At 49.0% G+C, this 140,089-nt stretch overlaps 7 protein-coding genes across 7 annotated transcripts in view; 1 reads left to right on the top strand and 6 right to left on the bottom strand.

The window, feature by feature from the left end:
- The window catches only part of ADRA2B (adrenoceptor alpha 2B), a 3,644-nt gene extending 2,592 nt beyond the window's left edge, over positions 1–1,052 (bottom strand). Inside the window, exon 1 of the mRNA XM_047746833.1 lies at positions 1–1,052. This exon is cut by the window's left edge and continues 2,592 nt beyond it. Within this exon, the coding sequence (XP_047602789.1) occupies positions 1–594 (594 nt within the window). The 5' untranslated portion in view covers positions 595–1,052.
- On the bottom strand, positions 827–21,284 carry ASTL (astacin like metalloendopeptidase). The gene is made up of 13 exons (XM_047746938.1): positions 21,239–21,284; positions 20,502–20,627; positions 18,805–18,866; positions 17,472–17,562; positions 16,889–17,006; positions 15,930–16,111; positions 13,155–13,236; positions 12,909–13,063; positions 7,743–8,129; positions 3,420–3,500; positions 1,565–1,759; positions 1,242–1,366; positions 827–1,039 (listed from the first exon to the last, which is right to left on the bottom strand). Exons 1-13 carry the CDS (start codon positions 21,282–21,284, stop codon positions 827–829), a joined length of 1,863 nt encoding a protein of 620 aa, XP_047602894.1.
- A 4,741-nt stretch (positions 21,285–26,025) lies between these two features.
- On the bottom strand, positions 26,026–28,507 carry DUSP2 (dual specificity phosphatase 2). Its single transcript, XM_047747003.1, has 4 exons — positions 27,913–28,507; positions 27,689–27,810; positions 27,013–27,232; positions 26,026–26,890 (listed from the first exon to the last, which is right to left on the bottom strand). Exons 1-4 carry the CDS (start codon positions 28,457–28,459, stop codon positions 26,676–26,678), a joined length of 1,104 nt encoding a protein of 367 aa, XP_047602959.1. The 5' UTR covers positions 28,460–28,507; the 3' UTR covers positions 26,026–26,675.
- A 27,623-nt stretch (positions 28,508–56,130) lies between these two features.
- STARD7 (StAR related lipid transfer domain containing 7) lies at positions 56,131–80,471 on the bottom strand. The gene is made up of 8 exons (XM_047747191.1): positions 79,636–80,471; positions 69,023–69,231; positions 68,627–68,676; positions 67,302–67,412; positions 67,139–67,221; positions 66,582–66,681; positions 60,223–60,307; positions 56,131–59,532 (listed from the first exon to the last, which is right to left on the bottom strand). Exons 1-8 carry the CDS (start codon positions 79,953–79,955, stop codon positions 59,348–59,350), a joined length of 1,143 nt encoding a protein of 380 aa, XP_047603147.1. The 5' UTR covers positions 79,956–80,471; the 3' UTR covers positions 56,131–59,347.
- An 8,462-nt stretch (positions 80,472–88,933) lies between these two features.
- On the bottom strand, positions 88,934–101,053 carry TMEM127 (transmembrane protein 127). Its single transcript, XM_047747193.1, has 4 exons — positions 100,896–101,053; positions 100,167–100,484; positions 92,195–92,359; positions 88,934–91,400 (listed from the first exon to the last, which is right to left on the bottom strand). Exons 2-4 carry the CDS (start codon positions 100,408–100,410, stop codon positions 91,093–91,095), a joined length of 717 nt encoding a protein of 238 aa, XP_047603149.1. The 5' UTR covers positions 100,411–100,484; positions 100,896–101,053; the 3' UTR covers positions 88,934–91,092.
- Positions 101,054–101,215: 162 nt separating this feature from the next.
- CIAO1 (cytosolic iron-sulfur assembly component 1) lies at positions 101,216–106,932 on the top strand. Its single transcript, XM_047744523.1, has 7 exons — positions 101,216–101,517; positions 102,350–102,498; positions 102,652–102,763; positions 102,871–102,959; positions 103,194–103,395; positions 104,056–104,143; positions 105,019–106,932. The coding sequence occupies exons 1-7, from the start codon at positions 101,379–101,381 to the stop codon at positions 105,257–105,259; spliced, it is 1,020 nt and encodes a 339-aa protein (XP_047600479.1). The 5' UTR covers positions 101,216–101,378; the 3' UTR covers positions 105,260–106,932.
- A 1,629-nt stretch (positions 106,933–108,561) lies between these two features.
- On the bottom strand, positions 108,562–139,603 carry SNRNP200 (small nuclear ribonucleoprotein U5 subunit 200). The gene is made up of 45 exons (XM_047744522.1): positions 139,445–139,603; positions 138,766–138,929; positions 136,431–136,602; positions 135,340–135,532; positions 134,576–134,631; positions 132,031–132,129; positions 131,287–131,439; positions 131,080–131,179; positions 130,756–130,892; positions 128,949–129,032; positions 128,684–128,857; positions 128,250–128,387; positions 127,845–128,000; positions 127,444–127,614; positions 125,051–125,244; positions 124,713–124,836; positions 123,489–123,638; positions 123,136–123,246; positions 122,450–122,581; positions 122,091–122,279; positions 121,527–121,724; positions 120,961–121,113; positions 120,766–120,846; positions 120,445–120,528; positions 119,714–119,820; positions 119,353–119,471; positions 118,909–119,063; positions 118,604–118,793; positions 118,215–118,388; positions 117,141–117,301; positions 116,607–116,834; positions 116,075–116,266; positions 115,798–115,976; positions 115,471–115,622; positions 114,515–114,623; positions 113,629–113,737; positions 112,933–113,122; positions 112,671–112,835; positions 112,347–112,468; positions 111,785–111,928; positions 111,505–111,681; positions 111,032–111,192; positions 110,836–110,917; positions 109,132–109,224; positions 108,562–109,031 (listed from the first exon to the last, which is right to left on the bottom strand). The coding sequence occupies exons 1-45, from the start codon at positions 139,487–139,489 to the stop codon at positions 108,888–108,890; spliced, it is 6,411 nt and encodes a 2,136-aa protein (XP_047600478.1). The 5' UTR covers positions 139,490–139,603; the 3' UTR covers positions 108,562–108,887.
- Between the last annotated feature and the right edge of the window lie 486 nt (positions 139,604–140,089).

Here is a 140,089-nt window from a genome sequence, read left to right as displayed (position 1 = left end):
AATCAGGTAGATGCGCAGGTAGACGAGGATCATGATGAGGCAGGGTGCGAAGAAGGACCCAATGCTGGAGGCCAGGATGTACCAGGCCTCCTGGTTAAGTTTGCACTGGGGGCGCCCGCGGGGCTGGGGCCCTTGATCGCCCTTGTAGATCAGCGGTGGCAGGGAGATGACGGCTGCGATGAGCCACACGGTGAGAATGATGCACTTGATACGGCGCGGGGTACGCTTGGAGTTGTATTCCAGCGCCCGGCTCACCGCCCAGTAGCGGTCCAGGCTGATGGCGCACAGGTGCACGATGGACGAGGTACAGAAGAGCACGTCCAGCGCCAAGTACACCTCGCACCACGTGCGCCGGAAGTACCAGTAGCCCAGCAGCTCGTTGGCCAGCGAGAAGGGGATGATGAGCGTGGCCACCAGGATGTCGGCAGCAGCCAGCGACACCAGGAACAGGTTCTGCGGGGCGCGGAGCGAGCGGCTCGTCAGCACAGCCAAGATGACCAGCGCGTTGCCGAAGATGGTGAAGAGTATGAGGAACGTGATGACCGCCGCGATGGCCGCGGTGGCCTGCACCGAGTAGGGCTCCTGGTGGTCCATGGCGGGGCGGGACGCGCGTCCAGAGGGGTCGCCGCTCGCCCAGCGCGTGCTCAGCGGGCGACAGCACTGTCCTACCCAGTTAGGCTAGATGGGAGGATCAACCCCCCTGGCGGCGCGGAAGGCGCTGGAGCCCCATGGCCAGGCCGAACGGGTGCCTAGAAGATCAAGGGATGCCTGGGGCCAGCCACCGCCCTCCTACATCCTCTTCCACCAGCACCCGGCGTCCCTGCCGTCACCCCCGGAGAAGTTTTCCAAGTTGTCCCGTTGCCGTCCCCGCCCCGCCCCGGGACCGGGGGAAAGTTGCGCCCTCCCGCTCTGAGGCTGCTGGACCTACGCTGGGACGCGGGGCCGGCGGGCCGGCCGGGGGGTCGCGCCACCGATGGTGGGAGGCGGCGCAGAGGCCGAGGCGCGGGTTCCGCTCGCTGGCTCTAGCCAGGAGCCGCGCCTGCAGGCAACCGGCCGCGGCAGGGGAATGGGAGGAGAGCGAGCGCGCTGGAGGAGGGAGGAGACTGGAGGCGGGAGCAGGAGGAGGGAGGGGAGGGGAGGGGAGGGGAGGGGAGGGGAGGGGAGGGGAGGGGAGGGGAGGGAGGCGGGGCGGGCGGGTGGACCCAGGATGGGTGGACGGTGCGCCTGGAGGGAGGACTCACCGGCCGCAGCCTCCCCGCGCCGCGGGCCTCCGCCCTGGCTATCCTACCCGTTTTCTTCCCGGCCTCTGAGCCACGGGAGGTCCGAGAGACCGTCATCTGGGGTCTTCGGGACTCCGGGAAGGATCCTTGCAAAAGTGGAAGGGCTGGTTCTCACGGCGGGGAGCTGGGACCGAGGCGGGACCTCTCGCCTGCAGACCCGGTCGGAGCACCGAGATCGAGGACCGTGGGCTCCGGCTGATCGCTCCTCCCGCCGCGCAGGAGCCCCAAGGAGAGGCTAGGTGGGTGTGTTGGGGCACCGCAGCGCACTGAACCACACCACCTACCCGGCGCTCGAGAAGGAAGCCGAGTGGAAGGAGTAGGAGGGAACGGGGAGACTGTCCGGAGCCCCTTCCCAAAGCGCTTTCTTGACCAGACTCCGTCGGGCCTGCAGAGCGCGTGGCCGGGTTGCGAGCGCCCCCTGCTGCCGCCCGCGTGTCGGTAGTCCTCGCCGTACTCTGCGGGCACGGAGGTTCCCAAGGCTGGTGGGGCGGGGGTGTGCTCAAAGATTTAGGACTTCAGCTGTCTGCCCCCACCCCAACCCCACCGCTGCCTCGGTTTCCTCCACTAAGGGCAAAGGGATAAGACGAAAACTGGCTTTGATTCCAATCTCAGCTTTTTAACACAGCTCAGAGAAAAAGTAGGTCTCAGGGGCAGCTAGGCAGGGAGGAGCATCGCTTTGACTATGTTGTCACACACACACACACCGCATTCCTGCGGACTCTCCCCACATAGTCACACCCCTCTTGGAGTGGCTGTAGAAGGAGCTGGGTAAGAAACTTCAGATGAATCACCCCACCCCATCCCATCCCCATGCCAGACTCCAAGAACCTAGGCTCTCCCTCTGGCACCCTAAGCCCTACTTACTCTCCCTGTGGCCACTGCCACCAGCACCAGCCTAGAGCCCCTGGTGTCATGCCCCAGGCCTTGTATTTATAGCCCATGTCTCTGCAGGACATCCTCTGTATAAATAAGCATCAAGACACCCCGAAAAGTAGGGCTCCTCGAACGGACCCGGACTTGAGATGGCGTGCGTGCTGGACCTTCCTGCCTCCCTGCTCCGTCTTCATGAGACCAGGTAATGACCTCACAGTGCCCACAATGTCTCACCCTTCCCCAGCCTCATACAGCAGGGGTGGAAGGGTTCCTTGAGCCAGGGCTGTCCCCGCCTCCCACCACCTTACTCAGTGCCTTTGTGAAGTCTGAGCGCCCACAGCCTGATGGTGGGAGAGGACAGCCCCTCCAGAGACAGGTTTTACAGCTGCACCCCCACCTGCTAGCTGGGCTGAGCCTGGGGTGGCCAGAGATGGAGGGGCCTCAGCAGCCTCCTCCCCGAGGCTGGACTGAGGGACCACTTTCTCACCATCTCCAACCACACTCACACTGGGGGGCCAGAGGGTATCTCCCCAGACACTGCAGTCAGCATCAGCCCTTTGTTTCCTGGCCCAAGTTTTCCTCGAAAGGCACCAGGATCCCGAAGGAGCTGTGGTCAGAGCTGCTCAGACTCTGTCCCCTGCCCCTTCCCTCCACTTGGGCCTTCCCCAAACAGGCAGCCAGCTCTGGATCCACCAAGTGTCAAGCCCTACCGGGCCCAAGCCCCAGTAGGGACAGCCAGGGACAGTCTACAGGCATCTGTGAGGCTCAGCCACAGCCCCAGGGTCTGTGTCACCTGCTGCCACCTCCCAGCCCCACCTCCCAGATGGGCAGTGGGCTCTTGGGGGCAGTGGAAGCCATTACATAAGTTGATTCCCACCCTTCTTTGCAGCTCTCTCTCCCATACACACCTTCTGGGGCTGCCTCCTGGCCCCAGCCCTGCATGAAACTGAGCCTCAGGCCATAGCTTCAGCTATCCCCAAACTAGAGCTGACCTTCCATTTTCGTTCCATTCCACCAGTGGTAGGAGCTGCCTCAGAGCAGCCCCAGCAGGGCACTGGCCTGCCATCCTGGCTGCACCAGCTTACCTAGTGGTCCCTGAACGTGCCCTGAGCTCCCACATCTCTGGTCCTTCCCAGGAGCTGGTTGCTACTTCTGTGCTTGGTGGCCCTCCCACTCTCCAAGGTCCGCTCACCTCTCACCCACCGCCCTTCCAGGGAGAAAGAGGTACCCTGCTTTCCAAGTTCTTTGACACCGTGTACACAGTACCACGGTCACAGCCAGAGAAGTAGAGAGGCTGGTGGATGACAGCACACATCCCTTCTCTGTCCCCAGTACTGGCCAAGGTCCCTGAATGAGAAGGGGGAGTGACAGCCTGGCCCCATTGGGGACATATATGAGCCTCTCTCCAGTAGTGCCCAAATGAAGGTATCCCCAGAGGATGCCCCTGGAAAGGGGTGGGGGGAGGTTACCTAGTACCATCTTTTCCAAAGACATGGGAACAGTTAGGGACACGGGGACACCTTAGCTGAAAGCCCTGGAGCCTCTTATCCAGGCCTGAGTGCCAAGACTGGCCCTGGATTCTCCTGTGCCAGGGTTCCATGGGACTGGGGCCCAACTGGGCTTCACACCCCGGCTCTCCCCAGAAGCCCCCACCTTTCAAATCCCTAGGGCCCTCTCCTCACACCACCCCATAGGCCCCAATCTCCCCACCTTCCCAGTCCCTTGATTCATGCCCTCCATGATGCAAGTCCGGAACCCTCTCCTCCAGTGCACCTCACCTGACAAAACCCCAACCCTGGGCGGACCTCAATCAGCCACCTGGCTTTGCTGGAGCAGCTGCTCCTTCTGGAGTGCAACACTCCCAGCATCGACTGGCCTCGCTTTAAGGGCGTGACCACACATCTCAGACTTCTCTAGGGTACTCACCTTCCACCCCCCCTCCCAGTATCAGTAGCCTGCTCATCCTTCTCCCCCGCACACCCTCCCCCACTCCAGGACGTGACTTTGCCTCCGACCTAGAAGATGAAGGCCCATAGGCAGGAAGTTCCCCAAACTCACTCACCCAAGCTCCAGCTCTGCTGGGAAGGCAAGACCTCTGCAAGGATCTCAAACCCTCTCCTGTCCTCCAGGACTCTGCTCCGGCAGTCACCCCCTCCAGCATCACGCCCCCTCCCCGAGAAGCCCTCTATGCCACCTGCCACCATCTTAAACCATTCTCTGTACAATCTCTACCCCCTCGCACCCTGCCTTCCACTGAATCTATTCCTGTTGGGTCATTCGTGACTCCTGACTCCACGCCAAGTGTGTCCTCCTAATTTTTCAGCAAGATTTTAGACCACAGAATGCTCCCTTCCCTGAGAACACGGCAGGCTCAAGGCCACCCCTTCCTTCTTGGCCTCCTTTTCTCCCCCAAACTCCCAATCACGGATTCTCACTGAGCGGGATTTTTTCCCCCACTTCTCCTCCAGGGACATTGGGCAATCTGGCACCTGGAGACAGTTTTGATGGTCACAACAGGAGGAAAGGGGTTGCTGCTAGAGTCTAGTGGATAGAGGCCAAAAATGCTGAACGTCTTACAAAGTAAAGGACAGCCCCTGCAACAAACAATTATGAGGCACAAAACACTAATAGTGCTGCCCTCAGGTAACAGCACCCCTGTTCAGTCCTGGGGTCCCTTGTCTTCTGGACCCAAACTCTTAGTAATTTCATCCAGCCCCATAGCTCCCACCTAGATGCTGAGGATGCCCTGAAGTCCATCTCCTGCCCTGAACTCCAGGCTCATTCAGCCCACACCCTCCCTCACCTCCCCTGAGGTCTGCACACCGTGCTGTATGTGGTACCCTCACCCCCTGCATCCCGTAAGCAAGTGTGATTGCCTTAACTGTCAAGGCATGTTCCAGAATCCCCCACTCCGCCCCCTTCCACAGCCCCATCGCTCTGGCTTGCACAACTATAATGCTTCCCCGCTGTTCTCCCTGCTTCTAATCTACTCTCCACCGAGCATCCAGGAAGGCTTTTAAAAGCTTCTATCTTATCACTCCCCTCCTTAGAATCCTCCAGCAGCTGCTCCCTGTTGCTCTTGGAATAAAATCATCCCTCTCTATCCCTGCCCTGCCAGCCTCCCCTGCCCCACCATACATCATCCCTCTACTCTGACCTTAACTCCCTCCTGCCTCAGGGCCTTTGCACTATTTCCTTGGATTGTTCAGAGCGTAGTCTCTATCATTCAGGTTCCAGTTGAAATGCCAACATCCTAAAGGAACACCCTCCTCCATCATTTATAAATCCCTGATGACTTCTTTTATCTATTTACTGTCCATCCTTTGTCCACCCCCAAATAAACTCCACAAGAATGGAAACCCTGCCATGCTCACCATGTTACTTCCAGTGCCCATAGCCGAGCCAGCCTGGCACCTAATTCAACAGAGTCTATCAAGTAAGTGAATAAATTGAGGAGTGAGGACATGTAGTTATGTGGCTGGGGATTAGGGAATAGGCCACGGAGCCCGGGATGGGTGGCTAGCTACCGGGTTCTGGTTAACAGCCCTTATCCCATCCATGGCATAATCCCCACACCAGGGCTTCAGGGGCTGAACCAAGGCTGGACCACGGGGGCAGGGTGGGGCTTGTGGAACAGGCCTGGGGAATGGGGTCTGTAGTGACAGGTGGCTTCAGGGTGGAAGGGTAAGGACAGCCCTGGTGATGACCCTGCTCACCCCAAAGAAGAGGGGGGAAAGCACTCTTCCCCTTGAGCCACCAAGCTCGGCCAACCCTATGGTCTAGAGAACCCAAATTCTGGAGAATCCAAAAGCCATGTCCTAATGGAGGCTAATGGCAGGCAGCATCTGAGAACTGGGAGGGCCTCCAGGGCACAAAGCTCCTCATGGCCCCTGACCTATCGTGGCCACCAAGAAAGCCCAGCTCAGAGCCTGGCTCTACCACTGAAAGAAACCCATAGATGGGTCTTTCTCTGATAAAGAGGGGCACTGTGTAGGCTCCCGATCTTCGCTTGGGAATCTCCCAGGGGAATGGCCACCCTGGTGGGAACAGGCCCAGGGGAATGGTCACCCTGATGGGAACAGGGCCGGAGCCACTCCTCGCTCCCTCTAGGCTCACTCAGCCCCTCTCCTCTCCTGCCCAGGAGCAAGCAGAGGGATCACGTGTTCCCCAACCCATGATCTTTCCCTGAGGCTAATACCTGAGACCAGACCTCTGCTCAGTCTGAGGAAATCCCAGACTCAAGACAGAAACCCAAGATGGACTGAGGGCAGAGGCTCCAGCCACCCCGGAGCATAGCCTCACGTCCCCAGACTGGCCCACGAGGCGGGCAAAGGCCAAGCTCTTCCCCAGCACTGAAACACCACAAGCCTCAGCCCTGCTCCCTCAGCCCGGCCCTCTGCTGCCGTGAATCCCTCTTCCCACCCCAATCCAGGAAGTGGGTATAAGGCCCTGAAATCCCCTCCCAGATCAGTCAGCAGGGTTAAATGTACTCATACACAGCTCAGCACCCAGTTCCTGGAGCAAATACCCAATTTTTATTTCTGCCTTCCCGCAGAATGTCTGAGGCGCTTGGCCCCACAGGGCCGGGACACGGGCTCCTACTTCCCCCCCCGCCCTCCAAGCAAGGCTTCCACAGGCTTCCAACAGGGAACCAGAATAGTGCCTCTCCAGGATTAAGGGGCTCCTGGCCTGTAAGCACCCCAGACTTTCTTCACTCCTGGAATAGCCTTCACCCAGCAACAGGAGGTAAGGACAGGATTTTGCTGAAGAAGGAAAACAGGTTGACACCACACACACACACCCCACCCCAGTCCCTTCCCAGCCGCCAGAGACTTCCCAACTTGACTCTGTGACCAAGTCCCTGGCTGGTGGAGGGAGTGGGCTCATGGGAACAGCAAAGCAGGGTGGAGAGGAGGTTTGAGTCCTAGGTTCAGGGCCTCCCATTCTCGCTGAGCTCCCCGACTGTGCAGTGCTGGAGGCCTCCACCCCTACCTCCTTACCCCCTGGGATAACATTCCAGTCACTGGAGCCTCCCTGCACTGCAGGGGAACAAGCTGAAATCCCCTGGGGGGTGGAGCTGGAGGCTACAGATTCCGAGCACTCAAACACCAAGGATGTGAGGCCAGTCCCAGGGTCCCAGCCACAGGCTCCCCGAGTCCTGGACTGAAAGAGAGGGGCAGAACCTGAGCATGCTGGGGGAGCTGAAACTCACCTACAGGAGGACTCCCAGGGTTGTGGAGCCCTGGAGAATATCCTCTCCCCTTCCCAGCAGCCTCCAGGGCTAGGGCAGAAGCTGAGAGCAAAGCAGAGCCAGGCATCTCTTGACAGGCCTATCTTCCCCCGATAGACCTAGAAGTCCCCTTTGTCCCCAGGAGCCCTCAGGAGAACACATGGGGAAGGAAGGGGCAGAGGGAGAGTCCTAGGCCTCAGACAGGGTAGCTAGATTGGGGCTGGAAGATCAGGCACTGCCCGGAAAGGCCAGGGGTTACACAACCCTGTTCTTCTAGACAGAAGTTGCCCTTCCCCGTTGGGGACAGAAGCCACAGGCTTGACCTCTGGGCATCCCCCTGAAAGGACTTTCAGGTACACCTGCTTCTGGCAGATCTGGGTTCCCCAAAGCATCCTGGATAGGCACTAGCTGGCCTGCTTCTGGAGATGTAGTTGGGGGTACAGAGGGGGTTTGGGCCATTTGGGACCTCTCTAGAACACCAGGAACACCTGCTCCAGGCCTGAAGTTCAGGGAGGAAGCCGGGGTCTGGGGCAGCCTTGCAGAGGCCCCCATAGCGACCTTCCTCTGTGCAGGGAGCTCCCAGCTATGTGAGCTCTCTCGGGGCTCTGCAGCAACATGTCGGACTCCTGCCTTGGGGCCACTGGCGTTGGGGTTCCCAGATTCTGCCAACAATGCCTTCAGAAGCCGCTGCAGGGATGGTCTAGGGGCAGGAGTAGGGCTCCTACCATCGCTGTGGGGCTGGAATCCTGCAGCAGGAAAGACAGGAGGTTATGTCCCAGAATCGCAGAAGGAAAAGGTACCACCCCACTGTAGAGCCCCAGAGCCATCAGCCAGCCTCCTTGTTCACAGCTTACTGGAGACAGCCTCCACACCCCACTCAACACCTTCAAGACCCATGTTCTCAGCTCCCGCTGAAAGACAAGGACCACAGAACCATCCTGTTCCCTCCCCTCTTGGTCTCATTAGTCTCCACGAGCAAGTCAGGCCACCAGGGTCCTCTATGATCTCCCGCCTGTACCCTAGGCTGCTGACAGTCAAAGCACTGGAGAGCCAAGGGCTGACGGCACCGAGGGCACTGTCCCCCCACCTCCTGGGCCCTCTGTACTGAGCGACCCCCTGCCTCTCCCCCCAACTTTGAGGTCTTCTGCAAAATTCCTCCTGCACTTGTAACTACCTCCATCACGGTTGGGCACATGCACTCAGCAGGACGGGGCTGCCTTGCTCTTCATGGCCACTCCTGGACCATGGTCCCAGAGTTTTAGACAATTCTTCAACTTAAGCCCAAGTTCTAGCTGACCAGACCCCTTCACCCCACCTTGGTGCTGCCTCTCGCCCCTGTCGCACCTGCCCATGCATAGAAGGCTTCACAAGGAGCCCAACCTTCCATCAACAGACACTCACTGTGTCAGGGCTGATCTGCTTCAAACACCAAGTCTTACCCCTCCTGGTCCCAGCTCACTCCCCCACACCTGGGCAGTGCCAGAGACCACCACAGCAGCCATCTCCGTTCCCGGCCGCCCATTCCTGTACTTCTAAGCTCTCTTGTTTAAGTATCACAACTCCTGCTCAACTCCCACTCTGCCACCTCCTCGCTTCCAGACCATTCTCCACACCTGCCTTGGGCTCCACAGCCTTCACTGCAAGGACTCCTCAAGCACCTTGCCCATAAAATCCCAGTCCTGGAGAACCAAGTTGCCAACCAACACTGTGCCTCCCCCTGGCCGCCAGCTGCCCCGGCACCGCCGGCCACGCTATGGGGTAGCTCTAGCTGGGTTCTTCTCCTGCCAACTAGACCGCAGCATCACGCCTTTCCCTTCACATCCATCGCCTTCTCCCCAACCTCTAGGCCAGTGACCTCATGTCATGCTTTGTGACTAAAACCCTCAGAAGCCCATACATCAGCATATTAAGATCTACATGCAAGGTTAGGTCCGCTCCGGTCTCCCTTCTCATTAGGTCCAAGGAATCTCGGACATGTTCTCGGAGACCCAACCAGCAAGGGCAGCTCCTACCCAAATGTTCTAGATATTATTCCCTCTGCCCTGTGCATTTTTTTCCCTTCTCCATTGGATCATCATTTCAGCATCCAAACATGCTCGAATATCTACCATCATGATAAACCTGCTTTCCTCATAGTAGTCCAAACTCTAGAATACCCTCCAAGCTCTTGCCACATCATCTATTTTTTTTAAGATTTTATTTATTTGACAGAGAGAGATCACAAGCAGGCATAGAGGCAGGCAGAGAGAGAGAGAGGAAGCAGGTTCCCTGCTGGGCAGAGATCCTGATGCGGGGCTTGATCCCAGAACCCTGGGATCATGACCTGAGCCGAAGGCAGAGGCTTTAACCCTCTGAGTCACCCAGGTGCCCCACATCATCTATTTTTTAACCAAAAAAAAAAATTTTTTTTTAATTAAAAAAATAAAGGTATGTAGTATGTGATGTGATGTATGGGAAAGAATAGCATAAGAAACGGTACTAGAACTGGATACGCACATGCAAAAGACTTAGGATTAAATCTTCAGGACCTTGGGTTAGGCAAAGCCTACTTAGATAGGACACCAAAAGCACAGTTAAAGGATAGAGAAGTTAGACCCCCATCAAGATTAAAAACGTTTGTATTCAAAGGACACCATCAACCTGTAGAATGCGAGAAAATATTTCCAAATGACAAGTCTGGTAAGGGACATGTATCTAGAATACAAATTGCTGCTTACAACTCAGCAATAGAAAGACAACCCCAGTGAAAAGGGGGTAAAAGGATTTAAACACATAGGCTCTCGAAGAGCATATGTAGATGACCAAGAAGCATATGAAGAGATCATTAGGGAAACGCAAATCAAAACAATGAGATGCCACTTCATACCCACTTAGTTAGGATGGATGTAGTCTGAAGAATAGAAAATAGCATGTGTTGGCAAGGACCTGGGAAAATATGAACCATCACACACTGCTCATGGGGGTGAAAAATGGTACAGCCAACTTGGAGAAACATAGCACTTAAATCTGGAGTTACCACAGGACCCAATAATCTATCCCTAAGTGTATATCCAAAGGAAGACACCTGTTCACATAAAATCTGATACAAACATCTGTAGTAGCATTAATCATAATAGCTCAAAAGTAGAAATAACCCAAATATCTTTTTCAACTGATGAACGAACAAAATGTCATGTCCATACAATGGAGTGTCATTTGACAATAAAAGAATGAAGGACTCCTACATGATACCATATGGATGAGCCCTGAGAACATTATGCTAAGTAAAAGAAGCCAATCAAAAAGATCCTCTACTGCAGGATTCCATTTACATGAAGTTTCCAGAATAGGCAAACCTAGAGAGACAGAACGTAGATGGGCAGTTTCCTAGAGCTGGGATTAGGGACGCTCACACACACGTGAGTGAGGGAGGCTGAAGGGCTCCTATTTACTTCTCATTTGGTTTCCTTTGGTTTCCTTTGTGAGGTGCTTGTTCGGTCTCTTCCTGTTTTTCTCCTTCGTACTTCCAGCTTTTTCTTATCATGTATGTTATATTAACTATATAATATATTATGTATTTGGGATACAATTATGTGTTACAAAAGTCCTCTTCTGACTTGTAACATTGTCTTTTGATTAGCAGTTTTACTAGAATAACTACATAGGAGATCTTAGTGTAGTTGGATTCATGAATCTTTCCAGTTTTATGGGTTCCTTTGTGTCTTAAAGAAATCCTTACCTATCCCAAGGTCATGAAGGTTTTTACTAATTTTTTCCCCCTAAAGTTTATTCTATTTATATGTAAGTCTTGTATATCTGAGAGGAATTCGTGCATGAGTTGGGAATTTTTTTAACGTATAACTAATCCTCTGAGAGCCACTCAGTGACTAGTCTATTTTTTCCCCTAATGATCGGCAGCGCCCCTTCATCAAGGCTCCACTTCTGAGTAGAAGTCCTTTATGGACTCTCCGTTCTGTTTCAATGGAGAATGTTCTATCCTAGACACATTTTATGTACAAACATTTCCTGTATGTATTTTATATGGATACATTTGTACAAATATTTTTTAAACTATATATCTTGCTATCTGGTAGGGCAAGTCCCTCCACTTCGTTTTTCTTCAAGAGTATCGTTGCTATTTGCCTTTTGTGTTCTAATTTAAGATTTTATTTACTAGTCAGAGAGAGATGGCCCAAGCAGGAGGAGTGGCAGGCAGAGGAAGAAGCAGGCTCCCTGCGGAACAAGGAGCCCAACGTGGGACTCAGTCCCAAGACTCTGGGATCATGCTCTGAGCATGAAGGCAGATGCTTAACCGAGTGAGCCCCCTAGGCATCCTGCCTCTTGTGTTTTCATGTAAGTTTTAGAATCACCTGGTCAAGATTGCCAAAAAGCTTCTTGGGATTTTCAGTAGGAACTGACAGACTCTAAAGATCAGAATTGACATTTTTACATTGTCTTCTTATTAATGCACAGGATACATATCTCTTAGGTATTTAAGAATCTTTCATGATTTTAATGAAGGTTCATTTTCCATAGAACTTTTTATAGAACTTCTGTCAGATTAATCCTTGGGACCTTATTGCTATTATAATGGTTTTTTTATTATGTTTTCCAACTATTGATGTAATCATATAGAAGTTTCTATATAACTGTCTTTTAAAATTCTTATTGCTGGGGCACTTAGGTGGTTCAATTAAGCAGCTCATTCTTGGTTTTGGCTCAGGTCATGATCTCAGGGTCATGGTGTCAAGCCTCACACCAGACTTAGGGGAAGCCTGCCTGAGATTCTCGCTCTCTCTCCTCTTCTCCCTCTGACCCTCCTCCCCAAAATAAGTCTTTACAGAATAAGAAAATTCCTATTGTTTCCAATAGTTTGTTAATAGGTGTTGTTGCTTTCAATATAGATAATCGTCCTCTATGAGCAGTGACAGTTTTTGCCTCCTTCCTAATCTTCAGACTTCTCATTATTTCTCTTGCTGTACTGCAATGGCTAAGATCTTCACTACAGCATCAAACAGACGGGACAATAGTGAAAAAACTTGTTTTGGTCCTGATTTTAGCACTTTTACATTAAACATGATTTTTGCTTTGGATTTTTGATAGATACCCATGTTAAGGTTGAGAAAGTGACCTCTAGGGACATCTGGGGTGGCTCAGTCATTAAGCCTCTGCCTTTGGCTCAGGTCATGATCCCAGGGTCCTGGGATCGAGCCCCGAATCTGGCTCCCTGCTCTGAGGGAAGCCTGCTTCTCCCTCTCACACTCCCCCTGCTTATGTTCCCTCTTTTGCGGTCCCTCTGTCAGGTAAATGATAAAGTCTTAAAAAAAAAAAAAAAAAAAGCAACTTCTATTTCTATTCGCTAGGAGTTTTTAATCATAAGTAAGAATTTTCAAATGCCTTCTCTACATCTCTTGTAGGGAACCCCTGACAATTTCACCTTGCTCACCTCTGCAACCTCAGTCCTACCACTTCACCCTCATGGACGCCACCCTCCACACAGGAACCTGCTCCAGATTCCTCAGATCACCCTGCCCCTTGTCACTCACCTCCACCACTGGGGCCTTGGCCACTCGGGTTGCAGTCATAAAGCCTGAGGACCCGTGTGATGTCCGAGGTGCTCAGATTCCATCGCTGGCCAATTTGGACACTGGGAGCCCTGAGGGGTGTGATGGTGGGCAGCCCCCGCCGGCTGAAGGCAAACCTGAAACCCAGCAGGTGGGGAACTGAGTCCAGAGCACAGTGGGGGCTAGCAGGGCAGTGAAGGAAAGAAGGAAAGGAAAGGGGGTCCTCACCTCCCATAGTGCAGCACTGATGAGTAGTCATAGGGCACCAACATGTTGCTGCTCTGAGACTTGATGAAGTTGATTTCAAAGCCTGGGGGACAGGGGTGGAGAACAACCACAAAACTTGGTGATGGGGGGTGGGGAAGAGGGTGGGGGAGGGAGGGGTTAGGTGTTAGGGACCTTCCAGGAACTTGTAACCTATGTGAGCTAAGGGATCTGAAACCATACCCAGATGTGCTCCCCACCCAGTACCAGTCCCTGGTCCCCACTTCCTTGGTGCCTTCATTGCCTACTCCTCCCCTCCCCAGGAGGGGTCCAGACCCGCACTAGCTGATGTGGAAGCACAGGGACCTCATGACTTCCTAAAGAGTGTCCTCCACTTCCTGCCCCACTCAAGCTCACCCAGATGCAATGGTCTTTGTAGAACCTACACTTTCCATGGAGTCTCACACTACTGTGTGTCTTCAAAACACACACACACACACACACACACACACACACACACACACACAAAGAGTACTTACCCTTCAACCAGCTCTGGAGACCCACCAGCCCATCACCTGCACTTGAACTCCCACTCCCCAGCAGTAAGCCACCTTGTTCTTTCTGCCCTGGGCCGGCACACCCACCCCCCAGGTTTGAGTCCAGCACTTCCCCACTGGCCGGAGCACTCACTTTTTCCCTGTCACTGCCATACTTGCCTCTAGAGAGTTCTTCACCCTTCCCTTTAAAAATCCTTAAGATATTAAACAGTTTTGAATAGGTAATATATTCATCTGGTTCAAAAGGCAAAAGATATTGAGATCTATAATAAGCCTCCCACTCCATTCTCTTTCTGAGTTCCTGTCTCCCCACCCCAGTTCATTACTGTCATTAGTTTGTATATCTTAGCAGTTTGTTCTGTACAGAATATAAATGTATTCCCATTTTTCTTCATTCTTAATAAGTGGGGAAAATTGCTTAAGAAAACCACTCGAGGAGCGCCTGGGTGGTTCAGTGGGTTAAGCCTCTGCCTTTGGCTCAGGTCATGATCTCAGGGTCCTGGGATTGAGCCCCACATCGGGCTCTCTGCTCAGCAGGGAGCCTGCTTCTCCCTCTCTCTCTGCCTGCCTCTCTGCCTACTTGTGATCTCTCTGTAAAATAAATTTTAAAATCTTAAAAAAAAAAGAAAGAAAGAAAGAAAACCACGAGTTTGAGGGCTCTTGGTTTTCTAATTCATTAGTTTCGGTCTTTAACTTAATTCCCTCCTGCTTTACTTTTTCTTAACTTGGATTGAAATGCTTAATTTTTTTCTATTTTTACTGATAGAAGTATTTAAGTCTACATATTTTCCCTGAGCATTGATTTAGCTGAGAACCATCAGCTCTACTGTGCTGGGGTTTGTTTTTGTTTTTTTGAGAATTCCTGCAATTCTTTAAGCCTGGAGCTAAAAGAAAGTTATTGTTGTTTTTTAGACTAATTTGTAAGTAGAAGAGATTTTTAGTTTTATTATTTTATATCATGATCAAAACATTTGAATTAATTCTTTCAGATTTGAAGTTTTTCTATCCTATGGTAAGTTTTCTCAAGTATCCCATGAGCACTAGGAAGGAGTAAAGTCTATTTGCAGGGTTTAATCACTGTTATCCCCTTCCTTAGGCTAATCTCAGATCTCGAACTCCATCCCTTGTCTCATTGTAAGGTGCTACCTAAGTCCCTCCCACATGGCACCCTTTCTTGGGGGTTCCATGCATGTTGGTCTCTTGAGTACCCTCCCCCGCCCATTTCACCTAGTTCACCTCACAACAGCAGAGGAGGCACTCCCACCAGAACCTCTCTGCCTACAGGAAGCCTTCCAACCCTTCCCCTTACCCCACATTCCCCCAGACCAAATTCCTGATCACATAGTTCCTCTACTTTCCTCCCTCATGAAGCAATGGCCCCTACTCCTACCTCCTGACTCAGCCTGCTCCCCACCCCCAGATACCCAGCACACAGCACCTGCTCACTGGTATGCAACACAGTGGCCCACTCCCCAGACCAGCCCTGGCTCTGCCGCTGCCACCTTTTGGGACACGGTCTCCCCGGGCTTCCTCTGTCCCCCATGCCCATTGGTGCCCAGCTCACAAGGACTGAGCCCCTGCAGGGCTGTCCTCAGCCTCCTGCATCAGACACTTGGCACACACAGCCCACTACTTCCAGGGAACACAGCCCCTGCCCCAAGCCCACCCAGCAGTGTCTGGTGAAGGAAGGACTGAACAAGGGTCAGAGGATACCACCAACTCCATTCTCAGGTGCCTGGCTATGACCAGGAGATTTAAAAAAAAAAAAAAAAAAAAAAAAGAGAGAGAGAGAGAGAGAGAGACACAAAGCAAATAGTGATGCTCTATCTCAGTCAGGGCTGTGGGTGGGCAGATGGAAGGCTTATAGCCCAGGGCAGTAGTATCTGGACCACCTCCAGGTTTCAAAGCCAAGTAGGAACCCTTCCTTCCCCATGGCAGACAGGCAGATGGTGGGGAAGATGGATAATTTTTTTTTTTTAAGATTTTATTTGAGAGACAGTGAGAGAGCATGAAAGGGGAGAAGGTCAGAGGGAACAGACTCCCCATGGAGCAGGTATCCCGATGCAGGACCCGATCCCAGGACTCTGGGATCATGACCTGAGCTGAAGGCAGTCGCCTAACCAACTGAGCCACCCAGGTGCCCTGGATAACCTCTTCTAAAGTGACAGGCAGCTCAGGCCCTGGCCCATGCTCTCACTCCAAGATCCCCGGTCCAGCCTGTGCTATGCATGACTTGGCTTACCTGGGAGGATCTCATTCCAATCGATACGAATATAGTGGTCCCGATCAGCCCGTGAGTGCTCATGCCAGAAGCCCAGCACATGCATGAGCTCATGCAGGACAATGCCTGGGCCTTTCTGGAGACAGGTGGGTGCTAGGGACACCACCTGCATCCCTCCACTGCGTCCCACGCTGGAGAAACACCTGCAGGGCCAGAAGAGCGCACAGAGTAGACACCAGCCTAGAGATCCAGAGCAGACCCAGGCCCCCTTGCCCTCCCCCACAACATCCTGAGATGAATGAGCACCAACAGGTAGCCCCCATCCTAGATTCTAGTCCCAGGCCTGAAGTTCCCAAGTCCCTTCACTGCCTGGCCATCTGTGAAATGGGTACACTGAATTCCCATTCCCAGCCTGGGGTACAAGGAGGATGGAGGGATGGAAAGGAACATCGATAACAGAAACAGCTCGCTGAGAGCACGTCCCCATGCAGGGGTCCCTAACTCAATACTTTCACGTATGATCTTTGATCCCTAACAAGCTAGAAGTGGGTACTGCCGTCATCCCTATTTCAGAGAAGGCTGGAGAGCCAGGAGTTGAGGCGGCTGGCTCCTACACGGTAGAACCCAGATCAGAGGCCAGGTGGGTCCCACAGAAGCCAAACCCCCTCCCCAGACCATGAAGCCTCTTCACAGGAAGGTTTTGTGAGGAGGGTCAAGCATCCCCTTCTCGTCCTTCTCCACCTTCTGCCCTAAGTATCTGTAGGTCCAGCTCCCACCCGGCAGACCACTCAGTGGGCAGGATGGCTCTGAACCTGGGAAGACTGGCCCAGAGACAGGCTTTAGATGATGGCTTGGGCGAATCTCTGCTGAACGCCAAAGAACTCAGAGGAAACCCACACACACGGTGCCCACACACGCATGCACATGCACACACACACGCACGCTTGTGCACGAGTGCACACATGCCCCTGAGCACGTACCCAGACATGGGGATGATGGAAATGAAGTCTCTCTGGCCCCGGTAGGCAACAAACCGGATGCACGTGAACCGCTCAAACTCCGCAAATGCCCTCAGGAGGACCTCACGGCTGGCTTTATCTGGGGGAGGCAACACCGCAGCTGAGCCTCCAGCTGAGACCCCCGGGAGCCCTTGTGACCCCTGGCAGGTCCACGTGCAGGATGGGAATGGAGCCTCCAAGCAGATTTCCAAAATGGAAATGTCAGGAAAGGGCAGCCTGAGTGTCGAGGGAGGAGGTGGGAGGGGGAAGCTGGGTCCCAGACAGGCCCTGGCTGTGCAGCCTTGGGTAGGTCCCTGTCCCCTGGGCCGTGTGGCCTTGTGATGGGGGTACAGAGGACTGTGTTCCATCAGCTCTTCTGGGCTCTCAGCCCTCCCAGCTCCGGAGACGCTCAGGAATAAAGGCTTCTTAGGGAAGGGCTCTTTGGTAATGGCAGCAAGTAGAGGCAGAGGGAAGAACCCCAGAGGAGCCCAGGCTACACAGGGGAGTAAGAGTCTAGAACAGGAAGGCCCACAGCTCTCAGGACCGCACGCACACACTCACTCACCATACTTGCTGGAGAGCAGGAAGGGGACCTCCACAACACCCCCGTTCTTAGGCCACTTGTTGCTGCTCGCTGAGAACACCTGGAAGGGACTCTGAAGAGAGAGGGCAGTTCAGGGAGCCCTGGGGACATGGGCCAGCCAAACTTCTTGGCCCCAGAGGTGCTGTGTCTCAGGCACCAAAGGACCCAAAAGACCCGAGAAGCAGGATGCAGGTATAGGAGCGGGGGGGACAGAGGGGTGGGACATCCGGGGGCCTGCTAGATGAACAATACACAACGCGAGCCTTTGTTCTACAGAAGGGATCTGAATCTTATTCCATCAAGCATAAGGACAAAACCCAATACTTGTTCCTGAAGAGGCTGACTGGGAGTGCCAGTTCCCCAGGGTGCCCACGTTCAGAAAGGCTCAGAGCTCCAGCAGCAGCCCCGTCCTTCCTGAAACCCCGCCGTCAGCCAAGCATCCCTGAACTTCCAGGGAAAGAGGAGGCAGGTCCTTCTCAGGCTGATGGGCTTAGCAACTCCTTTTCCATCCTTCTGCCACCCAGAACCCTGTGAGGCGTGGGCTTCATGGCACCCTGGCCGGTCCTGCCCCATGGTCTACCACAGATTTTTACTGGATTCTGCTCTTCCTCCCTGTCCTCACTGGGTGACTGGGGACAGGCTCCTTGCCCCACCCACCAGCTCCAGGCTTTGGTTCTGCAACCCAGCCTCACTTTGGGCTAACAGTGGGCAGCCTCCAGCCAACAAAACGAACTTGCTTTCACCAGGTCACTGTCCTGTTCAGGAGGATACCTCTCCCCCCGAGTCACTTAGAAGATGGCCCTGTTCTCCTAGACACCAAGCATTCTCATCTCCCCCCCGCAAGTCACCCCAATTCCTTCTCAGCCTTCTCCCTTTCTAACTCCACCCCTCCTGAGAGGGGGATCCCAGACCATGGCTACCACCTCTGGGGTTCCCCACCACCACCTCCTACAGCCCCACCAGGCCCTCTGCCAGTCTGTGCTCATCCCTTCCTTCATTCCAGTACTTTCTGAGCACCTGCCCTGGATAGAATACCAAGCTGGATACTGAGGGCTCAAACCCCCTCCTTCGGGAAGCCCTCCCAGGCTGACTGCTGTTAGCACTATAGAGGTTACCCTCCCTCCCATTCAGTCTGGCTGATTCCTACTAGAACATTCCCTGTGACTTTAGCAAGAAGGGATATCTATCACACTATGAGCAACAGAGATGACTCCCTCACGTATCACGCCCGCATGACATCAGAGACTGGGCTCAAAGGCTTCTAACGCTCTCTGGGAAGGAATTCACACCCGTGTGTGTACATGCTCACACTCACTGGCCGAAGGATATCCCCCTCCAGGAGGAAGCTGCTCTCAGGGGATTCCTCTGGGATGAGCCCTGGGAAGAAGGGAGGGATGTGGGTGAGTTCATGCCCCTCCCAGAAACCAGACTTTAGGGACAGGCCCAGCAGCAACCCCAGAGTCTGGCCTTTCTGACTGGAGAAAGTCTTCAGTCTACAAACATGCATGAAGCTTCTTTGCCCCATCCCATCTCTCCCTTGTTAAAACACAGTCCAGAGCTCCCCCAACCCATGCAAATCCAGTTCCAACCCCTCCCTCTATGTTTGAGTCTCTCTGCTAATCAGGAGCAGTCTTTTCTTCAGCTGTCCCCTACATCCTCCCCCTCTCCAGCTCAGGCCACCCTCTGGGAGCACGCCCTGGGTCTCCTGTCCTTCCTCATCCACCATCTAATTCCTACCCATCTGTGGGATATCCAGGGCCCTCGCAGTGACAAGTGACCAATTCCAGCTCGCACCAACACAGATGGAAGGCGTCGGGCGCCCGTGAGTCTGGCTCTCTGGCTCGCTCCCTCCCCATGTCAGCCTGTCTCTGCTTCTCTCTCCGGTCACAGCTGGCAGCCCTTCTCCCCTTACTAAAAGGTCAGTCCTGGAAGAGGCTCTGGCCCCGGAGTGCATTAGGCTGGGTTCCCTAGACACAGAGCCTGAGCTAACGAGGTACCTGCAAGTAATTTATGGGGCGGGGGGTGCCAAGGAAGACCCAGACTCTGCTGGAATACAGCCTCAGCCTCATCCCATAGGAGCTCAGGACCACAAAAGGCACCACACGCTTGTCCCCATGGCCCTTATGAGCCACTGTGGGCCACCCTGGGCAGGAGAGGGAGTAGCTTCCCAGGCATCCCTGGCCAAGGGCCTTCAGCTGTGAGGCCTTAGCAGCCCACATTCCCGGCAGCTGGGGATGGCACGTGCTTCCCAGTAAAGCGCATCTCAGGTAGCCGTTGGGCCTCCAGCAGCCCTGGCTGAGAGTGTCCTCTGTGGTGGCTGACAAAAGGAAATCAATGCCGGGGAAGCCCCAGATTGGTTCTAGCTGCCTCCAGACCAGTCACAGTCACTAAAAGGTGGCACGCTACCCTGCTCCTGCCCGGCCGTGCTGGGGCTCCAGGTCACCTCACAGAGAAAGAGGAGCCGGACCACAGGGTCATCGGAAGATTTTCATCCCTCCAGACAAAGTTCCCCCAACGCTTCAGCTCCAACCTCCAGACTCCAGTCTGTCCCCCCCCCCCCCAAAGCAGCTTCATCCCAGATTATCCATGTTCTTTCTTCAGCGGAGATCCCCAGACAGGGAGGCAGGAGGCCTCCTGCGGCTTTGGCTTGGCCCACCCCACCCCACCCCACCCCCAGCTCACACCTGCGGACAATCCTGCCCCAGATGGCGGACATCTCAGACCCCCACTAATGACTTCACTCAACACCAGATGGAGTACCCCAAAGACCCATACTTTTCTCAGACCGTTTTTTTAAAACCCAGGCTTTTCTCTCTTCTTAACAGTCCAGTAGAGAAGATACAGAAACAGACTTTTTAAAAAGCTGCCCACAGAACAAGAAAAGGTTCCTCCTCTAGAACCCAGTGAATGGGCACCTTTCCAGCTTGTTCTGGCTGTGTGTTCAGCACAGTCCTTACCACACCACATCGACTCAGAGCCCCTCCACCCCACAAGACGACCCGGTGCCCTCACCTTGGTTAATCGCAGGGATGTCCTTGTCCTGGGACACCTGGGTCTCCTCAGGGTTGAGGCCCTCTGAGAAGCTGGTTCCACAGGCTTCTGGGGAAGTGCAGGCAGAGGGTGCTCCTAGGATCAAACCTGCGGACAGGTGCGGACCCATGATGCCCAAGGTGCCCGCACTGGTGAGAGAGGACAATAGGATGTGGGGAAGGGGGATGTCAGACAGCCAGAGCCAGACTCTTCCCAAAGGCAGGCCTCCAGAAAGTAGTCTTCAGTCTCTAGACAACTTTGAGGAAGGAGCTCCCTTAAGGGGACCAACACTGGGCTCCAAAAGGCAGCCCCCGGCTCTGAGTATCTGTGCGTAGGAGCAGAAGAGAGGCGGAGACAGACCTCAGATGCCCACAGTGACAGCAGTATGGGCTAGCCTGAACCCTGCCCCCTGCCTCCCTTCTCAGCCCAGACCTCTGGAAAAATGGACTCAGACTGGGCCAGCCTGGCACAAGCAAAACAGGGACCTCTGGAGTGCCACACCTGCTCCCTCCTGCCAGGCAGGCCCTCTGCATTCAGGATCTTCAGGAGGCCTCCCCTGGCACCCCTAGGAACGGACTTCTGGGAACGTCCCTGGAGCTATTCAGACCCCTTCGGATCCCTCCCTCGGATTCCTGTCCAGCCACACCCTTCCCTCCTCTACCGGAGCTTTGTGGCTGGAACCAAAACTCCAGAAGAGAAGGGCGGGGCAGCACTCTTACCTGGCAAAGAGAGCAGACCCAGCACCCATGGCCAGAGGCCGCCCATGTTCACGCAGTCTGGGGTGGGCCCCACCAGCCCCGCAGCAAGCTGAAGCCTAGACACCCGGAAAGACAAGCCCGCTTTGCCGCCAGCCCCTGCCCCCACCTACCCCTTAAATAGCAGCCCCTCCTCAACCAACCCCACCTGCAGCCCAGCTCCATCAACCCCACCTGCAGCCCAGCTCCATCAACCCCACCTGCAGCCCTTTACCGCTCCTACCTGCGTTCCCCACCCCCACCCCCAGCCCACCCCCACCCCCAGCCCACCCCCAGCCCAGGCCCGAGCTTCTGGACCCTGGTCAAATATTTCTCCACCTGGCTGAAGTCCGGGAGAAGGTGAGAAACCAGGCACAAAGCACCTTGCAGGGAGGGAGGGTACCACTCCGGAGTGTGTCTCGTCTAAGGTCCCCTCCCACCACCAGGGGGCAGGGAAACATCACAGAAGGGTGCTAAGGCGGGCACGCCGGGACGGCCCTCATCCTCCAACAGTGGGAGATCCCTTTCCTGCCCCCCACCCCCGCCGCCCTTCGCTCACACCTGGGAAAAGCTGCCTGAGACCCTGAGGCACCCCCAGCCTCTCTGGAAGGAGGAAAGGGTCACTAATTTTTATAAGCTTTTACTTTAGTTTACATAGGGGGAAGTGCACAGTCCCAAGTGCGGGAACCTGGAAAAGTTTACACACTGAACACCCAGCGTAACCAGCGCCCCAGAGAAGCCTGCCATGTGGAGACAGGGAGCTTCTGGATACCTTCACCTTGCATGGACACTACCCCTGTCATCCCCACAACAGCCTTGCACAATTGGCATTTATCCCCATTACACAGATCCACAAGCTAAAGCTCCTTACCCACATTCCTCTCCCTCTACACTCCTTAGCCTCTTTCTCAGAGCTGGGTCACCAGGGGGCCCACCTGGATTTAAATCCTAGAGGTGAAAGATTTGAGGACCTCCCCCACCAATGCCCAGTGAAGAGAAGTGACAGAGCAGAGGCAAGGTCACCAGCTACGGTCCACACTGTGCTGGTGTGCTCAGCCTCCTGCCATGCCTGGAATCCAGCATTTCTCCAAATATAATATAAGAGAGCCACGGGGAGAACAGACAGATGCCCCTGCCCCCCAGACAGGGTGTTGGGGTGTGTAAACGTGCACGGACTGGCCACAGCTGATGAGAGCTTGCTAAAATCATCCTGATAGTCACCCTGCTGGGGTAGAGAAACAGATTCTTGGTTAAGAAATGCAGTTTGGCTTGAGGACATTATGTGAAGCGAAATAAGCCCTTTACAACAGGGCCAACCTGGTATGATTCCACTTAGAGGAGACACACAGATTCAGAGACAGGAAGTAGAAGGGTGGTTGCCAGGGCCTGTGGGAAGGGGGAAACGGTGAGCTGTCATTTAATGGGCACAGAGATGCAGTTCTGCGAGAGGGAAACTTTCTGGAGATCTTGAATATGTTTAACGTTACTGTCTAATTAAAAATAGTAAAGGTGATGGGGCACCTGGTGGCTCAGTCAGTTCAGTGTCCAACTCATGGTCTCAGCCCGGGTCTTGATCTCAGGGTCATGAGTTCAAACCCTATGTTGGGCCGAATGCTGGGCGAGGAACCTATTTAAAAAAAAAAAAAATAGTAAAGGTGGTAAATTTCATGTTATACAGTAGTCCCCCTTCCTCTGTGGGGGATACATTTCAGGATCCCCAGTGGATGCCTGAAACTGTGGTTGATACACAAGTCTGTTTTTTCCTCTACATACAAACCTATGAGAACATGTAATTTATAAGTTAGGCACAGTAAGAGATGAACAAAAGTTAATAAATGCTGTAATTAACAACTAATAAATGTAAAATTAAAATAAATGGTCTTTCTCTCAAAATATCTCATTGCACCGAACCTCACCCTTCTTGTGATGGTGCGAGATGATAAAATGCCTACGTGATGAGGGGAAGGGAGGTGGGTGATGTCGGCACTGTGACAGATCGCTGGGTTACTGTTGACCTTCCAGCAATATGTCAGAAGGAGGAGCACCTGCTTCCAGACATCAGTTGACCACAGGCAGCTAAAACCACAGAAAGCAAAATCTCGGATAAGGAGGGACTTACCATATATTTTTAACCACAATTTACATTTTTTTAAAAGTTTTTATTCATTTATTTGACAGACAAAGATCACAAGTAGGCAGAGAGGCAGGCAGAGAGAGAGGAAGGGAAGCAGGCTCCCCGCCGAGCAGACAGCCCAATGCAGGGCTCGATCCCAGGACCCTGGGATCATGACCTGAGCCAAAGGCAGAGGCTTTAACCCACTGAGCCACCCAGGAGCCCCACAATTTAAATTTTTTTTTAAAAGATTTATTTATTCATTTTAGAGAGAGCGTTAACAGGGGTGGGGAGGGGCAGAGAGAGCGAAGCCTCAACCAGATCCCCTGCTGAGTACACACCCCCACCCCCACCCCCCACCCCCACCCCCGCTCACCAGCCCAGGGCTCATCCCAGGACCCTGAGATCATGATTTGAGCCAAAATCAAGAGCGGGCTCCTTGACTGACTGAGCCACCCAGGAGGCCCACAGTTCAAAAATTTTAAAGAAATAAATGAGAAAGGAGAGAGAGGCAGAAACAACAAACTTGGGGCACCTGGGTGGCTCAGTTGGTTAAGCAGCAGACTCTTAATTTGGGCTCAGGTCATGATCTCAGGGTGGTGAGACCAAGCCTGGCATGGGGGCTGCTTGTGGAATTTGCTTGAGTCTCTCTCTCCCTCTGTCCCTACCCCCACCCCCACTTACTTGGGCTTGATCTCTCTCTCTTTCTCTCTCTCACAAAAAAAAAAAAGAAGAAAAGAAATTTTTAAAAAAGAAAAACTTAAGAACACACGTAGAGAAGGCTGGAGGAGGAGAGTGAGTGGAAGGGATGGGGCAAAGGCGATGGGCAGGGGCCTCAGCCCCCAGCCCTGCTGTTTGTGAGACAGGACTGGGTGGTGGGAAGGCCCCAATGACTCAGCGCCCCAGCTGCCCTCCACTCCCAACCCAAGTTCAGTGTTGTTGGCAGGTCCAAACGGAAGTCTACTCAGGGCCTAAGAAAGCCTTGATCACAAGCCCAGCTCTGCTTGGTTCCCACCGGGAGCGCCTCACCCGTCCTAGAGAGCAGAGGGAATAAAACCTGGGAGGCAGGCTGCTCGTCCTTCACCAGGCCTGTTGGAATGAGTGCCGACCTGTGCCAGACTCCGGGCACCGAGGGCAGAGCAGACCACGGGCCTGGCCTGCTCGAGCCTCCGGCCTGTTTGAGACGCACAGCTACACACCTGCGAACCTTCACCTCCTGGGCCAGCAGTAGCTAGCATATTTCCTGAGCACCTACTACGTGTAGATGCCAGGCTAAGCCTCTTAAATGGACTGACTTGTGCTGTTCTCCACACCACACCGACTGGCAGAGGCTAATGATAAAACCCCATTTTACAGACAAGGGAGAAGAAATGCAGGAGCAAACCTGGCCTCCTAACCATCGAGCTCCACCCCTCAAGTGTACCCTGCTGGGTACCCAGAATGCCACGGGGAAGAGCCAGCATTCTGTGGGGGGCACCCTTGACCTGAGTTGCGAAGGACAAACAGCATCAGCCCGATGACACTAGGAGTGGCCAGGAGTGGAGGCTAGATGAAGCAGGGGTAGCTGTCCAAGAGTTGACCATGAGGACCTCCGCACCCCTGCTCCCAGGCAAATCATAGCCCCTGTTGCCAGCAGCCTCAGCACGCACCCCTCCACTTCTGGCTTTAGCTGGACCCATGACTCCTACCTCCCCGGACGGCGTAGTCCCGTGCCAGGCAGGTAACCAACATTCAGTCAAAACATGCTGCTTGCAGGGTGCCTGGGTGGCTCAGTGGGTTAAAGCTTCTGCCTTCAGCTCAGGTCATGATTCCAGGGTCCTGGGACCAAGCCCCGAGTCAGGCTCTCTGCTCAACAGGGAGCCTGCTTCCCCTTCCTCTCTCTCTGCCTGCCTCTCTGCCTACTTGTGGTCTCTGTCAAATAAAAATAAAATCTTAAAAAAAAAAAACAAAACCATGCTGGTTGGGTGGGTGTAAAGAGCAACTAAGCCCATCCCCGGTGACGTCTTCTCACGCCAGACACGAGGCCACGTGGCTTCTGGGGACAAGAAGGAACTTGGGAACAGGCTGCCATGAGCCCCAGGGCAAACAAGCATTCAGAGGCCTGGGGGCTGTGCCTGTGCATGCGAGAGGAGAGGGGGGCGGCTATGTTGCCCTACTGTGGGGAAGAGGAGACCTGGCCTAGCTCAAGCGCGCACAGCCGCCGCAAGAGGCGCGCGCACACACACAGGCACATGCGCGGATTATCTTCAGGAGCACGTGACATGCAGGTTGTGTGCAATCTGAGAACACCAGACACACACACCTGTGCAACAGCCACACACATGGATGCACACGCATACATATCCACCCATGTTCCCAAAAAGAAGTGGGTCTGAGCCATGGACACAGGCCTCTCCCCACAGGGTCCAAAGCCAGTGATAAGAATAAGGTTGGAGACAGCCTCCCAGAAACCACCTCCTGCAGCTCTGGAGACAGAATACTGCCTGCACTAGGACACCAGCACAGGGCACCTGGGGCCAGGAGGGCCCCTCCGCTCCACGGGCACCTTCCTCCTTCCATGCCCCAGGCATTGGCCACGCAAGGAAAGGGGAGGTCTGATGAAGACACAGCATTGGAGCATTTTCCCGGGGCATTGACTTGAGACCAGATGGTTGAGACGTTGTTTTTTAAACAAAACAATATTTTATTGACACGTCCTCAATGTTCCGTATAAATATAAAGTGCTAAGTTTCCAACCCCCGCCCGCAGGGCTGGGAGGAAGTGGGGGAGGGAGTGTTAAATGTCACCTGAACACAAAAAAACTTTCCAGCACCGATATAGGCGTGAAATGCTCACACACACACACACACGTGCGCAAGAGGCCCACACGCAGCAGACGCAGCCCTTCCCTGACACACAGCTCCCCAGGAGCACAAGGCGCAGGCCCCAGGCCTGTAGTGGACCACCCCCTAGATGGGGCTCCTGGTTGTCACAGCTTTTTCCTTGGAGCCCTCGGGCTGCCAAGGGCTTCAACATCATGGTGGGACCCGTGGGAATCCACAGGTATAGAGTCCAGTCAGTTTCTGCCAGAAGATAGAGGGCGGAGGGGAAGCAGACATGCCCTCCATTCTGGTCCTCAGAATGAGGTCCAGCCCTCAAACCCAGCAGACAAGCACCAAGTGAGAAAGTCCAGAATTCCTACGTTCGCAGCACCACCACCTGGGGGCTTTTCAAATTTCGGGGAAAGGGCAGCTTTCCCTGAACTAGAGAGAATCGGTGCCCCTCTCCTCGGGGCAGTGGGGAGTGGGGGGAGCATGGTGGAGCCCCGCATCAGTGACATAGCACCTGAGTCTCGAACTGTAGCAGCTGCCCCATGAAACTGAAGTTGGGGGAGATGACTCCCCGGCGTTGCTTGACAAAGTCAAAGGCCTCGTCAAGCCTCACGCGGTGGCTCTGTATCAGGTAAGCCAGGCAGATGGTGGCAGAGCGTGAGATGCCCGCCTGGCAGTGTACCAGTACCCGGCCTCCGCTGTTCTTCACCGAGTCTGCAGGGGAGATGAAGAAAGGAGGGTCACACACGAGGGGAGGCAGGGGAGGTGACAGGTACCCCCGGCCCCTCACCTGGGTGTCCCTTTGGGTCCCTCCGCTGAGGACCACCCCCCCTTACCAATGAAGCTTATGGCCTCCTGGAACCAGGCACTGATCTCCACCATCTGGTTGTCCTCCACCGGGATGCTCTTGTAGCGGAAAAGGCCCTCAAAGTGGTTGGGGCAGCTGGCGGACACGTTGAGGACCGCAGTGATGCCACAAGCCTGCAGCCCCTGAAGGTCGGAGGAGTGGCTGCAGCTGCCCAGGAACAGGTAGGGTAGGATCTCCACCGGGCCGCCCTGCATGGGGAGGAGAAAGGAATCAGGAGGAGGCCCTCTTCGCCCCCACCTGGAGGGCTTGAGCACCAGCAGGCGCCAACATGTCCGGCCCCAGCAAGAGGAGCCCTCCACCTATCCACCTATCCGCCTATCCCGACCAGGATCACACTCTGGAAACGGAGCACCCAAGAGGACACACAGAGATACACACTCACAAATACACACCTCCCCCGTCAAAGCCCCAAATATGCGGCAGACACAATTCACAGAGCCACACAAGAGCTGCCCACACCAGACGCACGGAGATGTGCTCCCCATCTGCTGCGGACACGGACACACACACACACGTGAGTGTGGACACGGAGAGACTCCTCGAATCCACAAATGGCAGCCCCCTTCCCCAGAGGTGCCCATCTCGCAAATGGCGGGGACAGGGGTTGGGGGCGAACAGCGAAATGAGCTCGGATCTCAGCTCACCTGATCGTAGAAGGGAACCCTGGGGTCAGAGCGGCTGTTCTCTAACCCAGCAGACGACAGGGCCGGGGCGGGGGACTCGGAGCACAGATCGGGACAGCACGCCTGGAAGCCATCGAAGCCGCCTGCAGGGAGGGCAAGAGGCGGTTAGCGGGGAGGGTCCGGCGGGGACGGAGGAGTGTTGGGAGGACTCCGGGAGGGGTTGCCGGGGCGCGGACGGCGCTCACCTCGCAGGAAGCACACCGTCGTGGGTCCCCCGCGGGTCTCGGGCAGTAGCGCGGCGAGCAGCGCGTGTGCCGGGCCGTCGGGCGGGAGCTCGGCCACCGAGGCGCTGCCCTCGTCCAGCACCACCGCCCGGGCCAGCTCCCCGCGGGCCAGGCGCGCCCGCAGCGCGCGGTCGGGCAGCAGGCAGGCGAGGGCGGCGGCTGGTGGGCCGCGGGCGCGGCGCCGCAGCAGCGCGTTCCAGGGCACGGGCCGCGCGTGGCGCACGTGGCGCCGGCAGAAGGCCAGGAAGGGGCGGCAGTCCAGCAGCAGCGTGCGCTCGGCCTCCCGCGGCTCCCGCAGCAGCGCGCCCAGCGCCGCGCAGTCCAGCTCGTGCGCCGCCTCCAGCCCCATAGCGACGGCCGGGTTCCTCCCGCCCCTGTCACTGCGCTGCTTCTGCCCCGCCGCGCGCTCGGGCTCTCGCGGCGGCCGAGCTGACCGAAAAGAGTGTTCTGGGCGCCCTGGGCGGCGCCGCAGCTTAAGTACCCGGGGGCCCGCCTCCCGGGTCACCATACAAGGGCAGCGCAGGAAGGCGCCGGCCCCCGCCCCCGCGGTCTTCAGCTAGCTCTAGCGGGGCTGGCCCAGGGACTGGGCGGGCTGAGGGGGGAGGAAGCGGAGACTAGCTGTTGAGGGAAGGGTTTTGCCAGAGTCGGTGGGGCGCGGGTGCTTGCTACCCCCATCTTTGCGCCGGAGCCTGGAAGAACGCTCCCACCCTATGACCTGCTCCACACCGTTCAGTCCTTGGGAACTGGTGTCTCAGATGCACAGCCCCATTGCCCAGAGACTTTGGGGCCAGGGGTGCCCCTTGGCGTGTTTCCTCTCCCTTCTCCCTTTGTCTTCCAAGATTTTTCCCTCTGGGGATTTGTTACAACAAAAATTGAGATGCGTGATTTCTACAATGGGGAGTGGGGAGCCATGCTGAGATGTCCTTTTTCTACTTAGAAACCTTGGGAAGGAGGAACTTTACTTCTTCTCCCTCTCCTCTGGTGTTGCGCTGCTGAGACCAGCACTCTGGGTCTGGCAGCAGGTTAGTGGCCAACCTGGTCCAGACCACTGTCCTCTGGGCCCAAGACCCTGAACATTGGCATGAGACGGACCCCTGGGCCTTCCAAATGATAAGTTTCCAGTTAAGAGTGGGGCAAGGCTTCCCCTGGGGCCCAGGGAAACCCCAGAGGCCCAGGGTGAAGCACTTCCCCAAGTCACAGGCCAGCTTGGAAGGGGAACTCTGCTGACGTTGATGGGCTCTCCCTGGGGCCTTATGGGAATTTCAAGCAGCCTCACTAAGGGGAAGAAGGAGAAGAACTACCAGAATCTGCCTCCTCCACCCCTTTATCACGCCCCTTCTCAGCCCTCCCTGGACATTGGCAGCCCCCCCCCCCCGCAACTGCCAGCAGGGACCTTGAACTGGCACCTGAGCAAGGTAATGAGCAGTGAAAATGGGGAGCTCCATAATCTACACCCCTTCTGTCCGCCCAGGGACTGGATATGGTAAGGCCCAGCAGTGTGTGGGGAGAGTAGCTGGGCCTCTGGGTTGGGGGCAAGAGATATTGACAGCTAAACTCCAAAGCAGAAACCTTCAGGTGGAGGGAAGAGCATCCTGGAGGAGGAGCTGCCCTCATTCCCACCCCTAGCTGTGTGGGATTTCAGAACCCAAGCCCCTAGGCTCCCATTCCCCCACACCACTACGCAGTGTCCTCTGTGAGATCCTTCCAGCTCCCCTATATCCAGACTGCCTTGGAGGGCTGCAGATAGGACCCACGTTGGCCTCCAAGTCCTCTGCTTGGTTTATAAACTCTTAACTCCTCAAAATGGTGTGTCGATGCATCTGTCACTCTCTCATGCCTCAGTGTCCCCATCTGTAAGATAGGAGCTCATAATAGACTGTGCGTTCACCCACACTGATTCCAAGGCTACAAGGCCACACCACTGTCTGGGCTCCTCTAGTGTCCTATCCCTCCCTACAGGCCAGTCTGGAGGCTGATGTGGCAAAGCCCACAACAGAGCCGGGGAGTCTGGGCCACAGATCCCAGAGGCTGATATGAGGCCCTTATCCTTGGCATCAGCCCGGCAAATGACTTAATGGCTGATTCCAGGGGCAAATTACAGAGCACGCAAAAGAACAGTCAGGTCCAGTCTTGCTAACCCGTAGGGCTGGCGTCACCTGTCCCACTGGGAGCCACAGCCTCCCAGCTCTTTGGGTAGGAGGAGAGAAAACTGACCAGTTGAGATCCTGGCTCAGGAGTGAAAACCAGCTCAGTGGTGGGGCTGCAGACCCAGGACTCCCACGCAGGGCTGAACCTATCCCCCTCCGTGGGGAAAACGGCCTGCACCTTGCTGGGAAGTTCCACTCGGGAGTGGGAGTGCACTGTGAAAGCTTCACTCTAGCAGCAGAGTCCCAGGGACCCTGCCCAGCACTCCGCCTGAGGTGGTGGCATGGATGGCACCCCCTCAATGCCACCTGCTTTGGGGCTGTCCATTCTGCGGCTCTGGAATACAGAATCAAGGAGGCCTGACTTAGCCATGAAGCTGGGGTAACCCCCACCCCCAATAACAGTGTAAAAGCCCAAGGCCAAAGTAACAAGAGAGGGAGGACGCAAGCCCACATGCCACCCCCACTTCTGCTCTGACTAAAGATCCCCAGACCTCTGGTGAGTCATAACACGGAACGTCTCCCCTCCTTGGCCACCTCCTGAGGGAACACCATTCTCACTGCAGAGATGAGGCAGGGCTCTGGACACACGGGTAGAGACTGTGAGGAGGGGTCTTGATCAGCCGGATGCCCCACAGGCTGAAGGTTCTGGAGGGAGGACCCCCAGCTCCTCATCCCTAGATCATAATGGATGACAGGAGGAGGGCTCTAGACTCAGAGGCTTCAGGTTCTTTGGTGTTCCTGGCCTAGCTGTTACAAAGCAAACACGATCAAGTCGGTTTGGAGCCCAGCTTCAGTTTTTAACTAAAATACATAATTGGAGCAAATGATGTTGTGCTGTACTTTGTAACCACCTGTTTTGAGAGTGAGGTGTCATTCACCTCCTGCCTTTGGGACTCCTGGCTTCCCCTGTCCCGATCGGCACAGCCTGACCCAGCCCCCACTCCAAGCTCTGTACTGCTGTGGGCTTGAGTCTGGTGTTCCTTCCTCCTCCTTCCAAACCTACGCCCCAAGCCCATGCCCCAGGTGGGGAGGAAGAAATGAATGGTGTGGCTACCATCCTTGTGCCAGGTGGGGAGGAAGGTGAGAGTGACGAGTTGTGGCCTCCCCCAGCCTCATCTGAGCAGTGAGTCAGGATGACGTCAGGTTTCCTGTGCCAGGCCTCTGCCTGGCAGGCGCGGCGGGCACCCCCACAGGCTCCTGCCTGGTGGGGACAGAGGCTCCATGTTCTTCAAAGATGATCCTTTCCAGCACAGTGGGGAGGACGGGGCAGAGCGGACATTCAGCTTGGGCGTCCAGCCCTCGGAAAGGCCAACTCCGAAGAGGATCCTCCAGTGACCGAAAGAGAGACATACATGGGTCCCACCGTCACACGTATCTGTGGGCAGGAGCACCGGCAGGCAAGCTCCTCCACACAATGAGTGTGTCAAGAAGAAAGTCTCCACTTGGAGCTGGTGTGGCTTTTTTTTTTTTTTTTTTTTTTTTTTTTTTAGATTTTTGAGAGAGAGAGAGAAAGCAGGGGGAGAGAAACAGGGGGACGGGACAAGCAGACTCTGCAATGAGCAAGGAGCCCAATGCAGGGCTCAATCTCACGCCCCTGAGATCCTGACCTGAGGAGAAACCAAGAACACCTAACCAACTGCGCCACCCAGGCGCCCCGGTGTGGCTTTATCGGTGCCTTCCCCAAGCATCCATCTCCAGATCACTCTTTCTTTTCTGCATTTGTTCATTCACCGGCCCCACACTCAGAGAAATGTATTTTGAGTACCTGTGATGTGGCAGGTACTTTTCTGGGTGCTGGGAACACAGCAGTAAATCGCAAACCACTGCCCTCAGAGAGCTGACCTCATCATTTCAGGAATATTTGTTTTCGTGATGATGTTGTCTTCATGGCAAGAGAGACTAGTTATCCACCTAGGGTAATGATATAGTTGAATGGTACAGATGGGACCCAAAGATGTTAAAGAATGTGACACAGGTAGGTGATGTGACACAGGTAGAAGAGGCGGTACTCGTTGCCCAGGAGAGGACCCGACAGCCCCTTCCAGCTTCTGTGCCATTCTATAGGGTCTGGTTCTCCCTCCCGCCGTGGTCTCCCATTGAGAGAGGAGCATAAGGTACGGAGGGGGTAGGAGGCCACCGCCCTGAGGACGAGCAACCGGGAGAGCAGTCCCATTGCCACGGCCAGAGCCAGCTCCTGCCGTGGAGAGCCAGGCTCCACGGCATGTCCATCAGAGCACCCTGGGTTTGGCTGCACCCCTGCATGCGCCTGGGCTTGGGGTCAGGCCACGCCTTCTCCCTGCACTCTTCCCGGGGCAGGCACCCCCCCAGCACCGCCTGGACCCCCAGCCCTGGGCTGGCACAGCAGTGAAAGTGTTGCATTCCCCCCCTGTCGGCTGGATGTGCTCACGGCTCAGGGTGCAGTCACTGAGAAGAGAAGAAGAGGTTGCTAAGGGAGAGCTCTGTCACCAGTGGGAACGGTTAGGTGAGAGGCGAGGGATTCTCAGAAAAGTGACCATGCTGCAGCCCCAGGGTGTGTGGCCCTGTGACAAGAGGACTCCCGGGGCTGCCCGCAGCCAGAGCGGGGTGCAGTGGAAGCCGTGGCCAGGGGCCTGGGAGGCCCAGAGGAGCCAGCGACTGCTCCTTCCTACCTGTCACCCCCACTCCTCTACCACCACCAGAGACCAGGCCCGTCCATTCCCCTGAAGACCAGTAGAACCAGCAGGAGCATGGAATGGCAGCCGCATGATCGGGGAGCCCTGGGGGCTCGGGAGCCACGTTGCCTTGGCTCAAACAGCAGGGCTATGTCCTTGCTGTGAGGCCTTAGACAAGTAATTTCACCTCTCTGTGCCCGCATTAGTGTCACTAACCCTGGGCTCATCTAGGCTGCAGGGCTGAAGGAGACGGCATCATTACCCTTCTCTGCAGACAGGGGAGCCCAGGCCCAGAGAAGGTGAGGTGGTGGACCAAGGCCACACAGCCTGTGAATAGTGGGATTGGCACCCGGGTTTTCACCATGAGGTTACCCCATCTCGGGCATGTGTCCTATGCAAACACCAGCAAACACCTGTCTCATCTTTCTTCACAAAGACAACCATAAGCACTGACACTGACTGAGTGTTTGCCACGTGCCTGGCTCTGTCCTGAAACCTTTATGGGAATTATCACATTTAAACCTCAGACAGCCCTAAGAGGCGGGAATGACCAGCACCCCAAATACAAAGAGGGGGCCCGAGGCACCAAGACGCTAATTTACCCAAACTGTCACAGCTGGTAGATGGTAGAACCTGAGTTCAAACTCACAATCTCACATCCCTCCGTCCTGCCCTCAGAATCCAGATCCGCACCCACCCAGGCTCTTCCGACCCGCCTCCCACCCTTGCCCAAAGCCCTTCTCTCAGCTGGGCTCTGACCGCACAGGCCACCATCAAGAGGACCTGGCTCTTTTTGGGGCCTCGGTGCTCTCTCCTGGTCAGCTACAAACCCCCTGAGGAAGCGGGACCCACAGGGTGCAGGCAAGCACGGTGCCCAGCCCACAGGAGGCCCCTGGCACGTCTCAGTAGACATGTCATCTTGCCTCTGTGACCCCAGCAAGCCCTCAGACAGGGAACTGATTACACAGGAAGTTGAAAATCCACAATGATGAACAAAGGTCAGTGTCAGGATGCGCTACCTGCTGAGCCCTTCAACCTGACCTTCTCCGGGCTCCAGAGCAGAAGAGGTCCCCAAAGCAGAGACTGGTTCTGGGGAGCAAACACACCAGCACAGGAGCAGAAGAGTCCACGTGACCTACGTGGGGAGCTGTCAGGGGCTCAGGGACCCGGTCGGACCTGCAGTGGTAGTGAAGATGGAGAAGGGGTCCAGATCGGTGTGGGGAGAAGTAGCAGGGACTGAGGAGGCAGAGACTTGGAGGAGGGGTGGATGGCTGGCTAAGAGAAAAAAGGGGCCAAGCTTGCCTCTCCTCCTTCCTGACACTGAGCCCCACCTGGGCGCCTGCTCCCCCAGCCAGGGGACCCAGAATCCAGCCAAGGGACACCAGGTATTTTGTATGCTCACTACCTCCTAGGATTCATTTCACGTCGGGAAGAAGGCTGCTTACTCAGCACGTGTGAGGGGAAAGGGCAGAGACGGGAGGCTCCCTATGCCACAGCCAGAGAAGAGCTGGGGATCTAGGGGAGACAGGACGCCCAGAAGTGTCCTCGGCCCAGGGCTGGTTATAGCAGAGCAGATGGCTGGGGAGGGAGGTAGCCGGAGAGGAAGTGCCTAGAGAGGATTAGGAGGATCAGGGCCACGGATCCGATTGTGCTGCCCTTGAAGAAAAGCTGAAGCCATCACTGTTAATGGAGTCGCCCCTGGATACCCAGAGAGGGATGTGCACACGTGCACATGCATACATATGCGTGCACACACACACACACACACACACGTGCATACGGAGTCATACACTCACAACCTGTCCGTGTATACACAGTGTCACAGACCATCACACACAATCAAACCCAACCACCTTCCCGTTTGTGCACAGACATGAGCACACCCCCAGGGTGTGGCCTCCTTAGTCCCATGACAGCCCAGAGACCCCTGCGTGATCAGTCCTGCCCCCAAGGTCCCAGGGCCCAGCCCTGCCTCACACATGCCCCAGCCCACACACCATCACCCCTTACCACCAGCCCCGAGACGCCTCCGCCTGCCAGTGCCGCACCTGTTTAACTTGGCACGCTGTGCAGCCTAGATACAAGTGCCCTCCACACCCCAGTCCACTTCTCACTCAGACAGCTCGGGGAGGTGGGAGGCAGTCTCCCCCTGCACAGCCACCCCACCCTGTCTGCACTGCCCCAGAAAGAAGCCAGGGGTTCCACACAGGGACATTTCTTGGAGCCTGGCCTCAGCCCTGTGGAGTCACGTGCGCGCGTGCGCGCGCGCACACACTCCTTGTAAGGTCTGAGCTCCCCATCATCAGTGCTGTTCTGTGGAGGGAAGAGATCTCAAGGCTAGAGAAGATGGCCTGTATTAGTCTTCAACTTTGAGAATACAGTGGCATGGGCTCCCCTGGGTGTCAGGCACTGTGCCGGGTGCCCCAGGGACACTTCACTATGAGCTGAGCCTTGCTGGCATCTCTTTGACTCAATTCCTTAGAGCCCACCTGCTACCCCAAGTCAAGAACCCCTGCTTCAGAGAGGGGGCCATACAGACCGAACTTTCCAAGGGGCCAGGCCTGGACATATTCTTGGCTAGTCTTTTTAGAGCATCCCAACCAAGAAAGGCTAACCTAGCTGTCCCTGTCCCCAGCCTGACTCATGCAGAGCAAGGACTGGGCAAGGAGTGCCTGCCTGTGTTTCCCCAGGGGCAGGGGTAGGCCTCAGATTTTGTCTGACACAGGAAAGGCCCCTGGAGGCTAGGCCAGGCAGCTCACCGGTACTTACTTAGGCCCAGCTACCTGCAGGGGCCAGGTAGGCCCAGAAGCCTGATGTTCCTGCCAACGTGGGGCTGACTGAGACTGCAAGACCCAGCAGTGGGCCTGAGTGAGAAAGAGCAGGAGGCTGGACCCAGGCCTTGGGCCCCAGGATATGACCCCCATGATAGTAGTCATTGGGCTAGAAATCCGGGTGGCTAGAGCCTCCCCACTGCGGGTCCAGTGCTGAGGGTGAGGAAGGGTCACCAAGGACACAGGAAAGCCAGAGGGCATGCTGCCTCACCCAGACCCCAGAGGATCCACAGAAGGGCAGCAGAGCAGTGCCCAGGAAGGCACCTCATGCTGCAGCTGGAAACGCCCACCTTTGGGAGGCCACTGACCCCTCTGCCTTCTCCCTCCTCTTCCCTCCCCTGGTCTCACTTTCTTCTCCTCCCCTCTCCTTCTGCCCAGCAACTCCCACCTCCCAGCTATGTCCTACCCTCAGCCCTGTTTATTAAATATCCTCCCAGAGACCCTGTGTGGCCATGGGCAGGCCCTCCCCCCAGGACTGCAGCCTCCTCTCTCTGACAGGAAGTGTGGGGGCCCCTAATAACCTCACAGGGCTGAGTGTGGAGCCTACCTCTCAAAGCTCAGAGACCACATGTGGTCACACCCCTGTCCCACTCCTGGGCCAAGACCCCCATCCACCCTCCACCCCCCCTTCTAAACTCTGCCCTTGCTCTGCCCTGCCCCTGGATGGCCAGAGCCACCTTCTCCAGGAAAACTTCCTGGGCCCTAGCATAGCCCCCCTGGATTTCCCGTTGGGCCCAGTGTCTCTGGGAGCCTGCCCTGCCCTATGGCCCCACACCATCCCAGCACAGCTGCCACTATAGGGACACTCCCCGTTGCAGAGGGGTGGACTGCCCTCCCTCTTTACTCCCCAGAGGAGGAGCACAGCTGCCACTCCCAGTGTCAGGGTCAGGTCCATCCCCAGTGTGAAGCACTTGTCCTTGAAGGAGTGAGAGGAAGCAGCACTCTGAGGTCAGCCAAGGTCAGAATGCAGAACTTCCCCTGCCCTCCATAGGGAAGTTGCCCCAGTGCCCAGGGACATCTTTCTTTCTGGGGGCTGAAGCCCCTGCTGAAGCAGGGGGATGGCAAACATGACCTAGACAGCTCCTTTCAGCACAGGATACTCACCGGGTAGAACAAGATTTTTGGTGGCTTCCTCACACACCAGAATATCACTTCCCTGCACCCTTCACCCACTGGGCACAGGCCTCGGACCCTAGCTCACAATGTCTATGGCTCATGGGCCCGGCCATGGGGCTACCCAGACGCTGTCAACCTTCCCTAGGTCCTGGAAGCCAAACCAGTCTGAAAGAAGGCCCCTGCCAGAGCCAAGCTGAGCAGTGAGGCCCTGGACAGTTGGCAGCCCTGGTTCCTGTGGGGAAAGGTCAGGGGCAGGTTACAGAGGAGCTGCTGGGCTTGGCCTCAGTGCTCTCCCACTTCCCCATCCAGAGCCTGGGGGCTGGAGGAGAGGTTACTGCATCCTGAAAGCAGACGGAATGGGTGCTGGAGCATCTGGAACAGTGGGCTGCCCACATGGGACCGGGTCAGGCCTGGAAGCTTTGAGGTGAAGTCAGGCCAGGCTCCTCGACACCCCTACCTTGCAGGTCCCCCAGACTGGTTGTATGCGGGTGACAGTTCTCAGTGGGGAGGAGACTCCGCAACCCCAGTCAAATAAGGGAAACAGGAACTGCTTGCATACCAACAACGAGGCGCCTTCCCCTTCCCAGTGAGCCCTACCGGGCAGCCCCCTTGGGGTGCCTTGGCTGCTGAGTCAGCCTCACCCGCCTCCTGGGAAAGGGGCCACAGCAGCGCCCCCTTGCCTGCCTGCCTGGCTGTTGTGGGAAATGAATGAGCCACCTTCGGGGAAGGCATTTTGGAAACTATGAAGGGCCGTGTGTGTGTGTGTGTGTGTGTGTGTGTGTGTGTGTGTGTGTGTAAATAATGTGAAGAATTATGGAACAATGGGCTCGTGACCCAGCGGTCAGACCTGGGCCACCCCTAACCGTAAGGAAGGCTTTGGGTTCCTAGCAGCCGTGCTCCCAGCTAAAATCCCAGGCTCTACCACCCCAAGCAAGCTTGTCAAATAACTGATACTGTTTTGATTAATTTACTTATTTGAGAGAGGGAGAGAGAGTGGGGGCAAGCAGAGGGCGAAGGAGAGAGACTCTCAAGCCGACTCCTCACTGTGTGCAGAGCCCAACCCGATACTGGGGCTCAATCTCACGACCCTAAGATCATGACCTGAGCCAAAACCAAGAGTCAGACACTTAAGTGACTATGCCACCCAGATGCATAGTATCAAATGGTATCAAAAAACTGATACCATTTAACACTCAATCAAGATAATAGAAAAGCAGAATTCTTAGGATACTAGAAATAGAAAAACAGAAGCCTTCTTAAGCCCAGCAAACATCACACTTAACAGCGAAGCTACAGGATCTCTCCCAGAGGGAAAAACAAGCCAAGCTAGCCCACTAGCACAGCCACTGGGCCAAGTCTGGGGGGTCCTGGCCTTTCAATGGGACAAGAAAGAGATGCAGGAGAAGAATATAAACCATTGTTATTTGTAGAAAATATAACTACCTGTCAGAAGAATCTAAGAGAATCATCTGACAAAACACACACTATAAGGGGAAATCATCAAGGTAACCAGAGACAAGATCATCATAGCAATCGTTGCTTCTCTGTATACCAAAAAACAAAACAAAACAAAACAAAAAACCAATGGAAACCTGTAATAGAACTTTGCCATTCAAAACATTAACAAAAGCTGTAAGATACCAAGAAAGAAGCCCAAGAGGAATGTTTAAGACCTATATGAAGACAGCTGTGAAGGGACACTTTACAGCCTGACTTCGGCTCGGGTCATGATCCCGGGGCCCTGGGATCAAGCCCCACATCAGGGTCCCTGCTCAGTGGGAGCCCGCTTCACCCTCTCCCTGCCACTCCCCCTGGTTGTATTCTCTCACTGTCAAATAAATAAATGAAATCTTTAGAAAAAATGAAATAAAAGACAGCTGTACAATTTGGTTGAAGGACATGATAGAGCTAAGTATACAGAGAATTATATCATGCCCCATAACAAGAATATTCCAGATCAAGGTGTGGGGTCCAACCTGACTTGATCTATAAATGCATTTATGACCCAACCAGAATCATGAGATGCTTTAATGAGATCTGACAGCTGGTTTTCATATTCATGTCAAAGAGAAAATGTACAAAAATAGCCAAGAAATTTTTGGAAAATTAAGAATAAAGAGGGAGGACTTGTCCCAATTTTATAGTTGATATAAAAATAAACTATAAAAGTCTAGTGATTTTCAAAGTGTGGTTCCATCACAGAAATAGGCAGATGGAGCAATGGAACTGATTAGAAGTTCCAAAAGCCCACCAGTGATTATGGCACCTCCAACCAACAGAGCAAAGACTGGACTTCTCCACGTACCACAACAGTGCAGCTGGCTGTCCACTCTTTCAGACTTTTTGATCTACATCTCATATGCACAAAAATACATACCATGTGGAATACATCACTTAAAAGAACACCAAATATGTGGGGCGCCTGGGTGGCTCAGTGGGTTAAAGCCTCTGCCTTCGGCTCAGGTCATGATCCCAGGGTCCTGGGATCGAGCCCCATATTGGGCTCTCTGCTCAGCAGGGAGCCTGCTTCCTCCTCTCTCTCTGCCTGTCTACTTGTAACCTCTGTCTGTCAAATAAATAAATAAAATCTTTAAAAAAAAAAAAAAACACCAAATATGCAAATATTAGGGAAAATACACACCAGAATAAGTTTATAACTTTGGGGTTAAAAAGCCATAAGCAAAATGCAGAACACAAAAGCCCCATGTGAGAGAACGGATAGATTTCAACTCATGTAAATTAACTTTTCCTACCCGGTCAGACTCACCATAAGCAAAGGTAAAAGGCAAATGACAGACATGGAGAAAACATTTGAAAAACAAGTAATAGATAAAAGGTTATTATTCACTCATTCATTCACAGGACAATTCATTTGGCAGTGCTTACTCTGTGCCAAGTGACTGTCCTGGGCTCAAGACACGTTAAATGACAAAATTCCTGCCCTCTGGGTTCTTGCATTCTCATGGGGTGGGGTGGGAGAGGCTAGAAAGGAAGAAACATGTCCTAAGTCAGATGACAGTCACAGAAAATAATAAACAGGGAGGAAAGGGAGTACTGTGAAGGAAAGCAAAGACGTGAGGCCCTCCAACACTGAACAAGAAAAAGCCAAAGAACACAATAGAAAAAGGGACAAAGAAAAGCAACACAGAATTTGCAGGTCAAGAGATGCAAGTGTCCAGTAAACACGCTGCCCTCAGGCTCTGCCCACGGGAGCAATGGGGTGGTGTCACTGGCTGAGCGGGTTAGCAAACATTCAGTACTAGAAGCAGGTCACCTCATGCCCTTTTGGTGGGAGTGTATATTGGTATCATCTGAGGGGGCAGGGTGCAATTTGGCAAGACCTATCCAGACGGTGAAAGCACATGCCCTTTGACCCCACACCCCCTCTTCCGGGTATCACTCTGGAAAGAGAATCATACAGAGATTTGCAATGCAGCATTGTTGGTATTGGGGGGAAATGGGATACACAATTTTTACAGTTCTACCAAGCATCTATAAAAGAATAGTGAGGTAAATCCACACACGCTGCAGAACAAGCGGAAAAAGAGGACTTACAAATAAGGGCATACGGTATGATACTATTTTTATAAAAAACAGAAGCCCTATATTCCATACAAACATAAATATAGATGAAAATGCTCTAGGAGAAAAGGTCTGGTTACAAACCAAGGAAAAACACTGAACCACACAGAGGCGGCTGGCAGGGTGGCAAGGGGTGCTGGAGGCAATCATAGTTGGGCCAGACTAGGAAGTGAGCATCTGGAAGCCTTCCACAAGTGGACTGCGAGAGGAAGGGGCCCGAGGTCTGCTGCAGGGATGAGGGGTGAGGGTTCCCTGACAAGGGAAGAGAATGCCAGTGTCAGTGCCCGTGAGGAGCCAGGCCAGAGGGGAAACTGCAGGTCTTGAGCAGGCCAAAGGGATGGGCTCTGGCCAGGTGGGCAAAAAGAACCCCCTGGGGACACTGACGCACACACCCCAGGGCAGGTGTCCCCCAGCACCCTGTGCTGGCTGACCCTGCCTGGGATGCCTTTACCTACCCCTCATCAGCCTCTCCTTCAAGAGTTCCTTCAGGCCTCACTTCCTCCGGGAAGCCTTCCTAGATCCTCAGGCTGAACCATGGGCCTCTCCCAAGGACCTCTCCCAGGGCCTCCCAGAGCCCAGGCTCACCTCTGCCCTTTACGGACCCCAATCAGGAGACCCTCCCAATACTTGGGCCTCCCTGAAGTCAGGAAACGGTCCTTAGCAGCTTCACTTTGCCTACTCTTAGCTCAGGCCTGGGCCGAGCAGGTCCGTGTCAGTGTTCACTGGAGGGACAAGCGAGCTATTTGCCCTTCTATTCTTCCTTCATGTTTGGTTTCGCCTTTGGGTATGAGACCTCCCTGGGATGGCTGGGGAGGTTTAATCCTTATCTCTCCAAAAGGCAACATTCCTGTCCTTCACCTGCCCTCTCACCCAGGGGTCAGATTCTGCCCTGGCTAGGAGCCAGGCAAGGGGCGGGGAGGCCTATCAGGGACAGGATGTGACGACTCCTACGCAGCCCAGGGTCTTTTTCCGTGGCTCAGAACACGCTGTACCAGGTGGCTGCCTTTGCTGGGAGCCACCTTGCTTCTCACGGCCCCTCTCTGCTCACATCCTGTTTCCACCCCTCTGACACCCTAGGCCCCAAGCCTTGGGCCCCCACCCCCGCCTGCTGGGTTTTCACATGGCCTTTCCTGGGTGTTCTAGGAGCACAGGCCTCTTGTTTTCAGCTCCTGGGGGCCTGAAGGAATTTGCACTTGATTTTGCCTTCCTGAAGGAACACTCTTAACATGTCAAATGGCTCATGTGGCAGGCTCAGCTTAGAACAGGACCAAGATGGGGCGCCTGGGTGGCTCGGTGGGTTAAGCCTCTGCCTTCGGCTCGGGTCATGATCTCGGGGTCTTGGGATCGAGCCCCGCATCGGGCTCTCTGCTCGGCAGGGAGCCTGCTTCCTCCTCTCTCTCTGCCTGCCTCTCTGCCTGCTTGTGATCTCTCTCTGTCAGATAAATAAATAAAATCTTTAAAAAAAAAAAAAAAAGAACAGGACCAAGGTGAAGGGGGAAGGAACACGGGTCAGGGGTTCTCCTGGTTCTCCCACCAATACACAATATGATTTTGGGCAAGACCCTGAAGTGACTTGAGTCTCACTTTCCTTCATTATCAAAAGGAAATCCAAGGGGGTTGGCCTCACCGGTGAAAGCTAGCAACAAGGATACCCACTGTGTGCCCTGGAGACCCCAAGTCCTATCTCCCCCAGGACAGAGCCTTGTCCACCACACCCACCCTGCACTCACTTATTACACAACAGTTGCTACTTTCCAGAGTTGTCCCAGAAATCGATCCACACTACAGGAAACTGAGAATAAGCAGAAAAGAAGGGAGAAGATAGCAAAGCATTGGCCATAACCCACCTTGGTTCATTTTTGGAGTCATTCCCTCCCTAGTTGTGAGCCCTTTGCACTGAATACACTTAGTGAGAAAGGGCAGGTAGGGAAATTCATTACTGAAAGCAAGGCTGTTGGCCCTACAAGGCTTGGTAGGGGGTCCCAGGCAGGGTGCACAACCCCTCCTCAGGCAGCCCTGAGAGACCTTGCCCCAACCTTCCGCCCCAGCCTCCTCACCGCTGGTCCCCCCAGCCTGGCAGTGGAGGGCAGCCCTCCTAGGGTCCCTGTAGCCTTGCTTCTCAACAACATCTCCCCATCCAGGGCAAGTCCAGGAATGGGCCTAGAAGCCAGGCAGGCCCGGGAGGAAGCCAGTCCTGGCAGGAAACACATCCTCATACATCCTGTGGTGGATGTGACTGGTGGTGGCCGGTCTCCAGACCTCCGCACAGAGCCCTGACCTCCTCAGTCCTCCCACAGTAGGGCAGAGCCATGCACCCATTCCAGTCAATGAAATGTTAATTCTGGGCTGGGGCGTTAAAAAGCCCATTGGGAATTTTCCAGTCTTGCTCTCCTCCTCTGCCTTTTTGAAGGGGAGGACATCCTGTTCTGCATGCAGTGCAGTGACATGAGGGAGGTCTGTGAGCAAGCTGTGAGCCTTCATTAACGTGGCAAGTGGTAGGCATGGTGGGACGGTTGTGCCCCATAACCCAGCGATCCTGCCCAGCACGGCCAGTCTGCCTCAGTGGAAAGCCCCATATTTGTTTCACTGGGACAAACCCACTCCCTGTGGCCTGGCTCCTCTGTCCCCCAGCTTCCCCCTCACATCTAGGTCTACAAAATCCCTCTGCTTCCTGTCACCCACCACCATCTGGGGCCTGAGCTTCTCTTCAGCCTTCAGTTAGTCATGTGCAGCCTGTTCACCCCACTCCTGTGGATCCTGGACAGTGAGGGGTTCTTTCCTATCTGGCCTGAGGCCCAGCACCTTCAGGACAGCACAACGGTTCCCACACGAAAGGGCGACTGCCACTGGCCTAACTCTGACGGCTGCCACCTGCCATACCCTGGTCTGTGCTAACTCCAACAAGGGTGCAGTGGGTGGAGGAAACCTGTGCTAGCACATCTGGGCACTGCTGCTGCCCACACACTTGGCTTCGTGGCCGTTTTTTCATTTATTATAACCTAAGCATGTCCCCGAGTTTCAAGCTTCTACCCACAGGAAGACACTTGCTTCCGTCCACAGCACTTCCGGGCTTATTGTGTCTGCTCCTCCTGCCCCCCTGCCAAGTCCTGAACTCCCTTCCTTCTTTGTCCTTCCAAACCTGACACCTGAAAAAAAAAAAACCTAATGTTGTCTCAATCCAGCTCTCAGCCTTGTTAGCTAAATGCTGCTGGAGAAAACCACCGTAATGGGTCCTCCTCTGCCCCTCACACTCAGGGGTCCCAATCCTCACACCCCTCTCCAGCTCCTTGGCAGCCCAGCTGCTGTGCTAGCTGTGCTTGGAACATGAAACTAAGGGGCGTCTGGGTGGCTCAGTCAGTTAAGCGTCCGACTCCTGATTTCAGTTCAGGTCATGATCTCAGGGTCATGAGATCAAGCCCCACACCGGCTCCATGCTCAGTGCAGGAGTCTGCTTGAGATTCTCTCTCCCTCTACCCCTCTCCCCCTTAGAATAAATAAATAAATGAGACTTTAAAAATAAGAAAAGAGGGGCACCTGAATGGCTCAGTGGGTTAAGCCTCTGCCTTTGGCTCGGGTCGTGGTCCCAGGGTCCTGGGATGGAGCCCCACATTGGGCTCTCTGCTCAGCGGGGATCCTGCTTCTCCCTCTCTCTCTGCCTGCCTCTCTGCCTACTTGTGATCTCTGTCTGTCAAATAAATAAATAAGTAATAATAAAAAGAAAAAAGAAAAAAAAAGAAAAGAAAAAAGAACGTGAAACTAGTAAACCAGGATGGACAAAACAAGGTTGGATCCCTACCTCACACTCCTACCTAATGGAGTACATATCTAAATGTAAAAGGTTAAACTATAAAGCTAAAACATAAGCATGTAGGAGGGTATCTTTTTTACCTTGAGGGAATAAAGATTTTAAAAGCACAGATCAGGGGTGCCTGGGTGGCTCAGTGGGTTAAAGCCTCTGCCTTCAGCTCGGGTCACGATCCCAGGGTCCTAGGATGGAGCCCCACACCGGGCTTTCTGCTCCTCGGGGAGCCTGCTTCCCCCCCCCCCCCGACCCTGCCCGCCTCTCTGCCTACTTGTGATCTCTATCTGTCAAATAAATAAATAAAATCCTTTAAAAAAATAAAAAAATAAAAGCACAGATCATAGTTGAAAAAATGATGGATTTAACCACATAAAAAGTAGAGATCTCAGCTGAATAAACATCATAGAGTTACTAGATGAGTGATAAATTGGAAGCAAATGTTTGCAATGTCTAAAATTCACAGCAGTTATTGCTTATATATTATAGTTTGTTTCAGAAATAAAACATTAAAAATCCTAATTCAGCACATACAACGAATTTTTTAAAATTGACAAGAAAAATTGGGGAATTATAGAAAACTATCAATAGAGAATTGGATACAGCCATAATAGGCAATTCATATAAGGGAAATCTGAAAGGTTAACAAGTATATAAAGAAATACTTAGGGGGTGCCTGGGTGGCTTAGTCAGTTAAGGGGCCAACTCTTGATTTCAGCTCAGGTCATGATCTCGGGATTGTAAGATGGATCCCCACATCGGGCTCCACCTCCTCCATGATGGAGAGTGCTTAAAATTCTCTCTCTCCCTCTGCCCCTCCCTACCACTTGTGTGCTCGCTCCTTCTCTCTCAAAAAACAAAAAAAAAAAACAAAACAAAACAAAAAAAAAAAAAAACAAAAAAAAAAAAAGGAAAAGGAAAAAAGACAAGAAGAAAGGAAGGAAGGAAGAAGAAAGAAAGGAAGGAAGGAAAATACTTAAACTCCCTAGCAGTTAGAGAACTGAAAAATAAAACTATGAGATATCTCTTTACACCATCCAAATTAGCAAAATAAAAAAAAATTAGAGCATACCAAGTGTTGGCAAGGACACAGGGAAAGAAATGTGGTGATATTTAGTCAAAAAATATACTCCATTGGCAAAATCTCTCGGTATCTTCACTCTTAAAGAAAGAAAAGCACAGGGGCACCTGGGTGGCTCAGTGGGTTAAAGCCGCTGCCTTCGGCTCAGGTCATGGTCCCAGGGTCCTGGGATCGAGCCCCACGTCGGGCTCTCTGCTCACCAGGGAGCCTGCTTCCTCCTCTCTCTCTGCCTGCCTCTCTGCCTACTTGTGATATCTGTCTGTAAAATGAATAAATAAAATCTTTCAAAAAAAAATTTCTTAAAGATTAAAAAAAAAAAAAAAAGAAAGAAAGAAAAGCACAAAAGACAAAAACCAGAAAAACCTTCCCATAAGAGCTATGGGACAGGGTAAGATAGGGTGAGGAGGGGGAAAAAAAGTAGGGAAGAAGGGGGATGACACTCCCATTCTGCCTCACATGAAATGCAAAATAATAATCTGTCATGATGATATATATGTAATAATACAGATCAAGGAAAAATTGGAAATATCTTCAATATCAAAAGTGAATGTTACTCACACCATATATAAAAATTAACCTACATAGATCATGAATCTAAATGTTACCACCTAAAACTATAAAATGTCTAGAAAGAAACATAGGAGAAAATCTTTTATCCTTGAATTAGGCAAAGGTTTCTTAGAACATAAAAGCACAAAACATAAAAGAAAAAAATTAATTAGTTGGACTTCATCAAAATTATAAACTTGTGCTCTTTGAAAGTTACCATTAAAAAAAGGCAAGCCACAGGGAGAAAATATTTCCAACACATGCATCAGACGAAGGACTTGCATCTAAAACATACAAATATTCAACTCAAGAATAAAATAATAATCCAATTTTTAAATGAGCAAAGGTATTGAATAGACATTCCTCTGAAAAAGATCTACAAATGGTCAATAAGCCCATGAAAAGATGCCCACCATCATTATTCATGGGATAAGTGCAAATCAAAAAACCATAGGGAGGGCGCCTGGGTGGCTCAGTGGGTTGAGCCACTGCCTTCGGCTCGGGTCATGATCTCGGGGTCCTGAGATCGAGTCCCGTGTCGGGCTCTCTGCTCGGCGGGGAGCCTGCTTCCCTCTCTCTCTCTCTGCCTGCCTCTCTACGTGTGATCTCTCTCTGTGAAATGAACAGATAAAATCTTTAAAAAAAAAAAAAAAAAACCATAGGGAGATACCACAGCACATCCACTGGGATGGCTAGAATGAAAAAACAATAACAAGTGTGGAGAATGTGCAGAAATTGGAACCCTCATAAGTTGCTAGTGTGAATATAAAATGGTGCAGCTGCCTTGGAAAACAGTTTGGCAGTAACTCAAAAAGCTAAGCACAGAGTTACCATATGACCCATCAGTTCCAGTCCCAGGTATAATCAAGAGAATTGTTGAAACATATGTTCATACAAAAACTTAAACATGAATGTTCATAATGGAATTATTCATAATGGCCAAAAAGTGGGGAAAAACTCAATATTCAGCGAATGATAACCAGATAAACAAAATGCAGTATATCCCTACAGTAGAATACTATACAATCCTGAAAAGGAATGAGGTGTTGATACATGCAACAACATGGATGAACCTTGAAAGCATTCTGCTAAGTGAAAGGAGCCGGTTACAAAGACCACATGTTGTGAGTCCGTTTACATCAAATGTTCCAGAGAGACAGAAAGTAGACTAGCAGCAGCCAGGGACTAAGTGGAGGGACGGGGCAGTGACTGGCTGCTAATGGGTCTGTTGATTTGTGGAGGGGGTGGTCAATGAAGCAATGAAGATGCTTGGAATTAGATAGTGGTGATGGCTGCACGACTTTGTGAATATGCTTAAAACCACTGAACTGCACTCTGGTAGGGTGAATTTTATGGTATGTGAATTATAACTCAATATTTTATTTTTTTTAAGATTTTATGTATTTATTTGAGAAAGAGAGACAGAGATAGCAAGAGAGAGCACCAGTGGGGAGGAGAGGAAGAAGCAGGCTCTGCACTGAGCAGGGAGCCCAACATGGGGCTCGAGCCCGAGACCCCAAGATCACGACTTGAACCAAAGGAAGATGCTTAACTGACTGAGCCACCCAGGTGCACCATAACTCAATATTTTATTTTATTTTTTTTAAAGATTTTATTTATTTATTTGACAGAGAGAAATCACAAGTAGGCAGAGAGGCAGGCAGAGAGAGAGGAGGAAGCAGGCTCCCTGCTGAGCAGAAAGCCCGATGTGGGGCTCGAACCCAGGACCTGGGATCATGACCTGAGCCGAAGGCAGCGGCTTAACCCACTGAGCCACCCAGGCGCCCCGATAACTCAATATTTTAAAGGAAAAGAAAAAAAAACAAGATTCATATCCTATAAAAACTCTTATGATGTAATAAGAACACAAACAACCCAATAAAAATGAACAAAAGATTTCAAATGACACTTCATAGGAGATTTATGAATGCCAATAAGCACATAAAAATGCTAAACATCATTAGTCATTAGGGGAATGCAAATTAAAATATAATAAGCGACAACATGGATGGACCTAGAGGGTATTATGATAAGTGAAGTAAGTCAGACAGAGAAAGACAAATACGGAATGATTTCACTTATATGTAGAATCTAAAAAACAAAATAAGTGAATGAACAAAACAAAACGGGAACAGACACATAGATACAGGAAACAAACTGTTGGTTACCAGAGTTGGGGAGGTACTAGGATGGGGGCAGGTACTGGGTGGGGCAGGAAAAATAGGTGAAGGGGATTAAGAGTTACAAACTTTCAGTTGTAAAATAAGTAAGTCATGGGGAGATAATGTAGAGCATAGGGAATATAGTCAATAATATTGCAGTAACTTTATACGGTCACTAGACTTCTTGTGGGGATCATTCTGTAACAGTATAAAAATCATCAAATCACCCTGATGCACACCTAAAATGAATAGGATATTGTATATCTATTGTAACTCCACTTTTAAAAAGTATAATGAGAAGACTGGCCATCACAAGTTTTGCAATCAGAGGGAGCAACTGAAACTCTCATACACTGCTGGTGGGAATGTAAAATGTCATAACCGCTTTGGAAAACAGTTTGGCGGTTACTTACAAATATTTAAACCTACACCTACCATACACATATGACTCAGCCATTCCACTCCAAGGTATTTACTTAAAAAAAAACAAAACAAAACCTCGAAAACCCAGTCACACAACGACTTAGACATAAATGTTTATGGCGGCTCTCCTTGTAGTAGCCAAAAACTGGAAACAATTCAAATGTCTCTCAACAGGTGAATGAATTAACAGACTGTGGAATAATTCTGTGGAATAATACTTAGCAATATAAAAGAACGAACTATTGATAAATGCAACATGGGCAAATCAAGGATCATTACACTGAAAGAAGCCATAGGAAAAAATAGTACATACCATACGATTCCATTCATATAAAATCCTTGAATATGTTTGCTATTCAATGGAGACGACAAGCAGTTTAGTGTTGCCTGGGGACAGGACTAAGGGAGAATTACAAAGGGGCACAAAGAAATTTTGTAGATGATGAAATGATGGCAAAATATTCACGATCTTAATTGTGATGATGATGTCCCAGGTTTATAGACATGTCAAAACTTATTAGATTGTGCGTTTTAAATATAGGGAGTTAATTGTACTTTGATTACACTTCAGTAAAGTTGGGGGACTAAACTACATGAAGAAATAAGCAAAAACAGACCCAGGAAGATGTCAGATTGAAAACACACATTAACTTTTGCTCCCTCTTGAAACCCCACTTCAACAACAATTAAAGGAAGCAAAGTTTAAGGCAAATCCCATACAGTCAAGGAGAAAGAGGAACACAAGGAAAAATGTTTTGGGAACTGGAAAGCAGATGCGCAAAATGGTAAATGGCTTAGGGGAAACAAACAAACAAACAAAAAAAGGGATTCTTAGTCAGTAATAGGGACAAGAGCCAACCCATTTACACAGCAGAATCGCCAAAGGCTCAGAATAAGTGGAACATTGAGTGGGGCAAAGAAAAGGGCTGAAATAAAAACCAGCTGAAGGTCTGTATGAAATCCAGCCAGCCCACCCTACAATGAAGTTCACAGTCAGCTACCAACACACATGCTCCCAGCCCCCAAGGTAAGTTTCTTTTATTTATTTCATTTATTTATTTATTTATTTATTTGACGTTGCCCAGCGTGGATCCCAATGTGGGGCTTGAATTCACTACTCTGAGATCAAGACCTGAGCTGAGATCCACAGTTGGACGCTTAACTGACTGAGCACCCAAGTACCCCAGTCTGAGTTTCTTAATACGAAACAACACCAGTGGCTTTAAGCCATTCAAGAAATGCCTCTATCCTGCAGGAGAGGGATCTAACAGGAAAATCAACTTAGGCAAAACAAAGTATGTAGGAAGAAGAAAATATTAATAAAAATCACTAACATCCTTAGAGGGGAAGGATACCGCACCCATAAAAGGACAGTAACTACAAAATGTAAACATTCCAAAAACAGATCTCTTGGGTAGTAAAAGGAAGCAGAAATTAAAAACTCAGTATCAGGGTTGGAAGATAAAAATGTGGGAAACTTTCAGAAATAGAGCAAGAAGACAAGTGGCTGAAAAACAGGAGAGAAAAGGGGTGCCTTGGTAGTTCAGTCAGATAAATGTTTGCCTTCAGCTCAGGTCATGATCCCAGGGTTCTGGAATCAAGTCCCACGTCAGGTTCCGTGCTCAGCGGGGAGCCTGCTTTTCCCTCTCCCTTTGCCTGCTGATCCCCCTCCTTATGCCCTTTCTGTCAAATAAATAAATAAAGTCTTTTTTTTTAAAGGGAGAAAAAATATAAGAAATGATAGGATAGTTAGGCAATTGGCCATTTGAATAGCAGAAGGACAAAAAGAGAGACAGGGATAAATGAAAGAATTCAAGAAAATTCTCAAGAATTGAAAGAATTTGAATTTACAAATGAGGGCCCATTGATAGCACACTAGATAAAAATAAGTCAGACAGAATACCAGGAATAGAGATCTCACATGCTTGGGGGCTGGAGGCGCAGGGAGGTTACACAAGATAAAAGATCAGGAATCAAAACACTCTGAAGGAAAACTACCGCCAACTTGTCTTACTGTACTCGGCTGATTTATCCAGTGTGTGAGGATCTGAAATATTTTCCCTCTTGTGTACCCATTCTCCTTTGACAGTCAGAGAGGAAAAATAAACTAAGACCAAGGAAGAATGGGATGCTGAGAACAGGGGAGGGACACGGAACGATCTTAGGCTAGAGGGGAAGAGAGATCCTCTGGGCTCCAGGCTGGCACCAAGGACTGCACCTCCTGCTCAGCCCCCCCGCCGGGAGGAGAAGCTGTTAATGGGTACTCTGGCTGAGTATTGAGAGCTGACAGTTGGCACAGAGGGTGGGGCTGAATTTGCGATAAGAGCACAACAAACCAGGGCGCCTGGGTGGCTCAGTCAGTTAAGACACTGCCTTCGGCTCACGTCATGATCTCAGGGTGCTGGAATGGAGCCCCACATCGGGCTCCCTGCTCTGCTTCTCCCTTTCCCTCTACCCCTTGCCCCCGCCTCCTTTCATGCTCTCTCTCTCACTCTCTCAAATAAATAAAATCTTAAGAAAAAAAGAACACAACAAAGGAAGCAGATGAGAAACCAAGCTCCCTCTAGGCAAAAATAAGGAGGTGAGCAAGAGAGAAGTGATTGTAGTGTCTTGTCGCCTGTGAATACCATTTTCATGCTCAGAACAACATAAATGCTAAGTAATCCTGTAAAATTTGATATAACTTCTTTGGGAGATGAGGGAATGGGAAGGGTGGAAGAGGGAGGAGGAAGAGAGGAATTTTCATATAATACCAAAAATGAAAAATCTATATATGGTGATGATAATATATTATCTAGAGACCTGGAGGAAAAGGGCAATATAATCCCCATGAGAGATGATACTGGCTGTCCTGGGAGCAGAAATGGTAGGGTAGAGGGTTTCACAACAAGCTTAAAAAGAACTATGTGACTTTTCAAACCATGTACACAAATGCTTAGATAAAACTTCAAAAAAATGTTACATACAGATGTAAGTATAGAAAAAATACACTGATTCTCTGGCATGTAAGGATTACAAATAATTTTTCTTTATAGTTTTATGAATAAAATAAATGCTTTACCTTTTTTATCACATAATTATTACTTTGGGAAACAAAAGAAGATGAAGGCAAAAATCTGAAAGAGTGTCAAGAATGTTCTCAGTGATGAATCAGCAGGACACATAGGTTCCAGACTGTTCACAGGTCTCGTCGTGAATGGAGTCCCATGCCCCCCCCTTCCCCCTCTCCCCAGCCTGACCTGTTTTCCCCCCACCAAACTGACACTGCTTTGGTCCTCCATGCTGGACTGTTTAATTCTGTCTACTTCAGTGTCGACTCCCCAGCTGCTTCATAAATCTTTTGAAAGTCATCAGGCACATAGTGGGTCTTCAATAAATTCCCTGCTGAATATCATGCCTCTTCCCTAGGCACAGAAAGAACTATAACAGGATGCTGTATGTTAGCTATCTGAAATTAAAATAAAAACTTTAAACAAAATAAAATAGTTCTAACAGGAAATGCAGGAATTAATACCAAAAGGATTGGGTCCTCGGCTTAGCCCACCAGCCCTGGCCAGCCCTGGAGGTGCTGACCTACCTCCTTAGACTGAGAGCTGGACTGGCCACCAGGAGCAGAAAGGCTGTCAGGCAGGAGGCAGCAACTCCCACCTCCCTCTCTCTCCCATGCACAAAGCCCTGGGCACCAGGCAGGGAGCCTGTGACTCTCCCGCCTCCTCTTTTTTTTTTTTTTTTTTTTTTTTTTAAATTTAATTATTTGACAGAGAGAGAGATCAAAAGTAGGCAGAGAGGCAGGCAGAGGGAGCGGGGAAGCACGCTCGATTCCAGGACCCTGAGATCATGACCTGAGCCGAAGGCAGAGGCTTCAACCTACTGAGCCACCCAGGCGCCCCTCTCCCGCCTCCTCTTCCCACCAAACTACTATATATACCACATGGGTTGTGGTCATCTGACCCACTTCCTCTCTCGTTTATTCATAGGTCTTGATGCCTATCAAAGCTTTGAGGGAGGGGTAGTGGTGCCCAAATAGACCCACACGGAACTGTCGGTTTCTATGAGGTGTAAAATCCTTCCAGCAGCCAAGGGCAAACTGAGAAAAGGCTCCTAGAAGGCAGTGCAGCCCTGCCCCCTGCTGCTGCCACAAGGGAGCTACAGGACAGATGACCATGGCCAGGCAGGGAAGCCTTTCTGGACTCCTTTTTTTTTTTTTTTTGAAAAAGTTATTCTTAAATTGAGTTCTCTATGATTTACCCCTTGTCATCGATTAAATTGTAACCCCTCAAAATTCGTATGTTGAAGTCCTAGCCTCTAGACCACAGAATGTGACCTTATATTTCAAAACAGTGTCACTGTAGATGTGATTAATTAGGTTAAGATCAGGTAATACTAGGGGCAACTGGCTGGCTCAGTCGGTAGAGCATTTTACTCTTGATCTCATGGTTGTGCGTTCAAGCCCCACGTTGGGGATAGAACTTACTTTATAAAAGGTCAAAAAGGGGCACCTGGCTGGCTCAGAGTTGAGTTTGGGCCCCATGTTGGGTATAGAGATTACTTAAAAATAAAATAAAATAAAAAATACAGATGACGTTATACTTGAACTGAGTGGGCCTCTAATCCAATATGACTGGTATCCTTACAAAAAGGGGAAATTTGGACGTAGACACATGTACACAGGGAGAACACAATGGGGACAGGGAGGCAGAGACAAGCCACAGAATGCCAGTGTGCCACCAAGCAACAGAAGCTGGGAGAGAGGCCTGGAAAGGATTTTTCGTTGAACCCCTCAGAAGGGACCAAACCTGTTAACACCTTGTGCTCAAACTTGCAGCCTTCAAAACTGTGAGACAGTACATCTCCCTTGTTCAAGCCACTCAGTTTGTGGTTATGACAGCCCTAACAAGCCAGAATATCTATGGCCATTTTTGGCTTAACTGAATCCAGAGTCTTTGAAGATTGATTATTTTGTCAAAAGAGAGAGCGGGGGAGTGGCAGGCGGAGAGAAAGGCAGGGCAGAGAACCCACTGCAGGGAATACTGAGCAAGGAGCCTGACTTGAGCGAGACTTGATTCCTGGACCCTGGGATCATGACCTGAGCTGAAGGCAGATGCTTAACAGACCGAGCCACCCAGGTGCCCCATGAATCCAGTCTTTGAAGTGAGTATGTTTTAGCTATAATTTGGCAAAGCCTACCAGTCACCCCCGCCCCATTTCCATTCTCTCCTTCTTCCTTAGCAAAATTACCTCTGAATTTTAACTGAACACATGGCCTGCTCCAAGTGTAGACTATTTCTCAATAGTTTGGTATGGTCTTTTGATGAAATTCTGGCCACTGGTCTATATGCAGAAACAGTGTGGCATTCTGGGAAGTGTCCTCAAGGGAAGGGACATTCTTTTCCCCTCCCCTCCTTCCCACAAAACATAGAGTTGATGGCTGGATGTGGAGCAGGCCCCACTGACACTGCGGACTCAGCAGGCAACGAGCAGACCGTCTGTCTTCGCATTACTCATCTGCCAGGGAACGGAATCAGGTCCAGTCCTGGGCACCACATTTTAGGAAAAACATGGACAGAAATAGAGCACAATGCTTGGATCTCACCGTCAGAGATTCAGACGCAACAATGGTATCGTAATGTGTTGAAGGTGGGATAAGAGAGCAGGAGCCTGGGTCTGGAAACACTGCAAAGCTATACCAGCCCTGGACTGGCTATATTCACAAAAGAACATTAGTTTTGTTTCAGTCTTATTGTGGGTTTCTGTTCCTCGAGGCGGAACATAATCCTAACTCATACACAGCAGAGTCTTAAGATAGGCTAAAATGCATAAACCACAAAAACATAAATACTACTACTTTCAAGGAGCCACTTATCTTTTTAGGTATGGTTAGGCCCTTTAAAAGTAGATGCTAAAGTTAGGTCATTTCTAAGTCATCTGAAAAAAATTTTAAGTGCATTTGTAGATCAGAATCAACTATGAGGTTATTAAAAGCAGCTATGACAGTGTGTGGCCTAGGGGTTTTTTGGAATTATGCTCTGTCAAGTACCCACTGAGGTTTGTAGGAACAAATACATTTTACATTAAGATAACTTCCAGGGGCACCTGGGTCACTCAGCCAGTTTAGGTCACAATCTCAGGGTCCTGGGATCAAGCCCCACATGGAGATTACTTAAAATTCTAAGGAAAAAAAAGATCACTTTCATCCACATGCTGCAATTTTTTACTCTTTTAAGTTTATTAGAAATCCAAGTTCTCAGATTTTATGCAGGATATTTTAATTCTGAAAGGAATTTCAACTCCTGTTCTACCACGCTGAGTGTAGAGACTGGTTACTTTTTAAAAAAACATTTTTAGAAAATGCCACCTCAAGATGTCCAGAAGAATACCACCCTATCCCTTTATATTAACCCATATGTCATGACAGTGGTATATATATCCTGAAGTTTGCAGGAAAGAAAGATTATTTATGCTTCTGATACTCTAAAAAACAGCACCACCAATTAGCAACTGGATGGTTGAACTAGCGGGTATGGAGGTGGCTTAAACCATGTAAAATTTAACAAGAATAGTTAAGAAGGAAATCCATGATCCAGGTTCCCAAGTAAGTCAGCCACTCTGGGAAGGAATCTAGCATGACAGTATTTACGAGAAACTAACCTAAGTATGAAGACATGCTGCTTAGAGGGTTCTTTGGGAGAGCTCAAAGCTAGGTCTTGCTTCGGGGCTCTGTCACCTCCTGTGTGTCCTTGAGCAAGAGAATTCCTTAACCTCTAATGGCATTTCCTTGCTTCTAAAACAAGGATAGCTACTAACTCAAAGGGCTGTGGTAGGATTAGATGAGATCCTGCACACAATCATGAGGGGTGGTGTCCGGCCCCCAAGTGCTCAGTAAGGGTGGTTGTTATTAGTTGATCCCAAGCCCAACAGAAGCCACAGTGTGACAAGACTGGGGACAAGTTAATGATACCTTAGCACATATTCAAATGTGCAGATCGAGATTATAGCCTTTTTTTTCTTTTGATTGCATTAACATTCAGCAATACTGATGTAATACTGGTCGGGGGTGAGACCGTGGCATGGGAATTTTCAAAGCTCCCAGGTACAGTCAAGTTTGAGAACCACTGCACTACACCCACCATACTGTGTGAAGCTATACTACACAGGAAGCTATACTACAAATGAAGGGCAGGCTTTTGACTTAGCTACTTAGCTACTGACACAACACATCATACTTAATTGGATCCTGGATTTGGTGGGGGAAGGGGTGCTGAATTTGGGGGGCAACTGGGTAAATTTTATTATGAACTGAAATCAGGTATTAAGGGACACCTGGGTGACACAGTCCATTAGGCATCTGACTCTTGGTTTCAGCTCAGGAATGTGAGATCAAGGCCCAAATCTCACTCCACACTCAGTGTGGAGTCTGCTTAAAACTCCCTCTGCCCCTCCCACTCATACTCTCTCTCTAAAAAATAATTTGTTAAAAACATAGAATATGGGTGGCTCAGTTAAGCGCCTGCCTTTGGCTCGGGTCATGATCCTGGGGTCCTGGGATCGAGCCCCACATCGGGCTCCCTGCTTGGCAGGAAGCCTGCTTCTCCCTCTCCCGCTGCTTGTGTTCCCTCTCCCACTGTGGCTCTGTCAAATAAACAAAATCTTAAAAAAAAAAAAAAAGAATATTACATAGTATGTAATGTGTGTGCTACTAGTTAGTATGGTTACAAAGAACATCGTTATTGTAAAAAAGCATGCTCGTGTTTAGGGTGAAATACTACCATGTTTCCAACTTATTTTCAAAAGGTCATGGAAACTACTCAGGCTGCTGTAACAGAATACCGTAGACTGGATAGCTCAAACAACACAACTTTATTTCTTACAGTTTGGGATGCTAAAAGGCCAAGATCAAAATGCTGCCCAATTCTGTTCCCAGTGAGAGCACTCTCCCTGGCTTGCCAACAGCTACCTTGTGTCCTCACAATGGTGGAGAGGGAGAACAAGCAAACCTCTGTTATTTCTTATAAGGAGATTAATCATGGAGGGTTCCACCCTCACCACCTCACCTAAATCTAATCATCTCCCAAAGGCCCCACCTCCAACACTATTACAGTGGACTCAGGATATGAATTAGGACTTCAGCTTATGAATTTTAGGAAGACACAGTTCAATCCACAGCAAAGTGTATATATAAAGACAAAGCACACACCATAGCAAGTTAACAACCAGCAATGGCAGGGGAAACAGTATACAAGGTTTTATTACTTTCAATTTTTCCAAAATAGAGTTGGGTGGGCTTTTGAAGCTGCTGGTGACATAAAGTCTGGGAAAAGGTTAGGGTCAGATGAACACTGCCTTCAAGAATGTGAAGTCCTATCCCATGGAAACGTTTTCCTTGTGTCGCTCCGAAGACAGGGCTTGACCCACTGGTAGACGTTGCGGTGGCGTATTTAGTCTCCACGTAAAGAACTTCTTAAAAGAGCTGTCCAACAACGGAAATGTTGCTCTCAGAACTCAGGTACTTCTCAGTGGAAGTGTTAATACAGAACCTAGAGAACCACATCAGGGATGCCACGTGCACGGACAGGCCTCCGCAGCAGGACAGAGGCCAGAAGCACCAACGTTCCAAATTTAAGGTTATACAGACACATGTACACCCATAAGCATTACAATGTCTAAGAAGTAACTGACAAGTACAGATGCCTTTCCAATGACGATCTTAGAATAATTTGAAGAGTTTTAATAGTTCAGGTGTACATTTTGTTCACCTATTGTTTCCCACAGGCAGAATAAACTCAAAATTCAGGTTATGCTCTCAAGTGTCTCTAATGTATCAACTGCCTTGCAACAAACTGACACTCCGGTTTGTCCCCACTCCCACCAAGTCAAGTCGGGTCTGAGCTCACCACCTTCCCTCTCCAGCCAGAGCCCTGGTCGGCCTCCTACACTAGACCTGGCTTGCTCAAATCCTCTCCTTTCCTTGCTTCCTCCCAAGTCTCACCATCAGCAAAGCTCGAACACTATTTCCTCAAGTTGATCCTTCTTTAAAAGCAAACGATATAGGTTAGTAGATCAGATCAAGACAAGGAAGTGGAAATAGATAGTTTCAGTTGCCAAACTGGTCACCTGGGAATGGCTGATGGTCAAGGTCAAGTGGTCAGTTGTGTGTCAGCCCCTACCCAAGGAAAACCACATCCTGGTACTTCCACCTGTCAACCCTAAGTAGAAACAGTTCTTCAACTTTCCGATCAGGAAGAAACAATAAGCCCAATATACAAGATTTCTCACCACCATATGTCCAAAGACAAACACTCTTTTGTACCAATCTTTATATATTTATTCACACATTTGATAAAAACGTCACAGTTAGAAGTGAAATCATTACAATGACATAAGTAACCGTACAGACCGACCCCAAGTACAGAGTCAAGTTGCCAAAAATCAGAACGTGAGCAACACAGCTCCTTAACACCTGTGCATTCACACATTCTTGCCCACACCCATCCACGCCCCAATAATCACAGGTGCTAAGTTCAGACGTAACCCAGGGAAACCTTCCCTGGCTTCTGTCAAGTCCTGGGGATGAGAAGAGAGAAATGATCAGTGAAAAAGAAGCTGGAACTGCTCGATGTATCTCTCTGTTCTGCCAACCACTCAGAGAAGGCAAGACATGAAAGATGGGGATAGTCATTTCCTTGGCACAAAACTTAACAGGCAACAAAAAAGTCAAGGGGTTTAAGTCAGTCTGAAGTTTAGATCCCCTTTTCAACATCAAAGGATAGCAAGTGGGGAAAAAAGGGGAAAATCCAGCCATTTAAATTGTAAGGGGAAAAGAGGAGGGAGTATTGAAAACCTGATCCCTATTCTCCTGTCAGACTGCAGCGTGACCAAAGCAAAATCAATGAGGCCAAACTGATAGTATCTGATTGTGACTTTACCCAAACAGCATAGTTTGCTTTCACTTTAACTCTGAAGAGAGGGAGAAAAATTTTTCAGAGGAACAAGAGGTTCACGTAAACCACATCCCCATTATATTAGTATTTGGGGAAAGATTACATCTATTTGTTCACATGGCTTGTCTACAGCTCTGAGAGCTACAAGGGAGTGGCCCAACCCCCATTCCTCTGCCTTTAGCCTTCCAAGATGGCCAAGTCCTCAGCATCCAGTCAAACCTGAAGTGTAAAAATAATGCCTGAATCAAAATGGTGTTTTCTGTACAGTGGGATGATGGAGAAATCCTATTTCACTTCCCAATTCCTACTTGACACAAAGGTTTAAAAAAATCAACAACCCTAAAGTGTGATGTTTTTGAGCATTGCCATTAACCCTATCGAAACATCGATAACACAGAAAGCTACCATCTGAAAGGACTCATTTCCCAGTGTTCTTGGTGAATGAGCTAAGGAAGGAGGCGATGATCCAAATACATACAGTGCATGAATACAGAAGAACTGGCCAATGCAAAGGAAACTGCTTTGGGTAGGGCAAGTCAATGGGTGGTATTTGGGAGGCAGAGAGAAAATTTCTTGGTACAAACTTGATGTCCCTAAAGATATAAGCAGGGTGAGGACAAGGCACTTACACTGCCAAACAACAGTTCACATCCATTCAACACTAGAACTGTTACCAAGAACACTCCCAATGCCCCCTCACTGAAGACTCAACCAGCCAACTACACTTTCCATTTGGATCTTCAGAACTGAAGGAAATCCCAAGTGCTGCAGAACCAATGGTGGGAACTGGAATGTTGGCAGAGCAAACTACTCAAAGGAAGCAAAAAGAAGTTGTCCCCTTCTGGCCTGAGGTGAGAGGTTTGTTCCAGATTAGCTCAGCGAAATACTGAATTGCAAGATGCTTGGCCTGAGAATATGACAACGCCCCCATGGATGCCTCCTTCTTCTGTTCTGATAAAGAGCAGTAAGGGCTCTGAATGCAATCGGACACCAGTTACTGAGTTATCTTGCACTGGCAGTTACAGCAGATGCCTTCTAATACATGTCCCCGTTCTGTAGCAGATAAGGGACCGAGACAGGGCTAGAAGCAGCCTGTCCTTTCTTATCCCAAAGCCTTTCAAGCATACTCGATCCGGGCAGGGCCACAACTACCCTCATTCTTCCGCTCGGAAGACGGAGTGGTAGCTTTGGCTTCACTACCGGTTTCCAGAGGCTTAGACGAGATATAGTCCTTTACTTTGATCTCCATGTTCTTGGCTTTAAGAGTGGCCATGTGCAGCTTCTCCAGGAAATCTGGCATGCCTGGTGGGAGAGAGAGAAATTTGGGTAGGCTGAAATACAAACCAAAAATAGGGTCAAAATTAGATGGCCTGTTTCTTTCATGGCAGGGAGCCAATTCCTTCTTAAAGAGATCACAGCCCGATTAACAACCTGTAAGTCATAGTTGGCTCCCAAAATGTATCTAAATAGAAAAAATATTTAAGTGCATTAATATACACAGTCCACATTTAAGGAATTAAGCAAATGTTCTCAAAACTCCCTTCTGGGCACATGTTACTTTCTGAAACTCCACAATATTCATCCTTCCAAAGCTTAGCAGGAGGCTTCAATATCTTTGCAATATTCAAGAATGGGCTTGGGGGCGCCTGGGTGGCTCAGTGGGTTAAGCCACTGCCTTCGGCTCAGGTCATGATCTCGGGGTCCTGGGATCGAGTCCCACATCGGGCTCTCTGCTCAGCAGGAAGCCTGCTTCCCTCTCTCTCTCTCTCTCCCTGCCTCTCCATCTACTTGTGATCTCTCTCTGTCAAATAAATAAATAAAATCTTTAAAAAAAAAAAAAAAAAAAAAAAAAGAATGGGCTTGGAAGATGTTTAATTTCCCCGATAGTGCTCCCATGAGACAAGCACTAATCCTCTTGCTTGCCGCTTAGAGCTAGAGAAAAACAAAATGCTCAGCCCAGGTCCCAGGCCCTGTATACAAGTACCCACTCACCACTGGAAACCATCCAACTAACACAGTAGCGAGGAAACACAGTCTGGGGATTGTCACTGTATGTCAACAAGTAGTCGAAGCCATTCTGGAAAAGAAAAACAGCAAAAAATTACCCACCATAATAGCTTCCACATCCAGTACCACAGAATAATCACAATCTGATTCTGGAGCAGACTGTCAATTTTTTACCCTATGCAAAAAAGGAGTAATATACTGAAGACTGCATAGGTTGCTATCCATAGAAAGGCCAGCCTACAAGGTTGGCGCTCAGGTGGTGTCTGGGAACTTGGTTCCAAGTATTCCCAGTCAACAATTAAGTGGTAAGAGTGACCCCTGTGTCTTGTCTGTTCATGCAAACACTACAGTTTATGCTGAATACCTGCTTTCTTTCTGGTGCATCTGGAATTTTGGTATATGCTATGAAAAGTATCCCTATGTAACCAGCCCTCAGTAAAAATCTTGGGTGCTGACCCTCTCAAGGGCTTCTCTGGGCAGAAACATCACAGACATGTTGCTCTATTTTTGTTGCTGGAAGGAGAATGTACTCTGTGTGACCTCTCACAGGAGAGAGAGCAGGAGGAAGCCTACATGTGGATTCCTAGACTCTGCAGGTCTCTTCCCTATGATGCAGGTGTGTATCCTTACTATATGACTATATACATCTGAGTCATGAGTACAACTATATGCTGAGTCCTATGAGTCCTTCTAGCTAATTCTCAAATGTGGGTTGGTCTTGAAAATTCCAACACATATCTTCAAATAGTCAAAGGTCTTCATCTTTACCAAAATGGTATAAACTCTACTACTACTATGACTAATAACAGCAAACATTTATAGAGCACTTAATGGTGAAATGCTTCCAACTTGGAACAATCCTATAATGTAGGTACTGTTACCTCATTTAACAGAGGAAGAAACTGAGCACTAAGAAGTAACTTTGCCCAAGGTTACCTACATACTCAATGACAGCCAAGATAAACCCAAAATTCTGACTGCAGGGCCTATGCACCCACTCTTTTTGGCTCAGCCCTCTCATTGCCTATTACAGTGAAGGACAGGGGATTAAGATTTCCAGGGGTCTTGATCCTAGGAGAGATCTGTACCAATTATGCTCCACACAAAGGAGTTAGAGATAACCACTTTTATGTCTGCACTTTTTAAAGCAGATTGGCCACAACTCCAGGTGGTAGAACTACACTTTAAATTACCATGCTTTTTACTCCAAAGTCCATCCTTTCCCCCCCCCCCAATGAACTGTGTAATCTTTTATTTATTTACTCAACATGAACTGTGTAATCTTTTATTTATTTACTCAACATGTATTTAAATGTCTGCTTCAGGGGCACCTCGGTGGCTTAGTCACTTAAGTGCCTGCCTTTGGCTCAGGTCACGATCCCACAGTCCTGAGGTCTAGCCCTGCATCAGGCCCCCTGCTCAGCGGAGAGCCCAGTTCTCCCTCTCCCTCTGCTGCTGCCCCTGCTTGTGCTCGCTCTCTCCATCAAATATATTCATTAAAAAATACATTAAAAATAAATATATGTATGTCTGCTTCATGTCTGGCACTGTGCTAGGTACTTAGAGCAAACAAAAATGTACTAGTCCCTGCCCTCAAGAGCTTTCAACTAATGAGAGAGATGCCATAACAGAGATACCAAATGAATACTATGGAAGTAAAGAGAAAGGAGAGGGATGCCTGGGTGGCTCAGTTGGTTAAGCATCTGCCTTTGGCTCAGGTCATGATCCCAGGGTCCTCGGTCTGAGTCCTGTGTTGGGCTCCTTGCTCAGAGAGAAGACTGCTTCTCCCTTTGCCTGCCACTTCCTCTGCTTGTGCTCTGACAAATAAAGAAATAAAATCTTACAAAAAAAGATAAAGGAGAGGTAAAACCTGTATAGTGGAAACAACAGTATCCACCACAAAGGCTGGCTCTAAGGCTAAATGAGTTAATACATATAAAAGACTTTATTCTTCCCATAAAACAGACTGGGAAGTCAAGAGACCTGGGTTCTCATCCACCACTGCTTATATTTTAAAAAAGGAAACCAAACAAAAACAGTGATTACCCACTGGATGAAGAAAGGAATAGGGATATAAACAAAATCACTCTGAACAGTTTTTATTTTACACATTTGACTTCAGGAGCATAAACTTTTTCATAATTTAATAAAACAAAATTAAATTTAAAAAGCAATATCTAAAAACTGAAAGCAAAATAGAAAATAGGGAACCTAACTATGAACTGAGTCAGCAGGAAAGAGCACAAAGAGAGCACCTATTTCAAGTAACTTTAAAACTAGTATTTTGTACACTGTGTACACATCCTAAGGATAAAAAAATACAAATTTTAAATCACATCACTAGTGATCTTGGTGTATTATCCTGAGGCTGGTTCGTGTATATTTCAGATTAAAGCAAATGAGTAGTTATGTTTCGGTGATGAGTTGAGTTGAATTTTCCAGCACAGGTAAAGGTGATCGATGTAAGATATAAAATATAAATAAAAATTCTCCAGGGGCACTTGGATGGCTCAGTCATTAGGAGTCTGCCTTCAGCTCAGGTCATAATCCCGGGGTCCTGTGTTTGAGCCACGCATTGGGCTCCCTGCTCTGTGGGAGGCCTGCTTCTCCCTCTCCCACTCCCCCTGCCTGTGTTCCCTCTCTCACTTTCTCTGTCAAATGAATAAATAAAATCTTAATAAATAAAACCTCTCCAGTCTGAAACACGGATTAAAAATATTAGCATGCACCTTAAGATTTATCTTTAAAACAAATAAGCAGCATTTATTACTTAGTTCTAGCCTCTGAAAAGGTCTAAAGACAATGAACAAGCCAATAGCTGTAAGTATTCCTAGAAGCCAAGTTCTGGTATTTTTTTTTTATTTTAATTTTATTTTTTAAGATTTATTTGAGACAGAAAGAGAGAGAATCTCAAGTAGACAGACTTCCTGCTAAGCAGGGAGCCTGATGCCAGGCCAAATCTCATGACCTGAGCCAAAATCAAGAGTCGGATGCTTAGGGGCGCCTGGGTGGCTCAGTGGTTTAAAGCGTCTGCCTTCGGCTCAGGTCATGATCTCAGGGTCCTGGGATGGAGCCCTATATCAGGCTTTCTGCTCAGCAGGGAGCCTGCTTCCTCCTCTCTCTCTGCCTACTTGTGATCTCTGTCAAATAAATAAATAAAATCTTAAAAAAAAAAAAAGAATAACTTTTGGATTAGAACTAACCAAACATGTTAAAAAAAACATAAAAACATGTTAAAAAAATTAAAAATATCAAAAAAATTACAAATAAAATAAATAACTGAAATATCTATTTAAGTCTTCCATTGGTTCTTCTATAGCAAAGATTAATGGTATTTCTTTAAAACAAAACCAAAACTTAACCTCTGGAGGATCCTTGGTTGAAAGAACCAATTCATTATTTTGAAACTCATAAATAAAGGAAACAAATCAACCTTCTCTTACTTCCCTTTCCTATGTAAACTAAAGGAAAAGAAACAGTGAGAAATTTTTTCCCTAATGTATTTTAATATGTGGAAATAAAGAAATTACAGAATCAGCATTTTGTTATACCACAGCATTTTGTTACACCACACTGACTGACTAAAATAATGGATCTCAGCAATAATCAATCATTTCTAAATTCACAAAGAAAGAGACAATCAAACGTCACTTGCCTTCTAATAAAATGCTCTTGCCCAAAACAACCCACACCAGAATTTATTTAAGCCTCAGGATTAAACAGTAACTAATCAATACCCAACAAAGACAGGCAGGAGACATAGGAATATGTTAGATGACACTATGGATACTACTAGGACACAATCATCAAGATCCAGGACAAAGAACCCTGCTTCTTAAACAAATACAATTGAGGGGGGAAAAAAAAGGAGGGGAAACTGACTGACTCAAAAGACTCAAAAGATATTATGAACAAATTTTCAGTGTCTCAATCATACTTGGGTCCTGATTCAAATAAATGAACTCCCCAAAAAATTCATGGCCAATCAGGAAAATTCAAACACTAACTAGACTATTTGATATTAGGGATTATTAGGATACCGAGGTTATGTTTTCAAAAATCTCTTTTCTTTTCAAGATAAATACTGAAGTATCTATAGAAGAATTCTTCTATGGTTTCTTTTATAGCAAAGCTAGAAACTTATTCAAAATAATCAGGACAGCAGCAAAAAGAGATAAGAAAGGATACAGATAAAACAAGTATGGCCAGAAGTTGATCCCTGTTGGAGCTGGGGATATATACAGAAGGTTCTTTATTCTACTTCTTTATCTTTCATATACATTTCAAATTTTCCCTAATAAAAAGTAAAACAGGGGCACCTAGGTGGCATAACTGTTAAGCATCTGTCTGTGGCTCAGGTCATGACCCCAGGGTTCTGGGATCAAGCCTCCATCCGGCTCCCAGCAGGGAGCCTGCTTCTACCTTTCTCAACCTGCAGCTCTGCCTACTTGTGCTCTTTGTCAAACAAATAAATAAAATCTAAAAAAAAAATAAAAAAAAAAAGAAGTAAAACAAATGAACACCATACCCTGGCTTAAGGATCTACTTTCCATCCGGCAGTCCAAATGCAGCTGCCTGATTTTCAAGTACTCTCTGTACATGGTCAATGTAATTTATCACTCCTCCCTAATCCCAAACTTCCTTTCTAAGTGGTGAGTCTCTGAACATATCCATGGCTCATTCCTGTCTTCATCTTTGGTATATCGTGTCCTCTGCATTTCCTGTTTTCTCCAGTTTGCCTTTTCACAAGAACTAGCTCGAATCTTACCTTTTTCTTAAGAGCTTGTGACAAATACACTAAAAAAACTATATAGATAACTCTTATTGTTACCCCAAATCAGCTAAAAGAAATTGTTTACTGGGTCCCTACTTAGATGCAAGACACTCTGCTAGGTGCTAAATGATGCCTTAGCTGCTTCACGGTCACAGTTTCTAAAGGTAGCAATGCTGGAACTCAATTCAGTTTTTCTCAAATAGGAAATTAATAGACAAGGTCCAAATTTCGAAAGCAACATAAAGGGAAAAGTGAGGCCTAACTCGACCTCCCACACTATCTTCAGCCTGACCCAGGATCCCCCTCCTAAAGGAGACAAGACATGGACAGTAGCCTTGCTTCTTGTTTTCTGTGTTCTAAAGCAAGGACTTTCAAACATTTTTAACTGTAACACACTGTAAATAATCCTTTATGCACTGAAACCAGTTCCCTCTCTCAGCCTCCTACACACACATTCACACATACTTACAAAACTGAAGTCTCATGAAATATGGTTACACTTGGATGATTTCTATTCTATGTATTCTTTTTTTTAAAAGCGGATCATAATGTACTAAATTAATTTTGTCTTCCACTAATGGGTAGCAATCCCAGGTTTGAAAAACACTGCTCTAAAAATAGCATGCAGGGGCGCCTGGGTGGCTCAGTGGGTTAAAGCCTCTGCCTTCAGCTTGGGTTGTGGTCTCGGGATCCTGGGATGGAGCCTGCTTCCTCCTCTCTCTCTCTGCCTTCCTCTCTGTCTACTTTGATCTCAGTCTATGAAGTAAATAAATAAATAAAAATCTTTAAAAATAGCATGCAAGTAAACACACAGATCTCCCAGTTAAAAAACAGTGTAACACCACACTGACTGAAATGAACCACCATTTCTGTCGTATTTGAAGTTCCACTTCAGGGAGTATAAATAGAACAACTTGTTGAAAACAAAACCATACTAAAGCACACAGTTCATATAGCTCAAAAATAAAAGTAATGGGGAGAAATAAAGCCTTTATAAAGTGAAATACAACTAAAACAGCAACCAGTGAAATCAATATGTAAACTCAACACAAATTTGGCTTTAAAAAATCAACACTCCCTAAGCTGAGAAAAATATTCTTCTCAAAGAAAGGTCAACAGAATTTTAAAGAAGGCCGAGAGGATTACTCTAACGCTCTCATTTTACAGACAAGGAAAGGAAAGTCCAGAAAGGTTTTAAGTGTTCTGCCAATGGTGGTGAAATTTTGATGGAAAAGGTGCTCCCTTCAGCTTCTGAAGAATGCTAATGACAGACCATTGTCTTCTCCTGTCTCTCACACAAACAGGGGTCAGTGGGTGCTTAGTACTCTGTCCTGGGCAATCTTCCAGCTATGTCACCCTATAACAGTGGTTCCCAAACCAGGAGCATCAGCCTCACCTGGGAACTTCTTAAAAATGAGAATTCTGGGCCATACCCAAGCACTGTATGTTATTAAGCTCCAGCAGACTCTGATGCATGCCAAGTTTGAGAACCACTGCCCTTCTCGGTTCAGACAAAAGACAAAAGATCCAAAGCCACTACACATCATCTCTTGGATGATATAAAACTCACCTCATCAAATGACTTGTGGGGACGGATAACCATCTGGGATTCATACGATCTGACTCTTACAAATTCTGGAGACTCTGGAACACTAGGGTGCTCCACAGCACTGGTAAGGAGAAAAGTTAAGGAAACTCTCAGTAATGTCTACATACAAGAAAACAGCATGAGAGCTATAGTTAAGAGGAAAATCTAGAAAGCTGGCTTTAATTTTTAAAATAAAACAGAAGAGTCACTAAAATGAATGAATACAAACTAAGTTCTAAAAACAAGTGAGTTTCCTTGGTGATTCCTGGCTCACGAGGCTTCGTGTTGAAGAGGAGAACAGTTCCCTTTTTAAATTATCAACACAAAGGAACTAAAGAAATGGTTTAATGAAAAGCTTACATAGATCCCTTCAATCTTCCTAAACTGTGGTCACCAGTCACAGCCCACTAATGGTCTACCTGGGATGGATGGGGTCCTAGCATCACTCATAACAGCACTGAGAACATGCAAACTCCCAGCAGACATATTTGAAGGACAGTTAAAGGAACTGAGCAGGAGCCACAGGAAACCACACATACCGTGACACCAACACCATCACATTGTTTTCCTGATCCACGCTATACCGTCGAACATAAACATAATCCCGCGAGTACATTGGATACTAAAGAAAAGGATAGGCAGAATTAGTGTTCTGCCCCAAATGGATGTGACAAAACTAAAAACAGTAGTAAAAATACTCACAGGAAAATGGGTTACCCAGTGAAGAACCTCAGAACCACTAACCACATCCCTCTCAATCACTTCCAGCTTGATTACCAGGGCATCCCATTTTTTTCTATACTCTGTATCCAGCTGCAGAAAGAGAAAAGATATGAAGACCCAGGAAATCCAAAACAAAGTTGCAGAAAGCTTCTCCAGATTCTTGGACCTCTGACCCAAGGATTCTGAAACAGTTACTGAACCTAAAAGTGACAAAATGTGAAAGACATTGCTGTGTTTACTATAGGTAAGTCTCTTAAAATTCTTTCTTACAGACCAATAGCATTACCTGAAATTAATCTTACTTTAAAAAAAAAAAAAAAAAGGCAAAGGAGAGGAAATGTTAAGAAAAAAAAATACTGTGAGAGATATGTCTAGGGAAAATATAGTATGTGTAAAGGCGAAACAATTTTTTAAAGTTTTAAACAGACAAAAATCCCAAAAGTATGAGCAGACACCTCACACAAATGAATGCAAGTAACATATTTTTTAATTTCTAGCATGACTACTACGTAGGGAATTTCAAAGTAAGACACATACAAATCCAAACCAACAAAAATTCAGTGTAAACTGGTAAAATTCAGTGCTTGGTGGGGGAAATGTGCACTAGCATATTACTAGTGGATGTTATACTGATCAATTAATTACCAAAAGCCTGACAAAACAGTGAAATATCCAAGGAGAATATTTTTTTAATAGAACTCTGGATGATCCCATCTCTCCTTTTCATACATTTCCCCCCAAGGAAGAAAGCAGTCTTTGAAGAGACAGTCTTCATCTTTATTAAATAAATACCTTCACTATGGAAATGTTCCAGATTACTAAATCTGACTAGATCTGTACTGAAGAGGAAAATGCTATGCATTACTGCGTCAATAGATAAAAACCACAATACAAGCAGAAGATAACATAAGAGCTGCATCCATGTTAAATTTATAGACTTTGATAATGACACCATGGTTAAGAGAATATGTCTAATTTTAGGAAATACACACTGAAGGATTTTGGAATAAAGGGCCACACATGGAACTTGCCCTTGAATTATTTAGGAAAAAATAACCATAAAACCTTATAAAGTATACTAAAATCACTCAAATACATTCTTCTATTTAATCTTCCCAACAGCCCTGTGAGAGGACAGAACTGCGCTCATTCCACCAGAGAAAGAATGGTAAGTCCAGTCTTTACCCAGATGCTATCAGACATGAGATGAAGGGTACAGAGACAGACGGATGTACTGAAAGCACGTCCTGAGTTGAAGAAATTATTCATGTGGACAGTGGTAAGTGGAAGAAATATTTACTCACCTGAACATTGAAGAACTGCCGGGGTGTCACATCTGTGTAGGTTCCAAAAACTAGAATGACAAGGAAGAACAAGAGATGTCTACCACACCCTCATCACTCATCTTATTCCTATCGCTTAACTGCACTTCAATTATAGAGTACTGACAGATCTTAAAGGCAGATTCAGAAACTAGACGTCATATTGGGGCAGCAAAGTAAGACAAAGACAACCTACAGCAAAGTACAGTAATGAAGACACTGAGATGCTTGTCATCTGGGAGAAGAAAAACAAAAAACAGGAAACCATGGCAAATTTTCTGAGCAACAACCAGAACAGTTAGAGAGTATGAAGAACAGAAGTCCTGCACATCTGGCCCATCATGGAACACACCTACAAGGCAGCCAAGCTGGGCTCACCTCTATACTGGTAAAGGTGGGTGCCTGTAATTGGGCGCCGCCAGAGCTTAAAGTGTTTCTTATCCATCACCATCTCCCATGGTTGCTCTTTGCCCCCTGAATCTTCATTCCCTTCTCTCTGTGATTTTGGTTCTGGAGGGAGGCGTTCAACTCCAGAGCGCTGAAACATATGTGACATTTCTTCCAACCGTTTCATCTCATCAATGGATCTGCAAAAGGAGAACAAAAGGAATGGTGCAGGTGGCTGTAGTCAATCCTGTAAAATGAAATGTCTACAGAAGGACTTGTGTAAGAATGGTGTGGGTTGGAGCGCCTGGGTGGCTCAGTTGAGTAAGTGTCTGCCTTAGGCTAAGGTCATGATCTCAGGGTTCTGGGATAGAGCCCTGCATTAGACTCCCTGCTCAATGTGGAGCCTGCTTCTACCTCTCCCCCCCCCCACTCCCCCTGCTTGTGCGCATGTGCTCTTTATCTCTCAAATAAATAAAATTTAAAAAAAAAAAAAATGGTGTGGGTTTGAAAGAGTATAAAGTGCAGTGAAAACTCAAGTTCCTGAGTTTGAATCCCGGTCCAATGTTCATTAACTAAAACATTTAGTCTCTCTCTCTCTCTTTTTTAAGATTTTATTTATTCATTTGACAGAGAGAGAGATCACAAGTAGGCAGAGAGGCAGACAGAGAGAGAGGGGGAAGCAGGCTCCCTGCCGAGCAGAGAGCCCAATGTGGGGCTTGATCCTAGGACCCTGAGATCATGACCCAAGCCAAAGGCAGAGGCTTAACCCACTGAGCCACCCAGGAGCCCCTAGTCTCTATTCTTAATCTGTAAAATGAGGATAACAGGACCAACCTCAGGGGTTGATTATAAAATTTAAACAATTACGTATTTTTCCTCTTCTTTTAAAAATATAATTCACATTCCTAAGAATCATCCTTTTTTACAATTTTTTTACAATTCAATGATTTTTAGTATACTCACAAGGTTGTATGACCACCAACACTAACTCTATAACATTTTCATCATCTCCCCCAAAAATCTACACGCATCAGCAGTCATTCCCCAGTCCTGCCTCCCTATAACCTCTGACAACCACTAATCTATTTTCTGTCTCTATGAACTTGCCTATTTTGGACAATTCATATAAAGAGAATCATACAACATATAGTCTCTAGTGTCTGGCTTTTTTCCCTCAGCATATTTTCAAAGTTGATTAATGGTATACTTTGTTCCCTCTTTTTTTAAGTTGAATATTTCATTTAATGGATATCTCACATTTGTTTATCCATTCATCAGGTGATGGGCATTTAGGTTGTTTCTACTTTCTGGCTATTATGAATAATAATGCTATAAACGTTTGTGTAGAAGTTTTTCTGAAAAACACAGGTTTTCAGTTCTCTTGAGCAGATTCCTGGGTGGATTTGCTGAGTCATGGCAACTCTATTTTTAACCTTTTAATGGAATGCCAAATTAGTTTCTAAAGCAGCTGCACCATTTTATACTCCTAACAGGGTTCCAACTGCTTCACGTCCTTGCAAACACTTGTTATTAGACAATAACTATTTTCCTGATTCTAGCAATTCTAGTGGGTGTGAGAAGTATATCTCATTGTGGTCTTTGATTTGTATTTCCCCAGTAACTAATGATGCTGAGCATATTTCCAAGTGCTTATTGGCCATTTGTGTATCTTCTTTGGAGAAATATCTACTGAAATCTTTGCCTATTTTTAAGTTGGATTGTCTTTTTATTGTTGAATTATAAGAATTTTTATATATCCTGAATATGTCCCTTACCAGATATGATTTATAAATCCTTTCTTCCATTATGTGAGAGAACATCAGCTTTTTAATAGTGACCCCTGATGAATAAAAGTCTTTAATTCTGATAAAGTCCAATTCATCTACTTTCTTTGATTGCTTATGTTTCTGTGTTATAGCTAAGAAGCCATCGCTTCCTAATTCAAAGTCATAAAGAGTCATGTCTGTTATTTTCTACTAAGAATTTTAGTATTAAAAAAAAGTGTTTTCATATTAGTTTACACTCTGATCCATTTTGAGTTAATTTTTGTGTATGATGTGAGGTATAGGGTCTAAATTCATTATCTTTGCATGTATACCTCCAGTTGTCCCAGTGCCATCTGAAGACTATTGTTTCCCCACTGAATTGTCTTGGCATTTTTGTAGAAAATCAATTGGCCATTAAGTTTAGGGTTTATCTCTAAATTCTCAATTTTATTCCAACAATTCATATATCTATCCTTATGCCAATATCATAATGATATGGCATATCTGAACTATACTACAGGTTGGTATTAAATTTTCAAATCAGAAAGAGTGAGTCCTCTAACTTTGTCCTCCTTTTTAAGACTTATTTTACCATTCTGGGTCTCTTTCATTTCCATGTAGGTATCAGGATCAGCTTTTCAACTGGCACAAAGTAGTGTGCTAAGATTCTGATAGGGATTGTGTTGAATTTATAGATCAATTTGACTAGCATTGCTATCTTTACAATATTAAGTCTTCCGATACATAAATACAGAACTTCCCGTTTATGTGTTTTAAAATTTCTTACAATGATCTTCTGTAGTTTTCAGCAAAAACATGGGAGTACGATGTTGCAGAAGTGGAGAGAGCAGACATCTTTGTCTTATTCCTGATCTTAGGGGAAAAGCTTTCCGTTTTTCACCATTACACTGTTAACTGTGTTTTTTGTAGAGGCCCTTTATCATCTTGAATGCTTTTTATTTTCTTTTATCATGAAAGGAGGTTCAACTGTCAAATGCTTTTCTGCATATACTGAGATGATTATGTGATTTTTGTCCTTCATTCTATTAATATTATTTCTATTAATAGTGTTGTATTAAACTGATTTTTTAAAATAAGATTTTATTTATTTATTTGACAGAAAGATAGAGAGCACAAGTAGGCAGAGCGGCCAGAAGAGGGAGAGGGAGAAACAGCTCTCCGTGGAGTGGAGAGCCCGATGCGGTACTCGATCCCAGGACCCTGGGATCATGACCTGAGCTGCAGGCACCCAGGCGCCTCTAAATTGATTTTTATGTGATGAATTAACCTTGCTTTCCTGAAATAAATCCCACTGTTCCTGTTCCTTTTCATATCTTACTGGATTCCATTTGTCAGTATCTTGTTCAGAGCTGCCTAAAGCTTTAAGACATTCTAGATAATACCAGATTCTTCGTGTTGTTGTATATCTTTTAGAGACAAATACATATAAAGACATAGAAAGAAATGCAATACAACAAACTGAGATAATCTGGGGGACAGAGGAGATTTCGACTGGGTAAAGGTACAGAGGAGGCTTTACCTATAGTATTTTATTTCTTAAATACAACTATATTTGCGGCTGCCTGGGTGGCTCAGCCAGTTTCGCAACCAACTCTTGGTTTGGCTGAGATCTTATCTCAGCATCCTAAAATGGAGAATTGCGTAGGACTCTGCTCCTGCTCCTGCGCTAAGCAGGGAGTCTTTTTGGGATTCTTCCTCCCTGTCCCTCCCTCCCCCTCTGCTCTGGTCCCCCTGCACTGCATGTGTGCTCTCTTGCTCTCCTTTTAAGCTCTTTAAAAAATATATAACTGCATTTGTAACATTCATATTAAAGTCTTTTTATATCTGAAACATTTTAAGTTTTTTTTTCCCCCTAAAGAGAAAGCATGAGTGGGTGGGCAAAAGGAGAGGGAATCTTAATCTTATCCACATGGAGCCTGGTTAAAATTCGCTCTCCCTCTGCCCACCTCTCATTCTCTCTCTCAAATAAATACTATTTTAAAAATAAAAACAAACAAAAAAAACCCCATGGCTTGTATTTTCCACTTAACCTCTAAAATAGCAGTTAGGAAAGAAAAATCGCTGTCTGTATCATATACAACTTCTGCTATTTAAGACTGAAGAAGACACCAACTCTAATACACTCTGTCTAAAATGCCTACTCCTATTCAACCTTCAAAACACCAAAAGTTTGGGACGCCTGGGTGGCTCAGTTGGTTAAGCAGCTGCCTTCGGCTCAGGTCATGATCCCAGCGTCCTGGGATCGAGTCCCGCATCGGGCTCCTTGCTCAGCAGGGAGCCTGCTTCTCCCTCTGCCTCTGCCTGCCATTCTGTCTGCCCGCACTCGCTCTCTCTCCCTCTCTCTCCCTGACAAATAAATAAAATCTTAAAAAAAAAAAAACCACACCAAAAGTTCAAGGTTAACTTTCAGGCAGAGTTAACCATATATATTTACTTTAATTCTGTACAGACATGTATCACATTATACTGTAATTAGTCCATCTCTGTATCCGCCTCTTTTACTAAACTATGAATTCCCTAATGTCCCAGAATGTCTTTCATATCCGTATTTTCAGTTCCTAGCAAGTACCTGGTAAACATCAGGCACTCAAATGTTTACTAAGTAAATTGAGTAAAAATGAAAGTAGGCCCCAATAATTCAAATTCTTATTAAAAGACTACATTCATACATTTTAAAAGATAAAAATTCAAAGTCATACTGGTAACCCAAGATTAAAAGTTTAGAGCAACCCTAAGTGATGGTGACTATAAAGATCTGTGTTCTAGTCCTGGCTCTGCCAACTGGCTGTGTGATCTTATATAAGTCGTTTTACCTGTAAAGCCCTCTCTATTTCCACCTACAAAGTTAGGACATTATTTTTTGAAGGTTTCTATTGGCTCTAAAATTTCATTTCTCCAAATTTTAAACTTTGGACTTAGATGAAAATATTTATACAGGGGACATTTTGTTGTTTTGACTGCCCGATATCTTTTCATATTTGGGAGGATCCCAAAAATAGGTGGGATACAGTCGCCTCTCAAGCCCTAGCATTAGAGAACAGCACCTAATTTAAGTAAGGCTGATTAGACACTTCTGGTAGAGGATATGAATCTTGAGGAAAGGCACAGGATCTTTTGCAGATTATTCTCAGGGATCTTGAAGGAGCTGAGTGTCCAGCAGTGCAACCAATCTAGGGTAAATAAAACCAGCAACACTGCCCTAAGAAGATTATCCCTACAGCAGGTCCTGGCTGTTCTCCTGGCCAACCTGTATTCTGGCCTTCTTGTCAATGCCCTGAGTGACCTAACACCTTTAATTAATCCCTTTGATTAATGCCTTTCAGCTTAAGTCAAGCAGTATCAGCTTCATTTCCAACTAAAAACCCTAGCCAGGGGCGCCTGGGTGGCTCAGTGGGTTAAGCCGCTGCCTTCGGCTCAGGTCATGATCCCAGGTCCTGGGTTCAGGCCCCGCATTGGGCTTTCTGCTCAGCAGGGAGCCTGCTTCCTCCTCTCTCTCTGCCTGCCTCTCTGCCTGCTTGTGATTTCTCTCTGTCAAATAAATAAATAAAATCTTAAAAAAAAATAAATAAAAAATAAAAAAAATAAAATAAAAACCCTAGCCAGTACAATTTATACTGATGTTCTGACTAAAAAAGTATAACCATTTTTAAAAATTTTTAATTTGCATTAAAAACTGCAAAACAGGATTCACTGCAAACACAGAAATAGGGAAGGAACTTTACAATACACAATAGGATCTTTCAGGAGAAAGCAAAAGCAAAACCACAGCTAGACTTGCTTAGAGAACAATTCAGGCATCACATGGCACCAATTATGAAACTTTTCAGGACTAGTAAGGCATTCTTCAATAAAAATTAAGCATCACCCTTCCATGTCATTCTTATCACATAATGAAGGGCAGAAATGCCTTATTAAAAGTACATCAGAGGCTCATAAAATTACATAGTAATAAGATTTTAAGAAAATTAAACTATATGACTGCATGCAATATTTTTAATGGCCTTCTGAAGTGGTACAGAGCTTCAGACCCATTACTTAATCAACCTCTCCTATATAATTAAAGGTCACTAGGTGCCCTTGATTCAAATTATGAGACTAAATCCCCAGAGGGGGAGAAAAATGTCTTGTGCAGGCCATGACATTCATTCTTGAAATAACACAAACTAAATGCTAGTGCAAGACTGCATCATAAAATGCAAATGATTCTTGTCTCTGATTCAACAATCTCTGAAGGGTCTCAGCTTCTAAATACTGACAGAACGGACCTAATTAGCACACAGGTACCCAAAGTGACTCACTATCGTGTATGTGGACGAAGGAAAACCTCTCACCATACATCTCTTTAGCCTGCTGTGCTAAATCCTTATTTGGACAGGGTGGGTGTCTAAACCTTATTATCTGAGACTTAAAAAATAAGAAAGGACAAAAGAGATTATTCCCAAAATAGAAACAGCAGATTAGTAAGAGGATCAAGACAAGACACCCAGTACTTCCCTAACTCCAAACCTAGAGTCATTTCAATATGTGAGAAAGGCTGGACTGAGAGATATGGAAACTGAAGGCACAAAACTATTAAAACAGAGTAATAAGGGCGCCTGGGTGGCTCAGTGGGTTAAGCCGCTGCCTTCGGCTCAGGTCATGATCTCAGGGTCCTGGGATCGAGGCCCACATCGGGCTCTCTGCTCAGCAGGAAGCCTGCTTCCCTCTCTCTCTCTCTCTGCCTGCCTCTCCATCTACTTGTGATCTCTGTCAAATAAATAAATAAAATCTTTAAAAAAAATATATAAATAAAACAGAGTAATAAGTATAACAAGTTTTGGCTCATGTAGGAGGTCCTGCCATCAGTATACAGACTTTTATATAAACGTCCAAAATGATTCAAATGAAGCCATCCCTGTAATTAATAATTCCAGCAAGACAACTGCCTCATTTCACATAATCCCTCCTTAAATTCCAAAGTACTGTCAAAGTTAGAGACTTTCAAATATATCTGTCATGAGACAAAAGAAATACAAGACATCAGCTAGTTCACTGCTATTCTGGGCCAACTGGTTAATGGTAAAATAACGAAGACAATGTCAAAAAATTCAAGTCAGATTTTATGTAATTCTGATGCTCTAAGAAGAATATGTCAGTAAATAATCTTTGACAGTGGCAAAAAAGAAAAAGGATTTTTTGCTGATCGTTTATCTAGTTAATAATACACTGAAAAGTTAAAATTGTTCTAAATGCCCTGAGAGACAAAAATGGGAAAGAATTTTCTTTATGAAATATTACTGGCACTTATTTACTCAAATTTCTGGAGCAATGGACTGTAACTTTTTTTTTTTTAAGATTTTATTTATTTAGTTGACAGAGAGAGACACAGTGAGAGAGGGAACACAAGCAGGGGGAGTGTGAGAGGGAGAAGCAGGCTCTCCACTGAGCAGGGAGCCCAATGCAGGGCTCAATCCCAGGACCTCGGGATCAGGACCCGAGCCAAAGGCAGACAATCAACGACTGAGCCACCCAGGCGCCCCGGACTATAACTTTTTTAAAAAGAGGAGGGGTTAATGGAACATTTTCCCCGAGCCTTTCATATTTCTTAACTTCCTTCCTCTTTTTGTTCCTGCAACTTTTTAAAAAAAAGAATTTATTTATTTGTCAGAGAGAGAAAGAGTACATGGGCGAGCATGCACAAGCAGGGGGAACAGCAGGCAGAGGAAGACGATGACTCCCCACTGAGCAAGAAGCCCCAATGCAGGACTCAATCCCAGGACCCTGGGATCATGACCAGAGCCAAAGAGAGATGCTTAATCGACTGAGCAACCCAGGCACCCCTTCTATAATTTTTTTTTAATGTTTCAAAGCAATAAAAAATTACTACTATATCTTTTCCATAAAATCTGCCCTGGGCTCACAGAACGAGTGATTCTGTACCAAAAATACTGACTGAAAGTTATTGTTTGGACTTAAGTGAAACCAATTGGGTAAGAATCATAGACCAAGCATTAAAAGACCGGATTTCTACACCTGGTCCCCATCAGTCAAAGTCACTTTGTACAAATTAGTTCTTTTCTCAGATTTTCTTGCTATTACTAGATAAATGAGATTCTATCTGTTAAGATGTTTTTAACACAAGAGAACGAAAGTAAAGTTATCCCTTTTCATTCTGAATAGTACTCAAATAACGTAAGAGAAAACATATACCATATTAAAGTATACATTCAAAGAAAGTACTAGGACAAGAAGGTACAGAAACAGCACAGAAGAACCAAATGCTGTGATTTAGTGGCCATGGTACAATCACGCTCTTCTTCCATTATACAATGAAAAAAAAAATGCACTCGTCCCAAGGCACATTCAACCGTGCTCTATTATGGAAGCCACCCAAAATCCTTTCACTAGAGCAAAATCTGAAATTTTCTAAACTAGCTATGACAACCACAGCAGTGGCTCCTTTAAAGCAAACTGAATACTTAAGCAAAGAAAGTTAATCTGAATCCAAAATAGTTATTCAATAAGAGACAAAATATTAGAAACATGAGAAACCTATAGAACCACTTTATAATCAAGATATAGTTGAACAGCATATTTGTCACCCTAGCAAGGTAACAAACATTTTTTTTTAAATCCTCAAAATGGACACCATCAAAGTATTTTTTGAAGTTTTTTTATTTTTTAAAAGATTTTATTAATTCACTTGACAGAGAGAGATCACATGTAGGCAGAGAGGCAGGCAGAGAGAGAGAGTGGGGGGAGGAAGCAGGCTCCCCACTGAGCAGAGAGCCCGATGTGGGGCTGGATCCCAGAATACTGAGATCATGACCTGAGTCAAAGGCAAAGGCTTAACCCACTGAGCCACCCAGGCGCCCCGGACATCATCAAAATTTTAAGTATATGACTGAATTCAGGCCTGAACTGGAAAACAAACCATAAATGAAAGCCTTTGTTAAATAACAACTCTGGGGCGCCTGGGTGGCTCAGGTCATGATCTCAGGGTCCTGGGATCGAGTCCCGTATCAGGCTCTCTGCTCAGCAGGGAGCCTGCTTCCCCCTCTTCTCTCTCTCTGCCTGCCTCTCTGCCTACTTGTGATCTCTCTCTGTCAAATAAATAAACAAAATCTTTAAATAAATAAATAAATAACAACTCTGGGGAATCAAAAAGGCACCTTAAGTGTTCTGACTGACCTTAATCTGAGTTTATGATATTCCCAAGTGGGTTAATAGAGAGCTATACCTCTTCAGGAGTTGGATTAGAATAAAAAATGTTTGAACTGCCCCTAGGTTTCAGAAATAGCCCAAAGAGGGAAGAAAGGGAAACTGAATACCAGGCCTAGTCATCAACTGGTCTCTTTCTACTACCGTGGATAGTACTACTGGCTCAAATGTTTACCGTATTTGTTCTTTATCTTGTTTTCTTCTCCAGCTCCTGCTAATGGCAGACCTACTAAACAGAGGCTCCAGGATATACTGCCCATAAAAACATACGAAGTAAGCTAAATCAAAGAATGTCATCTACCACATGGACCCCCAACACTACTCAATTCCCACCTCAAAACATCTTCCCTCCCTTTTCAGCAGGTAGCCAGCCCTTTTATGGTCTTTCTCCTCTCTCCTAAATAGATCCAACAGGGAATTTTCCTCCCAAACTTGACTACTGTGAAACATGGATATTTCATCATCAAAAACAGAATGAAAATTCAGTTAATTGATAATTTCTTAATTTAAAAGTTTTCCTCCCATAAATATTCTCACACCTGAGCCTGTTTCATTAGACCAATGGACAAGTTGCAAAATGCTAACAGAAATTAGACAAACTACCTATCATGCTTTATTACATTAAAATTTTTACGGCTAAGACTGTTATAACTTTAAATTGCATTTATACCCTCAAGGTGGACATTTGGTAACTATTAAATTTTTGATCTACTATCTATATAAACTAATAAGATCTACTAATAAAAGAATCAGAAAACCACAGTCTAGGACCAATCACCTATTTCTGTAAATAAAATTTTATTAGGAACCAAATTTAGGGGGAGGGAAGAGCAGTTTAGGAGTATCGGTTTAAAGGAAATGCAAAGACGCCATAAATAAGAGCTAGATCAAATCAGAGCTAAATCATGAGATTACTTGAAAACTGTAAGGGCTCAAATTTAAAAACCACAGATTAACAAATTCAATCGGTGGTACCGCATTTTTTCACAGAAGTTTTGATGAAGATGACAGCGTGATTTCAGAGCCTAATGAAACAGTATTTCCTAAGTTCTCGCTAAAGCAGCAAAAATCTGGCCTAATTTTTACAGGTTAAAATACTGGGCTCCTGGTTTATCTGAGGAAGACAAAAATCCCTTCCAGCTGAAAGACTCACGATAACACAAGAGCCCTCCGGGCATTTCTCACGAAATTCCATTAGGAATGAAGTAATTTTGTAATTGCATAACCATACCCTTAGGTCAAATTTAAAACCTGTTTTGAGTTAACACCTTTCTGGATGAGTTAAAGATTACGTGAATGATGGGTTACATGCCTTCAATATCTAATTTAATTTTTACAAGGTTATTTCTTCGGTGTCACGCTCCCTATTCAAAGTCTTCCCTCCTACGCTAACCTATACTTCGTTATTCCTAACCCGACACGTGAAATTAACACGAAGAAAAACAAAAAACGTGTCTTGCTAAAACAGGATCAAGTTACTGCATCGCCACTTCCAGTACCTGCGGGTAAACGGGAGACACTGAGCCAAAAGGCAGGCCCCAGGGTTCGCCGTGCCAACCTCCCAACCTGACCGGCCCCCACCCCAGCGAACAGAAACCACCTCGCCGCAGAGCTCACCTCTGCAACTCCTCCTCCTGGATCCTCTCCTCCTCCCACACGAACACGCCAGCCAGCGCCGCCATCACGGCAGAGGCATGGCCAGGGCGGCCTCGCAGCCGGCGCCAGAGGCGACCGAGGAGGACGCGGCGCGAGCTCTCTGAGTAGAGGCGGCCGTACAGCTGCGCGATCTGCTGCGCGCGCCGCACACGCAGGCCCGTCACGAAGCGGCACTGATTGGCCAGCAGGGCGAGCAGGCCCCCGCCGCGCGCTCCCGCGCGCCCCGCCGCCGCCGCACCCGCCAGCCAGGCTGCCAGGGCCGGCGGCCTCCGCAGGAACATGCCGCCTGCGCGCGCCCCGCCCAGACCCCCTTACCCAACCCCCGCCCGCCGCTGTGCCCGCCGCGCGCCCGGAGGCGAACTAGGCCTCTCTCACAGGGCAGAAGGAACGAGCCCGGGAAGGCGCGGCGGCCTGAGGCCGAGTGCCCCTAACTGGCCAACCCCGACCTCGTCTCACGATCTAACAGGCTTTTCATCTCTCTCTGCAGCAACCGCTGAGGAAGAGTCCCCTTTGCGGAGAGAGTCGGTCATGGCACAGCTGCGGGGGCGGCCCCGCCACCGCGGCAAGAGGCGTTCGTAAGCTCGGGCCGGGAACCCTACGGGCCGACGGCCGGGCGGCTCCGTTGGCCCCTGCCTCCTTGGCGTCCTCAAGCCGGCGCCGGGGCTCGGGGAGTAGAGCTCCTGGCAAGCAGCAAGGTGGGCGGCTCAGTCAAGGCAGCAGGTGAGGTCCCGGGCGTTCCGCGTCCGCCACATGCACTGCTCGCCCACAACCTACTCCCCTCGCGGCCGCCCGAGCCCTGATTGGGCGCGACCCGAACTCCTCGGTGCTGATTGGCGCTGCCAAGGACTCGTCACCGCTCCTTCCCGCCCCTCAGTGCGGCGGGCCGGGCCCCGGGCTAGCAAGGTAGGTGGCGCACCAGAGAGCTAGTCAAGGGCGCCCCAGAGTTTGACCCGCAGACCCTGCCCCCGCCGCCGCCGCCATATTCTGGCCGCCAGACCCCACCCCGCGTGGGGGCGCGACCAAGTGCAAGTTAGGTTCTTGGGCGGTGCTCAATTGGTCTGAGACGGGGGAGAGTCGCCTCTTTCAGTCATCTGAGTGTAGGGTGGGATGGGGTCTCGGCATTTCCTCGGCGGGGTGCTGGGACTCTCCAGGTTGGGGAGGGGGAGGGCGGGAGGGCGGGACGGTGTAGACGCCTTTGGTGAATGGAGACCCTGCTGAGTCCTAGAAGGAGCTGCCGTCAAAACCTCCGATCTCTTCAGCTGGCTCTCCCACAAGCGCCCTTAATAACCAGGGTATTGAGACGGCCTCCGAGGATCGGAGTTTTAGCACTCAACTTCTCTCCGCGCACCCCACGTCGCTAGAGTGGGCCGTTGTGGCATCCTTAGAGTTACATGCGCAGGTGGGCAGGTGGCTGTCACGGGCTGGATGGAAATGAGGAAGCGTCTTAGTCAAGGGCAGCAGAATGGAGTTACTTAGGGCGGATGCCCTAGTTCGAGTAGTAGTTGTTCCACTGCCTTTGACTCAAAAAGGTGCCAGCGTGAGAATGTAAACAGGCTTCCTGAAACCTACTTCGCACCACCCATGAGCACCCTGGCTAAACCACCTCGAAAGACATTAAATTATTATTCTGTATCCAATCTCATTAAAATGAAACTGTTGGATGTCCAGTAGGAAAACCTCTGCCTTCAGCTTGGGTCATGATCCCAAGGTCCTGGGATCGAGCCCCACATTGGGCTCTGCTCCGCGGGAAGCCTGCTTCCTCCTCTCTCTCTGCCTGCCTCTGCCTACTTGTGATCTCTCTCTGTCAAATAAATAAATAAAATCTTTTTAAAAATAAAAAATAAATGGGTGCACAAATACGCTTGCTGTCTCCATTTCTGTACCCACTTGTCAGTCCTTCCTCTGGAATTTTATAATATTCTTTTTTTTTTTAAGATTTTATTTATTTGAGAGAGAGACAGTGAGAGAGCACGAGATAGGAGAAGGTCAGAGAGAGAAGCAGGATCCCCGTGGAGCTGGGAGCCCGATGCGGAACTCGATCCCGGGACTCCAGGATCATGACCTGAGCAGAAGGCAGTCGTCCAACCAACTGAGCCACCCAGGCGTCACTTCCTCTGGAATTTTATAAATCAGACTTTTCTACACCATTCTCTCTTCCTTTTTTTTAGGCCCTAACAGTATTCTGTAGCCTGACCTCCCTTCCAGTTTATTATCAACAAACTGTTTTCCTTGTGTATTTCCAGAACGAGCTGAAAAGCTTTATTCCCTTTGTATGTTTTTAAGTTGACCCAAAATTCTTCATCATGAGCCTATCTTATGTAATTTAGGTTCTGCCTTTCAGACCCACCAAAACATAAAGTTGAGTAGGCCCAGCAATAATTCAGTAGTAAAACAGAAGTAGTACATCCAGAATTGGGTATGAGCAGGATCAGGAGCACAAGTAAGCTATACCAGCAGGTAGCCTAGACATCCATATCATCTGCCGTTTGTGGATCAACACCTCTCCATCAGCCCATACGTATGGCTGCACAGGAAGTGGGGTCCCTTTATGACCACTTGATAAAGGAGGAAAAAAAGCAAAATTTGATTGGCAGATAGGTCAGAATGGTATGTGGGTACAAGCAGAAAATGAACTGTGGCTGTACTGTAGCCCCACCTTGAGGTGATCTTGAAAGACAGTGGCCAGGGAAATTCTCCCAGTGGATAAATTCTCTCAGTGGTTAAACCTGGCCATTCACTTTGTGTGGAAAGAAATGTAACCATAGTTAGAATATATACGGACTGGCAGTTGACTTGGCCGCTTGACTGACCTGGCAGGAGAAAGATTAGAAAGATGAAGGATGAAAAGGTCTGGGAGAGAGGTACGTATGTAGATGGACTATGTGAGTGGGACCGAAGTGCGCAGATGCCCATCCAAGAGTATCTACCATGGAGGAGGTACTAAACAACCAAGTAGAGAGAATGACTCACCAATTAATGTCAGATGCTATCAGCCACCTCAGTACCACCACAATGGACATGTGAATGGAGTAGCCACGTAGCAGGGATGGGAGTAATACATGGACCCAAGAGCAGGGGCTTCCACTCACAAAAGCTGATTCCACTGCTAAATGCCCAGCCTTGCAGCAATGAATCCAATGCTGAGCCTCCCAGATGGCAGTATACCTCAAGGAAAGCAACCAGGTGCTTGACAACTTTGGGTACTTTCCATCCTGGGAATGGCATGAATTTATGTTGACTGCAATTACTACGTTCTGGGTGTCATTTGCCTCTTTCGCCTGCAGGGCCTCAGCCAGCACTAGTATCTTCAGTGTTGATTGAGTGTCTGACCCATTGACAAAAGTTCCACGTAAAAATGCATCAGACCAAAGGACCCATTGCACCCTTTGGAGGCAAGACAATGGCACATGACCATGGGATCCACTGGCCTTATCACATTCTGTACCATCTAGATGCCAGCATGAACAGAGAAGGAACAGCTGGTGAAGGCACAGCTGAGGTTCCAGCATAGAGATGGTACCAACTAAGGATGGGCTACCACCTACCACAACACAGTGTACGGTCTGTCAACCATCAGTGTGGTGCTATGTCCCAATAAGAACAGATAGGTCGGGAGGGAGCGGGGGGGGGGGGGGCGGGAAAAACAAAACAGATAGGTCTAGGGGCACCTGGGTGGCTCAGTCATTAAGCGTCACCTTCGGCTCAGGTCATGATCCCAGGGTCCTGGGATCAAGCCCCGCATTGGGCTCCCTGCTCCGCAGGAGGCCTGCTTCTCCCAGTCCCACTCCCCCTGCTTGTGTTCCCTCTCTCGCTGTCACATAAATGAATAAAATCTTTTAAAAAAAGAAGAAGAATAGAGATAGGTCCTTGGTGCAAGGGGTGGAAATAGGAGTGGCTTCACTTAGCATTAAGCCCAGTGATCCCGTTGGGTATTTCTGTCACTGCAACTCTGCACTACGAGGGTTTTGAGGTCCTGTTTCCCAAAGATGAAGTCTTTTCATCAGGGGCTATAGCAAAAATCCCATTGCACTTTAATTTACAAGTGCCACGTGGCACTTTGAGCTCTTCATGCCAAGGGAGCAGCAGGCAAGGAGCAGGAGTCACCACCCTGGCAGCAGTAAGTGACCCTGATTATCAGGAAGAGTCAGGGCTGCAGTTACACAACCAGGAGCAAAGAGGAAGATGTTTTCAGCCCTGATGCAGTCCAGCTGGCTGTCTCTTTGTTAAACCCTGGCTCAGTTTCGAAAGTAAATAGAGAAGTGCAGCAGCCAAGGCTTGAAAAGGACATGGTGACCAGGCGCTCAGCAGAGGGGCTTCTTGAGGGTGAGAAGCACCTAAAATGGGTGGTAGAGGAGGAAGACGATAACAGTTGGGGGCTCAAGACCAGGCTCATCCCATTAACCATCAGCCTCCCTCAGAAAAGTCAAGCTGCTCCCAAAGCCTATACAAAGAAGTGGGTCTGAATAGTAGGCATAAGGAATACTGGACACCATGATGTGCCATCAGGTCCACCTTCAGGACTGAAGGGCTTCTTGCCCCTACCTACTTTGAGTAGCTGGGAGACAGCGCTCAGTTACCAGCCTGCTTCAGGAACTGCCCTCGGGTGACAGATTTCCTCAGCCAAGATAACACTGTCCTCTGTAGGTACAGCATGCATCCAGTGACTGACCGAAGCTAATGTGTAAAGGCTTGGTCCTCCCACCCCAATTCAGGACAACTTGAAAGGCCATCCCAGCTTCAGAACTGGGGAGTTACCTCAGGCATTTACACCACACCTTCCCCCTCTGACCAAGATTACTTCCTTCCCTTCCTCCATATGTGTTGAACCTGAGATCACCTCTAATACCACATGCTAATCTTCATCTCAGTCTGCTGCCCAGGGGACCCAACCTGAAAGAGCCTCTGTTATCAAGCTCAGTAGAATGTGTCTGTCCAGAAAGCTGGTACTGGAAGTCAGGTCATGGGCTCTCTCTGCCTGGAAAGTGCTTTGGGCACCGCATACTACCCTCCAGCTGTCTTTCTCTGGTATCCTTAGCAGATGTCCTTGTCCTCTGACCTGCCCTTCCTCATGACAGGTTCCTCATGCAGGCTCCAGGTCCCACACTGGACATCATCTCTCCTGGTTTGAGGATCTGGCAGGAGGAGGAAGCACCAATTCATTGACTTGGCAGCATATGTAAAAATCATTTCGTAGGCATTATACCTGAGGACAGGAATTCCCCAGAGAATTAAATGGGCCCATTGTAAGTTAATTCGGCTTTGATGCCCATGCCTTGGTCTTTCCCCCAAGTACTTGGAAAGTAATTTGCCTGAGTCTGATGCAAACCCTGGACTCCAACTGTCCAGCCACAAGGCAGCAGGAATTGCCTTCTCTTCCCTTCAAAATGGTATGTAACCAAAAACTCTGTTCATCAATTATTCAGAACAAAGTGTTGACAGCATTCATCCACTTACTCATCCATATGTGCCATCTTTTCCTAGCAGGCAGTTTCTCCTAATTTACAACTTAGAAACAATTCATGGAAGCATCTGTTTTTGTCATCAAGGACAGAGCTGTGTATGAAACCACCAGGCCAAAGATACCTCGTGTCAGCTCTTCCAGAACCAGATCAAAATCCCTTGAATAAAAGAGACTCACTCCAGCCCTTAAGAGATTAGTGTGAGCCTAGGGCTGCTGTTGGCCATCTTCCCCACATTTGAAGAGAGATTTCCTAAGCCCATGAACAGAACAGAGAGAGAGAAAGAGAAATAATGTTGTAACATTATCATTTGAGCACCTGGATCCAGTCAGGTCACCTTTTCAGTTATAGGAAACAATAAATTCTATTTAAAATAGTTCTCTGGTGGGGCGCCTGGGTGGCTCAGTAGGTTAAAGCCTCTGCCTTAGGCTCAGGTCATGATCTCAGGCTCCTGGGATCGAACCCCGCATCTGGCTCTCTGCTCAGCGGGGAGCCTGCTTCCCTTCCTCTCTCTCTGCCTGCCTCTCTGCCTACTTGTGATCTCTGTCTGCCAAATGAATAAATAAAATCTTTAAAAAAAAAAATAGTTCTCTGTTAAGAGTTCTGTATCCTGCGGCTTTAGGTATTCTGATAATACCTTTGCATTCCAGGACCTCACGGGTTGGGTCCATCCACCTTATCACTCCCCTCCAGTGGGTTATCACACTGCTCAAAACACTCACTGTCCCCCAAGGCCTGTCCCTTTCTTTCCAGCTTTCACCCCATTGATTACATTATTCTCAAGAAAGCCTACCCATTCTTCAAGGCCCATATAAAGTCTCTCCCCCTTCATGAAGCCTTCCTGGACCATTACAGTCTCAAGGGGCAGTCAGGAGCCCTTGTCAGGTCTCTGCTTTACAGATTTCCTCTTTTCTGACAGCTGGACTGGAAGGTCCTTGAGGGCAAGGACTATTAATAATTTTGCATCCTAGGGGCGCCTGAGTGGCTCAGTGGGTTGGGCCGCTGCCTTCGGCTCGGGTCATGATCCCAGGTCCTGGGTTCGAGCCCCGCATCGGGCTTTCTGCTCAGCAGGGAGCCTGCTTCCTCCTCTCTCTCTGCCTGCCTCTCTGCTTACTTGTGATTTCTCTCTGTCAAATAAATAAATAAAATCTTAAAAAAAAAAAAATAATTTTGCATCCTTCACAAAGCACATTGTGTTCGTTTTATTTGGTGTGTGAACAATGCGTAAGAAAACATGACCCCCTGGTCCTAATGAACTTAAAATGTAAAAAACAAGACATAAAGCCTGTCAGTATAATTGTGTGTTCAAAGGTCAAAAAACGCACAAAATTCTCTCACCACTTTACTAGAAGCAAACAGGTGGGAAAGAATGAGACTAAGGGACAGCCTTTTCCTTTTTAAAACAAAACCCACCCACCACCCCAAGGTTATTCCAGAAGGAAACTCCCTGCTGATAGTGGTGGCACTAGAAATCTAGGTGAGAGAACCCCAAGAGGAAGGTAAAACCAAGATGGAAGACTGAGCTACAGTGTCTAATCAGACTTCACCGTGTAGGGAAGATCCTTTACATAAGGGCTAGCTGCCATTTTTGCTACAGAGACAAAAAGAACAGGAAGCTTCCAGACAGGGCTGCCTACAGGCCATGTGCCTTCAGCCCCATTCTCAGAGCCATATAAGCCCTTAAATAAGATGGAACCACAGATGTCTCTTAAAGTTTTTCATTACTAAATTCTATAGACACATGGTTGGGGTAAGGAGCCTCTATCTCTCCTTGAACTCATTTAACAAAGACCCTCACTATCCACTGTGTTGTTTTCCCACTCAGCTTAGAGGGCAGGTCAGGCCAATACAAATCCTTCAGTTTTGTTTTGTTTGAGAGAGTGAGTAAGCAGGAGAGCAGGAGTAGGGGAGGAGGAGAAGCAGATGCTTAACCGACTTAAGTCAGCAGGCAGCCCCTTAAGTCCTCTCTCCCTCTGTGCTCCCCCTGCTTGTGCTCATTCATGTGCTTGCTCTCACTCGCTCTCAAATCTTTTTTTTTTTTTTAAAGATTTTATTTATTTATTTGACAGAGAGCACAAGTAGGCAGAGGGGGGTGGGAAGCAGACTCCCTGCTGAGCAGGGAGCCTGATGCGGGGCTCCATCCCAGGACCCTGGGATCATGACCTGAGCCGAAGGCAGAGGCTTTAACCCACTGAGCCACCCAGGTACCGCCAAATAAAATCTTAAAAAACTAAAATACCACTCCCACAAAAAAATGCAGGAGAGAAGGATTTTAGGCTATTTGAAACCAAGGGCCAAAAGTGTATTAGTTCGTCTCCCCACAGAACCTTGAGACCTATGAATTTAGTGGCTGATGGAGTGCACATTTGTAGGTGAGATGTCAGCTAAAGATTCTCTAGTTATTTTAAGAAAACTGTTCTTCCCCAAGATGCAACCACCTCTTCCTCTGTTCCCCAAGGTTCTCTCCTTGCTGCCCTTCATATCCTGCATCTTCTCATCCGTGAGCCCCTCTAGGCCCACACTGCTGGCTCTGCCTCCATGTCGTGAGACGCCAGGCCCTGGGGGCCAAGAGTGACTGCTCTCTTCTTCCCCTTCTGCCAGCTTCCAGGCCCCACACTACTTCCTGTTTCCCATACCCTCTGACTCTTCCACTTAGTATGAGGCTGAGCCTCCTCCACACTGTCACCAGTCATTAAAATAAACCTGAGTCCCTCCTTCCTCTTCTCAAAACCTGTCCAGGACCCCCCACTTCTTAGAGTGCCTTAAATGGGCCCCTCTCAACTTTCTAACCTCTTCTCTCACATCCTGGCCTCCAGTTGTGCTTCTGCTCTTGCTATCCCCTCGGTGGGAGTTCCCCCACACCCTACCTCCAAACCCTCACTGCGGGCCTGACTCAAGCTTCCTCCTCCAGGAAGCCTTTCATAATTGCTCAGGTCACAACCAGCCTCCCTTCTTGGCACACTTTCCCCGACTGTCCATTAGACCACTTACTTCACTGCCTTTTTGTGAACAAGTCCATCTCCTGAACTAAGAATATAAAAGCCTTGGAGACAGGCCCGCTGGTCCTCATGTTTCTTCTCGTGGTGCCCAACAGTGCCTTGTATACAACGCAAGGTACCATTCGTAAATGTCTGAAATGAAATGAAAGGAGAGAGAAGACATTCCTAGCTCTCAAGAAGTATGTATACTCTCCCAAGGAATAAAAAAAGAACACCTGAACGGGCTGCTCCTCAAAGGGAGCCCGAAGCTCTTTTACCGTGATGTCCATCTGGGGCCCGGTGTGTCGCCTGAATGAAGGGAAAGTGGGTAACTGTGTGAGGCATGGACACTGTAGAGCTCTTCCACAAGGTACACTCCCGGAACTGTCTCCACTCACATGCCCCTCCCTGGGAGTGACCATTCCCTGTGGTTTCAAAAGAAAGTGCAGCTCCTTCCACGAGTCCTAGCTCTGAAGAAGTCTGTTTCTTCCCACACAATGGTTGGCATTCAGAAGCAGCTTTCTCTTCTGCCTCTAACGAGCAGCTGCAGAGAAGAGCTCAGGGTTTGAAGTCGGGGACTTGGGCTGGAGGTCTCTACTGCTCCTAGCCTTGGGACCCTGGTGCGGAAGTTGTCAGGATTAGGAGGGTCTTAAAAGGAAAAATGCCTTGCATTTGAATAAACACATGCAAGCATTCCCTCCCCACCGTTTTTTGTTTTTTTAATTACACACTTAATCATAAATTTCTCCTGCTTTTTTAGGAGCAAGGGAACAAACCAAGTCAGGGAAATTGTGACAGAAAAATGACAGGGAGCCACTGGCATTTACATTCTTATTTGTAATTTGTTTTTTGTTTTGTTTTGCTTTTTAATTTTTTTTCTAGAAAAACAAACAAACAAACAAACACAACCAGGGGAATTTATATGACAAACTATCCATGTCAGGATGGCAGGAGAAAAGAGAAAGGCCAGAGGTGAGGGGAAGCTAATAAAAAGTGGGTTCCGAGTCACGTGGAACGGTCCACAGGGTCATGTCTGGGTCCTCATGAGATGACTAGTCACTTTGGCATGCGTGTTTGGTGCCCGCTCTCTTGGTCTGCCTGCTTAGACCCTCATGGTCAGAGAGAGCTGGCCACACCCTGGAGATCTGCCAAAGGCAAACTCGGACTTTACAGAAAGACGTAAGACTTAATTTAGCTCCTTGGTTTTGTGCTCAGGTATCATACTGCAGTCTTTCTTGCCTAAGGGAAGAGTCTGGAAGAGTGAGAGTCACCCTGGGACACACTCTGGCATCAGAGTGAACTCCAGGCAGCCACTCACTCATGCACAGACATGGTCTTCACCTCCCACACAGGCATCTGTCCAGACATCCCCAGGCAAACTCGCTGAAGAAGGATGAGGGACAAGACAGTCCCTTTCTAGCCACAATTCGACAGTGGTATCCACTCTCCAGTCTTGCTCTGCCTATTGCCTGTGAAAGGAAACTGGGATCCAATCTGCTCTTCAGCTCAGCACCGGACACTGATTCCAAAGAGCTTCGCCATCTGGGTCCACGGTGAAGGTCTCTCAAGTTTCTCCCATTTTGTGCCCCAGATCTCCAGGCCCAGCATTCAGCCAGACCCAGAGCTGTGTGTAGCTGACAGGACAGAATGATGGCCGGGCAAGAAAGAGCCGGGAGCGCACGGCAAGACCAGAGTACATTCAAGAAGAGAAAAGGGGCATGCAGCAAGCTGTTGCCCCAAGTCACAGTCTAGGGGACACACTGAGCCTGAAGGACGCAGCCAGGTCTCCTGCTCTGAAGGGCTGGTTCCGGCACCTCACGCAACGGGACCCCACTGGTTGCAGTTCCTATGTGGCGCATGGCAGGTTTCCTGCCCTGCTATGGCCCCTGTTCCTGCTTGGAGGCCAGGTTACATCTCAGTGCCACAGTCCTGAGGAGCACCACGCTGGCCAGCCAGCCAGGCCACAGTCCTCAGCCCTCGGGGCCGGGGCCGACAGGGCTCTGGGTTCCACAGGAAGGGCCCAGGGAGCCGGTCGCGGTCGGGGAGGAGGCAAGGGAAGAGGCTGCATTCTGCTGGGAGAGGTTCAGGGAGGAGCTGCCTGGGGGAAGCCGTGGCCCAAAACACTGCTGAGCCAAAAGGAATGGGATAAAATGTCTGAAAAAACGACAACAGGCTTGTCGCTAGTTTAAAAAGAGTATTGTTGCTGTTGGTTGGTTCTGCTTTTTCCTTTTAAAACCACTCACATTTTAAAAGGTGAAGGGGCTAGGGAGACGTGGCCCGTCCTTACTCTGATCCTTTATGGACACCAGGGGGCCTCAGGCCCATGCCAGCTGCTGAGCTCCCTGCCCGGGCTCCAGCCACCCACACAAGGGCAGGGCGGAAGAGTGCAGCCTCAGCTTCCTGACAGCAATTCCTTCTTCCCAGAAAACCAGAAGATGTGTGATAGGAAGTCCAAAGACTAAAGTGCAGAGAATTCCACGGAGCGGGCGGCCCTCGGGGCTACAGCACTCCAAGTAGGAATTGGAGGTGGGGATCAGTCCAGGGCTACAGCGGTGGGACAAACACTGACTGTTACGAAATGAGCCTACAGGGCCCAGTCCCCCTTTCCCTTTGGACCTGCTGACACTTCTATCTGTAAGTCCCCACCATCAGCAGCTCCCCAGGGAAAGTCCCAGTTTCAAAGCTATGGCCCATGAAGGGAGAAAACTTGTATGACCATCCCTGGTTGGTAATGACTAGTGACCACAAAGGGACAGGAAGGTGACAAGAGGGGAAACAGTGCATTATATAAAATCTGTGAATCCCAGGTTTCGAGAGCAGGGATACATGAACCACCCTAAAGGCAGAGTCTCTCCTGGGAAGGTTTGGTGAAATGGTCAGGATCCTACCAGTGAGGCCTGCTGGGGAGAGGAGCTCCTCTGGGTTTGAGAGGCGCTGCAGAGTGGGGAGGGGCTGCTGCAGAAGAAAGCCCTGGGCCAGCATTAGGGTGTGTAGGCCGGGGGTGGCTGGAATTGGTTGATGACCTCATACTCTGCTGGGTAGGGCTCATTCTCCTCCATCTCGGACAGCAGCTCCAGGGCCTGCTCCTCCTCCTCCGTGGGGTAGTGGCGCAGGAGGTTGGCTGCCGTGGCCAGGATTGAGGCCCCACCAGCTCCTGCTACCAGGTAGAAACTAACAGCAAAGGTGACATAGACCTGGGACCCATGGTACTTCTTATGTTGCTGCTGCTGGGCCAGGATGAGTTCAGAAGCCCAGTAGGAAAAGCCGATGACGGTGGCACACTGCAGGACTGGGAGACAGAGAGACAGCAGAGAAGGGAAGTTAGGAGGCATCTTGCAGCCAGGATGCTTTAAGAACCAACTGAGCCTCTCCCCAAACCCCATTCACAGAGAACTTGCCTGCTCCCAGACCCTGTGATGGGGAGCTTTCTTGGCCATGGGATTCTCCGGCGGGGACAGGGATGGGGATGGGGGCTGAGGCCAGATGCCTGACTCCTTCTGGGCCAGAGTCTTTCTGTTTCCAGAATTTGGAATTGGGATACCAGGTTGCTAGAAGTCACTGGGTGCTTAAAAGGGACAGACCGGGTCATGCAGCTGGGGGGCCAGAGTTAGCACCATCACAAGTCAAAATCAACACAGCAGCCCAGTCAGGAGGGAGAAGAGAAGCTGCATCGAAGCAGAGAAAGGTGGCATGCAGACGAGCCAGAAAAAGAGAGTCTGATGAGACCATGCATTCCCGGGGAGACACAGTGAGACACCCTAGTTCCCTCCCTGCTCGTTGTGGGCCCCATGAGCCCCACTGAGCTTTAGCTCCAGTTCTGAGCACTGAGATTTCTTGTGGAATACTAACAATGGTCCCCTTCTACAGCTGGGCTGAGTGGGTTTGTGGTCCTGGCAGGCATACATGCAAACCACAAGCAGCAAGTCGCTATCACAGTCCATTGCTTTGTGAAAGACTAGAGCCGCAAGGAGCATCTGGAATGGTATCTGCTCACAGAAGCCTCTTCGTCCCCACCTGCGACTCCAGACGGGCACCTCTGCCCCATGGCAGTTCCTTCCCCAAGGCGAGCAGGCCCACGCTTACCTGTGAGGATGTGGGCAAAGGCATAGCGACGGGTGATCTTCAGCGCTGGATGCTTGGGCCCAAAGACATCGAGGAGGAACGCGGAGAGACTACACAGGATGCCCAGGAAGCAGAAGGCGGCAATGACCCGCAGGAGCAGTACTGTCTGGGGATTCATGCAGAAATCTGTAGGGCAAGAACCAAATCTTCAGGGCCCCACGTCCTCCCAAAGTCCTCCTGCTGGGAAGAGCTTGTGTCTCCCACCCCCCGCCACCCCCGCCCCAGTCCTGGGGAATCAGCAGAGTATGGCGAGGGGGCTGCGTCTCAGCCTCTGCTCCTGCTCCCAGCCGGCCTGCAGAGGAGAGGAACTGCAGACAGGCTCCCCTGTGCCTCAAGTCCTTCTTCCCTTTCCAACAAAGTCACTCTAAGTGCAGGGCTCCACTTCCTTGTACTTGCCACACTCTGCTAACCATTTGTAAAGACCCTGACAATTAGCCTGACACGTCAGCCCATTCTGCTAAAGCGTGCTTTAGACTGGCAGGAAAAGCCCACTGAGTTCTGAGCTAAGACAGCCACAGAGGCCAATTAATACTCTCTATTGAGTCACTCATTCAGTCCCTTGAAAGACACTGAAGCGGTTTAGAGAAACACAGAATTAAAAGTGCTGAATAAATTAGGAAAGATGGCAGACCAGACTTTCACATTTATTTCCGCTTCCTCCCTGCACCCTACTAAAACAAAAGAAGGAAAAATTTAAGGCATAAACCCACACAAAGAGGAAAGAGGCAAAACAAAATTCTGGGAACCGGAAATTAAAAAGAGTTGGACCTACTTAGAATGGACTTAAAGGACTAGATTAGCTCAAGTCTAAGCCAGAAGTGTGAAAAGCTAAGAAGAGACTAGTTTATACCACAAAAGCCTGACAGACTCCAAAACTGACACCTTCTAAAATGAGGGTGAAGCCATTGATGGGTGCATGCTCTTTGCTCCACCACAATGAAGGAGTGAACCAAGAAGAAGGAAGATGCTCAAACAGGAGACCCAACATTTAGAGTGTCCCCGGGTCAAGGAGAAGGGAGGTCCCAGGATGACAACCATATACCAGGCACATAAAGTGAACTTCTAAGACTTTTAACACCTTTTTAAAAAAAGAAAATTGATCTAGACAACACTGTCAGTCCAGTTTTATATCTATTTAGTTTTGTATCTATGTGAACTAGTGCTCCCAGAAACACACAGAATAAAGGCTGATCCAAAAAGAAACCATTTTAAGCTTTGATAAAGAGAAATGGGTCTTAACTTCCTCTCTTTCCTCTAGTCTAGCAGTGGGAAAGTTCTTCTTTCATTTAGGCCCTGGGTGGTCAGCTAATTTGGGACAATTTGGAAACGGCTGGCAGTACTTAGACCATAGGCTCTTTTCCTGGGTCCTGATCTCAGGCGGAAAGGCTATGGGATCACAGCAAGCAGCCCATGGTAATTCCCATGCAGGTGCGGCCAAGCCCTACATTCCCAGAAACACTGATCCTGAACCTAGAGGAAGGCAGACTGTTGTTTTGAAGTCCAAGAACCTGGAAGGGGACCTGACCCCACAAGGCAGACTCAAACCAACAGACACTGACATCCCTGGGTCTTGGGCAGAGAGTCTGGCCTCCATACTGAAGAACCAGACCAGGTATCAAGAGACTCTGCGCCTTTGTGACAGCACACACTCCCTGCCTCAGGCTCAGAATTCACCAGGCAGATGCTGGCTTAGCCCACACGGGACTCCTGAGCCTTGATCTGGCTACAGATCTTCCATTAAGCTGCCCCAGAATTATCCGCTACTCTCCTGTCAACCAACCATCTGTCTGGGGCCCAGTCTTCCAGCCTGGGAAACTGTCTGAGGCCAAGAGGCTTCCTTTGTGTAAGCTCGGTCAGCAGCCGGGGCTAGCCTTCACTTAACCCAGCCCTGCGGAGCCTAAGACAGCTGGCCTGAAGGAGCCTAGAAACCCACGGGCCTCTCTGCAAGCAAAGCTCCCAGAGGCAGACACTGTTTCCTGCCTTTATTGGTGTATCTTTAAAAGCTCTCTGAGATAGCTCCTATCAGGCTCCACCTGGCAGGCAGCAGGGATGGGGCAGGACAAGTGTTCTAGGACATCCGAGAATAACCTGAGAGCGGCAGGGCTCACATCGCGCTCTGAACTGCAGCAGGCTCTGTTCTGATTCCAGCAGCATTCCTTAATGTGGCCAGGTACTCCAAGTGGTGCTTTAATTGTGGTTCTTAAAAATCAACTCAACTTGAACCATTACTTTTCTTCCCCAAAGACTGACTTATTCATGAGAGCGAGCGAGCACATGCACAAGTGCAGGGGAGAGAGAGCCAAAGGGAGAGAGACTCACAAGCAGACTGTGCACTGAGCGTGTAGCCCAATGTGGAGCCGATCTCAGTCCCTGAACTCACAACCTGAGCCAAAACCAACAGTAGGAGGTAAACTGGCTGCACCTTCCAGGCGCCCAACAATTAGTTTTCATCAAAGAAAGAAATACTCCAGGGCTGAATTCAGACACTTTCTTCAGCTGCAGAGGGAGTACAGGATGTCCATTTTATTACCATCCTTTAAAATGTACATTTATTATGTACACTCCTATGTCTTATGTTTTGTAATACTCTTATTTCAATAATAAGGAAAACTTGCACATGATAAGAAGATTCAGGGAAGACATTCCTCCCTTTCTTAATGTCCAACTGCCCCTCCCAAGAGACAAACATTGTTGGTTGTTTCTGGTGTACCCCTCCAGGAATAGCCTGTGCACCAGAGGGGTCAAAGTTTCTAGTTGGGGTGTCAGGCTGGCTCAGTCAATAGAGTGTGTGACTCTTTATCTCAGGGTCATGAGTTCAAGCCCCACAATGGGCATGGAGCTGACTAAAAAAAAAAGATGTTATTTTGGTTAAGCCTCCCTGCACTCCGGGGGATTCATCACACAGCTCGGAGGAGAACTCCAAGGCTCCAGGAGGTTATGTGACCTCCTCCAGGTCACACAGTGGATGGAGTTAAGACCCCAAACCTGCATTAGGCTCCCCTGCACCACGTTGCTCGGAATCACCAAGCACCAGAGTTAGCAGTTTCATTTTTCCCTGATGGACATAATTAATCTAACCCTAAAGGGCGGTCTTTGAATGGAAGGTCCAAACCTAAAAGTAATGCTGTCAGAGTCACTGCCAGAGCCAGCAGCTGCTGAGCTCACTAAGGGAACAGCTGGAAGCATGAAACCTCTTCTAGGCAGGAAAAGATTTGGCTCGTGAAGCCAAGAGTGCTTGCACTGGCAGTTACTGGGCAGTATCTGCTTGATGTGGTCTAGGCTTCTGCAGCCATGAGAGCATGGCTCTCATGAGAGCGGGGACACCGGAAAGGCACCAGATGTGGCACCGAATCCTAGACGGACCACAGACTGTGTTAGCTCCAGCAAGTCACTTAGCTGCCCTCATGCAGCCAGTGAAAGCTGTAACACCCGCTCCCCATACACAGGGCTGTGCTGCTAGTCGCCTCACGCCATGCCAGGAACGAGCCCATAGGGCCTGCCACCAGCCTACCCCCTCGGCACGGGGCCGTACAGCTGGGCCACCAAGGCGTCGTCCCTAGTGTGCCTTTCCTCCTTCCACTGGTACTCTGTCAGCACACATCAGCCAGTGTGGGCCAGGGCAAGAGCCTACTAAAGCCAGACTAAGGTTCTGCCTGGCCAGCGTGATGATATGATGCAGAGAAAGAGCCTCTGACCCAAAATTCAAATGGGTTTTGTTTCAACATGACTGCCTTCTCCACTCGAAAGCCATGAGTGAACCCTCAGGCTTGGCAGGGAAGCCAAACATAACTTCCCTTGGAGTGAAGCTTACAGATACACCAGGGGTCTGCCTCACATCCCAGGCAGCCTCTCATCGGAGGGTCTCAGAGCACACAGAGAAGCCAGGTGGAGTTATCCCAGACACACTCAGAACCCAGCTCTAACTCTCCTCGGGTCAGGATCTCCCATGTCTGTTTCCCAGACTGATGTCTGGCAGGGGGAGCAACGAATGCCCAGTGCCTCGGGGGCTGCTCAGGAGAAGCAAAATCCCCAAGGATGATGTATGTATGATTTTATTTGTGGAGAGAAATGACACATGGGGCAGGGTCCTAATTTTAAATTCAAACAAGTGGTGCAGTGTATACACTCTGGTAAGACAGAGAACACAGCCCATTCTCCAGTTGTGCTGTTTATTTTGGTAATTATTGCTGACCTGTCCCCTCAGTCACCAGAGAAGAAGGCAGCTGCTGTGTAATAGGATCCCAAGGAATTGACTTTGCCCAAGGTCACTGGTGAGTCACTGGCTTGGATCTGTTTTGAAGGCCCTGGCACTTCCCATCTACCTGCCCATTGCTCCCATTACAGGCAGGAAGAGTAAAGTGGCTTCTGGACAGTTCCATTCTTCTGTCTCATCTTCCCTCCCTTCGGCCTTCACTGGAGTCCCTGGGAGTTAGAGACCCTTCCCCAGGGCCCGTATCCCTCTCTGCGCTTGGCTCAGCCATCACACCTGCATAGCCCACTGTGACTTTTGGGCTTCCAGACAGGTTTCTAACACAGGACTCCAACAGGGCCCTCTAGCGCCTGGCTGGGTATCACCAGATACAAGCTTCTAGCAGAGCTGCCTCTGGGGACAGGCCCCACGGGCGTCAGAAGTGCCAGCTGCATTAGTCACCACCCAGCAGGCACAGTGGCCCTTCCTGGTAGGGCCTTGCATTTCCAGTGGCTTGTTGTCTGTCAACTGTGATTCACTGACTTCAACCCCCCAAACTTCCTCATTCTCCAAAGATGCTTCCTGAAGTTGTTGTCAGAGCTGCCCTTTGCTGGCCACACTCAATAGAGAGGGTTGGGGCTCAGAAGGAATGATTATCTGTGCCCCCCCCCCCCTTGCTTGGGGCCACCAGCAGTCTGAGCAAATCTCTGGACCTGGGCCTGGTGAGGAGCTGTGTGAGAAGCAGGCACCCCCTGGGGAGCGGAAGGATTCAGGACCAAATCTGTTCAGCCGGCCAGCATTGGCTAAAGCCTTTTTGGAGATCTGCAAATGACAGTGGGAGGGTGAGTGGCTTTGCCTCAGGCTCACTGACTTGAGCCAGAATGTTGAGGCAATGAGGGATAAGAACTACAGCTTCAGCGGGACTTGTGAGAAAAACTCCACTAGAATCGGGAAATAATAAGACTTGGACAACTCTGATGGAAGGAAAAAGAAACCTAGAGTGCGCTCAGGTGTGATGGGAAGAGTGGGGTCCACAGCACGCACAGCAGCTCTGTGCCTCCAAGCCTGTGGTACCTGACCTCCCTGAGCCTGCAACCTCTGTGAACTGGAGGTGGGGCAGCACCTATCCAATAAAGACACTTAGGAGAAACTAAAGCCAGACATGGTGTGTGCCTAGCACAATACCTGGCACTCAGGCATGGGGCTGAGAAACAGGAAGGCACTGCTCAGAGACCTGCCAGCCCTGCCCATCCTCCTTTCCCTGCACAGACCTGATAAGACCTGTTTTCCCTCTGGTAGCATCTACTGCCATCACATCTGTGCCCCAAAGCTCCGCTCCCTCCCAAGATAGAGAATATCCCAGGCTTCCATGTTAGGACATGGGTTGGGCCCTAAGGATCAACAAAATTGCATAGGATAACCCGTGTCTAAAGGCCCACTGGGTAAGCAAAAACCCAACAGGTACAGCGTAAAGGAAGAAGCAGCAGTTGGGCCCTCCTAATTCCATGCCTTCTTCTGTGATGGTTCATGAGGTACCATGGTCACCGTTCTTATTAATGGACACCAGTGTGCTCCTAGCTTACAACAGCCAAGAAAATGGCCACAGAAAAGCAGGTTCAAACTATCCATGGGTTGGGGCGCCTGCATGGTTGAGCGTCTGACTCTTGGTTTTGGCTCAGGTCATGACCTCGTGGTTGTGGGCCCAAACCCCATGTTGGGCTCCACGTTCAGTGTGGAGCCTGCTTGTCCCTCTCCCCCTGCCCCCACCCTCCAATAAAAAAAAATCTTAAAAGAACCACACAAGCAAAAAACTATCCACGGGTTAAGATCTCTAAACACATGAGCAAATGTAATGTAAAGATTAAGGCAGCATGCTTTATAAAAAACAAAATCTGGCTTTAAAAACTTCTTGAAAAGGGCAAATATATACGTAAACAAAGGAGAACCTGCATCAAGAATTTATTTTTATTTTTCAAAGGCCTTTGACAAGGGTGCACTCCAAAGTGGAGTAGACAGGAGGTCATTCTCGATGATGCAGAAGTAAAGCAAAGGTTAAGACGCGCACACACACACACGAGACAGCATCATTTTGCACTGGAGTCAATGCAGCTGTGCCCCCAGCTCTGAGGCCCTGGAGAGATCACTTCATGTCTGAGCCAAGCTTCCTTGACCTCTGGAAACAAGGATCAGAGTGCCTCCCCCTCCATCGTACGAACTTGGTGAGCCTCCCAGGAAATGGTTTGAAAGGGAGAAGAAGCATCATAAACTCTCTCCTGGCTTGTAGGAGATACCACGTCTCCGAAACCCTGGAACAGCAGGGGATCGATGGCAAAGACCTGAATGGAGTGGTGGAAAGGCAGTAGTTGTGCTCCAAAGAAGGCACCGAGCTGAGGGAAAAACCATCCCGACTCCACGCCAGCTTGATGGCCTTTCTGCCACCAGCTATAGGCCAGACAAAAGCTGCATGTCCCGAGGCCTCCATCATCATGTGTATAACTTGGGTCTTAATGAGCCAAACCAGCAAAGACCGTCATCATGGTGAAATTTGGAAATAAACCAGACACTCCCATCCTGTTCTCTATAAAACTTAGCTAATGCCTTAAAAACTCAGAGATGCAAAACAGCAAGAGAACTCTTGAAGAAAGGCAACATTAGGCTACAAGGTTACGGCTTTTCAGACTAGACCTGCAGAAGTGGTATATAAGTCACAGCACATAAGGGAATTTGACCTTTTCACCAAATCCCAGGGCCTGAATCCTTAAGGAGGCAACGTGAAGATATCTAACGCTTCTCATACATGGGGTAATAAACATCTGGAATGTATCATAGCTCCAGGGGGTGGTCCATAGGGGAAAATATGAAGACCTTCACAAATGGTTCAAAAGACCTTGGGGGTGATGAACTGTGCTGTTACTAAAGGCTTCTTGGGGTCCTCTGACCATTTTTTTGGTAGAAGCCAGGCAAGTGCAGTCCTGCCCTCACGCAGCCTTTACTCTCATTACTGGAGACAGGGCTGGGCAGGATTACCTATGGGGCTCCCTGGAACAGCCCCCCACTCCTACCCCCACATTGGCCTCCTCTGTGCCCAGTAAAGAGCACAGTCCCTTTCTCCTTTGCTCTGCCTGCCTAGTTAGGAAGCAGGATGATGAACAAAGCAACCTTACCTCAGTCAAGACCATTTGTAAAGGTTCCAAGAGTCAAATTCCAATTGTTTTTACTGAGAGTGGCAACGAAACTGACTTCTGGTTATGGAAATGCCATAGACTCCCTTTTCTCTAGCAAAAATTCCATTATAGCAGAACTCCAAAATATCTTTTAAAATCCAGCCACATTAAAAAAAAAAAAAAAAAAAAAAGTTCCTTTCCTCCCTTCAACAGGCTGCCCCAAGAAACCTTCCCATATCCCATGGGTTCCTTAGAATGGGGAGCTAATTGTGATGCCTAGCACCCTTATCTGTTCTCAATACACAGCGCCCTTCCGCAGGCAGAATCCGAAAATAGCAGCAGTCCAGATTAGCATGGCGTGAGAAGTAGGTGCCTGGCTGAATAACATCAGAATTAATGAGGGGCCAGACCCCAAACAGAGCCACCTGGTGGGCATGAACACTAGGCAGGAATGGGGCTGCTTCCTTCAAGCCAAGTGCCTGCCCCTGGCTATCTCTGCTCCAGCCCCCACCACATTCCGCTCTCAGCCAAGGAGGCTCTACCACTCAGAAAGAAGAGGGCCGGCGCGCAGCGCCCTCACCTTTCAGCAGGTCCGGGTGCACGAAGCCCAGCACGTCGGAGACCCCCAGCTCCTGGCGGGAACAGGTGCCACCATGGATGTGCAGCCAGGCAGGCTCGGCGAGGGCAGTGCACAGCGCCGTGATGGACAGGGCACCCGGCAGAGCCGAGGCCAGGCTACGCTCCGGCTGCTTGGGCAGAGCGCTGCCTCCCGGGCTCCTCCGCCGGCGCCCGCCGGGCAGCCCTGCGCCTCCGGGGGCGTACATGCCCGGGGCCGCCCGCCGTCGCTCCGAGGTCGCTGCTGGTCACCGCGGACCTCCGCAGGGCGCGCTGAGCCTGCCTGTCCCGGGGAGAAGAGCAAAACGCTGGGTTCACAGAAGGGGAGGCCGGCACAGCGGTGTTAGGGCCCACACCGGAGGATAGGAGATGGGACCTGGGGCCAAGCACAGACAGGAGGGCTGCAGGGAGTCGGGGGTGGGGGGCGGGGACGGGGTCTCTGGAATGGGGCTGCGGAGGTGCGGAACAGGGACCCGGAGAGGACTGCGAGCCGGTCGGAATCTGGGCAGACCGGAGTTGGGGCGCGGGTATCGGTTACCCATGCGGGAGACACCCGGCTCTGGGGTCTCGGCCAGAGAGTGCCGAGGGGTCGAGGACCAGACTGGGCCGCTGGGATCCGGGATCTGGGAACCGTGCTCAGGCTGCGACCTGTGGCCAGAAACGACCCTCCACCACACCGACCCCTGTTCCTCACCGGTCAGCAGGCCTCAAGGCCGGTATGGCGCCGCTCCGTTCCGTCACGGGCTCTGAAGCTGCCTGGGGCAAAGCGATCCCAGGCCCTAAACCCGCAACGCCCGGACCGACCCGGGCCCGATCCACTTCCGGCTTCCTCCACCTCTGCCTCCGCCTCCTCCGGCACCCCGCCCCGTCCCCCGCGCGCGTCACAGCCTGGGCGCGCCCCCCGGCTCCCTGCGCAGGGCCTCACGGGACTGGTAGTTCGAGGCTGCTCCGCGGTGCTTGCCGACAGGCGTGGCAAGCTGACTACAACTCCCAGAGGGCAGCACGGCCGCAGCAGCGGGCCCTTGAGTTCCCAGGACAACCCAGGCCCTCCGGCGGAAGCGGCGGGACCCGAGGGCCGTCTGAGGCTGTAGTGGGCGTCGCGGGCGTTTGCGCCGTGGAACTCGCGGTCGGCGCGACCACCTCTGCCCACCTACTCAACACACTGCTCTGGGCCGCCATGAAGGACTCGCTGGTGCTGCTGGCTCGCGTCCCGGCACACCCGGACTCCCGCTGCTGGTTCTTGGCCTGGAACCCCGCGGGAACCCTCCTGGCGTCGTGCGGTGGTGACCGTAGAGTCCGCATCTGGGGCACGGAAGGTCAGTCCCCGCCCCGCTGGACGACCCCTGCTGCAGAGGGTTCAGCTTGCGCATAGTGTGGGTGCCGGGTTCAGGGAGTGCGCAGCCTTTTGGGCAAGCCGACCCGCAATGAGGTTACAGGCCTGGGGGAAGGAGGGAAAAGCCACCTTCAAGTTAGACGTTTTCCACTCTAGGAAGACTTTTTGGGTGAAGGAGTCGGCAAGTATTGGAAGCAAAAACATCCATAGGTGGAAGTATTGAGGGAATTGTGATAGTTGCTGAGACTGGAAAAGGAGAGAAGGGTGTTAGGAATGTAGTCCCCAGAGCAATTTACGACACGATGTGAAGTTTAAATTTTATCCTGAGGGAATTTGGGAACCGTTGACAGTTTTAAATCAGAAGGGGGACTCCTCTGATTTGTTTTAGATTCCTGCAGAGGAAGTAGTTAGTTACAGCTTTCTGAAAGCCTGTATTGTTTTGTTTTTTTAAAGATTTTATTTATTTATTTGACAGGCAGAGATCACAAATAGGCAGAGAGGCAGGCAGAGAGAGAGAGAGAGAGAGGTGGAAGCAGGCTCCCTGCTGAGCAAAGATCCCTATGCAGGGCTTAATCCCCTGGAATCATGACCCTGGGATCATGACCTGGTCCAAAGGCAGAGACTTGAACCCACTGAGCCACCCAGGCGCCCCTGAAAGCCTCTTGTTAAATACACCAATTAAGGCCAGCTTGGTAAGCCCAGTTTGGCTCCGGCTCCGGTTACAGTACTAACCCCCATTATCCAACTGCATTGATAGTGCTTCTGCACCTTCTTGTGCACCCAGCTCTAGAGCTTGACCTGTCATTTGCTTTTAGGTGAGAGCTGGATCTGCAAATCTGTCCTTTCTGAAGGCCACCAGCGCACTGTGCGGAAGGTGGCCTGGTCTCCCTGTGGCAATTACCTGGCCTCCGCCAGTTTTGATGCTACCACTTGCATTTGGAAAAAGAACCAGGATGACTTTGAGGTAACCAGGCTGGATGGGAGCAGGATTGTTGTCCTTTTGCTCCCCATGGCTGGTTCAGGCACCTGAGCCAACCTGGGCTAGCTTGGCTTTACCTATGAAAAGAACACTAGAGGTCTTAGTTGCTTGATTCTTGTTTTTCTTCTGTTTTCGCAGTGTGTAACTACTCTGGAGGGCCATGAAAATGAGGTCAAGTCAGTGGCCTGGGCCCCTTCTGGCAACCTCCTTGCTACCTGCAGCCGAGATAAGAGTGTGTGGGTCTGGGAAGGTGAGTCTAGATCCTTCCAGATGTGGTTGGGAGCTAGTGAACAGACATCCCCCTCTGTGTCCCTGATGGAGTCAGCTCATGGGCTCTTTTCTCTTTCCCTCCCACAGTTGATGAAGAAGATGAGTATGAATGTGTCAGTGTCCTCAACTCTCATACACAGGATGTCAAACATGTGGTTTGGCACCCAAGCCAGGAGGTAAGAGTGAGGTGGAGTTTCTTGGTGGGAAGGGATTTTGGTGTGGAGGGTTGCACCCAGCCTTCCTCTGCTCTTTAGCCTCCACCGGAGGATCTCTATCTGTGACTGAAAGACATTGTTAATCCCTTTCTAGAGACAGAGTGCTGGGACTGCCCTAGCTGGGAGAGGTCTTGGAACTCTAGGCACTTCCTGAACCATATAGACAAGTGCTGTGTTTCCCCCCATTCCCCTCAGCTGTTAGCCTCTGCCAGCTATGATGACACAGTGAAGCTGTACCGGGAGGAAGAAGATGATTGGGTATGCTATGCCACTCTTGAAGGCCATGAATCCACTGTGTGGAGCTTAGCCTTTGACCCCAGTGGCCAGCGCTTGGCATCTTGCAGTGATGACCGTACTGTGCGTATCTGGCGCCAGTATCTACCGGACAATGAGCAAGGTGAGGGGCCAGTAAGAGAGCTAAAGGAGACTCCTGTCTCCTGAGGTTTACAGTGTTCTAAGGGTCTAAGACACATAGGTGAATCACAGCAAATTGGAGTAGAGAGGAACATGTGGCACGAGAGGGCTCCCAAGTGAGTCCTGGCAGAATCAGGGAAGGCTGTGTGGAAGAGGAGCCATTTCCCCTGAACTGGAAAATGTGTGTAAGATTTTAACACAAGAAGAATTTAATAAGAGAAGAGACTTCTGGTTGAGAACAGAACAGCATGAGCAAAGGCATTGAAGGTGCAAAAGCCTAGATTTACATCAGGCACTGTGATTCCTTTAGATGGAGCATAGGGCAAAAAGGATTTGGGGAGTGATAGGGTGGGTCGGGTGGTTGGTTGGGCTGGTTGGTGGCCTTAAAAGGCAGGCTAACTGGTCAGACTTAGTCTGCAGCAGAAAGTTTTTAAAGAACAGGACCTTTCCTTCTCAGAATTCTGCTGTAAAAATCCCTGTCTGGCCACGATATATAAGGCAGTTAAGTAAGGATAGGGACAGAGGAACAAAAATGAGGCCTGATGATTGAAGGTGGGGGTGAGGGAGGGCAGGTGAGGAGCTCCGCCTCCGAGGTGCCCAGGACACAGACATGTCTTAGGCTCAAGAGAAGTCTGTCGTGCAGGGGTGGCATGCAGCGGCTCTGACCCCAGCTGGAAATGTATCTGCACTTTGTCAGGCTTCCACTCCAGGACCATTTACGACATTGCTTGGTAAGACCTCCATCCCCACACTCACCCATTTGGAGAGATTTTAGAGAAGACAAAAACCCCATGCTTCTCTCTACCACCTCTGGGAGTATGTGGACAGAGAGCAGCTACCCTCATTTCTTCCGATCCAGCAGACTGTCTACCATGCTGGCCTAGAGCCAGCTGGCCTGAGGTTCATAGGAACAGGGAACAGACTTAGAGACCCAGGCCTATAGCTACTTTTAAGTTGACAAGCTGTGAGGTCAGCACCAGCCTTTTGTTGGCGGGGGGGTCGGGGTGGGTAATCACACAGCCTCACATATCCAGAAAGATTTATTCATTTATTCTTGAAAGTGGATTCATGGCTGTGGAGTTTTTATGGTTTGGCAACACTGACTCTACCCTAATGGAGTCTAGGAAAGCCGTACCATTCATTATAGGAGAGTGGTCGGAGGGCAGTTCTGGCCCTAGGAATCCATCTGTAGGAAATAATCCTAAATGATGAAAATAGTTGATATGCATCTAAGCTTTTATATTAGCAAACGTTTGGCAATGACAAAGGTGACTTTAGGGGAAGTACGGTAAAATTCAGCAGCCTATTACTGTCTCAATAGTTAAGGATGACTTGGCGATAAGGGAAGCTGCTTGTGCTAAGTAACAGAAGTGCAGTTCAGAGTCACGGAGTTTGGGGGTTGACTGGGGAAATCTGATCTAGATGGCAGCCCTTGAAGAATGAGGAGGTGATATTTGTGTTAGGGAAGCTCTTCAATAACAGACTTTAAGTGGAGGCCTGCATTTTGGGAAGAGCTGCGGGAAGACTGTAATGTCTTCTGCCTAATCTGCCAGGTTGGGGAGGGAGGAGCCACCTGCATACTCACGGGTGCACATGTTCCTCCCAGGTGTCAGCTGACAGGGGCCCTGGCTACGGCTTGTGGCGATGATGCCATCCGTGTGTTCGAGGAGGATCCCAGCTCAGATCCACAGCAGCCCACCTTCTCCCTGACAGCCCACTTGCCTCAGGCCCATTCCCAGGATGTCAACTGTGTAGCCTGGAACCCTAAGGAGCAGGGGCTTTTGGCCTCCTGCAGCGATGACGGGGAGGTGGCCTTCTGGAAGTATCAGCGACCAGAAGGCATCTGAGCCACCCTGACTTTGGACAGAATCATGGTTCCCCAGAAAATGTCCTAAGACTTTCCCAGCCCTAAGAGGACCTGGAGGAGGACCCTTGACCTTCGCCTAACTTGGCTCTCTTCCATTCTGACTTGGGGAGAAGTGCAGAGCCACAGAACCACTCACTCGTCCCCTTTGACATGGGGCCCTTGGTAAAGAGCTACAGAACAGCAGTGGTTTGTGGTTATGCCACAGGTTTTGCTTGCTTGAGGGCCCAGTGTTCAGTTTTGGGGGGTGAATATAGTATTTATAGTCACCCTACCTCTGTGTAAAAGAGGTACATCTTAGGCTTTTCAGAAATTGGAAGCTTTATAGAAATAGGTCATCTGAATCCCAAGTCCTATTTCATAAGGACATTCACAACTTAAAAGAATTCCATGGTGAGTCCTTTCCTGAAATAGGTCCTGCCTTCCTGGTTTCTGGGTAAATTCTTACATTTAAGACATTCAGTCAGTATTAGAAGGAAATTTTTTTAATGTAGGCTGGCTTAGAGTGAGACATGCTTCTGCTTTCCCTTAGAAACTCGTGTATCTTCTGTGCCAGCCAGTACACTGTGGTGGCAACTGGAAATGCTGAAAAATAAATCCGGAAGGGTGTGAACCCTAAAAAAGAGTTATTATTGGCTACAGGCATACATTCTCAATGAAGCTGAAAATCAGTTCTTGGGTGGGGGGCAAAAAAAAATCTGAGAGACTATCATTTGTGGCTCTCTAATGAACCTCCAGTATTAAATTTTCATGGTGGGGGCAAAGAGAAAAAAGACATCTAATAAGGCTCATTTAGGGGCATGATAATGAAGAATGGTAGAGAATCACTCCTTAAGCTATCACTTCAGCCTCATTCAGGTTGTCTTCTGGAAGTCACTTCCATAATGGGTTTGGACTTGAGGACCTCCCCAAAGCTATAGCCTTCACCTGATTTTTTTTCCACTGAGATCATGACCTTAGATTTTGAAAAGACAGCTGAGGACAGTGTCTAGTGCAATGACTGTCAGTGTGTGTGGTCCCGAGAGCCTTTCAGGGGACCTGTACAGTCAGCTGTGGCAGGAGTCAAAGCAGTGGCACACCATTCTAGTGGTCAGTCATCACTGCCTTGCCCTCACAGTATAAACAGTGGCAACCTCACTTAGAAATGTCGGATAGAGCCAGTTAAAAATTGCATTAAATCTTGACCCCCAAGAACACAGCTAACGTGCCGACAGTGGGAAGCAGGATAAAGCCCTTCCGCCGCACACTGAAGTAAGGCCATCTCGACGAAAAGCCATTGTGCAAGCTGAACTGTCTTCCTGGCCCCTTCTTGAAGAAACTAGCAAATTCTGTTATGTGGACTTGGCTTATCTGGCAGACGTTTTCTGGGAAATAGATGGAGTGAGCCTTTCACTTCAAGGGGAAACTGGTGGTATTGCCAATGAAAAAACAAAGCTCTCAAGAAAAAAATTAAAATTTTTGAAAAGCTGTATTGCCACCTTGAGACTGACATCTTCCCAACGCTTAAGACTCCTCTGAGGAGATTGGTGGTGTCAACGGATGTGATCCACATGACCAAATGTGTCATTTGGAAGATCTGCCTAAATAAGTGAACGAGCATTTTCCACATGACTAATGCGCGATATTACAAAATCTTTCATGGTTAAGAAACTCATTCAAAGTGTAAGACCAAATCAATAAAATCTTTTTAAAAAGTGGGGTGGGGGGGGCTAGGTACCTGAGTGACTCAGTAGGTTAAGCATCTGTTTTCTGCTCAGGCCCTGATCCCAGGGTCCTAGGATGGAGCCCCAAATCGCACTTGTTCAGCATGGAGCCTGCTTCTCCCTCTCCTGTCCCTCCCCCTGCCTGTGCTCTTTCTTTCAAATAAAATCGTAAACAAAAGTTGTAAAACCAGTGGGATATTTTTGTTAAGATCTATTTTAGAGAGCAAGAGTGGAAGTGACAGAGGGAGAGAATCTAAAGCAGAGCCCAGTGTGGAGCTCTACCTCATGACCCTGAGATCACGACCTGAGCTTACACCAAGTCAGATGCCTGAGTGACTCCACTACCCAAGCACCCCAAGACCAGTGGTTTTAACTGAGGCTTATTTGATGAGGTTTCAGATTCTGCACTGCCTTTAAAAAACTACCACTTGCAGTACGGTATCAAATAGATAATCACCTGAAGAGGCTTTAATAACCCTTTTGTGGGGGTGTCTGCCTTTGGCTCCAGTCATGATCCCAGGATCCTGGGATCGAGCCCCGTGTTGGGCTCTCTGCTCAACGGGGAGCCTGCTTCTCCCTCTCCCTCTGACTACGACTCTGCCTACTTGTGCTGTCAAATAAATAAATAAAAATCTCAAAAAAAGCCCTTTTCTGACTTCATATCTGGGTAAAGACAGTTCTACTTCATTTCACTTAAACAATATGCAAAATTATAGAAACAGCTATGAAGATGTCTTCCATTTTGAGTAGACCCGATCTAATGAGATTTGTAAAAATATAAAATGCAGTCTTCTCCCTGGATTTGTTTTAGAAGGTATTTTTCATTAAAAAAAAAAACAACAACAACAAAAAAAACTAAGTTACTGGAGCCCCTGGGTGGCTCAGTTGGTTAAGCATCTGCCTTCGGCTCAGGTCATGATCCCAGGGTCCTGGGATCAAGCCCCTATCGGGCTTCCGTGGAGAAGCTTGCTTCTCCCTCTCTCAAGTAAATAAAATCTTTTTAAAAAGTTATTTTAAATGCATTGTTTTGTTTTAATCCTCAATATAGTAAACATCAATAGATATAACCAAGATGATAAAATATCTTTGGGGTTCTTAACTTTTTGTCATGTAAAGGTGTCCTGAGGTCCTATTACTTGAAAACTGCTGACCTAGAGAAACTACGCTTGAAAATTACCTCCTGATTTTATGCACATTTATTCCTAAATAACAGAAGGCAAGAATGTGAAGAGTAAAATTTGTAAATCTAGACCAGAGAACTGGTTACCAAGACTGGGCCACACCCAGCTGGTGCATTTTAATACTGTTTCTGGTACTACCTTCTTATGGGAGGGGACACTACAGATCTTGAGATTCAAGTTCTGTGTTACTTCCTACAGTAGTGCTGATACCTGGGTAACAACAGAGGTGGGAGACAAGGGCATAAACCTGACAGCTATCTAACCTTTGTTCCCTTCTCTGCACTGACTAGAAAGGCTGCAGGTGACAGCCCAACTAAAGAGCAGCCCTGTCCTCTAGAAGTATTCATTATAAGCAAGTTCAGTGGCTAAAAAAAATCCAAATGTTTTTGGCCAAGGGCCTCAGGTAGAGGAAGGAAACTTTAATTTGGAAATACTGCAAAGACAAATGGCTTCTCCAAGTTATTTGAGGAGACTGTCTGACAAATGGAACTACACAGAACATGCCTAAAAATGCTGTACATAGTTTCTGCTGGACAATGACAGGACACCTGTGGACACTGGATCCGAAGTTGAGATGGCAAAGTAGTAAGAAGGCCAAGTAAGAGGCCAGGGACAGCACCTGCCCTGGCTGGCCAGATCTCACAACAGACCTGGTCCCCATGGAAGTGTACATGTTCCTGATTCAGGTGCAATTCTCTCGTCCTTTTAAGAGTAAGTGCCTCTGGACTCAGTCCGAGTCACTGTCTGTCTCCGCCTCCTTCACGTCCACACTGAATTTGTATTCCTGGTCACATCCCATGTATGCATCGCTCATGAAATACAGGGTGTAGTTGTGGGCACCAGTGGCTGGGGCCACAAAGTCAAGCTTCACCTAGAGAGAGCAGGCAGAAACCAGGGTGAGCACAGACACAAAGGAGGAACCTCACCCTGAGCCCATCTCAGATCAAATGCTGGGGTCAGTGTTCACTCACCTTGGCCTTCTGCTGCAGGGTCAGCCTCTTGATGGAGATGAGGCTATTGGACTTGGCATCACCGATCACCACCCACCAGCCCTCTTCACGTTTCTGCAGTGACCAAAAGCCAAGAATTTCAGCATGTAGAACTTGAGGGCCATGAGACCACAAGAATGGTTATAAAAGTAGGAAAACAAAAACCAGATAGAAAGCTTTCTAAAAATTTCCTCCTGGAGGCGCCTGGGCGGCTCCATCAGTTAGGTGGCCAACTCTGAACTGCAGCTCCAGTCATGATCTCAGGGTCCTGGGATTGAGACCATCTATTGGGCTCCTCACTCAGCAGGCAGTCCACCTGAGTTTCTTTCTCCCCCTCTCCCTCTGTCTCCCCACACCCACCCCGGCCAGTGCACGTGCTCTCTCTAAAATACATAAATAAGGGGCGCCTGGGTGGCTCAGTCAGTCAAGCGTTTGCCTCCCGCTCAGGTCATGATCCTGGGGTCCTGGGATCAAACTCCACACTGGCCACCCTGCTCAGTGGGGAGTCTGCCTCGCCCTCTCCCTTTGCACCTCCCCCTCACTCGTGCTCATGCTCTCTCAAAATAATAACATCTTTTAAAAAAAAAAAATACATAAATCTTTTAAAATGAAATAAAATTTCCCCCCGAAAGACAATTTGGTACAATTAAGATTTCGAAGCTGTCAAAAAGGTAGCTCAAATGAACTCTGTTTTTAAGTAGATGAACTCACTGTTGGTTCTAGCTCATTTCCTTACTTATTTCAAAATACCTTCTCCTGACATTCAGTGCTTGCCAATGAATCCAAGATTCCACTATCAGAGATCTAGTCTTTGAGGCCTGGCAGCGGAGTTCCTCCGAGACCCTTTTAGGTTCAAAGCACTTACGTCAGATAAGCGAAACACGCTGACGCAGAGATGAGCTGGCCTGTGGACAGGACCCAGAGCAGGCCATCCCTGTCAGAAAGCCCAAGTATTCTGGTACAAAGAGCTCCTTCCCCAAAGCCTATTAAACCACTAGTTTATAAAATGAAACATTACACTGTGTCTGGTTTCTGCTTTCAGTCTTCCAATTATTTTCTCATATAAGGGATCAGATTTTCTTTCTGGTGGTAAAGAACCAAGCAACCAGATGCAGAGTGAAATGGCAGTGAGAGAGAAGAAATACCAACTAGAAAAGCCCTGATGTCTTTAACAATGACCAGTCACCTGAACTGTCTTCAAGCAAAAAACAAAACCACCCATGGCCCCATTCTCGGCCTTGGGGCTCGTCATTACCCTAAATTGCCCTCCCCTACTGACAACTTACCATTGAACTCTGAACACTAGCTAAAGGTCAAGGCCTCTGGAAGAAACTGCATACTGCTACTCAAAAATGAGAGTCCATGGGGCGCCTGGGTGGCTTAGATGGTTGGGTGTCTGCCTTCTACTCAGGCTGTGACCTCTGGGTCCTGGGATCGAGCCCCACGTCAGGCTCCTGACTGAGCAGGGATGTCTGCTTTTCTACTTCTCACCCCTATTCCTGTTCTCTCTTGCTCTCTCAAATGAATAAAAATCTTTTTTTTTTTTTTTTTTTTTTTTTTTTTAAAGAGAGTTCATTTGAGGCTCTTTTTGACAGTTTTAAAATCTTAGTTATAACAAACTTTCAGGAGAAAATTTCAGGAAGCTTTCTATCTGGTTTTTACTCCTGTCCAGCTATCAGGACCCACCTGTGGAAAGAGAGGTGCGATCACGGGGCCCGTGACTTCCTCCTCACGCTCCAATTGCACCAGCACCACCACTGGCCCGCCACTGTGGGGAAGAGCAGGGCAGCTCATCAGCGCCGCGGCAGGGGGATCGGGGTGCGCCGCCACACCGAGCACAGCAGGGACCCCGGGGCAGGGTACGTGGCTGGACCAGACTCACCTGCGGATGCTGTCCTTCTCCACCACCTCGTAAGAAAGCTCAATGTTCGGGTAGCGGTTGCAGAAGCGGGCCACATCCGCGATCTGGCTGTCCGAGAGCTGAAGCAGCGCGTTGCGTTCTTCATCTTCCATCTCCATGATGTCAAAAACGCTCTCCACTCCCTGCAGCGGGGATCCGGAGGTCAAGGGAGGAGAACACATACTAACAGCAAATGAAACTTGGCTCCAGACAGCTGCTAGTTTTACTTCCTGTGCTATCAGATCATCTAAAGACACAGCTTAAGAAAGAACACAGCCCACAACTGCACAGCCATCAGGCTCTCTAGTAACTTAGTATGCAATACCCTCAGAAAAACTCAGAGAAACTCCAACCACCCCCTACCGCGACTCACCGCCCACAACCCCTTCAACTGCCCCCACCTCCCAGACCACCTGGCTCAGCCATGCAACTGTCCAGGTCCAGACCCAGCTCACCTTGTCTGTGCAACGTTTAATATGCTCTGAGGTGAAGTGTGGCAGCTGTTTCAGGTAGGAGTCCTTGGACCACATGGCCTGGGTGACCATCTGGGCCAGCTCCATAGCTGCCAGGGCAGGGCTGAGCCACCCATTGCTGGAAAGGACATCCACACAGGCCTGGATGAGCCGGATTGCCTAAATGGGGAGAGGAGCGGAGGAGAAGACAGGCTTGGAACGGCTCCTTCGCAGGCCAGCCCGGGTCCCTCCACTCCACACCCGTACCTGCACCCACCCCTACCTTGCTGAGGATCTCCTCTGTATCCGACTGCAGCTCGGCACTCAGCTGCATGCGGGACAGGTGAGCTTGCAGGAGCAGGTTGGTCTTAACGTGTGGGTCATTGAACTTCGGGTTATTCAGCTTGTGGGGGACCTTCTGAGCCAACTGGAAGGCGAAGAAAAACAGCTAGTGATGAACTCATGACCCTGCCCAAGGACAGCTCTCGGGCCCGATGTACCACCTGCCCAAGCTCACAACCCTTCAATAACAGAGAAGTGTGGGGGCGCCTGGGTGGCTCAGTGGGTTAAGCCTCTGCCTTTGGTTCAGGTCTCATCTCAGGGTCCTGGGATGGAGCCCCGCAATGGGCTCTCTCTGCTCAGCAGGGAGCCTGCTTCCCACCCAACCGCCTCTCTGCCTGCTTGTGATCTGTCAAATAAATAAATAAAATCTTTAAAAACAAAAGAGAAATGTGGGTGATGGACATGTTGGGGTTTTCTGGTGGTGACAAGGACACCATGTGCCCTGAGCACAGAGGCCAAGTGTCAATTCCAAAGACACTGTCCTGAATCCAAGATGTCCTCACCTGCCGCAGGAGGTTATCTTCATGGTGCCGGATAGGAATGTTCTCATACTCTGCCGCATTGGAGATGATCTCAATAAGCCCTCGCACCTTGGTTTTGGCATTCAGGGACATGCTGAAGAGCTCTGACAGCCAAGGATGCAGAGAAAGGGGAGGAGTCAGAAAAAGAGGCTACCCTACCCCTGGCACTACCCTATAATCCATCCCTCCAACGAGCACACAGGGCACTCAAAGCCCCGGGCTCGCTCATCCCAGTGGGCTACAGGCCCCTGCAGGGGACTTCTTTGCCTCGGACTCCATGGACAGCAGCCCCTGCCAGCCCCTCACCAATGGTGGTATAGTTGATGTAATAGTAAGCAGCGATCATGCCCAGGTTAAGGGGTGCCACATCCATCTCGTCCTCAATGCTGATACACTTGGACTGCTCAAGGTCACTCAGGGTCTGCTCCACGAGCTCGGACAAGTGGTCAGACAGGTGACGATGGGAGATGCCTGCAAAGGTGTGAGAAGCAGGGAGTCACCGGGAGATGGCCAGCAAGGGCTGGGAGAAGCACAAAACGACACTGTGCCTCCCCCCGAGTCCACTGACCCTGCAGGTTGTAGTAATTGGGGTTCTGGGTCATGCGGCGATATAGAAAGGTCCAGGTCAGGTAGTCCACAGCGTCCTGCTTGTTCTCTATGGTCTTGGTGACAATCTCGGCATTGAAGTGATCATGCATACAGTGGTCCAGGTGCGACTCCACTGGTAATGGTTCATATAAGAACTTTTTGAAGAAATCCTGTGGATTAGAAAAGGAAAGATAGTAATAAAGTGTCAGTGACAACAAGGTCACAAAGGAGGGCCGAGGGCAAATGGACAGGGAATAGCCTTTGTGTGACGGACACAGCTAATTCAACAATGGAAGAAATCACTGCACCGACAGGGTGAACTGGGTCTGCAGCTGGCATGTCGGGTGTGCACACGGAATGGTGGGTGTGGGCGCCTATTCCCACCTGCATCCCTGGTTAGTCTTACAGTGGGAACAGGGATTGAGCGAGTCATGCAGGCCTAACAGTACACGAAGAACCAACCAGAAAGTAAAGACCTCAACACGCGTTGTCAACAGCAGCAGCAAAAACAAAGGGCTACAAGATTCCATGTGGCTGAGAGGCTTATTACAAAAGCAATGTGGAAAATAAAAGAAACAGAAGTTGACAGGAAAGAATGTAAATGAGGAAAGACACCTATTCAAGAATCTACTCTGAGGCCCAGGATCTCATGAGGCTGCCTGAGGCTGGGACTGACCTTTTTGGAGCCCTGGCACATGATAACACAGCGCCCCTCGTCATCCTGCAAAGGGCGGTTGGCGTGCCCCACCATCTGAAGCACGTCGTAGATGGGGTAATCCACATACCTGGCAAGAGGACAGAGGAAAGGTGACAAAGGTACATCAACATGGAGACCACACGCAGGGGACTCTGGCTCCCCCGACATCGAAGAATAAGTGCGACAGTAGCAAATTACAGCTAATCCCTGTGGTTAGGACTACCTGGGCTCAGGTCCTAGTGTCGCTTGTTTGTCTCTAGGTCACTGCTGTTTTCCAGTGTGAGAGTTCGGACTTTGCTGTTCATGGTCCCTGAACCAAAGCTACAAACCCAGCAAATGCCAAAAGCGAGTAACTCCCTAATAAAGGATCAAATATGTAAGTCAAGCTTTCAAACAGCTGCATGTCATGAGTTAGTAAGTCACCTGACTAAAATCTAAACCTAGAAGGAATTTTAGACATTAAGATAAACCATAAACAACATTCACTTCAGGAAAAAAAACCTACATTTTGAGAAAAATTGTTAAGAATTAAATCATTCAAACTTCTTCTAAGAAAAACCAAACCTTTGCCTTCTTGTAACCACAAAGGCGTGTGACTTGAACCATGTCACTTTCCCAATCTATAAAATAGACTACCTAGTCTCTAGCTCGAACTCCGTTTCTCCAACTTGCTGAAATACAACAGATGGACAACAGAACCAAAAGTGAGTGTAGGCCCTGAGACTAAAAACTCTGGGACGCCTGGCTATGGGGGAATCTCTGCTGTTTATCTTCCTAACCCATTTCCTTCCTAAGCCCTGGATCTGCAGCTATTATGTTCCCTTCAGGAGGAAGGTTCCCATTAACAGAGCACGGCGAGACTCACGCGTGGATCTTGCCATTGTAGTACTGGGTGTCCATGATGATCACCAGGTGGGCAGCCACATTCATGCCCCAGCAGAGACTCCGAGAAGCTACCACCACCTGGATGGCGCCTGAGGCAGAGGGGAGAAGACGCCTGAGTGCAGGGCTCCCTGGGGGGCTTCCTCTCCTGGGCAGGTAGGGGCTTCTCCTGTGCTCCGTTTCAGAACTCACAGCAAAGCTTGCCGGGAAGGAGCCCTAATAATAACTAAGGGCTGACACAATCCTCCAAGAGGTGGCCCATGCTGCTGTTGCCTAGCTCAGAAGACCAGCCTACAGGAAACGGGGTCATCCTGGAATGGAATCCCAAACCCAGGGAAAGTGAGGCCTAGCCATCTGCCTGACACACTGGCCTTGCTGACTGGAAAGGGTTAACGCCACCTCAGTCATGGGCTGGCTTTGTATGTGGAAGCAATACTGAGCCGGGAGTGACAGGATCAAGCACCAGAGAGTGCCACCGACTGTGGCAGGAGCATCTCCACTGCAGCTCCACTGAACAGTGTCAAGAGTGAGAACACTCTGCGTGACATGCCACAAGTCAGCAAGGGACAGCAGCACCCAGACCACACCAGAGGAGACTCATGTTCTAGCATTTACTACACCTCTAAGGTCTAACAACCTTGGCGAGTGTGGTATCCATGGAAAACCAGGTCTACTGGTCACAGGTCCTGTTCTAGAAAACCCAGTTCTTAATACCACCTTACGCGCCTGCCTGTTTTCTCATCTAGCATGCAGGCACGATATTCTACCCATATCACAAGGCTCCTGAGACAATCGAATGAGATAATAGATAAAAGAATCAGAAAAGTATTTTGAAGGTGATTAGCGTGCTCAAAGTATCACCCGCATCGTAAAGGTGCGTGCCCACCGCCTGCGATACACCCTTAGAACCTCCCTCTGGGCCACAAGACTTTTTCTCACCTGAGCTGAAAAGCTGTTCCACCAGGCGTCGCTCCATGGGGCTGAGCCCCTCGTGCAGGTAGCCCACCCCATTTAACAGTGTTTCCTTGAGCGTGCTGTCACTTAGCTTCTCCAGGTATGGGATCAGATCCTTCTCCGTGCAGTGCAAGAACCTAGGGGGCACGGGCACGGATTCAGCTCAGAGTGCTTCAAGTCCCTGGCAAGACCCTTCCAACTGTGCTGCTGGCCAGCCCCTAGTCTGACGGGGGCTAACCGCCACCCTCATCAACAAAGCGCCCTTCAGGGTGAGCCCACCACAGTGGCCCAACTCCCCCCACCCCATCCCACCTCTGCCGCTGGATATCTGCGGCACATGTGGTGAGGATGTCGATGGCAGTGAGGCGGGTCTGCTTTCGGGACGGAACAAAAACAATGACCGGCTTCTTGGGAGAGTGCTTGGTGATGGCATGGTACACGGGCTTGGCCATGGACAGCAGGCGAGTTTGTGTGTGGCTGATGTTGAAGCCCTGGAGACCGAAGGAAACAGAGAGAATTCAGAGCTGGTCCTCTGACTCGAGGTCACGGAGGAGTGGGGAGAGCAGGAGGCGGGGAGGGCAGACCCTACCTGGATGTGCAGCTCCAAGGGCACGGGGCGCACATTCGGGTGGAAGTTGAAAGTGGAGGTGGCGCTGCACCCCAGCCAGTGGGCCACGTCCTTAGCGTTCGAGAGCGAGGAGCTAAGGGCCACAATGCGAATGGGCCGCTCAATCTGGGAGGAGATGTAGCGCATCCGGGAGCAGATCACTTCTAAGACAGGCTGGGACACAGAGAGGGAGTCACTACAGGGCCAGGCACCCTGTCCCCAGCCTTTGTATAGCCCAACCACCACGAAATGATCACCTATCTCCTCCTTCTAATCTGGACGGCTCCTACCTTTGGTTCCACCTCCTCCGTGGCACCCAATCTTCACTAAGCAATGCTATTTTCCCAGAGTACTACCAAAAAAGTCCCACACTGTCCCTTTGGGAAGAAGTGACAAGCAGAATCTTCTTGGTAGAAACACCTAGTCTCTGGCCTCAGACCCAAAGGTAAGTCCCAATGCCAAGGCCACTCAACCCATCACAACCGCTCTCCTGTGCTTCAAAGTCAAGCCATACCCCATTCTCGCCCCCAATAAGGTGGACTTCATCCACCACGAAGAGGTTGATGTTCTGGACATTCTTGCGCTGCTTCCACCGCCGGGAGAGTATGTCCCACTTCTCTGGGGTGCTGATGATGATGTTGCCCTTGCCCAAAAGCTTCAGGTCTGTGCTAGTCTCCCCTGTCAGGAGCACCACCTTCTTGTTGAGCCTGTCCTGGAACTTCTCATACCAGTCCATGTAAACCTGGCATGCAAGGAAAGGAAGAGCTGAAAACATCAGGCCAGGTGTCGTTTCATTTTTAACGAGAAAAGCCCTAGAAGCCAAACAGACTTGATCTGTGCATCTCAAATTACTTGATAAGCCCACATCAACCTTGAAGGGATGGCAGTGTCTTCCTTCGGTACACACACCGAGGACATCGACAAAAGAGAGTAGAGTCTTGCCACAACTGACCCTGTAAATTTCAAGGGCTTCAGGAATTCTGATCTGGGCTCAGAGGAAAGCAGCTTCCAGGCAAGCGCACCCGGGACACACCACCACACCACGCACCTGCTCCGCCAGAGCCTCCATGGGTGTGATGTAGACACAGCGCCCCTCCGAGTTCTGCAGCAGCATCCGCAGGATGGCAAACTCTGCACAGATGGTCTTCCCGCTGCCCGTGGGGGCCCCCACAAACACGTTATCGTCACTGTTGTACACGGTGTTGAACACTGGAGGCCAGCAGAGCAGCGGGGAGAACATGGAGAAGAGGAGAGACTCAGACCGCTCCTCAGAACAGAGGCCACCAGAAAAAACTCAGCCAGCCAGCCCACCCTCAGGTGCCACCATGAAGGGGCTGCGATTGGGGCCTCTAACTGCAGGCAGCCCACCACATCCCCCCACATCCTTCCCCTCACACGCAGGTAGCAGGGAAAGAGCGCGGACCACGAGTCTGGAGATTTGCAGAATGGCAGAACCCTGTGCTTGTCTGCCGGTCCTCTCAGGGCCCAGGACGCAGAACAGAGAGGAACTGGCTGCTTTTCTCTGCCCCTCCAACACTCTCCTCTGGTCTCTGGAAACGGTCTACTAAAGAACAAGGCAAAGCCTACATCCCAGCATTAAGGTTGGTTAAAGTCCAAGTTCTGTTTATCAGCTGGTTCAGCGGAGGGGCCTCTCCCTGCCGAGTTTCCTCATCTGCACAACAGGTACGAACAGTATTGTCACCGACAGAAAATCCCTCATGGTATCAGTGGGAGGCACAGAGAAGAAAACACCCAGATGTACTCAGCCAAAAGGACTTAGGAAACAGGGCACGCTCTGTGACCATGGCCGTTGTCGAAAACAATGAGGGGAAGGAGGCTTCCGTCAATGCTGCACACATGGACCCAGCTGCCTGAGAAACAACAGTGCACCACGGGAGGCCTTGTTCTACTGACTCTGCCCAGTGACACGTGCAGAAAAGCAAAGGAAATCTAGCTGTGACCAAGGACTGAGAAGGGAAAAAGCCCCAGGGTGCTTCCACGGTTGGCTCTGCTGAGCTCCGTCTCCCTGAGCACCCTCCTGCCCTTCCTGCCACAGAACAGTCTCTAGGGGACCTTAAAAGGCTCCCAAAGGAAATGACCTCCTGGGGATGGAAACGCCTACCTTGGGTCTGGATGGGGTTGAAGAAAGGAAATTTATCCTGGTAAAGGCTCTCGAAGGCGCTGTTTCTCAGGGCAGACACAGGCAAGGGCTGCAGGTCTAGAAGCTCGGTTGGAGGTGGGTACTTTTCTGGTAGAATCAGGTGCCGGAAGGAGACAGGCAGCTGGGTCTCACAAGCTGCCACAACAGAAACAGGATGGGTCACGGGCAGTCCTCCCTTTACTAATGGCCCCTCGGAGCCCCTCCATGCACACTGGAAACCCCAAGGCAACAGCTAGTCAGCAGCTAGCATCGCTCTGACCCACAGAGTCCAGTCCAACAGGAAGGGTAAGACAGTCTCACAATTCCCCCAGGAGAGCTGCCCCCATGGGAACATGTAGACACACACTCACAGAGCCAGCGGTCAGACACCACTCGGATGAAGTACTGAGGGGGCAGCGGTTCAAAGACAGGTACGAAGAACGTGATGAGGTGCTCGTCCTGGGCATACTTGGCCTTGAGCAGAAAATACTCATGGTGGAGTATCACCTCACTGTCCACATCCTCCACCAGAATCCAGAAGGCCTCCGACGACCCGTGAACCTGCCAACACAAGCACACGTGAGAGAATGTGAGCCCGCATGGACTCCTGGCTCCAGGCCAGCTCTCCTCGGGAGCGTCTTGTCTGCAAGCAGGCCCTCCCCAGGCAAGGCCGCACCTTCTCGTCCCACTGGAAGTCGGGCGTGATGGTCAGCTCCACTTTCAGCGTGGAGCGTGTGATAGGCTGCAGGTGCACCGACAACTCCAACTTGGGGAAGAGGTGGACGTACTTGTGGATGGTCTTCCCCATCTTTGGCATGCGGATGAGCTCCCCTAGGAGGACAGGAGCTTATGGGGGCTGCAGCCAGCCTGTCACGCAGGAGCTACAAACTGGGCCCTGAGGGCAAGGGGCACATTCTACTCTGGGGTGCAGACTCCTCCCCTCACTCTCGGTGCAGCCCAGAGGATTGGAAGGCCCAAGACCAAGAGCTGGCCTTGTTACTTCAGTGCGCGGTGGGAAGTGAACGCTGGACAACAGGGCACCAGGCCTTGGAACTGGGAAGGAAGAAGGAGCGGAAAGATGTCAGAGCCATAAGGACAAAGAGGAGAGCTTCCCACACACCTATCTCATTATGATTCAGGTCATAGAGACGCTCAAAGGGGAAGTTTTTCTTCTCGATCTTCTTCACTACTTCCTCAGGGAGTTTCCGGAACTGACGCAGAGGACACATGGACTGCCACCTGGCCGGGAAGGAAGGCATCCAGAACTGCACCGGCAACGACACTTGAAAGCCATCACTGCCCACCCCTTTCCCTCTACCCAGGCTCCACCCAAGGAGCCTTCCCTTTCTCAACTGCCACCCAGTGCAAGTCCCACTTCACTAGTGAAGGCTGGAGAGAGCGTACTCTCAGGCTTCCCCACTGCCCCTTAGCCCGGGGACCTTCACTCGCGGTGACCAGCTCCCAGCCCCCTGGCCACTCACATGCGCTTATCAATCATCTTGCAGAGGTTCAGGGTCTTGTCCGTAAGCTGCGCCCAACCCCGGTTCAGGACAATTTCAAAGATGGCACGCATCAACCGGCCGGCCGACTGGGGAAAGAGAAAGCACTCCCTCTGGTAAGTCCCCGCTCTCCCCAGCCCTAATGAAGCCACATGACACTTCATTACCTCAAGCTCTGAGGCACTTAGGCACACCACTCAGAAACAAAGTCCCCTCATAATTACTGTTCCCCTTTCATACAGTAGATGCTTGCTGAACATAAAATAGAAAAATGCAGCTCAAGCTCACCGTACCTCTTAACTTAATGCTCACTGCATGATTTTAAAGCTTTGGCTCACTTGGCGCTTAGGGATCTAGCAAGAGCTAGTGACTTGGCCTTAGAAGTAAAGACAAAACATAGCTAAGAGTCTTTTGCCGTTTCTGGATTTGTATCTGAGCCCAGTGGCCATAGTGTGAAATCATCCTCTGGAGGAAGCAGACACTATGTCTGTGGCTCTCCCCAGCACTCTGATCTCTTAAGGCCCTACCTCTCCGCATGCTCAAGGTCAGTGAAACAGAGTAGCCATAACAGACACACATCAACCAACAAGCCAACTAGGGTAAAACCTGGCCTCCTTTCCCCCTCACTAAGGTCAGGCCACCTTTCTCCAAGACGCACACCACCAGGGGCTGGAGCTGTTCGGGTCTCTTCTGGCAGTACCCTCTGCTCTCACCTGTGTAACATACACCATGTCCGCCATCAGTGCAAAGCCCTCCAACTTCAGCTGCGAGATGAAGGCTTGGAGCAGCACATTGATCTGGAAAAAAGCAAGGTTGGCCAGAAGGTGGCCAATCATTGACTAGCCCAGTTCAAGAAAGCAAATCACATTTCTATTCTGGAGTACATGCCAGGTTAAGATCTTGCTTCAGAGGCATGAAATAATCATTATTCCACATAAAAAGAACATGCAGAAGAACGCAAAAACTGGGAGAAACTCGAATTAGGAGGTTACACCACCACCTACTCCCTGGCCCGAGCACGGGAGCACGCCCACCTTCGCACTGGGCTCCTCGATGCTCTCCTTCACAGGGATGGGCACCCTCTCCAGCAATTTTTGCAGCTCCAGCTTCTCCTCCTGCCAAAAGAAGGAAACAGGTCACGGAAAAGCCAGGTGACCAGAGAGAGAACCCATCCAGCAACTCGGCAGTGGAGTACCAACCACCAGTCCCAACACGCTGGGGGGACTCACCTCTCTCACAGTGATGTTCTTGAACTCTGAGGACAAGGAGAAAACTCTGAAAAGCTCAATCTCACTCAGGGTGGGCTTCAGCAGCTGGTTGTAGGTCTGCACGGTATCATTGGTGATGTAGTAGTGGCTAGCTATGCGGCCCAGTTCTGTCACCTACGAAGGAGGAACACAATCCAAAAGCGATCACTGACAAGTGGCAACCTCTCACGGTGGACAGTGGGTGCCCTGGGTGCCCACTGGATGAATTCCCAGCAACACAAGAGCCCGGCACACACATGAGGAAAGATGGTACAGTACACTGACCAATGGTGAGCTGATGCCCATACAGAACAGACAGCTGAATTAGCTACCTCGACGCCAAGTGACAGCAAAGGAGGCACCAGCAGATTCTCATATACCATTTTGGAAGTTCCCAGATTCAAAAGTCACGGCCTAATCCCACCTGTTTTTCTGCTGTTCCAAGCAATGGGCAATTAGGCAGCATCCGAACCAAGAACGCAATGTGAAAAACTGTCCCCTGGGGCTACTGCTTTTACTGAGACTTTTGCCTCCCTCAGCGCACTCACCTGGAAGTTGCCTGTCTTCTTGTCATACTTGACCAGATTGTTCTTATCCAGCATCAAGGCAGCAGTATGAACCAGATCCAGTCGGCGCTGGTCCAGCAGGGGATCCCCCTTGAGGTCATCGTGAGAGATGCCATAGAGGGTTGGGGATCGGAGCATCCGGATATACAAGTAGGCATAGCCCAGCCAGTTCACCGCATCCTAGAAGGAGAGACAGCTCGTGGATCTTCACGTGGAGAACTGATGTCCAAATGAAATGTTCCCGCAGATCACTTGCAAATTAATTCCCAACTATAAAAACGTGTATTATGTCATCTTCTGAAAGTTTTTAACATCCCATTACTAAAGAGACAGAGAATGCTTTCTGAGATCTCGGTAACAAGGGGAACCGCCCACCACAGACTTGACAAGCTTCTGAGAGACTGCTTCCATCAGAGACGTGGGGCCCGGGGCTGAAGGACCCTGGGCGCTGGTGGCCCAAAGTGTCACAACGGAGACCATCCCACCCTTGGTACCCTGATTTCTCCCAAGAAAGCAAGAAGCACCAAAAGCAGAGCCCTTCCCTACCTTGGCATTCTGGACGTTCCCCAGCACGATTTCGGCATTAAGCATGTCAGGCAACTTTGAAACCATCTGGCTCTCAATAGGAAGCTGCTGATTGAGGAGGGACAGGTAGTACTGTAGCTCCCCATGAGATGTGATGAGTATGCCTTCGCCCTTGGTGTCATACTGGGGTCTTCCAGCACGTCCCAGCATCTAGGTCAGAAACCAAACCGAGAAGGCTGTGACCACAGAGCTTATGGATCTGTTCCCAGGCTTCTACCTTACTGAAGCCCACCTTCCTCCATCTGCTGCCTTTCTGGCCTCCTTGCATTTTATACACGGTAAACTTTTTCCAATTGAAAATAACCTCAAAGGCTCTATACCTGCAGAATGTCCAGTGCCCCTAGTTCTGTCCAGCGCCCCTTCTCTGGACTGTACACCTGGGTGCCTTTAATGATGACTGTATGTGCGGGGAGATTCACACCCCAAGCCAGCGTTGCTGTGGAAACTAAGACCTACAGAAGCAAGGCAAAGTAATAAGGAAAACAGATGTTACCACCAGAGGGTTAGTATCCCCAAGACCTCCAGGAAACCAGCCTCAGAGCTTCTAGTGCGACTGAGGTAGGCCCCACACTTGACAACATAACACTGGAACAAAGGCGGAAGGAGTCCTTAGTTTCTATACAACCCAGTAACATTTCATGGTTCTAAAGATATTTAACAGGCGAAAGTATAGGCCAATGTTAACCAACTTAAGATTACTAGACAATCAGGAATACACCCTATCCTGAGAGAGAACAAACAAGGTCCTAACTTCACGAGGTCCCGCTTGGCGGTATCTGGAGTCGCAGAACATGCTTCCTCTGTCATGCTTCTCAGACACTTTCCTAAATCACTCCCCTTTCCTCATGCAGTATGTAAAGAGCTAGGAGGGGTGGCATAACACTCTGTCTACTGTACTCCCATGACCCCTAACCTGGCTTACCTGAGCCAGAAACAAAGCACCGGGCACAAACGTCTGGCATTTGACTTTCAGGTCTTCTGAAGCCTGCACTTTGCCCACCCTCACCTGAATGTGTTTATCAGCGAAAAGATCCTCTACAAGTGTCCGGTCAACTCTGGTCATGCCCGCGTGATGAATAGCAAAGCCGTACGGCAGAAGATCCTTCAGCTCCAGGTTCTGTGGGACAGAAAAAGAACAGGAGAGGAGGTGAGCCTCGTTGGAAGAACGCTGCAGAGACTAAGCAGATCTCTTCACAGGAGACCCTGCCCCTTAACTTAGTCCACAAAACCAGACCCAGCCAACTGACCTTAACCTGTCTGAAACAACAGCCCCACAGTGCAGTCAAAGACTGTCTGGACAGCCTTGGACTGAGCCAGTTACCGGGCAGAAAACAGAGAACTGGGCCTGTCTCTCCTCACCTTGCACTGCTCAGCTTCTGTCCGAAGGACTTCTGTGGAGGCTGAGCCCTCTCTCAGAAACAGACCTAGAGTGTCCTTCTCTAGGCACATGTCCCGGATGGCCCTGGCCGTCTTCCCAGTCTCTTTCCGGGAGTGGACAAACACCAGCACCTACGGAAAAATCACTGTTTAAGAGACACAGCTACCACAGTCACTCCTATGGCCCTGAGGCACCAGCAGCAGGAAGCAGAGGCTACACCATTTTGAGGTGAGAAACCGAGGTCTAGAAAAGGAGCAATGGCAGGAACGTATACTGATTCAGACGCCGGCAAGACCCTATGTGAATCAAACTACAAAGGAGCGTGGCAGAGCCCTGTTGCTGGGAAACTAAGCTAACTCTTATGCACTCTACCTTTGAAACCACGTTTAAACATAGTAAGGATGGAAATTCAGGAATCTCAATTACAGATTTTGTGTTCAGGTACCTAACGGGACTGTAAGCCACCTGAGGAATGTGTCTGCAAAGTAACAGCTGAAATGTTGTATTAAATGATGGGCAACAGCCTCTAAAAAAGGGCCGAGGAACTAAGTCTCAGGATGAGACTAGTACCATTTGGTAGGAAAGTCAGTGAAGTATTTAGCGCTAGAAAAGATACGTCTCTTCATTTAAATTCAAATGCTTTTTATGAGACAAAACTCTATACATGACCTATAGCTTTTCCTTAGTTTGTGTCTTGGTCAACTTGACTAAACTGTGCTCAATTAAAAAATTATAACATCTTTTCCAGTAAAATGCTCTCACTAGTTTTTAATTTTCACCTTTATTTTTACTGTGTTACATTTTTAGTGTCAGCCACCCAAATCTGTTGTGGCAGGATCCCTGATACTACAGAGAGACAGACTAATTATCCACACCTGGGGATTTCTTTTGGGGAGTTTTTAAACTACAAATTCAATTTTTTATAATGGTTACAAGACTGTACAGGTTATCTATTTCATCTAGGCTAAGTTTTGATAGTTGGTATTTTTTGAGGAATTGGCCCATTTCTTCTAGGTTGTCAAAATTTACAAGTAAAATTCTTCATGTATTCCTTTAATATCCTTTCACTGGTTATATATTCTAAGGTAATATCCCATTTTATTCCTAATATTGGTGATCTCTGTTGTGTCTATTTTTGTCAATCTTGCCTGACTATAAGTCAAAAATTCAAAAGAACGGAGTTCAACAGGAAACCAAAGACAGACCTGATTTTTTCCAGCATGTTCCATGATTTTCTCATAGACTATTTCATTCATGATCTGGAAACGCTTGATAGCTTTTTTCTCTGTGATACCCACATAAGTCTGTTCCAGAGGCACGGGGCGGAAGCTAGAAGTTCAACAGTTAGACAAATGAGGCTTCTGGCATAGAAAACTGGGGAAATAAAATCATTTTCACTGCCCAGGAACGATACTCCTTTCTGGATTCACACCATGTTAAAACCCAAAGACCTTCTAATATTCAATCCAACAAAGCTCCTTGAAAAAGGGGAAGGGCAGCAGGAAGGTCACCCTGGTTAAATTTCTCCCGCTTTTTCTCATACCTGTTGTCAAAGTAGAAGAGGCCTTTGGCAGGATCGACACGCAGGAAGGTAGCCACATCTTCATAGTTGGGGAGGGTGGCACTAAGACCGATGAGTCGGACATCCTCCTGGGTCATCTCAATGTTTCGAATGGCCCTGGCCACCAAAGCTTCTAAGACAGGACCTCTGTCATCGTGGAGAAGATGGATCTCATCCTAAGATGGATGAGGGGGCCACAAATTACCTCTAGGACTAGAAAAATGGAGCCCTCTTTCCAGAGAACAGTCCTGTCTTGTAGTATGTACCAGATATGCCAAATAAGGAAGAAAAGGGATCCCAGCAAGAGAAACCCAAAGGGTGAGACAACATTCACTAGGAAATATCCCAGGAAATAGCACGCTATGACCATGGGGCTGCATTACTAGTTTAGTGAAACATATGCTTTAAAGCAAAAAAATCTGATGCTTTAGGTCAATGAGCTCACAACTTCAAAGATAAAATTTCTTTACTGAAATGAAGTTTCTGCATGGGCCGTATTTCTATCACACAAGGCTTCACCTCTGCACAGTCATCCTTACTACTCTGTACTTGCAAAAGGCATCATGAATCAAAGGATGAGCTCACATAGCCTAATGCAGTGCTGTCTGAATTTCAGCATGTAGCAGGGCATATCACTAAAAAGTAGATCAAGCCCCAGGGGCTCTGCACTGAGATTCTCTCCCTCCCTCTCCCTCTAGCTCTCCTGGCTCACGTTCTCTCTCAATAAATAAATAAGTATCTTAAAAAAAAAAAAAAAGATTATATTTTAGTAAGTGTGGAATGGGGCCAGATACTCTGCCTGTAACAAGACTTTGAATTGGGGCGCCTGGGTGGCTCAGTGGGTTAAGCCTCTGCCTTTGGCTCAGGTCATGATCTCAGGGATCTGGGATGGAGCCCCACATTGGGCTCTCTGCTCGGCAGGGAGCCTGCTTCCCCTTCTCTCTGCCGGCCTCTCTGCCTACTTGTGATCTCCCTCTCTCTGTCAAATAACAAAATAAAAAAATAAAAGACTCTGAACTAGCAAGGCTCAAAAGCAGGGGCTGGCAATCAGTATCTTGGGCTTGTGGGCCATAAAATCTCTGCTACAAATAGAACTGAACCTTGTACAACGCAGGGAGTTAGAGTGCCCCACATAGTCGAGAATCTACTCATAACTTTCATTCCCCCAAAACTGAACTACAAAAAGCCTACCCTTTACCAGAAGTTTTACAATAACATCCACAGTCGGCTAACATGTACTTCATATGTGTTATATACTACATTCTTACAACAAAGTATGCTAAAAAAGGTACTTAAAAATATAAAGAAAAAACACATTTACAATACAATACTGTATTTACCTTAAAAAATCAATATACAAGTGGACTCATACAGATCAAGCTTGTGTTATTCAAGAGTCCATTAGACTTAACTCGGTCAATACAGCAGAAAAGCAGCTGTGGGGCACCTGGGTGGCTCAGTGGGTTAAGCCTCTGCCTTCGGCTCAGGTCATGATCTCAGGGTCCTGAGATCAAGTCCCACATCAGGCTCTCTGCTCAGCAGGGAGCCTGCTTCCCCCTCTCTCTGCCTGCTTCTCTGCCTACTTGTGATCTCTGTCAAATAAATCAAATAAAAATTAAAAAAAAGAAAAAGAAAAAAGAAAAGCAGCTGTAAACCCCATGTAAATAAATGGGTATGGCTGTATTCCAAAACCAGGAGCCAGAGTCAGCCAACCCCTGCTCTAGGATACTGAAAATCAACACACAGGACCTCCTTCCACTCTCCCAGACAACTTACGGAAACTACACTCAGACTCAGTCATTTTTGCCTGCGTGCTTCTGTGTATATGAAACACAATCTCCTGACTCCTTTCTCATTCCCTGAGAATGGATTATTCATTTATAAAGCCTTTAATATCCTGGGAAGACACAATCAGTTATGTCTGTTGACTCATTTCAAAATACTCCAAACATAAAAAAGACATGAGGAACAACATGTCAAATACCATGCACATCCTCGGAAATTCTTCAGTTAAGTGCAAATTCTCATTTAATGGTAACAGCAATGCTGACAACAGCTGTCACCATACAGGCTAGTGACTGGAAGAAAGCACGGAAGTTGGTTTCACCTCAGTTGGTTAAGCATCCCACCCTTGATTTCAGCTCAGGTCTTGAGCTCAGGTCATGAGATCCAGATCCATGGTGGGCTCTGTGCTCCGTGGGGTGTCTGCTTGAGATTTTCTCTCCTCCACCCCACCCCTCCCTGCTCACTTGCTCACTCTCTTAAATGAATAAATAGAGCTCTTAAAAAAAAAAAAAAAAAAAACAAAAAAAAAAACACAGCAAACCCTCCTTGACCAGGCCTGGTCTCTACATCCCCAAGTACTCCCTGCTCACCAGAATGATGAGCCGCACAAGCTGGGTGTAGGTGCGCTCCCCACCCTTGCGGGTAATGATGTCCCACTTCTCAGGGGTGCAGACGATGATCTGAGTGGCACTGATCTCCTCCTTGCACAGCTGGTGGTCACCAGTCAGTTCTGCAACAGTGATGCCATAGGTGGCCAGGCGCTAGGTGGAGGAGAGGCACATCAGGCAAAAATGCTTGAAGGGGGCCTTGCCATCACACTTTGGGAAGTCTGAGAGGAAGGTACTGGAAGGAAGTATCAACCCAACAGGGAGATATCAAATGAATTAGACTGATCCTACAAACACGTATATCTGAAACAAATCAAGTTCTCTTTCAGCAAACAAAGCAGTGATGCCCCAGGCCCATCCCCAATACCTCTCCACCCCCTTACCTTTCCGAAACTGCCCACCATCTCCTGCACCAGAGACCGCATGGGAGCGATGTAGATGATCTTGAAGTCATCCACGTTGATAGTGCCATCCATGTTAATGTGCTTCCCTATCTCTCGGAGCATACACATCAGGGCCACGTTGGTCTTACCCGCACCCTAAGGTGGAAGTCAAGGATGAGAAGGTCTGCTCCCTGCCCTCACTTCCCCAGGCTTATCACCAAAACAGACACGAGAGCATGTAGTGGGAATTGTATCTGACTGTTTAACATCTCTTCTGTCAGAGAAGAAAGAAGTCAGGGCCGGCTGGGGAGGTGCTATGGATGGACATGGCTGAAGACGAATGATCTCGCCACAGAGAACAGACGGCACTTTCCGCCAGAGCAGAGCGGCCAGGGCGATGCTTACGGTAGGCGCGCACAGCAGCAGGTTCTCGTCCGTCTCCAGCGCAGCACGGTAGAGTTTACTCTGGATCCGATTCAGGGTTTTGAAGCCCTCAAAACCGGCCTGGGCATATTTCGGCAGCTTCTCCACAGGAAGCAGTTGCTAGAAGAAAGAAACGCCATTCATGTCCTGCTAGAAGTGCCCTGGCACAGGCCATTTCGGTGGGATGGCCAGGACCGCACCTCCCAGCACTGCCCCCCACATCACTCTCCGCTGACCAAAATTCACTACTGTCCCCTGGACTCACGATCAAAACACGGGGACCCCTGAAGCAGCTTCCACATCACAGATACACCATCGATGAGACAAGGCCACATTCTGGCCAATGGGCTAAAATTAAAATCTAAGCTGAAAGGGAGGTGAGAACTGAAGAAAATGGAGAAAAGCAATTCGCTCACTTCTTCCGAACCGAAGGGCTTGGGCTTCAGAGCAGGCACGTGCACCTCTTCGTAGCCCTTGCGCTGGCGACGGAAGGACCCATCAGGAAGCTGACAACGTTTATTGGCCATGAAGTGGCTCCCCTGGGTAAAAACCAGGTCCTCCAAGTCCAGAACCTGCCGTGGAGCCAGCGCCTGGGAGTATAAAAAACAAAAACACAAAATGAGTGAGGTGAACAAATGCATTTCCCATCCAGAAGCGCCTTGGAAATTACCCTGGACTTACCTCTCCACCCTGGTCCAGATCCATGGTTTCCAAGTCCGTGTCCATCCGGGACTGACGCACTCGCTCTCTCCGGGACCTTTCTTCCTGCAATGGGGAAAGGCAAAAGAACAACAATTCACCACCACTGCAGGTTCTGGTCCCTTTCAGTCCCTGCTTAGCTAAGCCTGACTCACGGGTGCTGACCAGTAAGTCCCAAAACAGAAGGGCAGTCCTTTATGTTCAGACACTTGCCACAGAGACCACCAGAATGATGAAAGCAAGTGAACAGCTTTTTATTTTATTTTATTTTATTTTATTTTATTTTATTTTATTTTATTTATTTGACAGAGAGAAATCACAAGCAAGCAGAGAGGCAGGCAGAGAGAGAGGAGGAAGCAGGCTCCCTGCTGAGCAGAAAGCCCGATGTGGGGCTCGAACCCAGGACCTGGGATCATGACCCGAGCCGAAGGCAGCGGCTCAACCCACTGAGCCACCCAGGCGCCCCTGCAAGTGAACAGCTTTAAAGAGACAATGCAGGTGAGCCTTGAAGGCTCAGTCGGTTAGGCTTCTGATTTTGGCTCGGGTCATGATCTCAGGGTCCTGGGATCGAGCCCCATATCAAGATCCCTACTCAATGGGGAGTCTGTGGTCTCTCTCCATCTGCCCTTCCCTCTACTCATGGGTGCGTGCAGCCTCCTCTCTCTCAAATGAATAAGTAAAATCAGGGCGCCTGGGTGGCTCAGTGGGTTAAAGCCTCTGCCTTCGGCTCAGGTCATGATCCCAGGGTCCTGGGATCGAGCCCCGCATCGGGCTCTCTGCGCAGCAGGGAGCCTGCTTCCTCCCCTCTCTCTCTCTCTCTCTGCCTGCCTCTCTGCCTACCTGTGATCTCTATCTGTCGAATGGATAAATAAAATCTTTAAAAAAAAAAATAAATAAATAAGTAAAATCTTAAAAACAAAACAAAAAACTTTCCTCTAAAAAAAAAAAAAAAAAAAATATATATATATATATATATATATATATATATATATATAAAAGGACCATGCATACTGCAGGGATTTCAAAAGTAGATGTTCAACAATTCAGCATCAAGGACTAACCCAAAGGGTAGACGTGTTCAGCCAACATGTGTTCTATCCCTGCATTTTCAGTAGATACCATGATTTACTGTGTAAACCATGAAAGGCCCATGGTGCTGGTGAAGACGGCAGCCAGCCCGCCATCTCTTGACCACACCAATGTGAGTGTGTTAATTCTAATTTGTACGTGACAAACCTCAAAGAATCCAGAGAAATACTTTATTTCTTCAACCCCCCCATTAAGATTTTATTTAAGAGAGAGGGTGCACACAGAGCGAGAGGGAGAGGGAGAGAGAGAGTGCACGCAAGCAGGGGAGGGAGAGGGCAGAGGGAAAAGCCGACTCTCCACTAAGTGGAGAGCCTGACTCAGGGCTCCACCCCAGGACCCTAGGATCATGACCTGAGCCAAAGGCAGACACTTAATGACTGAGCTACCCTGGCACCCCTCAATCCCCCCTTGTAGTAGGAATTCAGCTTTACGCTACGATTTTTCTGAGAGAGAGAACGTACATGAGTGACAGGGCCAGAGGGAGAGAAAATCCCAAGCAGGCTCTACATTCAGCTTAGAGCCCGACATGGGTCTCGATCTCAAGGCCCTGAGGAGCATGGCCTGAGAAGAATCAAGAGTCAGACACAAACCAACTGAGCCACCCAGGCACTCCTAAGCTACAATCTTCTAACTAATGTCTCTTTTCCAAAGCAAACACTCTAGCTCGGGAATCAGACAGATAAACCAACCCAGGTCTTACCCGGATCAGATCCTCCTTTTCAGTCTCGTGGAGCTGGTAGAGGAACTTGGAGAGCTCTGGATCGGCTTCCATCTTTCCCATGATCCTTTCCTTTTCGGCTTCACTCTGTGCACTGGCCAGTAAGGTACAGTATAAAACTGCCAACAGCAAAAGGAAGAAAGGGAAGGTGAGCAGGAGGGGGCTGCAGTAGAAAGCAAGCTAACTGAAACAGGTGCCGAAGCTATGGAAGTTAAGCGTCTCCTTCTCACACACACACACACACACACACACACACACACACACACAATCACATACGTGCTCCAGAAAGGAACACTGTATACTCACTCATCATCCTGTGCTGTCGCAACACTTTAATAAAATCGAACGTGTTGAAACCAAGGAGCAGAACCAGCTGGTTCTCACATTCCCGATCATCACTGGCCGTCTGTAGAGAGAAGGTAACGCCACTAGTAAAAGCGTAGCCATCTGCCTCATCCACTGCCCCATCTGCTGAAACACATTCATGAGCACAAAACAACATCTTGGCCGTACCTTCAAGATCTCCAACACTTCATCTGCCTTCTTCTGTGACACAATGGCATCATCATAGAAGCGACTGAGCTGCCGCTGTAGCCAAAATGCATCAATATCCCGAGGGTGCAAATCCTTCTTCTTGGAACTCATCAGTTCCCCCGAGGCTACAAGCTACGGAAGTAACTGGGTCGTTAGCTCACACCATGTCTCCGTCTGTCCAACTGCTCTCCCATAATCCTGCAACAAAATTCTCCTTGCCACCCAGAACCTACCAGCCTTTTGAGGACTTCCCAGAATTAAAATCAAAAACAAAAACAAAACAAAACCCTGTTATATCGAGTTCAGAAGCATACCAAACTAACATTTCATCAACACATGCCTTTGGGAAGAATGAGTGACGGAAATCTTAATAAAATCAAGACGTTGAAAAGTTTACTAAGGGGGCACCTGGGTGGCTCAGTCATTGAGCATCTGCCTTTAGCTCAAGTCATGATCCCAGTATCCTGGGATCAAAGCCCCATATCAGGCTCCCTGCTTGGCAGGAAGCCTGCTTCTCCTTCCCCGACTCCCCGCTTGTGTTCCCCCTCTCGCTGTATCTCTGTCAAATAAATAAATAAAAATTGAAAAAAAAGCTTAATATGGCTCCTATAAAAGGCTACCTTGGTAAGTTAATACATTAACAGGACCTAAGTAGGAGAAACAAATACTACACGCAAAAATCGCCTAGCCTTGCAGCAAAGGGCAAGAAAGAGCCGTACTTACGTTAGCCGAAAGGGTGCAACGCACCACAGCCTCGTCCCCTTCCATGTCATCATCAGACGCCTCTTCTCGAACCTCTCCATACACATCTTCATCACCTTCCTACAAAAATAGCCCAACACCAATTCATGATTTGGAGGTGACCCTAACATCACCACCGACCCTCTCCCTTGAGTCCCTTAAAATTAATTTCATGGCTAGAACAATGGCTCTGGGGGGAAACCAATAGCTTCCCGGAGCCAGGGTCAGCCTTATTCCAGAGTACACGTAACTGAACGATCTCATTATCCTAAGTCCACTTGGCACGGGTTCACGAGATGCTTCTACTCTCTCTTCTGCCTCTCCCCTTAGGCTGCCACAGTGGCAACCAACTGGATCATGGTCTCTCTTATATACGCACAATCAATAAATGAAAAAACAGAGCTATCAACTAACAGGAGGGAAGAACGATAAAGAAACTACACTTGGGAAAACACACAGTGATCCAGAGATGTGGAGACCACTTAGCTCGCTCTCCACTATCTTTACTCACACTCTCTCACACTGTAAGTACTCAGTACTTAGCACAGGATTGGGTTACAAAGAGGTACTTAATTAGAAAACATCTGATAAATGAATGAATACTACAAGTGAAACACTCCCCTGTAGTTTGTTGCCACTTTTTTTTTAAGTTTTAAGTAATCTGCACCCAATGTGGGGCTCAAACTTAAAACCCTAATATCCAGAGTCGCAAGCTCTACGGATTGCACCAGCCAGGCGTCCCTAGTTAACCGGATTTTATGATTTTAAATAGCAACAAACCTGGAGCACATGCAACTCTTGATCTCAGGGTTATGAATTCAAGCCCCATGCTGGGTGCAGAGATTACATAAAAAGAAACTAAAAAAAAAAAAAAAAAAAAAAAAATCCTATCATGGCACCTGGGTAGTGCAGTCAGTCAGCGAACCAACTCTTGATTTCAGCTCTGGTCATGATCTTGAGGGTCCTGGGATCAAGGCCTAGGTCAGGCTCTGCACTCAGCATGGAGTCTGCTTGACATCATCTCTCCCTCTCCCTCTGCCCTCCCACTCATGCTCTCTCACTCTTTCTAAAAAAATAAATAAATCTTTTAAAAATAATCCTATTAACTACACTGCAGGAAGCAGCTTAGCAGTCATCCACTTCAGGCATCTTATTTAGCAGATGGAGGAGGAACAAGCAAAATGACCTGCCCGAGATACAGGGCCAAACTTCAGATCTCATGGCTCCCAGCTGGGGGCTCTTTCCTCTGACTCTCTTGTGCTACCCCTGCTTCTGGTCTTACTTAGCATATGAGATTTTGAGGCCAACACCCTCCCTGAGCCAAACTTGCCCACTGAGAACCATAAAAGCAACTCTGAAAAGTTTTTCAAGTGTCCCACTTGTACCTATTTAGTTATATTCAAGAATTCTGATGAGCTGGTAAATTTTATCGGCTGCTACAACTGTTACTTAGAGAACCATGAACGTAACAGGCCCATGCTCCTGGGCCGATGTGCATGGCTTGGCAACTGGCAGCAGGACACAATACTGAAAGTGGACAATTCTCACAGCAAGATTGAAATGGAATAAAACATAGTGGTGTACACCCTTGATGAAGGTATACAATGTACTTTTTGTCTTTCTTTTGCTGATCCACTTGGTTGGTTTTAAAGTATTGTTATGTTTAGGGGCGCCTGGGTGGCTCAGTGGGTTAAGCCGCTGCCTTTGGCTCAGGTCATGATCTCAGGGTCCTGGGATCGAGTCCCGCATCGGGCTCTCTGCTCAGCAGGGAGCCTGCTTCCCTCTCTCTCTCTCTGCCTGCTTCTCTGTCTACTTGTGATCTCTCTCTGTCAAATAAATAAATAAAATCTTTAAAAAAAAAATAAAAATAATAAAATAAAGTATTGTTATGTTTACATTTATAAGCATAAATTTGCTTTATAAATCCCTAAAGATAACCGTAGCAAATTTTTAGCAGAATAACATTTATGGGGTGCCTGGGCAGCTCAGTTGTTAAGCGTCTGCCTTCGGCTCAGATCACAATCCCAGGGTCCTGGGATCAAGCCCCGCATCAGGCTCCCTGATCAGCAGGAAACCTGCTTCTCCCTCTCGCAGTTTCCCTGTTTGTGTTCCCTTTCTCGCTATGTCTCTGTCAAATAAATAAATAAAACCTTAAAAAAAAAAAAAGAAGAGTAACATTTATGCCCAAAGCTGACACCCACACAACACCATAAAAATTTATCTGGCATGGGACGCCTGGGTGGCTCAGTTGGTTGGACGACTGCCTTCGGCTCAGGTCATGATCCTGGAGTCCCGGGATCGAGTCCCGCATCGGGCTCCCAGCTCCATGGGGAGTCTGCTTCTCCCTCTGACCTTCTCGCTCATGCTCTCTCTCACTGCCTCTCTCTCAAATAAATAAAGAAAATCTTTAAAAAAAAAAAAAAAAAAAAATTTATCTGGCTTAAGCTAGGGAGCTTCTTTACACCAGAAGTGGTCCCCTCACCTTAACAATATAACCGACAATGGGTCGGTTTGCTTTATCACTCACCTCCTCATCAGACTCAAACTGAACATTCACACCATATGTCTCATCAATGTTGTCATCTGCAACAATAAGGGATTAGAAAAAGACAATAGTAAATTAGTGAAATGAGGCACTATGGAGCTAATTCCTCCCCAACTACCTGACCTACCCAGCCTCACTACGTATCTATGGTCTCAGGACCCAGAGATGAGACACTTAACATAAGAGAGTCATTCATACTGCCACCACTAAGGCCTTCTCTAACCCCCATGCTGCTTGAACCACATGAGCACACCCCACCCCCACCCCCACATAGGCTCTGCGTAGGTTTTCCCCTAGGTTCTATACAAAACGTCTTAAGACCAAGAAACAGGGACGCCTGGGTGGCTCAGTTGGTTGGGCAGCTGCCTTCGGCTCAGGTCATGATCCCGGAGTCCTGGGATCGAGTCCCGCATCGGGCTCCTTGCTCGGCGGGGAGCCTGCTTCTCCCTCTGCCTCTGCCTGCCACTCTGTGTGCCTGTGCTCGCTCTCTCTTCCTCTCTCTCTCTGATAAATAAATAAAATCTTAAAAAAAAAAATAAATAAAGTTTAAAAAAAAAAAAAAAAGACCAAGAAACAGCTGTTATAATCTATGGACTTGGATTCATAGATCACAAGTTCTCAAACACCCAACAGGTTATGGGAACTCAAGGACATATTCAGAGGTTTTAATGATTAAGGCTTGAAAATCAAGTTTAGAGATCAAAAGCAACCACTTAATATGATATGGACATAAAGAGCTCAGTTACCCATATTCTGGATTTCCTTGTCTCCACCGTAGTCTGTGATCTTTTTGCCCAAGTTCACTAGCACATGGTATCTGGTATCATCTGTCTGACCCAACAGCAGGTCTATCTCCTTTCTTCTTTCCTTGTCCCGAAGCTTTTCATTCTTTAGAACAGCTAGAACTTCATCAGCTGCCCCACAAAGGATATCACGTGGCTGGTGGCAAAAAAAAGAAATAATTTAGAATAAGACACAGAACATCACTGGCCAGCTTTATATAACAATGGGCTATGAAGACCCACGCCTCTTTAAAACCTGAATACGGGTTCTGATCATTTTCATTACTATTAATTAAAAAACGCAACAACTGGGGTGCCTGGGTGGCTCAGTGGGTTAAAGCCTCTGACTTTGGCTCAGGTCATGATCCCATGGTCCTGGGATAGAGCCCCGCATTGGTCTCTCTGCTCAGCAGGGAGCCTGCTTGCTCCTCTCTCTCTGCCTGCCTCTCTGCCTACTTGTGATCTCCATCTGTCAAATAAATAAATAAAATCTTTAAAACAAAAACAAAAACAACAACAGCAACAACTGTAGGAAACCCATCTGTTTTTAAAAAGATTAGGTAGGTGGATTTAAAAAGCTTCCATAACAGTCTGGAGCCTTTCTCCAGGCGACAGAGACACTGCTCAGTGCTCCTCCAGCCCATCAGACTTTTCGCAATTCTCCGTCCTCATCAGAGCCTCTGAGACTCATAAAGACCCTTAATCTAATCCCACATGTATAAGGATCAAGAGCATGGATTCCGGATATAGAACACCCAGGCTCATATGGTGGCCCTGCCGAATACTACCTCTGTGATGTGGGAAAATTACCCAACTATTCTTTGCCTCCTATCTCTCACTGATAAAATGGAAAATGAGTATTAATTGCACCTAGTCACAGAGCTAACGTGAGGACTGAAAGCAAGCATGAAACGGGAGTGCTCACTAAATATCAGCCACTTCTACAAACTGCTATGGCCCACGCAGAAAAATCCACAGACAAGGTTCTTCTGGTACCTCCCCACTGTGACTCTCTCCCTCTCCAAAAATGCAGCTTCACCCTCTGACTTCCTCACCTGGTCTCCAAGGGCAGCCTGGATGAAGCTGAGCAGCACCTCATAGGTCTCCCGGGTCTCTTTAGTCTTGGGCTTATAGATGATGCCCACCATCTCATCGATGCCCTCGGACAGCAGGGTATAACCCTTCATCTTGTTAATGTCATGTCGGTCCTCATCACGCTTTCTTCGCCTAATGAACACATGATGTTTAAGAAGCACAACCACATCCCAAAAGGCAAAACTAAATCAAGCCTACCCTCCTCTCCTCAGCTTCATGGCACATAGGTAATATTTAAAAACATGAATCTGGGGCACCCGGGTGGCTCAGTGGGTTAAGCCTTTGCCTTTGGCTCAGGTCATGATCTCAGGGTCCTGGGACTGACCCCCGCATGGGGGTCTCTGCTCAGAAGGGAGCCTGCTTCCCCCTCTCTCTCTGCCTGCCTCTCTGCCTACTTGTGATATCTATCAAATAAATAAATAAAATCTTTAAAAAAAAAAACAACACATGAATCTGTACTTCAGCAAATGATTCCCATTCAGCCATCTTTTTTTTTTTTTTTTTTTAAAGATTTTATTTATTTGAGAGAGTGAGAGAGAGAGCACGAGCAGGGGAAGGGGAAGAGGGAGACGGAGACTCCCTACTGAGCAGGGAGCCCAATATGGGACTCGATCCCAGGACCCCAGGATCATGACCCAAGCCAAAGGCAGATGCTCAACCGAGCCACCCAGGTGTCCCTCCACTAGGCCATCCTTATGGGAACACAGTAACAGGAAGGGAATCCTTTGTTATTCCCTTTAGATGCAATAAACGTTGCAATGAGACAGCCTCCTCATTCATTTGAAAAAGGACAACCCTTCTTACTTGGCATGACAACACCATTTAATCGAATTTCGACTTGCGACCTCTCACATACATTTTCTTTTTCTAGCCAGAGAAAGAGGCTCCAAAAGAATCTACTGCTACTGATTCCCAACAAATTATAACAAACCTGGAAAGGAAGCCATAATCTGCAAAGTGGAGAACCAGTGATGTATTAACTCATTCCAAATATATCTAATCAAGGGGGCCTGGCTGGCTCAGTCGAAAGAGCAAACAACTCAATCCTGGAGTTGTGGGTTCAAGCCCCATGCTGCAGAAATTACTTAAAAATAAAATCTTAAGGGCGCCTGGGTGGCTCAGTGGGTTGGGCCGCTGCCTTCGGCTCATGTCATGATCTCAGGGTCCTGGGATCGAGTCCCACATCGGGCTCTCTGCTCAGCAGGGAGCCTGCTTCCCCCCCCCCCTCTCTGCCTGCCTCTCCATCTACTTGTGAGCTCTCTCTGTCAAATAAATAAATAAAATCTTTAAAAAAAAATTAAAAAAAAATTAAAAAAAGTAAAATCTTAAAACAAACAAACAAACCCAAATATAACTAATTAAAACTGGGCCTACCAATTTTTGAGACTTCATCATGGGAGGGAAGAAAGAGACAAAGATATCAGGGATTTCAAAATATAAAGATGAAGTAAAGTTCAATGATCATTTCAGTTTTGAAATATATCCCCCAAAAAGAGAGAAAAAAAAAAAAACACACAACAAAAACAAAAAAACAAACAACCTGCCTTTCATATTATGGATACTTCAATATTAGTCCACACCAATGAAAGCAGGAAGTGGGCAACATCAGAGGAAAGAAGCAGGGGTGGGAAGTTTATAAAGGAAGAAAAAGAGTTAATGAGACAGGGAATAGCAAGGATCTTGAAAATACCATGGAAAAAATTAAGATCTCCCTAGGGATCAGAAACATTTATATTAGAAAAAGATCTAGGGACGCCTGGGTGGCTCAGTGGGTTAGGCCGCTGCCTTCCGCTCGGGTCATGATCCTAGGGTCCTGGGATCAAGTCCCGTGTCGGGCTCCTTGCTCAGCAGGGAGCCTGCCTCTCTCTCCGCCTCTGCCTGCCTCTCTGCCTGCTTGTGTGCTTTCTCTCTCTCTCTCTTTCTGACAAATAAATGGATAAAATCTTTAAGAAAAAAAAAAAAAAAAAGATCTAAAAGTCGTTTTCTCAGGGTGCCTGGGTGGCTCAGTTGGTTAAACGTCCGACTTTTGATTTTGGCTCAGGTCATGATCTCAGAGTGGTGGGATCATGCCCTGAGTTGGCTATTGCTCAGCAGGGAATGTGTCTGTCCCTCTCCCTCTGCTCCTACCCCTGCTGTCTCCCAAATAAGTAAATAAATAAATAAAATCATTATAAAAATTGTTTCCTCACTTCAGTACTCATCCTGCACTAAACATTTTGGCACAAACACTGCTCAAATGCTCAAGAAAAGGTGGATTTTGTATCCCCAAAAAATCATTTTCTCCTTGATACTCACTTGGCTCTTCTTTCCTCCTGCATCTGTGGTTTGGTCCGTTGAGCCTTATCTCCCATCCGGGTGCCCTCCAACTTCCCAACCAGGGACAGCACCTCTCCCGTGGGTTCATCCCGCCGGGTCCGATCAATGAGAGAGCGGTCAGCTTGGAGGACAAGATTCGAGTTCTGAAAAGATCACAATGTTATCCAAGTACTGACAGGAGTAGGGCCACTTCCTGTATCACAGGAATACGACTTGATAATATCAAAATTAGTAAGAACTGCAGCAACTAAGTGCTGAAAAGCACATTCGGAATAAGAGATTTTCCTCAAGATGAAAAAGCGCCACACAACTGCGCACGAGGAAAGAGCGATCAAATCAACTGAACGATCCTGGCTCCTAACACTGCCCGCGATAACCCACACCTGGGAAAAGTGCTGGCACGCTGGGGGTGACACAAAAGGGGGCGGGTATGGAGCGGAGGAGACAGGGAACAAACACTCCTAGCAGAGCTCTTAGCCTATCCCGCCCGCCCTGGTCCCAACAGGGGTTATTCATGTCGCCATGTACCCCCACCTTCTCCCGGATCTGATTTCGACTCCGTTTTCGTGGTTCACCTGCAGGCCTTCAGACTAGAACCTCCACCTCCCGCTCCCCAGTGGGTTTCCTAGCTTGGGTCCTTCCCCGAGCCCACACGCACCGCCTTGTACTCGTACTGCAGGCTACGGGCGGTCACATCCGCCATGGCCGCGGCTGTTCGGGGATCTCAGAGTCCACTACCCTCACCACACGCTACCCAAACCGTTGCTGCCCGCTCCCGCTCCGCCGCAACAACGCAGGACCGACGCACAGGAGAGGGAAAGAGACGAGCCCCTTCCGCTTCCGGGTCGCGCGCCAGAAGTGTGGGTGGGGCGTGTCTCCTGTGAACTTACGGAGCTGACCCGCGGTCTTCTGGGTGGGTGGGTGGGCGGGGCCGAATCGCCCGAATCCGCGAATCCGGTCACCCCCGACTCGGGCTCTGGCCACTTCTTGCGACTTCAGGCCCACCGCGGCTGGGTTGTCTTCGCGGTACTACTTCCAGGAGCCCTCACATCATAGCGAAACGTCCTCCTGCTTAGCCCCCTCTCCTCGCCCGAGAGCTTTTCTACCTGCTTCTTCCTCACTGGCCACCGTCCCGTGTGAGCTGTGCTGGCGAGGGGTGCCAATCCGCTCCTTTTCCAGTTAAGGAACCCGAAGCACCCACCCAGCGAGAGATTTAAGAGTGTGTGTGAGAATTACTGGTATCCTCCTTTGGGTTTCAATTCCGTATTTAACAATTGAAAGAAAACTCTCACCCGTTCCACCT

This window comes from Lutra lutra, chromosome 9 (genome assembly GCF_902655055.1).
Source record: "Lutra lutra chromosome 9, mLutLut1.2, whole genome shotgun sequence".
Classification (NCBI taxonomy): domain Eukaryota; kingdom Metazoa; phylum Chordata; class Mammalia; order Carnivora; family Mustelidae; genus Lutra; species Lutra lutra.
This window is presented reverse-complemented; position numbering and strand designations above follow the sequence as displayed.

What these genes read in the sequence shown, in the direction of transcription:
- ASTL (XM_047746938.1), bottom strand. Translation starts at nt 21,284, where the DNA reads ATGGGCGGCCTCTGGCCATGGGTGCTGGGTCTGCTCTCTTTGCCAG. An exon ending in CATCCCTGCGATTAACCAAG is followed by an intron (nt 18,867 to 20,501) that starts GTGAGGGCACCG and finishes CCTTCTTCCCAG; the next exon opens with GGCTCATCCCAGAGGAATCC. An exon ending in CCCAGATCTGCCAGAAGCAG is followed by an intron (nt 3,501 to 7,742) that starts GTGTACCTGAAA and finishes CTTCTCATTCAG; the next exon opens with GGACCTTGGCCAGTACTGGG.
- DUSP2 (XM_047747003.1), bottom strand. Translation starts at nt 28,459, where the DNA reads ATGGTGACCCGGGAGGCGGGCCCCCGGGTACTTAAGCTGCGGCGCCGC. An exon ending in GGGTTCCCTTCTACGATCAG is followed by an intron (nt 27,233 to 27,688) that starts GTGAGCTGAGAT and finishes CTCCCCATGCAG; the next exon opens with GGCGGCCCGGTGGAGATCCT. An exon ending in GGAGGCCATAAGCTTCATTG is followed by an intron (nt 26,891 to 27,012) that starts GTAAGGGGGGGT and finishes TCTCCCCTGCAG; the next exon opens with ACTCGGTGAAGAACAGCGGA.
- STARD7 (XM_047747191.1), bottom strand. Translation starts at nt 79,955, where the DNA reads ATGTTCCTGCGGAGGCCGCCGGCCCTGGCAGCCTGGCTGGCGGGTGCG. An exon ending in CCACCTTTACCAGTATAGAG is followed by an intron (nt 68,677 to 69,022) that starts GTGAGCCCAGCT and finishes TTGTCATTCTAG; the next exon opens with TTTTTGGAACCTACACAGAT. An exon ending in CCCACAAGTCATTTGATGAG is followed by an intron (nt 60,308 to 66,581) that starts GTGAGTTTTATA and finishes TTTCTTTTCCAG; the next exon opens with AATGGCTTCGACTACTTGTT.
- TMEM127 (XM_047747193.1), bottom strand. Translation starts at nt 100,410, where the DNA reads ATGTACGCCCCCGGAGGCGCAGGGCTGCCCGGCGGGCGCCGGCGGAGG. An exon ending in GCACCCGGACCTGCTGAAAG is followed by an intron (nt 92,360 to 100,166) that starts GTGAGGGCGCTG and finishes CTTGCCCTACAG; the next exon opens with ATTTCTGCATGAATCCCCAG. An exon ending in CTTTGCCCACATCCTCACAG is followed by an intron (nt 91,401 to 92,194) that starts GTAAGCGTGGGC and finishes TCTGTCTCCCAG; the next exon opens with TCCTGCAGTGTGCCACCGTC.
- CIAO1 (XM_047744523.1), top strand. Translation starts at nt 101,379, where the DNA reads ATGAAGGACTCGCTGGTGCTGCTGGCTCGCGTCCCGGCACACCCGGAC. An exon ending in TCTACCGGACAATGAGCAAG is followed by an intron (nt 103,396 to 104,055) that starts GTGAGGGGCCAG and finishes TCTGTCGTGCAG; the next exon opens with GGGTGGCATGCAGCGGCTCT. An exon ending in ACCATTTACGACATTGCTTG is followed by an intron (nt 104,144 to 105,018) that starts GTAAGACCTCCA and finishes TGTTCCTCCCAG; the next exon opens with GTGTCAGCTGACAGGGGCCC.
- SNRNP200 (XM_047744522.1), bottom strand. Translation starts at nt 139,489, where the DNA reads ATGGCGGATGTGACCGCCCGTAGCCTGCAGTACGAGTACAAGGCG. An exon ending in AAGTGTTGGAGATCTTGAAG is followed by an intron (nt 131,180 to 131,286) that starts GTACGGCCAAGA and finishes TTCTCTCTACAG; the next exon opens with ACGGCCAGTGATGATCGGGA. An exon ending in CAGAAGCTGAGCAGTGCAAG is followed by an intron (nt 123,247 to 123,488) that starts GTGAGGAGAGAC and finishes TCTGTCCCACAG; the next exon opens with AACCTGGAGCTGAAGGATCT.